Here is a 144,179-nt window from a genome sequence, read left to right as displayed (position 1 = left end):
GAAATTTGATTTGCAAGCATTTTGATAATTTCACTTGCAACTAAACTATTTCTATATTTTGATTTTGGATTGAATGATTTTCTACTTCCTAGGGCACCAATAATTATTCTATTAAACCAATAAATTGAAAGAGATTTGCAAAATGATGCATACTTGAACAACAATGGTTTTGAAGTGGGTATTGAAATGAAAATGTTATTATCATGTAAGAGCTTTTTTGACTCATTAGGAAGACAAGCAATTAATGTACTAAGAATTGACGATTTTATTTTGATTGAACGCTTATTACCATTATTGAAATCTAAAATATTCCTCCACAAAATTCTAACAGAAACTTCGCACCAAAGACGATTAACTAACAAACATGAGTGTAGAGTGAATTTATCCATCTCTAAATATTCAAAAATCTCATTTAAACAATCAACTGGAAGTTTATATGCCATTTTATTATTTTATTATTTCAAAAAAAAAAAAAATTATTTTCTAGCGGGGCTTGGGATAAACATCGGACTACGGAGTTTTCGGATGAACACTGCATTTAATTGTTTCATTATTGTGTAACAAATTTTTTTGTTGATCAGTATAAATTTAGATTTTTTTTTCGTAAAAAATTTGGTATGAAGGATCTACACTCCGTTTTACTTGTATTAAGTTAATTTCGTGACATGCTACAATATCTATATAACTAAACTTCGTTTGTTTTGCGTTGGAAAAAGGTTGCAGATGACACGGTCGAGTGGAGAATTTTTGGCCGTCTTCGAATACATTTCCATCAAGGCGTAAATTAAATGGGTTTCATTTTTGATGTACAGTAGGCGATCAAAAGTATACGGACACCTCTCAAATTAAAAAAATTCTCATACATTTAATATAAAATAAAACTAAAATATAAAGTAAACATATTTATTTCATCTTCATTTATTGAATTACATATAAATATAAACGCTAATAATTTAATTTATGGCAGGAATTACTTCAATTTTCCATGCATCATATTGATTAGTTTTCTTATAATATTCTTGAAGAAATATTTTTTTTTGTGCATTCTCTATTATTTTTTTTAAGTTAAAATGATAGTGAAGTATGCCAGAAAGTAGGTAAATAGTTGTTTTTATATCTGCCCAGAGATTTTCAGTAAGTTTAAAACCAGATTCCTAATCTTAATGTTTTTGATGATTTTAGTGCAAATGATTCCATGTTTGATAAAAAATTAACTAATAAAGGAAAGTCTGAAAAATTAAGTGCATTTGTTTATCATGATCCTAAATTCAAAATCATGTGTTATTCGTATCATATGACCATATGGTAATCTACATAATTTCGTAAAACAAGGTGTCCGTATACTTTTGATCGCCTACTGTATTAATTTTTTTGTTTTTTTTGTTTTGTTTCCACAAATTTTTAAAATTCATTATTTAGTTAGATCTTTTATTACTAGATAGATTGATTAGTTATAGTGTCATTGTGATTTGTGATCAATGATTCTAGGTATTTTAGCGTTACTAATAAAAAAAAATACAATGTGTAACCGTAACGTCAGAAATTTTTTTTTTTGATTATTAGACTACCGATTTATTTTTTTTTTCAAATATTTAAATTTTTTCCTTTCTTTCAAACCGATTTGAATTCTTTCAGTTCCCTTTTTTTTTAATTTTCTTTTTTTTCTTGAATCGATCTTTTACTTTCGATTCTTTCTTTTTTTTAAATTTTCTCTTTTCTCTTTCGAACCACCTTTTTCCTTTTCTTTTCCTTTTTTTTTCCTCTTTCTTTTTCGGGTTGTTTTTTTTTTCCAATCCGAGAATTTTTTTTGGTTTTTTTTCATTCTTTCCCCGTTTAGGTTTAGTTTTTTTTCCAAAACTGAAAATTTTTTTTTTTTTATTAAATTATCCTATTGTTTTGGTCTTTTAAGACCGATTTTTTTATATTATTATTTTTTTTCGGTCTTGACCATATTAATTTTTTTTTAAATTTTTTTTCAGTCTTTTTGGACCGGATTATTGTCCTTTTTTTTCAGAATTTTTTTCGGTACTTATTTTTTTTTTACGGATTCCTTTTTTTTTCGAAAATTTCCCTTTTTTTAAACCGATTTCTTTCTTTATCCTTTTTCTTTCCCCAAATTTTATTTTTCGTTTTTTTTTTCAAATTTTCTTTATTGTTATTTTTTTTTTTAGAATTCTTTAAAACCTTTTTCTTTTTTCGAGTTGGTTTTTTTTCCAATCCGAAAATTCTTTTTTCGCTTTTCTTTTTTCGAGTTGGTTTTTTTTTCAAATCGAATATTTTTTTTTCGTACATTCTTAAACCATTTAGATTTGGTCATTTGGATTGACGCTGCGGCACCACGGTAATTGCCTTTTTCCCCGATTCTTATTATTATTTATAATAATATTTTCCCTAATTATTTTTTAGCTCAATAATAGACTGACATATAATTTACTTATTTATTTTTAGTAACAAATAAATCGGTATAGTAAATTTTATGGGAAATTATTTTTTTTATGACAATAGATCGTTATAATTAATTTTTCTGGGGAATATTTTTTTTTTTTCATAACAATAGATTGTTATAATTGATTTTTGGGGATTTTTTTTTTCATATTAATTAGTGAGATATTTTTTTTCCATAACAATAGATTGCTATTTTGCGTTTAATAATAATATTTCATATGCTGTATAACACTTGCACACAATTCATTATTATTTGTATAATCATATAAATTGTGTAATTTATTACATTTATTTCCTACTAATCCCATCATAATAATAGTATATAACTAGACCTATTTACACTGCATGGTAAATAAAATATAAGTTTATTTATTATTACTCTCATACTTTATCGTCCCTGGCGCAACGCGACGGGTTACGCCTAAATTTTTTAGAGATAATATAATGTGGCAACTTTCAGATGAAGAATAAGCTTTGTGATAAACAAGTAAAAGATTTAACTGTTGGGATTTAACCAAAAAAACAAAGTACCGTGATTTATAAGTTAATTAAATGAAGTATTGAATAGGCGTTGTAGGCAACCTAAGGCTGGTCAATATTATAACAATTATTGGTGTCAGTTATGTAACACTAAACATTTTCAAGAAGATTTTAAAAATTGGACTAGTGAAAATCATTGAAGTTTGATAAGTTTATTCACAATTTACAACTCAAAAATTAAAAGTTGTAGTGAAGTTTTAGAATGAATTGAATATTATAGACTTGAAAAGTTGAATATTTGGACAAAGGATGATTTGGAATTACTCAATCAAATTTATTTAAGAAAGAATGATATCTCTTGTGCCAATCCGGGATAAAACTAATATTAGATCGGTTATTAAAAATTGAAATATCATCTAATTTTATTATATGTTTCCCAGAGATGATATTTCCCTTTATTGTTGAAAGTTTAAGTTGATAATGGATTGAGTCCATTAAAATTGCCTGTTGTTTTAGATCTCATGACTTTACTAATATTAAGATAATTGCTTATCATACCTATGGATACATTGTATTAAAATTTGGATTTACTTTAACTGTAAATATTTTTTTAAAACCCAAAAATGATATTAACACTGATGATGATGATAATTTATTTGAAGAATATTCAGTCATAGTATTCTTAATTTAATGTATTCTTAATTTAATGTAATAGAGATTTAGAATGAAATTATAATTAGCCTATTAAAAAGTCAAAATCATCAGTTTTTTTTTGTGGTATGTTTTATTTATAATTTATCAATTTTTTATTTTCTTTACGTAATATATTAATTTTTGTTTCAAAAATTATAATATAAACCTTAATTTTTTTTTAATATATACAGAAAACGTTATAATGTATATATGAGAATGTAATAATCAAGACTCTAAGTAATCATTCTTTTATTTTCAATTATTAATCAATTTAACTTACTTTCCTTTTTATTTATTTCTATTTTTAGAGTAATAATAATCTTTAACAGAAATTTTAAACCCAATTTTGTTACATTAGAAGTTTATTTGACAATCTTTATAAAATAACTAGATTCACTGGTTTGACAAGTGGTTTAATATACTGTTTCAAGTAGCATTCTGCATATTTGTTTACAAAGGATTTGTATTCTAATACTTGTATTTCTTTAAATGACATTATTTGTTTTATAAATTCTTACAATGACTTTTCTTTCATTAAACAACAAAGACATTTCCACAATTTTAAATTCATATTACGAGGGATATATAAGTAACTGAATACTTAGTACTAGGACTGGCTTATTTATATAATAGATTTTTATTTATGTACTTAATAGTTTTATCGATACATATTTAGTTACTATTATAAAAAAAAAATATTCCAATAAAATATATATATTGTAGTAGTAATAAAGAAAATAAATAGCAAGCAATAGCAAATACTAATAAATTGGTTACTTTTATCTATAAAAATGAATTATTAAATTAAATAATTGTTAATATTATTGATAAAGCTAAAATATGTAAAAATTAATATAAATTAATACCTAGGTAGTGAAATCTATTGCTTCTATGGATTCTATAAGATAAAGATATTTTTCTTTATAAGCATCTTGAGAATTCTTTTTTTAAAATAAGCTATGAAATAAATTACCTAAATATTCAAATGAATTATCATCATTATTACTATCAATAGCATTTTTTTGTTCTGGAAGATTTTTAAAGTCTAAAAGTCTACTTGTGTAAACTGCTTGAGGATTGGTAGTATATGAAAGAGTAGCACCAATATATGGTAATGAAGTAGAAGTAAACTTTTCATTAATTTTATCTGCTTCTTCAATTTGCTTATTAATTTCACTCTGATATTTACTTGAATGACTTAATAAAAGAGTTAATGATGTCCTTAATTCATCTGCTTTAAGTCGTTTTAAAGGATCAGCATCCCAACATTGTTCAATTACGTTCAAAATTGTTTGAGGAATTTTATAACTAGATTTTGGCCTAAGCCCTTGACAAATGCTAATAGCTAAGAATTGATCATGAGAAATATCATGATAAGGTGGAAGCCCTGTACACACTTCATATGCAATAATTCCAAATGAATAAATATCACTTTCCTGAGTATATTCTTTTCCTCTTAAAACTTCAGGTGCTACATAAGGTAATACTCCGTATATATTTTTATTTTCATCTTGAGAAGGTATTACATTTGCTGGTCGGCATAATCCTAAATCAGTAATACGAATTTGATTATAAGTGTGCTGCCTTTTTGTACCATTCAATATATTACCACAATGAAAATCATGATGAATTAATCCCTTATCATGAATATTTTCAAGTCCAGATGCAGTTCTTTTTAAGATATCCAACTTTTCTTCCCAATTCATTGAATTAAAACTATTATTTAAGCGTTGTCTTAAATTGCCATTTTCTGCATATTGCACTACCATCATAAAATTATTAGATTCCGGATCTCTAGTAATGCCATAACAGCGAATTACATAACCTTGGTAACATGCAACAATATGTGATTCAATCTAAAAAGCATTATATAAGTTAGTTTATCATTTATATTATTTACATTATTTATAAATTAGAAAGTGTCAATATATATTTATATCTTATATGAGTAACTCACTTCTCTTAAAAATTCGATTGTAATTATACTTGCCGCCCATTTAAATGGGATGGGAGTCCCATCCCATCCCATCCCATTCCATCCCAAATCCCAAATCCCATTCCCATTCCAATCCCAAATCCCAATCCCAATCCCATCCCAAATCCCAAATCCCATCCCAAATCCCATTTCCTATAATTTCAGCCAAATTTTATAATTCCGGCCAAAATTTCCTTTTTGGGCACTTGAGTAACGTTACACAATCCAAAAAAGGCAATTTTGATTCTCATCAAAAACGGGGAAATGAGTTACACAATAATCCAAAAAAGGAACTTTTATGTCGATCACTTAATTCCGGCCAAAATTAAAAATTACGTGACTCCGGCGATAAATAGCAAACTCCTTTTTTTTTAACATAAAATTTTTTCAAATATAATACTCTTTAATCTAAGAATTGATTAATTACAGATTATATGATAATAATATGAATGCTTAATAGGTTAATACTTTACAAATAATTAAATATACAAAAAATTATAAATAAATCTCTTTAAAGATATTATATCTTATACTGTATATGCTAATAATTTAAATTTAAATTAAAAAAATTAGAAAACTAAATCCATTTTTATTGAATACCAAGCCATTTTAATTAAATACTAAGCATTTGATGTTAATGAATTATTATTTATTATTTTATAGATAAATTTTTTATTATTTTAATAGATAGGTTAAAATAAAGTTAAAATATTACATTTTTGTTATAAAAAATTTATAATTTTGTAATGTTTTTTTATAATAAAAAGGCAAATGCAACAATAAAAAATTAATTCCAAATATTTCTTATTTAATTGATATTACAGGACCTCAGACATCTATTATAGAATTCATAATGGCTTTTTGCAAAAATTAACCTAATCTGCTCTTTTTTTTTATTATTTCTTGCAAGAAATATTTTTATTTTATAGAGCTTAATATTAGCTACAAATTAAAAAAAAGTTTATCAAAATTGGATCACTGGATATTGAGAAAATCGCAAAAAACTAATTTGAAAAAGGACCGTAATACTAGAGCTGTAATTCTGGCCGGAATTATATGATCGGCATAAAAATTTCCTTTTTCGGAATGCTTGTGAAACCAAATCTCCCATTTTTTGTGGGAAGAAAAATTTCCTTTTTTGGAATTTTGTGTAACATCACGTGATAGATAGACCAATGGGAGTAAGGTTACACAATATACATGTATAAGATTAATGGGATATGGGATGGGATATGGGATATGGGATTGGAATGGGATTGGGATTTGGGATTGGAATGGGATTATGACAAATGGGATGGGATAAATGGGATATGGGATGGGATATGGGTGGGATGGGATATGGGATTCTCCCAATCCCATTTATATGGGCGGCAAGTATAATTGTAATGTTTTGAGAGTTATGCAAAGATTTTAAGACAACTGGAAAATTTTTATTCTTCTCGTCACTATATTTAAGTCTTTTCCATTGATTATTTTTAGAATCCCATTCTTCTATACATCCATCTTTCCAAATTGCTTTATAAATAGTTCCAAATCCTCCTTTTGTCAGATATTCAACATTATCAAATCTATCATATTCAATCCATTCTAAAATTTCCCTGTCTTTATTAGCTTTAAGTTGCGCTTTTTGAATAAACTGGTCAACTTCATCATTTCCACTAGTCCAATTTTTGAAATTTTGTTGAAATTTACATTGACACCAAGAATTATAAGCTTTAGGCTGCTTACATCCATTACATAAACCATGAGATTTATAACGTGTTTTTAATTCTTCATTTAATATTAGCTTATCAATTAACAAACTTTGATCATCCGTTAATTTCTGATAGTTAAAATTTTTTATTTGTTCAATTACATCATCACTGAGCAAAAATTCTTCCATATTTAGATAATAAAAGCGAATAAAAAGGAATTGATTTTTTATTTTTTATTTTTTTTTTTACAAATGCGACATTATAAATGTGTTACATTCGCACAGCAGCGATCGACAAAACTTATTTTAATTTGGCCCAAATAAAAGATCAGCTGATGATCAAGAATTTCGTTAAGAAATTTTCTTTTATATAATACAGGGTTCACAAAAAAATTCCTTATCGGCATATTTCATTATCATTATACAGATTATTGTAAATCTTTATAATTAATTTGTAAATAAGTTATAATATAATATAGTCATTTATATTTTATAAACTTAATTCTTTTATATTAACAATTTTAGTAATCACATTTATGACATAGTATTTTATGCATTCTTGTATCTATTATTCATTATAATATATTTTTTATTATCTAAAAATTTTTCTGTCATTACCTTCTATATTTAAAATTTATGTTTCAGAAAGTTTATTATATTTTAAAGTTTTCTTTAAATTTGAGAATTCTATTTTCAATTCCAAGTGATTCCATGTATTTTTCTTAAAAATAACCTATTATTCCAACTTAAAATTTTAATTTTTTTTAGAGGATAAATCTTAAAGCTCCATTTAAATATATGAAAATATTTGATATATAATAGTATGATTTACAAATTTAGTATTTACGATAGACAAATTACCAAACTTCGGAATTAATTACGGCATATGAAGCTTATACTGTGATATATTAAATCGCCGTAATGTCGTAATTATTTAATGTCAAAAATACAAAAATTACACAAAGTAAGTAAATATTTTTTTCTGGTTATGCCGTAGATAATTTGTAATCCGTAAATCTATAATGCTGGTCTCGATGATTTGTTAACGTTAAATATTTAAATGGTAAAATCCATATGTTGTTGATACCGTAATTTCAATTCGGCAATTCCGACGGGCGACGGCACCTATAATTATATATTATGTATAGGGGAGGAGCAATATCACTTATTTTAGTATAGGTCAATGTATGATTTGTTCTAATTTTGCCACGTCAGTGGTAAAATTAGTAACCAATCATACAAAATAAGTGATATTACCCCTTGTAAGTAATATTATTACCGTATAACATTTAATATATATATATATATATGAGACAATTAAAAAAAATTCTCCATGTAAATGTTTTTCAGAATTGTAATATTGCATTTAATGTGAATAAATGATTTTATACGAATTTTATTATATATACACTTATAAATAGCTTTATTATGATATTATAAAGAAAGTATAAATAAAATATCTAAAAATATAGTATGTTATGATCATACATATGTGAATTTATATTGAAATAACACAAATTTGCGAAATTACCAAATTAGTTTCTTTAATTGGTATATGTATAGACTGTATATACATTTTCAATCGTATTAAAGTACCAGAAAATAGTTGATATGTAAATTTGAATATAATTTGAGATATTTGAATTTCAAATGGACATTCGTATTTAAATATTATGAGGTTTTAGAACTATTTTTTATATATAAAGAATTTCATTATAATTTTAAGGTGTTAAAAATGATCAGTATATTCGAATCTCATGACAGATTCGAATCTTGTAATTCTATATTTGAGTATCAAAATTTTACATGAATTTAAAAAAGCACACAGTATCTAACGATCCATTTGAGTTTGTATTTCGTTATATTTAAAAAATACGAAAATATTGATTTAAATAAATTTTTTTTTGCTTTTCGAAAAATTTTATATTTATCCCTAATAAAAGATTTTATTCGTTATTTCTGTAAAAACTCCGTAAAATGAGCCTTTCACGCGATCCATTCACGGAAAATATAAATAATTCGATAAATTCAATTTTTATCTGATCTTATGTTTTGATTAGCAAATCACCGGATCGCACCAGTTCGAAAATAGTTGACGATAAAAACATTTAGTAATTAATCATTACCTATAAATCATGTAAGAAATTTAAAACTTAAACCAAGAATTTCAATTTTTTGCAAATTTAAAAGTTTTATTTAATCATATTTTATAATAGAAAAAAAAAAATAATGAAATAAGAAATATAAAAACCATTTACATCAATCTTTAAACATTTTAACAAATAATACTGACAATAATCTATTCAAATCTCGATATTTTAAAATATACGAAATATCACTAAAATCCTAGATTTCCTAAAAAAAAGCTAATAAAATTTAAAAAATATAGAACTCCTCTTCTTCTTCACTTTCTTTCTCCTTACTTTTAGTCATAAATTTGATAGTACCTAAATCTACATATTTTTTTATTACTTCTAAAACTTCACAAAAATTTCCATAATTATAATTATATTCCTTATAATCAATAATCATAAATGAAAGTAATTTTTTTGGTGTTCTTCTTTCCCAACTAATAAAAAATGATTCTAAATCATTTGGAAATGCATCTGAATTTGTTGTATGTTGTATTTTTAATTCACGAAAATTATTTGGTGAATATTTTACAACAGTTTCTAATACTTCCTTTTCAGATAAATGATAATTACCACATAAAATTTTAATACTTTCTAAATATTGACAACTGATAAGTATAGTTTTTAGTACATCTAATTCACCATTTGTAAACATTATGAAAAGGCTTTTAAGGTTTGGACAAAACTTAGAAATAGATAAATTTAAAGTTTTGTTGGTACATTCACCTATATATAACTTTTTAAGGTTCTTTCCATTATTTTCTAAAAAATTCATTATATATTCCGGTTTTGAACAGTTATAAAAAGGAATTTTTAAAATTTGTAATTTTGGAAAATTAACATATTGTAATATTTCAAGATCTTTAAGGTCTCCAATTAAGAATGAAATCATCAATTCTTGTAGATTTGAGAATGAACTAACAAATGAGAATGATGAATCACAATTACTATAAAGCTTTAATTTTGTTATTGTGTTAGAATGATTTGTTATAGTAGGTATAATATCTGTCCAATTTCCATTAGAAGATGATAAAATTAAATTTTTTAAATTATTCTGTGAAGAAATTAATTCTTTTATCTCATCTGTAATAATTTTACAAAAATCTATAGAAATAGATTGTAAATTATGACATATTTGAGATAATTGATAAAAAAAATCTGAAGGAAGATCTGAATCACAATATAATTCTGAAAGTTCCCTTGCTCCAGGAAAATGAGGGAAAGAAATATTAAGGTTATAAAAAGGTTTACGGTGATAAGTCAAATGTTTCAAAGAAGAAATTTGGGTTGCAAACATTTTGATAATTTCATTTGCAACTAAACTATTTCTATGTTTAGCTAATGATTTTCTGCTTTCTAAGGCACCAATAATTATTCTATTAAACCCATAAATTGAAAGAGATTTGCAAAATGATACATAATTGAACAGCAATGGTTTTGAAGTGGGTGTTGAAATGAAAATATTATTATCATGCAAGATATTTTTTGACTCATTAGGAAGACAAGCAATTAATGTACTAAGGATTGAAGTTTCTATTTTGAATGAACGCTTTTTACCAAATTTGAAATTTAAAATATTCCTCCACAAAATTCTAACAGAAATTTCGCACCAAAGACGATTAACTAACAAACATGAGTGTAGAGTGAATTTATCCATCTCTAAATATTCAAAAATCTCATTTAAACAATCATCTGGAAGTTGATATGCCATTTTATTGTTTTATTATTTCAAAAAAAAAAAATGGTGATAAACATCCGAACTCCGAAGTTTTCGGATGAACACTGTATTTATATGTTTCATTATTGTGTAACTGTGTAACAAAATTTTGTTGATCAGTATAAATTTAAAAGATCATGTGTTGCAAATCAACCAAAATTAGTTAATATGGGCGGATTTGACTCGCGATTGATGTTACACGATGCATATAATTATCCAAAAAGTTCCGGATATCGCGATAAATAGTTTATTTAATATATTTGTTATAATAAAATTTTTTAGAGATAATATGATGTGACATATTTTATCAAGACGTAGCAGTATTTACAGTACCTTAGCTGCGTAATAATAAATAGTTATTGGATGAGGGAGTAGCTATATCGGTCACAGAACCGAATGATTGGATGAAAATGGGCCACGTAGTGGCCAAATCAATGAGGTCCCTTGTGACCGATATAGCCCCACATCCAATAAGCGTGTTATCGTTCTGACGTTTTTGATCATGCATTAATTAATAACATCATAAATAAGCTTTCTATAAAATTCATTTTTAATTCATTTTATTTAAACTTTTCCTACAAAATATTCATTTACGCCATTTTTTTACTCCACTTTATTATGTCAATCATGTGTTATTACTATGGCTAATAAAAATATCGGTCTATGAAAATCTGCATGATCCTATTGGGCTGAACGATAATAAGAATGATTGAACATACAGTGAATAAAAAAAAGTAGGAAATAGCGTTTCCGTATTTTTTTTTTATTGATAGAATAATATTTATGACGAAATGAAAATGTTTTGTTCCAATATTTATAAATTTATATGAATTAAAAATAAATTTAAATAAACTTATAAACATGTCGTGTAAACTTATTGAAGCAGAAACTTCATGACTCGTAGAAATCACCGTTCAAATGATCAGACTACTTTTGTTGTGATTAATATGATTGCAATAACTATTAATGAATAAAGTAAAATAAAGTAATAAATCATATTAATTAGGCTAAGTGATTAATATAATATGAGTTATGAGAGATGATGCAGGGGAAAAGCAATAAAGCAAAAAAACTATGTAACTCAATGAAGTTTTTTAAATTACGGGAACTTTACCGTCTAAACGCCAGTTCGATCCAAAGATTATTGGTCTACAGATTCCCATAATTCTATGGGAATTTATCTGGGAAGCCAGTTCGAATAATCAACATTCAAGGAATTATGAGGTGAAATTAGTGAAATAACGTCATCTTAGCTTACAAATAAGGAAAATATAGTTATTTATAGCTAAAATAAAAATCCCCACAACATGATATAAGATCTTTCTCAACTCTTAACAAAACGCAACACCCTAAATACATAAAAAGTTTGAATATTCCAATTCCCAAACATATTGAGATTGGTAAATTAATTGGTCGTGAGGGACGTAACCTAAAACTCATCACCGAAAGAATTGGTGCAAACATTTACATTGACAAAAAAACAAATTATAATTAACGTGAACAAGAAAAAAAAAGAAGGTCTACTTGAAAATAGGATTGGGGAAGCAAGAAATCAACCAAACGATTTGATGAAAAATATTTCTGTACAAAATAATTATTTTGAACGAAAAAAATAATAGAATAAAAAAGGTTAAAGATGATGGGTTCAAAAAGTAGGACATACCAAAAAAGTTAAAGATGATGGGTTTAAAAAATTGGGACACACCAAATAACTTAATGATGGGTTTAAAGCAGTAGTGTACACCAAAAAATCCAAAAAATCTCCAAGTAAAAACTATGAAGAGTCAGAGACTGACGAAGTTAATGAAGATTTAAAAAAAAAAATCAGAAAAAAAGGTAGTAAAAATAAACCTTGAGAAATTTCAGATTGTTCAGAATAATTGACGGCGGAAGAGAATACCAAAGCCTTTTAATAGATAATGTAAGATATATATCATACTTATCATATTTTCATTTATTATTGTTTACAAGATTAATATAAAGGTTATTAAATATAAATTATATGCAGAGTTGCATAATGTTATTACTCTTTCTTGTACTACAAATCCTCAAGCGTAGCTAGACTTTTAGATTTAAAAATATTCCAGAAAAAAAAAATAATTGATAATAATTCATTTGAAGAATATTCAGGTAATTATTATTATGAATTTTAATCTTGAAGTATTTAGTTTATGAAATTATGATTTAAATGATTTAAATATTTTTTTCAAATTATGGTAACTAATAAGTTAAAAAGGTTTAAATACTGTTTTGTTTTGGATGTACCAAAGAAAATGTATTAATAAAAAAGTTCATGTTAGTAATAATAATGATTTTAGTATAAACGGAAATATTAATTTCAGTTATTTTTTATCAACAGTCGAATTTTTCTTTCATAAACATAAATGACTATATTATATTATAACTGAACTGAATTTATTTGAAATATATATCAAACTAATCATAAAAATTATTATAAACCATAAAAAGTGAACTTTAAGATTTGGATATTATATTAAATAAATCAATTTTAAATTCTTTTATCATGGAAATTATGTTTAAAAAAAAAAATACAATTTCAAAGTATTTTTAATTTACTTTAAAAAAAAAAGTAATATTTTTATCATTAAGTTAGCAACGCATCTTTATTGAGGTATAATTACAAGAACGTAAATACACAAAATGCCTAAATACATAGAGGTACTATTAACTAAATTAACAATAACCCTATATCCAACCAGTCTAAACCAATATAAATAAAAAAACGGCACTGGATCCCTAAAATATTAAACTAAAAAATAAAAAAAGATTAAAATTAATCTGAAAGAGAATTCCTCCCCAATGGCCTATAAGGCAACGATGTTTAAGATGCCGGTAGAGCTAACGCGGGTGTTGAGATACCGACGGTACTAAACTTTGCGTAATTCACGTAACTAATGTAAATCGATGATCTCTGATCAATTTGGTACCGACAGGTAAAAAAACCTTTCCTGTTTGGTATCCCAAGCACACGTCAAAATTTTGCTGCGCCACGGAACGAAAATTTTCCCAGGAAGCTAAGTCCAAAGTCGGTTCAAGTCCAAGCTCGCAAAAGATCAAAGCGAAAAATAGGTGCCAGACTCCGTCTAAAACTCTTCGTTCACCGCCGACTTTTTATGGTATTATGAGTTCTTATAAAACTTGCTAGGCTCGAAACGCCTATCTAGTCGAAAGTGAAAAAAAAACTTGAAAAAAGCCCGACTGTCCCTTCTTCATATCAATGACTCGCAAAAAAGGTCTCAAACCAAAATTAAACGATAGAATAAATAGTTGGCAATATTTTTCTGGTGCTAAAACAAACTTTTCTTATACACTTTTACACTCTTCCGCCGTTTTTTGCGTCCTCAAAATTTTGGACATGATGATCGGCGGAAATAGTTCCCCAAGGACATATTAATTATTGGGATCTTTTTATTGAATGAAACTTTTTTTTAAGATAAAATTCACCTAATAAATATATTTTGCTTGTTCAATTACCAAATTTTATAAAAGAGTTGATTTTTTACTGAATTTTATGTTTTATTTAAATAAAAATAAAATAAAAAATATCCTATGATTACTCAAGAATAGACCAATCAGATTCCAATCGGTGGTGACCGGACTTATGACGGACTTGTACCATCAAATCACGCTGATCAACATTTGAATCAATGAGATGTGGAAGTACAAATAGTACAAATGGCGTTTTTGTGTTACATAAATTTTAATTTTAATTTTACTTAATTCTGTCGGTATAGAAATTGATATTTTCTTACTTCTTTTGTTAATAAAAAATATGGAAGGAAGTTCAAGCCAGGTAAATTATTATTTAAACAATATTAAAATTTAATTTTTTGCAAAATCGTTAAAAAATTATTTTATATAATATAGAGTGGAAATTCTTCTACCAATACTGCTCATGGTAACTTAAAAAATAATAACTTTCTTTCGTATAATACGATTTTGCTTGAAAATATGTCCAACAATCGTATCCTTCTCAAATTAGAAGAGGATGGATTTATTATGCTAGATGACAAAGTAGAAGAACTTTTAAAAAATTTGACTAAACCAAATTATTTGTACGCACTCAAATTGCTTTTTGAAAATTTACAAAATGAGTTTTCATCTCAAGTTTTAGCAAATTCATTAGAAGCTTTAGTTGATACTCCTTTTAATCATTATTCAAAAGAAAGTGTTGCTAGATTAGAATTACATTTAAGAACTTTGGTTACTGCTTTAGAAAGGATATGTTTTTCACCAATAGTACTTAGTAAAGAACTTCGGGATAAAGTTTATAATTCTTTAACAAGATTTTCAGAAATTCATCGTAAAACAACACAGGTTATCGAAAAAGGGCTTGATAATAATTTTAGATCAAATTTCAATCAATTCAATCAACAAAACAATAGTCAAGATGAACAAATTATCAAAAAGTGTAATTATAATATTGATTTTTTACTAATTCATTTGCGAGATACTCTTCATAGTTTACGTGATGATGAAACTTGGTTTCAAGAAATTATACGAAGAATTAAGGACTTTCTTAAAGCTGCATTGAATATTACACCGGGAATTTTATCAACAACAGGAGTTACACTTCCAAATGATAATTGTTCAATCTTATTAATGCTTGCTCAAATACGTCAAAGTTTAAGTTTTAAATATCCAGTAGCATCTTATTATGTAGATTGGAGAATTATGTTAATAATTCAACATAATCTTCTCATTTGGTCTGAAAATGAAAAGATTATAAGTAAAAAATTTGGAGAATTGGTATTAATGGAATATATTTGGAGCTTTTTGGAAAGTGAATGGGTTAATGCTGCTGACAAATCTATTTTAGATTCTCAAACAAAATTTGATGAAGTATCAAATAAAGTCACTAAAGCTTTGCAAAATACTGGAGGTTTTCTAAATGATCTTGCTGGAAATGAACCTATTGCATTACCACATACTTTATGGTTTGGAATATTAGATCTTGCACAAAATCTTATCCAAAGATCATCTCGAATAGCAATATATTGTCTTTGTTATTATTTAGCAATTGAATCACTTAATAAAGCACCAAGTAGTTTGATTCAGTTTAAATCTATTGAATTATTATTACATTTATATAATATTGATAATGAAATGTTTTCAATGATTGAAATTGATTTTGACCAATATGCACAAAAGTTAAGTGAAAACAATTTGGAAGATTCTTCAGAGAAATTTCGAAATTTATTAAATTTTACTAAAGAGAAATACCTTGAAGATTTAAAAATTCTAAGTAATAATATCGGAAAAGGAAAAGGCTTAAATCAAAATTCATATTTAAAGAAAGAACCATCACTAAATTCTAACATTTTAAATGTTATAGCAGATGAAATTACTTGTCCAATTAGTAATGAACCAACAGATCAATTATGTATCTTAAAATGTGAACACGTATTATCATTAAATAATCTAAAAAAGTTGAAACAAAAAATATGTCCTAATTGTCGAGAAAAAATTGAAGATAATGATATTAGATATTTACCACAAAATTCAATTTACAAAAATTTATATACAAAATTTTTTGAATCTGGACATATTATACCTTCAATAAAATCAGGAAATTCTGATCAATTAGATCAATTATATGATAGTGATGATTCAGATAATTCAGTAGTTAGTCATACATTAACTAAAAAAAAGAAATTTATGAATTCAATTATTAAATTAAATTCAAAGATATCATCATCAATACTTTCGAGAATTACAAAAAGACAACATCCAACATATCAAAATATTATAAAAGAAATAAATGATAAAAATTATAAAAAAGCTGAATCTTTATGTAAAGAGCGTTTAAATTATTCCCCTAAAAGTTATTCTTTAAGATGTATTTTAGCTTATATTTATAGATGTCTTAATAATTATGAACAAGCACATTTATACTTAAAAGAAGCTATTATTTTGAATCCAAAAAAACCAATTGCTTATTATATTCGTGGAGAAATATATTTTAGACAAAGTAAATATAATGAAGCAATGGATAGTTTATATGAATCATTAGATTATAAAGTAAAACTGAATAATTTATATATAATATGTGGAAATATTCACTTATTACGTAATTATTATGGTGATGATCATGAAACTATAGAAAACTATAAAATTGCATTAAAAAACGATCCAAATAATTATTTATGCCTTAAAAATTGTGCATACAGTTATAATAAGAAAGGAGATGATATAAATACTTTAAAAATGTTAGATAAATTGCTGAATATTGATGAGAAGGATTCACTAATTTTATGTTATTATGGAGAAATTTTATGTAATTTAACACAATATAATAAGGCTATACTATATTTTACAAATGCAAATATTATAGATCCAGAAAATATTCATAATTTGAATAGGAGAGCTATTACATATTATATTCTTCAAGAATATAATAAAGTTTTATTAGACCTTGATAAAATTATACAATTAGATCCATTAAATAGTTCAGCATATTATTTTAAAAGTCTAACATATTATACAAAGAAGGATATTAATAATACTAAGATATTATTTAATAAGTATACAGAAATATTGGAATCACAGAGTATTGATAATGATTTGGCAAAGATTCAATTATTTCATCTAGAATACTTATTAAATATAAATAGTCATCCTGATTTAAATGGTATATTAACGAAAATCAATCAAATCCCTAATATTAGCGAGAATGAATTATTACTTTTAATTAGATGTAAAATACATATCGAATTAAACAAGTATTATAAAGCCAAAGTAGATTTGGATACGTTATTTAAATTAAATAATCAATACAAATATTATTACAAAACTTTTTCATATCTTCACTTATTACAAAAACATTCAAAGATTTGGCCATATTTATATAAAGTTTATGATGACCTTACTGACCTTGGAATTGTTAGTGAATTCAATAAATACATGTATAAAGGTAAGAAAATATTATATTATTATTCAAAGTTATTAATTATTAACATATTTAAATTGAAATAATTTATTATAGAAAGAAATCTTTATTTTATTTCAAATCTTACAAATTTGAATAGTGAACTTAGTCAATTTCAAGAAAGTGATATAAGCAGGTAAAGTCTATTCATAATAATACTTTAAGTGCCAAATTGACTTAATTACAAATTAACCATGATCTTAAAATAAAAGTTTATCAGGGCTGGTATTGTGTTCAAAAAATGAAAAACTTCGTTTGGATTTGCCTTTATTAAAAAATTATGGTTGGATTTATCTTATTTGTAAAATTAATGTTAAAAAAATATTATCTAAAGATTGCTCTATAAAATTTATACTTAATAATGTAAGTGAATTACTTAAAACCTCTATTTTATTTAATTTAAATTAATAATAATTTAAATTAATAATAATTTAATTATAGGATTATCAAAAAGATTATATGTTAAAACATGAAGTTGTGTCAAAACTTGAGGAGTTAGGATGGATAGAATATCAGACTCCAGTATATAGCCCATATAATTCTCAACTTTCAATTGAAATAAATTCTATTGAAATGGTATATTCCTATTTTACTTATTCAGATTAATTCCATTTCAGAACAAAACATAACATTATTCTTTAATTTTTATAGCAAATAGATTATATTCGATTTGGAAGCAATGCAAACACAATAACTTATATTCCCGACATGAGTTTAATGAGTTATTTGTTGCCAGATTATCACCAACTTTTCTCAAATGTTCCAGAAACTTTCAAAGACAAGTATTTTCCAAGAAAAGAAATGGAAAATTTACTTGATCTAAAAGATATCCTTGACAACTTATAATTATTTACTTTTCCTATTATTATCGTTTTTGTTTTATTGAAAAATTCATTTATCTATAAAAAGAAAATCTTTTGTTTCAGGAATTTTTATTGATAAATAAAATTAATAAAATTGATAACTGTTAGAAATTTACTATCTATCTAATCCTGGGATAATAATTTTTAACTGAATATTTGTTAATCTAGCCGTCGATGTTTTATTATTAATGACAAACATTACCGAAGTAAATGTATTGTATGTTATTTTATTAAATTTTCTTCATGAGAAAAACGAACAAAGGATTGCTGGGTGCTGACCTAAAGTTAATTCCCATATTATCTGAATCTTTTGTAATTTTTTCTTTTTCATCTTCGTTACCAATATTCCAGCGCTAGTATGTAAAGTATTATACCATAGAATCAGAAAATTCATTACATATTCAAATGCTTGTATTAATACATATCGTATTTTGTGTAATGGAATATTTTGAATCTCATTTTATTCTCCTTCAAAAGATTTGGAAGATTTAATAAGACGCTTCAGCTACAAAAATCACGATGTATGTACCACTATCATGTATAACCTATTATTGCAAATAATATGGAAGTGGTCTAACAAATTAATTTTCAATCAAGCTGAAATTATTAGAAGGGATGAATATGAGAGAAAAAAGGTTGGCAATGAGAAAAAAGATCACTATTATTTTAAAATTTAATTAGTTTACGATAAATCGTTATAATATTTTTTTTCATACTTGACTTACAAATCAAAAGCAGCTTCATTGATTATTTGAACTATCAATTTTAAAAAATATGCATTGAGATCTTATTATATTTTTTATATTTTTATTGCTAAATGAAAATTAATTTAATTTATTAAAATAGAAATTAACTAAATTGATTATGATTGGTTCAGAGTGTAATGAAGGACTATTTATTCAATTGCCAGATAGACCCGCCAAGAAATGACCACAAAAGTCAACCAGACCATCGCAGAGGTAAAATTACTATGCTAAAAATTAAACTTTATTATTCCTCTAAATCACATTATATTGTTATTAAAAAATTCTTATTATTATTATCTAAAAAAGTTAATTGTCTACTATGTACTTGTAGCATGTTCAATATGATGTATCTAATATGGCCGGCAAAGCTCTGTTCCATTGAAACAGATTAAAAAACTTTAGGAGATGGTATTGTCGGTTATTCATTTATATACTCTGCTTCAGTTAAACGTAACACAATAATAATTTTTATGTCATTGTTATTGCCGATATGTAAAAACAAATTAATATTATTACAGCTATTTGCAAAATTAAGGGACAATCCAATTCATTTTACTTTGAAGTTTCATATGTAGCCATATCGTACACACTGTAACGCTCAATCTCGTGGTGTGGTCCTTACCACGTTGAGTCGTTAACGAAATATTGTTTTATTAAATACTAATATAATATCTATGCTATACAAATATATCATGCTTACAATATTCTATCCTAAACTAAATTTAAAAATCAAACTTTGATGTTTCTCCTCATATACGTTCTATCAATCCTTAAATTAACTAAGGAGGCACTTTTTCATAATAAGAAAAAGGCAAAAGGAATCATAAGGGTAAAAGGAATTATTATTTCTTATTTTTCAAATAATCAGATAAATGCTGATTATATAGATATTGATCATTTCCTTTGTTCAATAATTCCGTTGTAAAAGTATTCTCTAAACCTCATTTCGTTCAGATGATTAATCTTGTAGATCTTTTAATCAGGTGATTTCTTTGTAGCCTCGTTTAATAAATACTTACAATATCTTATGTTTCAATCGAACATGTTTGATAGTTTAACGTCATTCCGGACTGCAGTTAATAATAATACAAATAAAATTTATAAACTTAATCTAAATATAAAACTGCGCCTCATAATTATTAAATTCACTAGATTATTCCGTTCCGGCATAATCAGCAGTAATCCGGTCAAGTTATAATGTTGGCCAGAATTAACACACACGTTAAGTTGATCATTTCCTTTTTTTGGTGATCTAAAAATCTGGCCGGAATTATAATTTGGCCAGAATTATGCCGATCAGTAATAATCTCATGCGGAATGAAAATGAATTGGGTGGTCCATTCTTTTTGCAATTAGTGTAAAACAATCTTTTATAAAAAATTTTCGATATATTATTTAGTAGAATCGTCTCATTAAGCACACCGATTGATGTTTGCCCGAACTGAAGTAAACAGTTCCAGTTGTAAAATTCAATTTAGTTTGGCCAGGTCAGTATTAAAAGGAAAAAACCAAAAAAAACCAATCGGAACTTACACATGATCCAATAGTATATCCCAGGTTTTCCTGTTACACAATTCAAATGAGGGTATTCTAAACGTCAGAAGAATGTTTCTGCCCGAAATTCTACCCTAATTCTGGTAAGTTGACAATCACCAGCGGTGATATTTAGCAATACTCTAAAATTTTTCGTAAATATTTTTTTTATATGAAGAAAATGAATAAAAATTTTTTGATTTGATAAATTGATAAATTTATATTGTGTAATAAAGTATAAATATTGCATAATATGTTGAGTAACCCATAAAATTTTTTTTTATGAAAAAAATTTTTATTTATTTTATGAATGAAAAAAATGAAAGATATATATTCATAGGGAGGGGGCGTTATACAGCAGGCAAATTTTTCGTGTAGATCACAACCAAACAGAGTATGTGTTTTGATGATCGTTTAACCGGGTCTATGGGTCACTTTATTTTAAAAAATATATAAAAAAATTGTAACAATATATTTTAGAGAGTACAACAGATTACCGAATAGGAAAAGGGTATTGTCTGTTTTTTACTCTACAATAACTACGATGCGGATTTTCATATATTCACATTTCATTTTCAGCCATTTTCCATCCTCTTGGGACGGGTGCAACAGATCGCATTGCTGAAGCTATCCGGTTTACCTTTTTTTTAAAAATATCTTTTTTTTGTAGACTGAAATTTTTTTGATACTAAAAAAAATGATTTTTTTTTTAATCAACTGTTTTTTTCAGTTTATCCAGTCCAATACTTTCAAACCGAAAAATAAATTTTTTTAGTTAGTTTTTTTTCCATTTTCGGTACTGAAAATAAATTTTTTTTTTAATTTTTTTATGTTTCAATTGTTTCATGTTATTGTCGTAACTCAACTAATAGTATTGGGCGGGTGTTACGATAACATGTAGTGTATGGATACCTATGTATGTAGGGTATGCAAAATTGTATTGTGCGTTGCGACTTTTTAGAGAGCATAGTAAACATGTATTGTATGGTTGGCTATGTATGTAGGATATGGTTAAACATCACATATAAAAGGATCACGTGACCATACGTGTTACAGAATAGAACGGTCCAGGCCTTTCCTTATTAGGTAATAAACAATGTAGATCTGTATGGAACGCGTGTTAATATAATCGTTTTTGGATTTTACAAAGAGGAAAAAAAAATAATAATAATTGGCTTATATTTATACATGTAAATGCATGTAAATGCATGTAATGGTCTTCACGGCTTATAGAATTTACTAATTTATATTTTTAAATAAAATTAAGTTCAATTGCAAAAAACTTTTTATTAGTAATATTTATTGTAATTCAGATTTAGATTCTGCTGTGTCACAACACAGGATTTTTTTTTTTATTTTTCATGAAAAAAAAAATAAATTGAGTACTCTCACGAATTATCTTCCCTCGATTTTATTATCAAAATAAAAAATTTTTGAATGTCTTTTTAATAAAAATTATGGGTGATAAAGTACAAGTAAAAACTTATCAAATTAAATATTATAAAAATACACATAAACATGTTTTAAAAAACTTATTTAAAAATGAAGCATATTCATTTAAAAGTGATAAAAGTGTTGGTTATGAAGCTAAAGATTATACCACTGGAGATTATCAAATTGCAATTTGTCAAGATGGAAAATTTGCTGTTACATTTGATACGGGTAAAAAATAAATTTCATTATTACAATATAACGTACATAATTTTAAACATATATGTATATATTAATGAATTTTTCTTATTTTTCTTGAAAAAAATAGCAAACCTTCGAATTAAAATATTGCAAAATAGAGATTATCGTCCACCTAAGTTCGGTAAGAGCAAACGGTATGGACCAGATGATGACTCTAATGGATCCAGTGAAATTGATGATATACCCAGTACTAATGAAACTGTCGCTGATTTTCAAATAAATGATGACTTTACCATTAAAGTCTTTTACAAAAGCAACAAGTCGTCATTTTTTAATCAAACTCAAAATAAACAATGTAATCCTATGAATAATACTGACGAAGAAAGCGAAGAAAGTAGCTCGAATGAGGATAAAAAGGGAGAGCCATCTAAATGGTCTTTTGATATATCAAATATGCATAATGATAAGACGGACTCGAATGAGAATGAAAAAGGAGAGCCATTTAAATGGTCTTTTGATATATCAAATATGCATAAGACGGACGGGAAATCTTTAATTCTCGTCGCAATATCTCGCATAAACGTTGATGAGGATATGAAAGGGACAAAGGAAAAGAAACATGATAATAAAACTAGTGAATATGAACCAGAAGTCGAAAATACTGAAATTAACGTAATCACTAAAACAACCGATCAAATTAAAAAAGGAATCGCCATTTATCGTGTTGAAGTTGAGGAAAAAGAATCAAAAGGCGAAAATCTCGACGATATTAAAGATTCGGAAGATGAAAATAAAAAAGGAATCGCCGATTATCGTGTTGAAGTTGAGGAAAATAAGAATAAATGTCCGTCCAACGAAAATCTCGATGACGATATTAAAGGTTTGGAAGATCAAAATAAAAAGGGAATCGCCATTAATCGTATTGAGTACAAAGTTAGGGGACTGCCAGAAATGACGTCATTTTCTAAGGGGGGAGGGGGGTTAAGACCATGATGATGTTACACATCTTCCATTTTTAGACACTTGTAGTTAATATAATTCTAGCCAGAATTATGTTTTAATTTTACATTTCCTAAAATGAATGATGACATGGGGAGGGGGGGGGGTCAAAAATCCTAAAATTTAAATTACGTCATTTCTGGCCATCCCCTTAGTGCTGTGACTTGTTATTATTCTAATGAAATTTCAGGAATATGTAAATTCATAGAAGTTTCAAGCGAAGACGATTTATGTACCACAGAGCTGAAACAAAAACAACAGCAATCATCACAACAGCAATCACCACATGATCCTAAACTAAAAAGATTTATTATATTGAATTTTCATATGATATATAATTTTAATTTTAATGATCAATATGATCCTTTTGAATTGAATGAAGAATTTGAATATCCAAAGAGCTTTAGACATGAATTAGATAATTTCTATACACGTGACTTTGCAGATGCACGTGATTCACATGATCTCCATGTCGATGATAACTCCTACGAATTCGGTGGTTGTATGAAACGTCTTCTCTCATGTATTTACGATAAATATTTTTTGGTCACGCAATATAAAAGTAACGTGCGATCACTTGAAGGTAAAAATTTAAAATTGTTTATCTATTAAATACAACCAAAGATTAAATTATTACAATCTATCTTTAGTTTATAATCTGGCCAAAATGGAATTAAAAACCGCTGCAAAGAAATGTGAAAAAAAGGATGAACCCATAAAACAACAACTCTATTCTGATAAATTTTCAGTTAGCAGGTTACACTTGTGTTATACTCAAGGAATTGATATTATTAAGTAAGTTATGTAATTAATCGTTTTTATCTTCTAATTGCATTACTTATATATTTTATTAATTTATTAGTTTGTTTTATATGGAAAATGGTTTACGAATAACATCAAAAAAATTTGACGAAATAAAACAAATATATTTGTTAGAATTTATTGATAGTGATGAAAAATTATTTATAATTGGCGAATGTGAAGGAAAGATAGTATCTATTATTTGGGACATATATAATACTGCTGAATATGAACCAATAGAGTTAGACAATTTTCCAATAAATAAGCCTGTAACGATTAAAGCTTCTTTAGCTAGAACTTCGGGAAATATTTTGCAAATCGAAAATAATGGAAGGATTTACTCAGTCCTCGAAAAAGTTGAAAACAAATTAGAAGAGTGTAAAAAGGAAAAAATTGGAAAAAAGAAAAATTTTGCACCTCTTAGTTGTTTTGTGGATGGTAAAAAAATGATTTGCGCAGAACCATGGATGTTAGATAAATATGATGAGATCCCTCATTGCCTATATCATAATAAAGAAGGAGAAAGAACAGAAACTTTACAACTTATTGTTGGTAGATCCACTGTTCAAATTTGGCATCAAATCAATTCTGATGATGAAAATATTATAGACAAAGATGATCTTCCTAACAAAGGTGAACCATTTCTTGAATATATATGGACAAATCGTATGCCGATAGACCAAGAAAGAGAAAAAACAGGATTACGAATTGAACAGCCTGAAAGTTATGGATCACCTGTCACATCAAATGGATCACATGACACATTAAACGACAAATTAAATGATTTTTATTTAAAGGTTTATTGGTATGAAAGAAAGTTGCAGAAAGATAAGAAAGAGAGTGCAAATATTACAGAGGAAGATGAAGAAATAGATGAAATAGAAAAAGGAAACAAAGATATTAAAAAGAGTGAAAAGGTGAAAAGGAAAGAAAAAGTAATTGAAAAAAAAGATATTATTGAAAAATTTCATGCAATAAGACATGCTTGCAGGGCATTAGAACATCTTAATAAGCGCTTTATAAGTAACCGCCTTGCAAATAATTACATTAGAATACACAAAGTAGGTTGATTTTAGTTATTGAATTTATTTGTTTTTAGGAAAACAAAGTAACTAATATTTCTTTTTAAATAAAAAGTACGAGAAGATTATTGGCTACATCAAACATATAATTTGGAAATTTGCTAAATATGAACCCGAAATTTTCAAATTATTGTGTGTTCGATATAATCTTATGAAAAATTTGATTCTTAGTGATTGTGACCATTTAATAAAATTTATATTATTTGGAGATGAAAAACTTGATGATTGTAATAAAGTTTTTAAAGGACAAAAAGAAGTTAAAACGAGATATATACCAAGTAATGAATTATGGCCAGGAAAAAAGTTTCTAATAGATGATGATCTTTACTTCAATAAAGGAAATGATAAGCTGGAAGATAATGAAGAAATTGAGCCAAAAAATAATATGGAATTGGCAATTTATCATTGCAAAGGTAAGTCTTAATTTTATAGTGAAGCATTATTTATCAGCATTAGTTAAATTTAGGTTAATTTATTTATTAAGTGTTTTCATAATTTACATTTAAATTGCTTTTTACAATTAAATAAATTTGTTTTTATTATAGGTCGTGAACTTAAAGATACAATTATTATTGCTTATCTTTTGGAATATTATTCCAGACATGCAACAGATTGTGCAGGTTGGATGTGCACTGTCTCTAAAGCAATTCCTTTATTATTTAAATATAATTACGGTTTGTTTTTTAATTCCAATTTAATTATTTTTATTTGAAAAGAATTTATAAAATTTATTGTTTCTATATTATTCAATAGATGATTATGCTAGAAAGCTATTTTTTAAAGAATGTTTTGCAAATCAAGACCATTTTTCGGTTCAAGATCCTAATGAAATTATTCCACCAGAATACCTGGCAAGACGTAATCATGATATCAAATTTAGAGCATTTAGACCAATGGTCAGATTAAAGTCTAATAAAATTAAGTGGTACGATTATATACGAATAAAAATTAAATCTCTTAAAAGTTACATAATTAAGAATTATGAAAATTATGATAATGATCTTGGAAAATCACCATTAGCTTTAAGATTGGTTCCTCTTCCCAATTTCACTGTAAACAGCATTGAAAATGACAAAAAAGAGTATAATTGGATAAAAGATATTTTATACCTTCTTTGGTTTATATTTTTACCACGATGGTACCAAATTAAGCGGGATGATAGGACTAAGTTAAGCCCTTTTTCTAGAATGATACATTATGAAAATAACGATGATATCTATGATAATCCAGCAACTGAAGCTGTTATTAATTTTCGTTGGCAAAAAGCAAAAAATTTCTTTATTTTACTTTTCTTCCGATTTCTTATCTTCGCTATTTGTTTTGTATTAGTTAGTAGGTCATATTTGAAACATGGTACTACTATAAATAGAAAATTTTTACTTGCCTTAATTATTATATTCTATTATTTGGCAATTTATCAACTTATTACCGAAGTGTTGCAACTTAAGTACCGTGGCTTTAAAAAATATTTTGGTGATATATTCAACCTTTTTGATATAATCTCTATTGTACTTTCTGTAACGATGATGTCAATAATGCTTGAAAGTTTTCAATTTTCTGATGGGTTTAAAAATGTTAAAGAAATTAATAATTGGTTAATTGTTGGAATATCATTTTCAATTTTCTTTCTTTGGATTGAATTGGTAAGTTTTAATTTTATTTTCTAATTAATTGATTTTTATTCTGTAATCATAAATCATTAATCATAAATCATATTTATTAAAATTATTGATCAATTTTAATGAATTAGATTCTCTTTCTTCGTTTATTATCAAGTAAAATACATTATTTAGTTGAAGAGTAATATCCCTTCATGATATATTATTATATTAACTAATTAACCCATTTTTTTTACTTGATAGGTATTGGTATTTATATTTATTATTCAGTAATTATCTTCAAAGCCATATTTCCGTTCTTTTTATTTATATTAATTGTGATAATTGCATTTGCGCACACAATGTATGAAAAAAAATTTTTTTATTTGATTTAATTTACTGTATGCATGATTTTAACTATGGTTTATTTGTTATATATAGGTTTGTGCTACTCAGAGATCCCACTAATATTAGAACCAAAGATTCTACATACAGTGGAAATGCTACAAATGTTATAACAAATGAGACACTTATTGTTAAACTTAAATCTGATTTTGATCCCCAATCTAATGATAATCCATTTTCAACTTTTTTAAATGCAATTGTAACTACATATTTTTGGATTGGCGATAATTGGGTTCAAAGAGATGAATTTGATTTTTGGGCTATTGATGTGTTTACTTTAATTGCTAGTGTAATTCTTGTAGTTCTTTTAATGAATATGTTGATTGCTTTCATGACGTGAGTTCTTTTCATTAATTTATAGTCACAATTTTTTTGATATTCTTTTATTTATACATTTATTTACTTAGTGGTGTATACGAAAAAGCAGAAACTAAAGGTAGACAAACTTTATTAAGACGACGAGCAAATCACATAGCAGATTACGAAGCATTGTACCATATTCACTTTTGGAGTCATGAACCCGAACCAAAACATATTTATTATTTTGGACAATCTAAAGCATTTGAAGAATGGTATGCAGGAAAAGGTGATCAAGGTGCTATATATAAAGATTTTGAAGAAAAATCTACATTCACAAAACAGATTTTTGAGAGGAGAAATTATGATGATCATTCAATTTGGGACTACGATATCGATATCGATAATATCGAATCAGAAATCAAAAAAATTAAAACAAAAAAAAATAGGTTAAATAATAGAATTAAAAAATTGTCTAAAAAAATTAATGATCCAGAGAATGAAAAGAAAATAAAGAAAATACAAAATAATATTTATGATAAAATTAGAAAAGTTGATAATATTAAAATTAAAAAAATGGAATGGGATGGAAGGTTTATTTACCATTGAAATCTATTGAATGTTTTGATCTAAAAAAAAGCTTCATAATTAAAAATTTTAAATTAGGTTAGTATTTAAGTACACGATATTTTACTTTCTATATACTATAATTACTCCATGTTCTATATTTTTTTATCACATGTCACTGATAATGAAATTCTCTATGAAATAAAATAAAATATTTTTTTATCACGCGCTGCTCAAAAATGAAAATATATATAAATATATATATGTATAAAAACCGTACCTCTATCTAGATTCCATCTCACAGAGTGCTCGCATATCACATAAAAAGTTTTGTCGTAATTGAGATTTAATTAATTTTAATAGATGATTGATATAGAATTTTTTTTTAAAAAAAAAAAAAAATTTAATCCAATCGCTTTAGCAAATCTGCATGCATGCGAGCATGAAAATAATATAGGATTAAAGCTCATGATGTGCAATGCAGATATAAGGATTAAATGGTATATATAGAATATGTAGATGCAATTTTTATTTTAATTTTAGTTACCTGTAATACTTTAGGTATTTAATATATTACGTTTTATTTATTTATTTATTTTAAAGAAGTGTCATTCATGTAAAGTCCCGCCGAAAATAACCTAGTGAGATGGGCTAGACCATTTTTGCACACAATGCCGTATAAGTATGGTGTACCGTACAATTCAAAAGCATGTTGTAAAATATGGAAAGCCGTCCTTGACAAAAGGTTGATATCCAGACATCATGTTGGATAATGTCTAGAGCATCATGTCAAATATATGTAGAATTATGGAAAGCCATCCTTGACAAAAGGTTGATGTCCAAACATCATGAAATATAATATTTAGACATCATGAAATATAATGTTTAGACATCATGATGGTATGTCTAGACATCATGTTTGATATATGTAGGATGATGTTTATACATTATTTAACATGATGTAAAAGACATCAACCGACATGATGTCTAGACATCATGCTGATCAAATTACCAAATATAGTATATTTATAAGTTACACAAAATAAAATTTACTATATTTGGTAACATGATGTCTAAGACATCATGTCGGTTAATGCTTGAGCATCATGTTGAATGATGTACAAACATTATTCTACATATATCAAACATGATGTCTAGACATTATCCAACATGATGTCTGGATATCAACCTTTTGTCAAGGACGGCTTTCCATATTGTCAAGGACGGCTTTCCATAAGTAAAAACAACAAGTCACTTGTTGTTTTTCATGTCGATCATACAATGATTTCTATTTATGGAAATCAAATCCTTTTGGATTCCATTTATAGCGTCTTACCGATTATTTGGGGTTTAAAACATATCACGACTTTGATAATATCACCTTTTCAAACACGAAACAAAAAAAGTATAAAAATATTTAGTAATATGCAAAAAATCATTGAGAATTTTTTCTTTATAGAAAATTCATTTTAAAAAGAATTTTTGGTTTTTTTTGATAAATTTTGTTAGAAAATTTTTTAATGGGGAGATTTTTTTTTTTGATAAAGTATTTCATTAAAGAATTATTTTTAATAGGAGGGAGCTTTTTTTTGATAAAGAATTTCTTTTGAGAATTTTTTTAATACTAGGTGAAAATATTTTTTGGTGGAGAATTTCGTTAGAGAATAGGAAAGATTTTTTTTGATAGATTATTTTGTTAGAAATTTTTTAACGGGGGAGATTTTTTTTTTGATATAAAATTTCGGTAAAGAATTTTTTTTCATAAAGAAAATAATTATTGTTTATTATACTAATAGGAGGGAAGTTTTTTTTGATATAGTAATTCTTTTGAGAATTTTTTAATAAGTAAGAATCTTTTTTAATAGGGAAAATGTTTTTTGATGGAGGATTTCTATTTAGAAATTTTTCTTTAATAGGGGATTTTTTTTTTTTGATAAGAATTTCATTAGAAAATTTTTCTTTAATAGAGGAGTTTCTTTTGGCAATTTTGTTGGTTGAAAGGTTTTTTTATAAGTGAGTCTTTTTTTGATGGAGAATTTCGTATAAAAGTCCTTTAATAGAAAATTTTATTGAAAATAATTTTTTTAAATGAGTATTGAGAATTTTGGCTTGAAATTTTTTTTAAATAAAGAATTTCGCTAGAAATTTTTTTTTATAAAATTTATTGGAAAATTTATTGGAAAATTTTTATTAATGTAATTGATTTAATTTTTTTTTTAATATATAGTTTCGGATTTTTTTTAAAAATTTTTATTTTTAAATTTAAGATATGCATTCCACATGGGCTGATTTTTATGTAAATAATCACGTGTATAATTGTCACGTGATAGAGTCCTTCGCTCATTATTATTTCCGAAATTTCCATTAAATTATTAAGGACTTTATTTTTGTTTAATAAAATTACAAAGGATAATAGGTGTCAACTCGTATTAAAGATTCCAAATCAAATAAACTCATCAATCTTAAAACGTATTTATGTCGTTATCGCATATCTTTACACATTTAATTTAGTTGTTTCATATTTTTGAGTAAAAAATTTAAAATAATTTAATCTTATTTATTGTCTTTTCAACGTCTATATTGGAATTTTACTATATATTTTTAAAATCAAAAAAGAAAATTTTATCTCATGATTTTGTCCAGTTTTCTCAAAATCTACAGAATTAGTTGGCCTAAATTTCATTAACTAATGTCTCCAAAAAAGGATTGATCTACATTTATAGAAAAAAGCTAAGCCGCGTTGAAAATTGTGATGATTTCGAATATTACGATTATTTTATCGCCATATTGCGAAAAAGAAAATTTTTAATTATGAAATTTCTACATGAATATAAAACATTTTAAAATTAAAAGATTTAATTTATAACTTATAAATAATAAAAATATTTATCGATGTGGATTATAATTAGATATATATATATGGCTTAAAAGCTTACCATAGTTGCTTAATATCAAATGGACACGCATATCCAAATTTCATATTGTTTGTCATATCGGAAGTTTGCACTGATCGTTTGATTTGTAATCATAAGATATATGAAGGCTTAAAGACCGTAATTGCTTAATAACCTATACTTTTACTATTACTGTATTAAACTTAAAACCCGTCTTTCCCTACATCCTTACTAGTTAAAAAAAAAAACAAAAAAACTGATTTCCAAATATCTTTGTCCTCAATTTTTTCAAAATTTTAAGAAATCAACTTCTGCAAACGATATCTAATCACAGAATTCGCGAACCATATATTGGATATAACAGTAAGTTCTAAACTTGCAATATATATTAACTAAATTTTTATTATAGATTTATGAGTTAAAGGAGCTCCTCAAAACTTATATTTTTATGGAAATTGCAAAGAGGACATACTACCACAACTTTTAAAACGATCACTATCTTAACATGCAGACATTTATTCCATCGAAACTGTATTGAACAAAACCAATTTTTTCCTGATCTATATTGTCCACTTTGTCAAGATTCCAAAGAACAAGACTATGATCATGTTGACAATTATGATTATCATAATGATAGTGTTAGTATCAGTTCTGGTACTGTTCTGATAGTATAAAAGCCGTTGATAACAATGGTTCTGGCAATGATGCTGGGAATGGCACTGGTTGTGGTGGTTCTGGTAGTTCTGGTGGCGGTTCCGACTCTGGTGTTAGTATTGGCCCTCATCCTCTTCATCATCTTTTCGCCATCCCCATCATCAGTGTTGTATTCGTGATAGTAGCTATCATCCTTGTAAAGTTTTGAATTCACAATCACAACTACATGTTAATGTTAATGGTCATCACGAAAATGATGATAATAATCATACCATGATGGGTAATGGTGCTGTACAAGATTTAGGTGCTTTAGGGCAAAATAATATAAATGGCATAATAAATAATCACCATAAAATGATGGTAATGATCAAACCATGATGAATAATGTTGCTGTACGGGATTTAGGTGCTTTAGGGCAAAATAATATAAATGGCACAAATAGTCATCACGAAATTAGTGATTGATCACGATCATGAACCCAATAACTATTATGAAGATATGAACATTGAAGGTGTAAGTAGTTTTATAACCTGATTTAGTTACCATACTTAACTTACCAACACTTTTATAACTAGATTTTGCTTTATAGGAATCAAGCATCTAGTCACAAGGCCACAATAACTATAGTAGATCATTTGCAGAATAATTTATAATCGTTATATTTAAATAAATTTTATTAAATTTATAAAAAAATTAATTATATCAAATGCGAAACTTATAAAAAAACCAAATTAACAAGTTAATTGGTTATAGATGAACCCACGTATATCAAACTTGCATCAATCAACATACGCAATGCACATCCCCCAAATTCGATCATGTTTCAGCTCCAATTTTGAATGAATTTATACAATTCATATCTGAAACTTAATCATATTTCAAACCTTATCATGTTCATTAAATAGATCATACTCTTCTAATGTTTCAGATTAGATTTGTTTAAATTAGATTTAGGACATGATACAACATGTAATATTCAAATTACTAGTAGTAGAAGAATATACAGTATATGATAGCAAATATTTTTAGTCACTATAGAATTTATAATTTTTATTTTACTTTCTGATGTCCTATAATTTTGATAAATAAATAATATACAAATAATACTACTATGTATTATAACGTATTTTCTTATTTCTGAGTAACTCTATTATAGTAAAAATAAAAAGAACTCTTTATACTTTCATTAAATAGTATATAGAAAAAAAAAATCAAATTAATAAATAATTTGCAGAAACCTCATAATTTGTAAAATTTAGTTATTTATAACACGACGACCGCCGTGTATTACTTACTACTGTATTACGTATTTCGTAATGACATCGAACATTTGAATAGTTAAAAATTCTGTTTATTAATGTTTAGAACTAAATACTTTTTAACTTAGTCAATCAATTGATTTCAACTAGTCATTTAAGTGTTAATTGTTAAAAATTCAAATAAGAACTAATTAAAGTTTTAACTAAAGAAAGTGCTATCAGACAATCACTTTAATTAGTCACGTGCTAGAGATTTATTGGCTATATCACGTGATTGTGGATCATTCGTTTCTCATAACACCAACACTCGCTCTTAAGGAAAGAAACTAATATTTTACTCTAACAACCTAATGAAATAGAATATAAAGATTATTGAGGTCAAAATACGTGATATAAAAAATATATAAATACAAGATTCAAGATTCAAGATTGAAATACTAATTATAAAATTAGAGAAATATAATATAATAACCAAATACGCACCTACAGCATATATAAATTAATTTTTTATAGCTTTCAACATTTTAACTTTCTCATCAATATCGATATCATTGGCATTATCATTATTTTTTCGATCTTCAAGATTTTTTATCATTTTTTCGATATTATCATTTAAACTGTTCTTCATTATTTTGAACTTTTCAATTTCACTTTCAATATCAACATCATAATCCCAAATTGAAAATTTATCGTAATTCTTTTCATTAAAAACGAATTCTTCAAAAGTAGATTTCTTTTCAAAATCCTTAAAAATAGCACAATCATCTTTTCTATCCTCATACCACGTTTCAAAAGTTTTAGATTGACCAACATAATAAATGTATTTGGGATCACGTTCAATAGGTGGAAAATGAATTGGATATAATGCTTCATAATTTGCAATTTGATTTGCTCTAAATCTTAATAAAGCTTGTCTACCTTTAGTTGCCGCTTTTTCGTACACACCACTAAAGTAAATAAATGAATAAATAAAATGCATAAAAATAATTTTTATATGTTCTATAAAATAATAGTGAACAACGTCTTACCCCATAAAAGCGATCAACATATTTTGCAAAATAATTACTAAAAGGATACTGGCGATCAAGGTAAATACTTCAACAGCCCAAGAATCAAATGCGTCTCTTTGAACATAATCACCACTAAGCCAATAAAATGTAGCTACCATTGCTGTAGGAAAATATGAAAATGGATTATCGTTCCGATCTGTAGGATCAAAATTAGCTTTCATTGAGACATTAAGTTCTTGTCCGTTTAAAGGATTTGTAGCGGTTCCACTAAATGTTGAATCTTTAATTTTAATGTTCTTTGTCTCTTTAAGCAGAATAAACCTATGTACAGTATATATATAAATAAAATTTTGTTATTTTACATTTAAAAAATATATAAATTAATTGAATTTTAAAAGTAAAAGTAATACATTGTATGTGCAAATGCAATTATTGCGATGCCGTTAAATAAAATAAATGGAAATACGGTTTTGGTAATAATTATAACATAGTAAATGTAAATGGCGATGTCTAATAAAAAAAAAGTGATAATGATTATTAATAATTTCATTTCGTAAAAGAAAATCAAATAAAGAAAATTTATATTTACTTGGTATTAAGCGAAGATACGAAATCTAAAAAATTATAAGAGTTTATTAAATAATATTAGCTAATTTAAATGCGGAATTGCAAAACCAAAGACTAACCCCTTCAATCCAAAGGAAAAAAACTGAAGAAGCTATCAACACAATTAATCCAGTATCAGCTTTTTCGACGCTTCCAAAACCATCAGAAAACCGAAAATCTTTAAGCATTATTGACATTACTATCACAGGAAATACAATTGAAAATATATCAAAAATATTATATATGCTTTCAAAATATTTTCTGGGTCCATGAAAGATTAATTGTATAACTTCTGTAGCGGATAAATAAGCTGCTAAATAGTAGAATACAACAATTAATGTCTTTAAAAAATCTACATTCATAATAGTGGTGTTATCTAAATATGCCCAACTAACTAATCCAAAACAAAGGACATAAAGAAGAAATCGAAGAAAGAGCAAGAAAAAGTGAGTTCTCGCTCTTTTCCAACGAAAGTCTATTATTGCTTCGGTTGCTGGATTGTCATAAATATCGTCATTGTCCTCATAACGCACTACCCTAAAAAAAGGGCTCAACTTATTTTTTTCTTTCCGACCAACATTGTACCATCGTGGTATGAATAAGAATAATAAAATATTTAAGAAAATTTTTTCCTTTGATTTATCTTGCTGAGGAGCACAATTTACAGTAAATTCAGGAAGCGGAACCACTCGTAAAGCTAATGGATGATTTTCGATATCATTATTATCAATATCTCCAAAAAATTTATACGTTTTATTTCTGTAAGATTTTAATAATTTCCAAACCACATTATACCATTTAATTTTGTTAGAATATAAATTGACTTCAAACGCTCTAAATTTCATTCCACGTCTTTTTTGATATTCTTCTGGAATAATATTATAATGATCTTTTGCTGGAAAATAATTTTGATTCACAAAACATTCTTTACGAAATAATTTTTTGACATAATCATCTGTCATAAATAAAAATTACGTTAAACTTTAAATCCTTTCCGAACTACTGTATAACAAAAATAGATCAACTAAAAAAATAACGAACCATAATTATATTTAAATAATAGAGGAAGCGCCTTAGAAACGGTACTCATCCAACCTACATAGTCTATTGCGTGTCTAGTATAATATTCTAAAAGATAAGCAACAATAATGGTATCTTTAATTTCACGACCTATATTATTAAAAAAGTTAAACAATCTGTTCTTTGATATATATAATAATTAAAATTAATTAATTAAAATTTACCTTTGCAATGATAGATCGCTAATTCCATAACATTCGTTATTTCATACTTTTCAGTATCGTCATTTATAGTCTTCTTTTTTTTCCAAAATGTTTTTCTCGGTATATGTAATTTATTGGCTTTTTTATCGTTATCATCATTTCCAAATAATATAAATTTTATCAAATGATCACAATCACCAAGAATCAAATTTTTCATAACATTATGTCGGACATCTAGCAATTTAAAGTCGTCAGGCTTGTACTTGATAAATCTCCATATTATACGATTAATATATGCAACCATTTCCTCACACTTTTTAAATATTAAATAAATATTAATTCAGTTATTTTGCAAGAATATATATGAATTCGTTATAGTAAACACTTACGATATGTTTTTTGGTGTAATTTACAAGAAATTTCGTACGTTTATTGATAAATTCCAATGCTTTACATGCATGTCTAACTGCATTAACTTTTTCAATAATATCTTGCCGTCGAATTTCTTTTACCTTTCTTTCCACTTGATTTTTTCCATCCTTTCCCATTTCGATTATCGCTTCTCTATCTTTTTTACTTTCCATTCTTGGTTCTTCGTCCTTTTCCTTTTCCATTTTATTAATTTCAATATGATCATCATCTTTTTTTATTCCGAGTTCATCTTCACTCACGTCCTTTGAAACTCCTTCGTACCAATAAACTTTCAAGCAAAAATCGGTTAATTTAAAATCATTTAATTTATCATCATTCGATTCATATTCAAATTTTTCAATCTGTAATCTTGTTTTTTCACTTTCTTGATTTACCGGAATACCATTTGTCCATATATATTCAAGAAATGGTTCTCCTTTGTTAGGAAGTTTGTCCTTGCTTTTATTTTTATCGTCAAAATTGATTTGATGCCAAACTTGAATAGTAGATCTACCAACTATAAGTTGTAAAGTTTCTATCTCTGATCCATTTTTATTCTGATAAAGACAAAATGAATTTCTTTCATAATCACTCAATACCCATGGTTCTTTCATAATGAATGTTGGTTTGAAATTTGGATTTATGTTTTCATTATAATGTACAATAAGTCTTTCATTAGGCTCTATAACTTTTAATCGTTTTATATCTAAATCACTTAATCCTTTATTGTCTTCTGTTTCTTGTTGTTGTTTTAATAATTTGTCAAGCCTTTTAAGAATAGATTTAACATTTCCTTCATTATCAACTTGTAAAAGATTTCCCGAAGTTCTGGCTAAACGAGTACCTAAATTATCTATCGTAAGAAAATCATCTAATTCCATCATTGTTTCAATTTCTCCAACATTGTACATGTTCCAGATTATAAGCTTCAATTTTTTCTCTTCTGAGGCGCTGTTACCTATTACAAGTAGTTTCCTATCTCTTTCAATGAATTCTATTAAGTGAATTTTTTCAATCTCATCGAATTTCTTTGATATGGCCTCCAAACCGTTTTCCATAAAATACATCCTTAAATAAGCGTAATATATAATTTAGTTGATTGAATTCATATGAAATTGATTTTATGATAGAATTACTTACTTTACAGATTGAAGTCCCCGTGTAAAGCAGAGATGTAATTTGTTCTCGCTTATCGAAAAATTATTTCTGTTATATTTTCTTGCAAATTTATAATGACTATTTTCTATTCTTTTCGTAATTGTTTCTAATTTCATTTTTGCTAGATCGTAAACTTAATAAGAAAAATTAAAATGAACTGAAATTAATTTACTACTATATAATAATAAACATAAAATTTTTAAAATTTGATTATTACCTTCAAGTAATTGTACACTATCTTTATAGTGTTCAACCAAAAAATATTTATCATAAATACACGAACGAAGTGGGTTCATACAATCAAATGTTTTTGACAAATCTAATTCATCTCTGACACGTTTCGGATAATTAAGTTTCTTATAAAAATTAAAATCATCTTTACAATTAAAACTGTGTATACCATCAAAGTTCAATATTATGAATCTTCTTAACGCAAAATATTTATTTTCACTCTTTAAATTAGAAACTTCTGTATTTTCGTTGTTTTTGGATACTTCTACAAATCTACATAATCCTGAAACGCCATAAATATGATAGACAATAGTCTTAGTATCTTTATTAAAAACATAATTTCCTTTATCAATTTTTAGTTCAACGCGGTAGACGGTGGTAGTTCCTTTTCTTTTCTTTCTTCCTTCTGTTTTACTCTTCATATCCTCATCATCTATATTAGATACGGCAACAAAAATGAAGTATTTATTATCATTCTTCCTGCATACATTAGATATATCAAAAGACCATCTATCGCTCAATCTGGTTTCATTATATTCGTCACTATTTGAAGAATCAATGGCGTTATTATTAAAATTAATTATTTCATCTTCTTCTTGGTTGTTGACCTCATCGTTGCCCTCATTAAAAAATTTACAAATAGTAAAATCATCTTTTATTTCAAAATGTACAATCGTTTCGTTAATTTCATCGGATTCGTTATGATCATTGTTCTTAAGTGGACGACGATCAGTGTTCTTCAATATTCTAATGCGAAGGTTTGCTAGTTTTAAAAGAAAGAATTAAACGTTAAAATTGATCATTTTATAACAACAAATATGAAATAATGAAATTACCTGTATCGAATGTAGCGACAAATTTTCCATCTTGACAAATTTCGATTTGATAATCTTTCTTTTTTTCATAAAGGGTGATACCACTACCAGAACTTATTATGTTTCTACTCGATATTTTTTTGCTTTTAATCGATCTTGCATTTTCGTAACTAGTGATTGTTTCATTAAAAGTATTATCAACATCTTTAACACAACTTTTAACAACTATGACTTCTTGCTCATAATCTATTGAAGTCCTAGTTTCAGGGTTGTCTTTCACTTCGTCAATCATTTTTTTTTTTGTTTTATAATTTTTTGAGGTAAAGAAAAAAGAAAATTGAATAGGTGGATCTTATATTTAGTATTCATATAAATATATTTTTTTTTATGAAAATTTTTTTCCACGCATATTTGATCTTTGTTTTTCAAGTTTCCTCCTATTGCAGTAATAATGATTCTTTCCAAGTGATATTCAAAGTAGTATATGAATAAGATTTACATAGTTGTCAATGGTAATTGGCTTAGTCTATGTGACATAAAGTTCGTAGATATGCATATGTACTAACTTTACTAACTTTACATGATCTCAAAAGGAATTAATTACTTAATTTTGGAGTCCGTCCCCCGATTATTAAATTATTAATTTTCTCTAATGATCGATGAAACCATTGTACCATAAAACGGAATATGACATTTTTTACACAAAAATTTTCAAAATAAAAATTAATATATTCTATCATAATCTATTAACGTAAGAGAAAGCGAATTTTTTAATTGAATAGTAAAAGTAGACTTAATATTACAAATTAATTTTTTTCTCTTTTTGTGGTAAAAATGCCAAAAAAAATAATAATAATAATTTCTCTTTTTGTGGAAAAAAAAAAAAAAATTTTTTTTTAATAAGATAATAAGACCGGTATGTATAAGATGATCATGTAACACAGTGGTTGTGAAACTAATACTAAACTAATTCCAAAAAATTACTATAATGATTTTAGTTAAAATACGATTTTTCCACTTTGAAATATGGTCTTTCATTGCTTAAAAAAAATAGTTATTTTTAGTAAATAATCATTTATAATGCATAATAGAATTTTAATATTGTTCATTTTATAATTAAATGATTGATTATGTTTACCGGAGTTTTCATAATAACGAAATGCACCATTTAATATGTACTGCAATCGTTGATTGTAAACTGGTTTATAATGAATAATTTGGATCCTTAATTAGTTTTAGAATGGAAATAATGAATTTCAAATAGAAACCCGTATACAGTTATTAAAAAAGTTAGTATGCAAAAGATAAGCTTAATCATAAGCGTCACACTTGTATAATCAAATTTATTATATACATCAGAAACAGTAAAGTTACATATAATAATTATATTCAAATAAATTTCATTATCAAACGCGAAAACCTATTAAAAAAATCCAAATTGATTAGTATATAAATGAACCCACGCATATAAACTTACGCAGAATCAACTAGTGACAGAAAAAAAAATTTTAGTATGTAGCAAATATTTATAATGATGTCCAATAATTTTGATAAATAAATAATATACAAACCCCTATAAAAAATTTCATCCGTTATTTCTGTAAAAACTCCGTAAAAATGAGCCTTTCCCGGATTCATTCACGGAAATGTAAATAATTTGATAAATTCCGTGATATAAGGCTATTAATTCCGGAAATATGAGCCTTTTACGGAAAAAAGATGGAATATAAAAAATGGATCGGCTTTTTTTACAGGGAATAATATAACGGATTTTTATTCTGAATCACCCTGGTATAGTAAATAACTGAATATAAATACTTTTTAAATAATACAATCAATTAATTTCGATTGAAATTGAAACTAAATCAACCTGAAACCGTAAAAGGGTTAAGATTGATATTAGGACTATGTTCGTACTATAGAAAATCCTAGACCACTAACCAAATTAGTGAAGAAAGATGATAGATTTATATGGGTTTTTGTAAACCAACGTTTAATTAGTCACGTGAATAGATTTATTGAGTATATCTCGACTATCTCGTGCTTTGCGATAAAATATCGAAGATTTGAATTAACCGAAAATTGAAGAATATGGTTGGTTCAATAATAAGTCATGGTGAATATTTATTTCGAACTTCATAAAGAATTTCTTAAGAAAATATTTTTACACTATAATTTATGGCAAAGTGTTTTAAATGTCACGGGATAATACACGAAAAAGTCGAAAAAAACGCAAAATTTTAAGCGGCGGATTATTAAATATTAAAAATGATATATAATTAATAAAATGAATTGTTAATTACTATTAGTTATTTAGTTAGTTCCAGCCAGGGAAAGAAAACTCCAAATTTAGAAACATATGATATATAAAAATATATAACCACTAATTTAAATCTATCTATATAACTAAAAAAATACATGAAGTTTAGAGTAGCATGTATAAATAGTTTTGAATTGTGTAATATATTTTCTGCTTGCGCCTAATCTATTCCATGTTAGCGTAAGTTTTTTTTTGCTCCTTATTTTCTAGATTATTTAGGTTAATATCGGTAAGTTCAAGGTATGAATTCCGAATTGCAGATCATCAATATTGTTACCGAAATTAAGAAGGTTATATTTTTTTTATAGACTAAACCCATTTTTTTACGTAATTTTTTTTATAAATATTTTTTCCCGTTATGACTTTTTTTTGTTATTTGATTTTTTTTTATTTGATTTTTTTTTATAACACTTTTTTTGTTATTTTGATTTTTTTATTTAATTTTTTTTCTTAATTAATACGAATTTCACTCTACACTTAAACGTCAAATCTTTAATATATAAATAACTACATTATTGTAAATATAATTGGGAATTGCCTAGGCGATTGTCACCTGGGTTTTTTTTAAATATGTCACATGATGTACAATATATAAAGAGTAAATTTATTAATCGGCTGACGGCTGATTTTTTCAAACTTAGCTAATCTTTGATCGGCTAAAACTTCAAAAAAATTTTTTTTGCAAACATATTTATCCAAAATAATCTTATCTAATAAAATTTATTTGTAAATATTAAAATTTAAATCACACATTTACGATTTTAAAGAAAAAAATCACTGTATTTATTTTTTAATGAAGTGATACAAATAAAAGAAAAGATAAGTAAATTACAATGATCAAGAAAAAAGATGCTAATAAAAAATGAAATAACAATGGAGTAATAAGAAGTAATAGAAGATGAAAGGAAGTAAAAAAGAGTAATGAGAAGTGATAGGAAGCAAAAAGGAGAAATAGGACATGATGGAAGATGAAGAGGAGTAATAGGAAGATGAAGAAGAGTGATGGGAGACAAAAAGAAGTGATGGGAAGATGAAGAGGAGTGATGGGAGACGAAGAGGAGTAATAGGAAGATGGGGAGGAGTGATGGGAACGAAAAGGAGTCATGAGAAACAAAAAGAAATGATAGGAAATAAACAGGAAAGAAAAAGAAATAATGGAAAATGAAAAGATGTAATAATAAGAAGTAATAGGAGGTGAAAAATGATGAGAGATAAAAAATAAAAAAATGATCATGATAGGAGGTTGGGTAGCAAAAGATAATGATAGGAAACCAAGTAAAAAATAAACCATAAAGTAAAAAAAATGAAGTTAGTAAGAAACGAATTATAAGATAGAAACAAAATAAAAAAATAAATAAGAAATAAAAAACATACCTTTATTAATTGTACAACCGAAGAGAACTAAAAGATCTAAAAAAATGAAATAAAATTAGTGAAAACCGAAATATGAAACAGAAACAAAATAATAAAAATAAAAATAAAAAACGAAATGTAAAGTGAAAAACAACTGAACCTTAATTGCAGAACCGGAAGGACTAAAAGACCTAAAAATAATGAAATATTATTTATATATATATATATATATATATAATTTTTTTTGAAAAATTAGAAGAAAAAAAAAGGTTATGTATGTATTGAAAAGGTTATTAATATACTAATTGTGTTACGGATTGAATTTATTTGTTTCGCAAATATATATGCATTATATCTCTATTAAGTAGTAATACAATTACAAAATTTATGTGATAAATATGCAATCACCTAAGAAAAAAAAATATAATAAAATAAACAAATAATTTTACAAATAAGAAGAGGGGGTTTAATTTTTTTTAAAATATGCAGGGTCAAAATATAAAATGGTCGATTTATTCTATAATAAAATAAATGTTTTAAAATATGAAACGAAAGATTTTTCTTGGCATATAATAAATTATTTGAAATAATGACTGAAATTGTTTTATTAAAATAATCATAACGCGCAATGGTTTACTTTGGTACTTTGGTTTACTTTTTCATTTTGATATTATAAAAAGTACTGTAGATCATTACGCAGAAGCTACCTAAGCTACCTACTACCGAGTACTGAGTATTAAATAAATAATGTAACATGATATAAGCGGGTGAAATTCAAAATATTTATCTAAAAAATTCAAAAATTTATTATTTCTTTAACAAAAAAAATGACAAAAAAATGACGTCAATATTTTTTTTTTCCTATGAAAAAAAAGTCCGAGATTTTTAAAATGTTCAGGTGTTATCCGGAAAACTTTCAGAGTATGTGATGATTCATGTTTGTAAACGTTATGATATTCCGATAATATTCCGAATATTTTCTACGTTTCCTGACGTTTTTCCGAAACGCATGAACGCCATGTCTTTTTTTTTTGATCAATGAAAGATATATTTTTATTAAATATTGCTTTGTGAAACTAATTAAAAAATATAAGTTCTTAATTAATTATTTATATAATACAAAAATTACGTAAACATACCCCTAATTTTTTTAAGTAACACATTAGTAATAGCTTTTGTAATATTCTATTACGTGATATCATCGCGACATAAAAAAAAAATGTAATTATTATCGGAAAAATATTAAAATTTTAATGAGGAAAATAATATTGTTTTATGTTTCCGAGTACACTATCACTAACATTTGTCTATAAAAATTATCTTATCATTCAAATAAACTGACGATCAGGAGCTGCGGAGTAAAGGTTAAAATAAAATAAAAGCCATATTGCTATAATATTTATAATATACAACCTGATTTACTTTATAAATCTTATAAGCGGACCTTCAAAATTTTATGCAATATGCATGATCCAATATATCAGCATAGTGGACATGCTCATATCACCTTGCCGATCATTTGCTGATCACTAATTCCGGATTTTAAAAACTTATTGCAAAATCACAAATATTTTTCAAATAATGTGGCAAAAAAATAATGGAATCCAAGTAAAAACACTAAATTATTATATGACTTTAATTATATAATTATTAGCACAATTTTTAATATTATAAATATATTATTTGTATATGATAATTCACTAATTATTGCTGATCATCAGACAAAAATTAAAGTGCGAAAATGAATATGCGAGTGCGAAACTTAAGAATTTGCACAAATATTCTTTATATTATGTAGAATCTATAAAAAAAATAATGCAGTGATCTGATTCATAATGCAGGTTTTTTATTAGTAACATAATTAGTGAATAATTTCGTAAAATGAATAAATATATGCCAAATAATAATAAAAGCTAAAAAGTTTCTAACGAAATTTAATACACAATAAATTAAAACTAAATTTAAATTATTTGTGAAATTTAAGCATATATTATTATGTAAATTTTTTTAGCAACGGTATTTATATTATGTGATAATTGAATAAATGATCAGCAAATGATCAACAACAGTATTGTGATAAAATAGGGATGTCCGCTATGCTCAATATATCGAAGCTTATTTTTTCATCACATGATCACATGATCAATAATATCAATAATCATGAGTCATCTCTTACAGAAAAAAAAATTTTTTTGTTTGATCATGACGCGATTTTTGGCTCTGACTATAGCAAACTCGCAAACTCCGTGGGAAAAAAAATTTTTGTATGACAATTTTTTTATATAAAATACCTCTCCATCCGAAATTTTTTTTAAAAAAAATATCCTTTTTTCCCCCTCATTCTTATCATTTCCAGCATAGTAACCCATAAAAAAAAATAATGTTTCTTTTTTTTCAAAAAAAAGGAAAGAAAGCTCGAATGAAAACTTACTTTTTTTCCATAGTAACCCATCTTCTTCGTGTTTTCTTATCGTTTTTGGCGTTTCAAACACTACGCGTAGGATATTTTTCAAAAGTTTCTTTTTTATTTTTAACTTTATTTTGTTTATATATAAGAAACCTCACTCACACACTTTAATGCGGTAGTAGTAACCTATCTTCTTCATAGTTTTCTTATCTCCTTTTAGGCCCTTTTTTCATTTCGTCTCTCTTTAGGTATGTGGGTAGTGTGGGTTGGGAGTGCGGGTGGGTTGGGAGTGTGGGAGTGTGGGTTGGGAGTGGGTGTGGGTGTGGGTGTGGGAGTGTGGGTTGGGAGTGTGGGTTTGTGTTGTGGTGTTTCATTTTATTTTTTTTTTTCGTCATCTTTTTTTAGGTTTACCTTCTCTCTGTCTAGGACTTCTCTTTATTAGATCTCCTTTTAGGCCCTTTTTCTTTTCGTCTCTCTTTGGGTGAGTGTGGAGTGTGGGAGTGTGGGTTGGGAGTGCGGGTGGGTGTGGGAGTGTGGGTTGGGAGTGTGGAAGTGCGTGTGGGAGTGTGGGAGTGGGTGTGGGTTTGTGTATGTGGTGTTTCATTATATTTTTTTTCGTCATCTTTTTTTAGGTTTACCTTCTCTCTGTCTAGGTCTTCTCTTTATTAGATCTTCTTTTAGGCCCTTTTTCTTTTCATCTCTCTTTAGGTATGTGGGTAGTGTGGGTTGGGAGTGCGGGAGTGTGGGAGTGTGGGTTGGGAGTGCGGGAGTGTGGGAGTGTGGGTTGGGAGTGCGGGTGGGTGTGGGAGTGTGGGAGTGTGGAGTGTGGGAGTGTGGGTTGGGAGTGCGGGTGGGTGTGGGAGTGTGGGTAGGAGTGTGGGAGTGGGTTGTGTGGGAGTGTGGGTGTGTGGGTTGGGAGTGCGGGTGGGTGTGGGTTTGCGTGTGTGGTTTTTCATTTTATTTTTTTTTCGTCATCTTTTTTTAGGTTTACCTTCTCTCTGTCTAGGTCTTCTCTTTATTAGATCTTCTTTTAGGCCCTTTTTCTTTTCATCTCTCTTTAGGTATGTGGGTAGTGTGGGTTGGGAGTGCGGGAGTGTGGGAGTGTGGGTTGGGAGTGCGGGAGTGTGGGAGTGTGGGTTGGGAGTGCGGGTGGGTGTGGGTTTGCGTGTTTGGTTTTTCATTTTATTTTTTTTCGTCATCATTTTTTTAGGTTTATCTTCTCTCCATCTAGGTCTTCTCTTTCTTTCTTTACGTCTTCCTTTCATACAAATTCTGTATTGCCCGGTACCTTATATCACCGATCCACAAGATAAGCATAAACTGATTTATTATATTTTTCTTTCTTGAACATAAACTCTGACGGTATTTTTTAGTTTATAAGTACATGTAATTAATTTCACTATTTTGTCATCTTTTTTTTTTTGCTTTACCAACATAAAAATTTAATGTTTAAATATTTGATTTTATGTATTTGAAAATAACAATATGTTTTAATACTTTTAAATTTTAAATTGAACGTCAAATTTTGTAATTACTATTTATTAATTAATACTTATAAAAAATTTGAATGAGTAATTTTTTGGATGAAATTGGGACTTTGAAAATCTTTAATGTTTTCACTAAAAAAAAATCAATTAGAGTTAGTAAGAAACAAAGTGTAAGGATATAAGTTAGAAATAAAAATAAAAATAAAAAAAGAAAAATACCTCGAGACTGAGAAAACGAACCTTGAAAAAATGAGATTTGACAAACAAATAAATATGACAAATCTGCCGCATGATCGAAGACCCAGGCGATGTTTACCAATTCCCAATATAATTTATATCATTCTTATTATTTTGTTAACTAATTATTACCTATATTAAATTCCTAATTATAATTATAAACAAAAAACTGCTATATCCATCTTAGTATTACATTATAATACTAAATTTTTCTATTTAAACAATCTCATTGGTCCCGGTGCGGAGCAACGGGTAACTGCTAGTACATAACTGAAAAAAAAATGAACCGAGTATACGATAATAAATTAATTTTTTATAGCTTTCAATTGTTCAATTTTCTTATCAATATCGATATTATCATTAGCATTATCATTTTTTCGATCTTCAAGATTTTTTATCAAATTTTCGATATTATCATTTAAACTTTTCTTCATCATTTTGAACTTTTCAATTTCAATTTTAATATCATCATCATCATCATATTTCCAAATTGAAAATTTATCATAAACCTTATCTTTAAAAACGAATTCTGCAAAAGTGGATTTTTTTTCAACATCCTTAAAAATAGGTCCATCATTTTTCCTATCCTCATACCACGTTTCAAAATGTTCTGATCGCCTAATATAGTAAATATATTTTGGATCATAATCATGGGACGAAAAATAATAATGATGCAATGCTTCATAATTTGCAATTTGATTCGCTCTAAATCTTAATAAAGCTTGTCTACCTTTAGTAGCTGCTTCTTCGTACACACCACTAAAAATAAATAAATAATAACTTATTAAATCCTAAAATAAAATATTGAAGCAAAATTTGATAAAATGCCTCACCCCATAAAAGCGATCAACATATTTTGCAAAATAGTTATTAAAAGGATACTGCCGATAAAGGTAAACACTTCAACAGCCCAAAAATCAAATGTATCTCTTTGAACAAAATTCCCGTTAAGCCAATAATATGTAGCTACAATTGCTGTAGGAAAAAATGAAAATGGATTGTCATTCCAATCTGTAGGATCAAAATTAGCTTTCATTGAGACATTAAGTTCTTGGCCGTTTACGAGATTCGTAGCAGTTCCATTAAACGTTGAATCTTTAGTTTTGATGTTCTTTGGATCATAAAGCAGAATATACCTATATAATAAATGAATTTTTTTTTGTTATTTTACATTTAAAAAATAAATAAAATGAAATATTAAAAAACTTTTAAAGCAAGGTAATACATTATATGTGCAAATGAAACTATTACGACGACGTTAAATAAAATAAATGGAAATACGGCTTTGATAATTACTATAACATAGTAAATATAAATGGCGATATCTATCAAAAAAATATAATTATAACAAGTAGCCATCAATAATTGGTCACCATTTCCTTAAAGAAATTTAATGTATTGTATATAATATATATACTTGGTATTAAACGGAGATATGAAATCTAAAAAATTATAAAATTTATTAAATTATACTTAATACTTAATAATTAAATGCAAAATTGCAACACAAAATACTAACCATTTCAATCCAAAGAAAAAAAATTGAAAAAGATATTAACGCAATTAATTCAGAATCAACTGTTTCAACACTTTCAAAGCCATCAGAAAAGCGAAAACTTCTAAGCATTATTGACATTACAATCACGGGAAGTAAAATGGAAAATACATCAAAATAATTAAATATATCATTAAAATATTTTCTATGCCCGTGAAAGTATAACTCTATAAATTCAGTAATTAATAGATAAGCTGCTAAATAATAAAATATGAAAATTAATGCAACTAAAAAATTTCGAAATTTCCCGCTTATAACTTCATGACTCAAATATTCCCAACTAACAAATATATAACAAAAGGCAAAAACAAGAAATCGAAGAAAAAGGAAGAAAAAGAAATTTCTCGCTTGTGGCCAACGAAAATCAATAACCGCCTCGGTTGCTAGATTGTCATATATATCATCATTATTCTCGTATCGCACCATCCTAGAAAAAGGGCTTAATTTTTCTTTCTCGTTCCGTCCAATTTTATACCATCGTGGTATAAATAAGAACAAAAAAACATTTAAAGCAATTTTTATTCTAGAATTTTGTTCTATATTTTTATGTGAAATTATATCTCTGGTAAATCCAGGAAGAGGAACAACTCTTAACGCTAAAGGCGACTTTTCAAGATAATTATCAAAATCTTCTAAGAAATTGTACAATCTTTTAAAAGGTTTCACCAATTTTCCAATTCTATTATACCATATACTACACTCGTCGGATTGCAGATTATCTATTCTAAACGCCCTAAATTTAATGTTATGGTTACGTTTCGCTTGATATTTTATTGGAATTATATTATAAGAATCTTGTACTGAAAAGTAATCTTGATTTGCAAAACATTCTTTACGAAATATCTTTCTGGCATAATCATCTGTGATAAAAGTTGTATATATCATAAATCCTTTTGAAAAACAAATATTAGAATTGAAAAAAAAAGACGAACCGTAATTATATTTAAATAATAAAGGTAATGCCTTAGACATAGTACTCATCCAACCCCCACTATCCGTTGCATGTCTAGAATAATATTCCAAAAGATAAGCAACAATGACGGTATCTTTGATTTCACGGCCTAGATATAAAAAATAAGTTAATCAATCTGTTCATTGATGCATAGTAATGCTTAAAATTAATTAATAAATTTGCCTTTGCAATGATAAATGGCTAATTCCATAACATTCGTTATTTCATACTCCTCGGTATCGTCATTTATGGTCGGTTTTTTTTTCCAAAATGTTTCCCTCGGTATATGTAACTTATTGGCGTTTTTATCGTCATCATTGTTTTCAAATAATATAAATTTTATCAAATGATCACAATCACCAAGAATCAAATTTTTCATAACGTTACGTCGAACATCTAGTAACCTAAAATCATCAGGCTTGTACTTAATAAATCTCCATATTATATGATTAATATATACAACCATATCTTCATACTTTATTAAAAAAAAAAAAATATTAATCCAATTCTTTTTGTTAATAAAACATGTTGAATTTATGTTATTGTAAACACTTACGAGATGCTCTTTAGTGTAATTCACGAGAAATTTCTTACGTTTATTGATAAATTCCAATGCTTTACACGCATGCCTGATTGCATTAACTTTATCAATAATATCTTGTCGATGAATTACTTTTTCCTTTCTTTCTACTTTATTTTTTTCATCTTTTTCCATTTCGATTATCGCTTCTCTATCTTTTTTCCTTTCCATTCTCGGTTCTTCATCCTTTTCCTTTTCCATTTTATTAATTTCAATATCATCATCTTTTTTTATTTCGAGTTCATCTTCGCTCACGCCCTTTGAAACTCTTTCGTACCAATAAACTTTCAAACAAAAATCGGTTAAATTAAAGTCAACATTCGATCTATATTCAAATTTTTCAATCCGTAATCTTGTCTTTTCTCTTTCTTGATTTACCGGGATACCATTTGTCCATATGTATTCGAGAAAGGGTTTTCCTTTGTTAGGAAGTTCGTCCTTGCTTTTATTTTTATCGTCAGAATTAATCTGATGCCAAACTTGGATAGTTGATCTACCAACTATAAGTTGTAAAGTTTCTATCTCTGATCCATTTTTATTCTGATAAAGACAATATGAATTGCTTTTGTAATCTTTGTAATTACCTAGCACCCATGGTTCTATCTCAACAACCATTGGTTTGACACCTTTAAAGTAACTTAAATCAGGAGAAGGAGGAAGAGGAGATACTATCTTTCCAATCATTTTCGATTGTTTTTGTTTTAATAATCTATCGACCCTTTTAACAATTGACGTAACATCTCCTTTATCATCAATTTGTAAAAGATTTCCTGAAGTTCTTGTTAAACGGGTATAAATATTTTTTGTTGTAAGAAAATCATCTAATTCTATCGTTTCAGTTTCTACAACATTATACATATCCCAAATTATAAGTTTTAAATTTTCCTCATCTTCAGAGACGCCAATACCAATTACAATTAATTTCCTATCATTTTCAAAGAATTCTACTAAGTAAATTTCTTCAATACCATCAAATTTTTTATTGATAGCTTCCAAACCATTTTCCATAAAATATAAACTTAATAGAAAGTAAGCATAATAAATTTTAGTTAATTTGATACTTTTATACGAAATTTAACTCGTAAGACGCAAATTACTCACTTGATGGAATGAAATCCTCGTGTAAAGCAGAGTAGTTGTTTGTTCTTACTAATTGAGAAATTCTTCCTATTATAATTTCTTATAAGTTTATCCTGACTATTTTCAACTCTTTTTGTGATGGTTTCTAACCTCATTTTTGCTAGATCGTAAACTAAAGATAATTTAAAAATATAATTATTTATTATGCATAGTGTAACAAACCAAATTTATAAATTTTTTAGAGTATAATTACTACCTTCAAGTAAATGTACGTTATCTTTGTAATGTTCAATCAGAAAATATTTATCGTAAATACATGAGAAAAGTAGGTTCATGCAGTCAGATATTTCTGAAGAATCTAATGCCTCTAATTTACGTTTGATATGTTCTGGATAATTAAATTTTTTGTACAATTTAAAATTATCTTTATAATCAAAACTACGCATACCATCGAAATTCAATACTATGAATCTTAAAATATCGCTTTCTAAACTAAGGACTTCGTTGTTTCTGGACTCATGTACAAATCTACATATTCCTGAAATTCCATGAATTTTATAGATAATAGTATTCTTAGTATCTCTATCAGAAACATAATTTCCATTAATTAGTTCAATGCGGTAGATGACAATAGTTCGATTTCTTTCCTTTGCTTTTTTTATTGTATTCTTCATATTCTTCATATCTTCATCGATTATGCGAGATACGGCGACAAAAATGAAACATTTACGTTTACAGTCTTTTGTGTCATTTGTGTATACATTCGATATATCGATTGACCATCCAGATTTTTCATCATTATTTGATGTGATTTCTTTGCCTTCGTCATTACCGTCTATTTTAAATTGTATAATAGTTTCGTTAATTTTATCGGATGTACTCTGGTTATTGTCTTTATACGGGCTATTACTAATATTCTTCAATATTTTAATCTGAAGGTTTTCTAATTTTTTTTTTTAAAAAAAAAGGATTATTTTAATTATATATTGAAATTGTTTATCTTCTACAACAGCAAATATGAATTAATGAATTTACCTGTATCAAATGTGACAACAAATTTCCCATCCTGACATACTGCGATATGATAATTTTTCTTTTCATTAAAAGTAGTATCACTATCAGCAGAACTTAATACGGCTTTACTTATTTCGCTTTTAATCAATTTTGCATTTCCGTATTTCTTATACGTCTCAGAAGAGTAAACAGAATTTTTACGTTTAATAATTATGGCTTCTTGTTCACGGTCTATTGATTTCCTAGTATCAGAATAATTATTCACAACTAAATGACAAACATTTTCTTTTTCTTCATTAGACATTTCCTTTTTTTTTATGTTTTCGTGAATATAAAGTGCAAAAATTTGAGAGGGAATCCTTTTTTTTTTTGTAAAAAAATTTTTTTGAAAAATTTTTGTTTTGCAAGTGTTCTGGCATTGTAAGAAAACAAATTTGGTATTGTGTAATCGATATAACAGGAATGCGTAGTTGTTTTGGTCGGCAATAGCCTTGATGACAAATAGGTTTTCGCTAACCAGAAAAATTGTTTCCCAAGAATATTTAGTAAAAATGAAAAGTAGAGGGATGTGGCACATGGCACAGGATGATAAATATTTTATTATGATCAAAACGATTATATCCCCCTAATTAGGAAAGTAATTACAGATTCCCTTTTATAAACTCGTTAAAAGTGTAAGATAAAATAAAGTTATTAAATACTGCAACTCAATAAACTTTATGTCACATAGGCTAAACCAAATAATGCCTACAGAATGAATTGAATGAATTGATATGCCTCAGGCGTCAGATGTCCGCTGGATCACGTGCAATTACCATAAATGAGAGCAGGGTCGATGATTTTCTGCGGCAACAAAACATCAATGACAATGATCAATCCCATCTGCGCTAAAACTAAATTCTGCGTGCATACTGTGCATTAAAAAATACATTATTCTGCAACTTTTTGTTATAATATTTATGTATTTTGTATAATTCTGTGAAACTTTGTTATAATTTTTCAGTTATATATATGCGCAAAACATCTCACTATTTTAAACTACGATTAAAGTAAAGTATATTTAGTATATTTAAACTAGACAAAGACTCCATAGATAAATTTTGCCGATTATCATCTAAAATCGAATGATATTTAGAAAAACTTCTTTCTACACTATAATTATGTCTTAAAAAATACAAGTAAGAAGTTAACTTTTTCTAAAGGGATATCTGTTATAGTAAAAGCTTCAATCAAATCATGAATTATAGCTTTTTTTGATTCAGAAGAAGATAAAGTTGTATCAATTGTTTGTTGCTGCCAGTGTTTTTTATTTTCAAATAGCCGTTTTTTATTTTTGTGCGTTATAATATTAAGATGGTCATCAACTGTTGATTTTCGCATCCAGTCAATGGAATGATCGCAAAAATTACAATATAGAATTCCATTATCAACGAGAAATTCACCAGGAATTTCCTTTACTCTAGTATTGACAGTGTAGTGTTCCGTCCGTCTTCTTTTCGTCATCAAAAATGAAAAAAATTAGATTGATTATCATACACATATTAACCCCCCTTTTCATAACATTTCCGTGGCTGAAAATCATTTCTGCGGTTTCTGCGGCATTCTGTATTATGCAGAAAACCATATATTATATATATAAGACAATTAGAAAAAAGACTAATAAACATATTATCTAAATATTTATTCGTCATTCAGCATTAAAGCATATTGAAGAGAATTGATTATTGATATTAGACATCTAAAGTGATTTTCTTTTTAAATATTTTTTGCCAAAAAGTTTTCTTCAGTTGGGCTCAAATAGAACCCCAATCAATTGCTGAAAGTATAGTCATCCCGGTAGCTAGTCCTCCAAGCACCAGTCATTAAAGGAAGATTTTTCAGCTTTGATTCCTGTAAGCTCATTCTGGTTTCAACAGCGTTCATTTTGGTTTCTATAACCGTTACTGTCTTTTTCACATCTTTAACATCTTCTTTGAAGTCCTTCATATCTTTTTTGAAGTCGTTTATATCTTTTTTGAAATCCTTCATATTTTTTTTGATGTCCTTTATATCATTGTTCCGAATCATTTAATCATTTAATTGATTTAATTTGATCACATTATATGACGTGTATATATGAATTTATTCAAAAAACCTTAAGGATATACAGTCGACCCCCTATATAGTCACCCCCTGTATAATCACATCATATAAAATTCCCCTTTATAAGCACACCATATTTTGGCCCAATGTACTAATAAATATATTAGAAAAACCTCTTCTATAGTCACAACATATGACTTTTTTTATAATCACACCTTTTTTTTCGGTCCCGAGGGGTGTGACTATAAAGGGGTTGACTGTATATATAATTTTAGACTCTGAGCGTTCTTGAATGAAGGAATAAGAATTTCCTATCACAACTTCACTGCTGATCTTTAAGGCCGTCTAAACGTGGCATGGCGTTTGGGTTTCAATATATGGCTCCTGATCCACTCCATCTAATCTAAACCGGAAAACGTACTTTTTACATAATCTTTTTAGTTCTTTCATATTCTGGAAATTGTATTTAGCAGTTACATGGAATTCCGGAGATACACAACATATAATAAAAAAATTTTAAGGATTAAATTGATAATTCAGGCCAGATCTTAATAATTCTGACTATTTTCAAAAAAAAAAATTTGCTGGCTAGACTTAAATTATAATTCTGGCCAGCATTATATTTTGGCTCAATTTTGACTTATTATATAATGATTGTCACGTGACATATGATTATAATTAAATTTTTCTACACATAGTACCCGACATATACCTCGTACTCCAAGATTTTATGTATGAAAACCAAATGAAAAAAATGTTAATGAAGCGAGCTCTCAAGAATAGGGAGAATGTGAAAGAAGTCCATTCAAATTGTCTTGGCGTAGCTATAGTGCTATACAGTTACAATACAAAAATACAATACCATTACTGGAGAACGTAACACACAATTTCGACGACTCATGGAGAAACAGTATACTAAAGAGACTCTAGTTTCTCAGAAACAATATTACAAATCTTATTCACACCTTCGATTCGACGCCGTTCGTTCGCCGCAACAATTACAACGATGGAGCCACCTTACCAATGGTACTCCCAATCAAGAACGATAAACTTATAAAGTTAAACCGTTTATTCTTAATGAACTGGAACCGGGTCTTCCTAATCCCACGGTCTTCAAAGCCATACATCATCTTCCGTACAAGTACGTGGATACGTATCTTGCTTCGTGAAATGCACCACTGTTAGATCCGAATTACAAAAATATGAAACGTCGATAGAGAAATTGGGTCCAGCGTTTGAAGAACGGAATAAGAAAAAAAAACTGCCTCCTCTCCCTTCTGGTATGACTGGAGACCCGAAGAATTATTATCGTCAAACCTACAATATCAACTTGTTCGACTACAAAGTACGACGTCGGTTCGACATCAATTCTATCTCACATTACGGTTACGATCGTGCCATTGAACTTCACCAAATGTACCTTTGAAACGCTCGCTCACAAGTCATGGAAAATGTTACACCTTCAGCGAACGCGAAACCGCGTTTCATTATTTCACAAAAAATCGTAACATTATTAACGACCCAACATTTATTTCTGCAGGCCGTGAGCGATTGCTCATATACATCCGCAACAGAATCCATAGACACTGTTATTTACCTGCCGAAGCCGGCGCATGATTAAATAGAAACTTTAAAAACAACTATGGACCTTTTTTTTATAATATATCATCCTATACCTGACAGTACTATTTACGTATAGTGCCTTTCGGAGTAAAAGAAAAATATGGTTCATGATGCTTGGGCTTGAATTCTTATTTTTATTATTGATGTTCGCAGGAAGTGTGTTAATGTATACGGGTCCGGTCACACCTAATGGTCTTGGGGAAATAACAGCGTTACTTTGTAACGGGTTAGGTAGTTACTTCTATATATAGTATAGCCTATCTTTTAATTAGTATAGCGTCTATTACTTGTTTTGTATCTCGTCTATATTGATTATAAATAGTGTATTAATTTCGAAATTTAAATTCAAAAAAAAAAATGTATTATTGAAATTTAGCAAAGAAAATGACTTTATCTAAATTTTGAAATATAAAAATATAAAAACACAAAAATAATACAAAATTGAGAAATGATAAAGAAATATACTGACTAATACAGTAACTAAATAAACTACCAATTAACTAAATAAAATTAATATTTTATGGCCTTCAATATTTCAATTTTCTTATTAATTTCAATATTATTATTAACATCGTTATCACTTTTTTGATCTTCTAAATTTTTTATCAACTCATCAATATTATCATTCAAATTATTCTTATTACATTTTCGAACAAGATTTTTTATCAAATTATCAATATTATCATTTAAATCCTCAAGTTTCTTATCAATATCGATATTATCAGCATCGTTATCATTTTTTTGATCTTCAAAAATTTTTATCAAATTTTCGATATTATCATTTAAATTATTCTTCATTGTTTTAAACTTTCCAATTTCAATATTAATATCAACATTACCATTTTCCTTAATTTTTTGATCTTCAAAATAATTTATCAAATTATCGATATTATCATTTAAATAATTCTTCTTTATTTTGAACTCTTCAATTTCTTTCTTAATATCAATATCATCAATATCATCATATTTCTTATCATTTTTTTGATTAAAATATTTTATCAAATTTTCGATATTATTATTCAAACTCTTCTTCATTATGTTGAACTTTTTAATTTCACCTTCAAAATCAATATCATACTTCCAAAGTGAAAATTCATCATAATCTTTTTCTTCAAAAACAAATTTTGAAAAAGTGGATTTTTTTTCAAAATCACTAAAAATAGGACCATCGTCTTTTCTACTCTCATACCACGTTTCAAAATGCTTTGATCGACCAATATAATAAATATATTTTGGATCAGGTTTAATCTGTGGAAAATGAACTTGATTTAATGCTTCATAATTTGCAATTTGATTTGCTCTAAATCTTAATAATGCTTGTCTGCCTTTAGTAGTTGCTGTCTCGTACACACCACTAAAAATAAATATTAAGTTAAAAAAATAAATTTTATCAAATTCTAATAAATTAATATTGGTACAAGCCTTTACCTCATAAAAGCGATTAACATATTTTGTAAAATAGTTACTAAAAGGACACTGGCGATAAAGGTAAACACTTCAACAGCCCAAAAATCAAATGAGTCTCTCTGAACAAAATCACCGTTAAGCCAATAATATGCAGAAATTATTGATGTAGAAAAATATGAAAATGGATTATCATTCCGATCTGTAGAATTAAAATCAGCTTTCATTGTGACATTCATAATTTCTTGGCCATTTACGGGATTCGTAGCAGTTCCACTAAATGTTGAATCTTTAGTTTTAATGATCTCCGTATTAGGATCGTAAAGCAGAATAAACCTATGTATAAATAAATTTTTGTCATTTTAAATTTAAGATAAATAAAAATTTAAAATTATTAAAAAAATCTTAAAGGTAATAATACATTATATGTGCAAATGCAATTATCATGATGGCATTAAATAAAATAAATGGAAGTACGGTTTTGATAATTATTATAACATAGTAAATATAAATGGCGATATCTAACAAGAAAAAAAAAAAATATTAATAGTCAAATCACTTATTTCCGGAAAGAAAGTCAATTTATATATACTGTACTTGGTATTAAGCGGAGATACGAAATCTATGAAAATTACAAATTCTATAAATTATATTATTTTTGTTAATTTAAACGCAAATTGCAAAACAAAGATTAACTAACCACTTCAATCCAAAGAAAAAAAGCTGAAAAAGATATCATCACTATTAATCCAGTATCATTTCCGACATTTCCGAAGCCATTTGAAAAGTGAAAATCTCTAAACATCATTGATATTGCTATCACAGGAAATACAATTGAAAATATATCAAAAAAGTTATGTATATCACTCATATATTTTCTCCATTCATATTTTAATTGTAAAAGTTCAGTAATGAATAAATAAATTGCTAAATAATAATATATAACAATCAACATAAATAAAAAATTTGCATTTATAATAATGCTATGATCCACATATGCCCAACTGATTAATCCAAAACAAAGGACATAGAGAAGGAATCGAAGAAAGAGAGAGAAAAAGAAAGTTCTTGCTCTTTTCCAACGAAAGTCTATAATTGCTTCAGTTGCTGGATTGTCATAAATATCGTCATTGTTCTCATAATAAACTACTCTAGCGAAAGGGCTCAATTTATTCTTTTCCTCCCAACTAATGCTGTACCATCGTGGTATGAATAAGAACAAAAAAATATTCAAAAGAAAATTTCCTCCCTCTGGATTATTCTGTTGTGAAGCACGATTATTTATAGTAAATTCAGGAAGTGGGACTACTCGTAAAGCTAATGGTTGTTTTTCAAAATCTTTATTGATCCATTCTTCTAATTTTTTATATATTGTATTCGTAATAGATTTGTATGTTTCCCAAATCATACTGTGCAATTTAATTTTGTCAGAACGCAAATTGACTTCAAACGCTTTAAATTGAATTCCATGGCTACTATGCCTTTCTTGATATTTTACTGGAATAATAATATTATGTTTTTGTACTGAAAGGTAATTTTGATTTGCAAAACATTCTTTACGAAATAATTTTTTGACGTAATCATCTATATAAATAAAAAAATTACATATAAATATCGAATCCTTTCCGAATCTTAAAAAAGAATTAAAATAATGAACGAACCATAATTGTATTTAAATAATAGAGGGAGAGCCTTAGAAACGGTACTCATCCAACCCGCATAATCTGTTGCGTGTCTAGAATAATATTCCAAAAGGTAAGCAACAATAATGGTATCTTTAATTTCACGACCTAGATTATAAAAAATAATTAATTAATCTGCTTAATGATATAGTATATTGCTTAAAAATTAATTAATCAAAACTTACCTCTGCAATGATAGATTGCTAATTCCATAACGTTCGTTATTTCATACTCTTCGGTGTCGTCATTTATAATCTTTCTTTTTTTCCAAAATGTTTTCCTCGGTATATGTAAATTATTGATTTTTTCATCATTATTGTTGTCTCCAAATAATATAAATTTTATCAAATGATCACAATCACCAAGAATCAAATTTTTCATAACATTACGTCGAACATCTAGCAATCTAAAGTCATCAGGCTTGTATTTAATAAACCTCCATATTATTCGATTAATATATGCAACCATTTCCTCACACTTCGTTAAAAAAAAAGTAGGAAAATATATGTTAGTCCAGTTCTTTTTATAAAAAAATATATTGAATTCGTAAAGTAATATATAGTAAACACTCACGTGATGTTCTTTAGTGTAATTCACAAGAGATTTCGTACGTTTATTGATAAATTCCAATGCTTTGCACGCATATCTAACTGCATTAACTTTATCAATAATATCTTGCGGTTGAATAACTTTTTCCATTTTGGTTATCCCTTCTCTACCTTTTTTCTTTTCCGTTCTCAATTCTTTGTCCTTTTCCATTCTAATAATTTCAATATCATCATCTTTTATTTTGAGTTCATCTAGATCATCTTCACTCTCGTCCTTTGAAACTTTTTCATACCAATAAACTTTCAAACAAAAATCGTTTAATTTAAAGTCATTTAATTTACTATCTTTCGGTCCATATTCAAATTCTTCAATCTGTAATTTTGTCTTTTCTCTTTCTTGATTTACAGGAATACCATTTGTCCATATATATTCAAGAAATGGTTCTCCTTCGTTAGGAAGTTCGTCCTTGCTTTTATTTTTATCGTCAGAAGTGATTTGATGCCAAACTTGGATAGTAGATCTACCAACTATAAGTTGTAGAGTTTCTATCTCTGATCCATTTTTATTTTGATAAAGACAATAAGAATTTCTATCATAATCACCTAACACCCATGGTTCTTTCTCAACAACTATTGGTTTGAAATATGGATTTGTATTTTTATCATAATATATAGTATGCCTTTTATCTGGTTTTCCATTTGGTTTTTTACCAGGACTTTCAAGTAATTTATTTGCTGGACTTATAATTATATCCTTTTCCTTTTCTTCTTCAAGCTCTTTAAAGACCGATGAAACTTCTCCACTATCATCGATTTGTAAAATAATTCCATAAATTCTGGCTAAACGAGTAGTAAGATTATCTTTCTTAAGAAAATTGTCTAATTCTATCGGTGTTTCACTTTCTTCAAAATTATACATGTCCCAGATTATAAGCTTCAATTTTTTCTCTTCTGGGTCGCTGCTACCTATTACGAGTAATTTCTTACTATCTTGAATAAATTCTAATAAGTAGATTTTTTCAATACTTTTAAATTTCTTTGAGATGGCTTCCAAACCATTTTCCATAAAGTATAATCTTAAGGAAGTAAACATAATAAATTGGTTAATTTAGTAATTCTTTACGAAATTTAATTCGTGAGACGTGAGTTACTCACTTGACAGATTGAAGCCCTCGTGTAAAGCAGAGTAGTTGTTTGTTCTCACTGATTGAAAAATGATTTCTATTATATTTTCTTATGAGCTTTTCTTGACTATTTTCGATCCTTATTGTAATAGTTTCCAATTTCATTTTTTCTAGGTTGTAAACTAAAAAAAAATTTTAAATTAGTATATATAATCTTTTATTATATATAGTATGTAATAATAAATTTATATAAAATTTTAAAATTTAATTACTACCTTCAAGTAATTGTACGCTATCTTTGTAATTCTCAACAAGAAAATATTTATCATAAATATAAGATTGAAGTAGATTTATGTAATCAGATATTGTTGGAGAATCTAATGCCTTTAATTCATGTTTGATACATTGTGGATAATAAAATTGTTTGGATAATACAAAATTATCTTTACAATCAAAACTATGTATACCATCGAAATTCAATATTACGAATCTTCTTATAGTTCTTAAAGTAAAATATTCTTTGTTACTTTCTGAATTAAGAACTTTTTCGCTTTCAGACTCATTTATAAATCTACATATTCCCGAAATTCCCGAAATGTGATAGGTATTAGTTTTCATAGTATGTTTATAATTTTTATTTGTTTTTTCTAGTTCAAGGCGGTAGATCATTGTAGTTCCATTTCTTGTTTCTCCCGGTGTACTCGTCAGATCCTTATCGACTATACGAGATAAGGCGACATAAATGAAATATTTATTCATATCTTTTGTGTATAAATTCGATATATCGATAGACCATCCAAAATTTTCATCATTAGTCGAGGTGGTTTCTTTTCCATCATCACCGTCGTCCTCATCATGATTGTCATCGCCATCGACAATTATAGTGTGTTGTCGTTCTTGAGATATAGTGAAATCACGGCCTATTTTAAATTGTTCGATTATTTTGTAAATACTATCGGTGTTCTCCAACAACTTAATTTGAAGAGTTTCTAAATTAAAAAAAGATTAGCGTTGGAATTATTTAATTTATGCAACAGCAAAGATGAAATAATGAATTTACCGGTATCGAATGTAGCGACAAATTTCCCATTTTGACAAATTGCGATATGATACTTGTTATCATTAGTGGTACTACCATCAGAACTATTTGATCCATCTACATCACGATTATAGCTCAACTTGGTTTTATTTTTATTGCTTTTAATAGATTTTGCATTCATGTATTTTTTAAATGGTTCGGTAAAAGTGCCAACCTTTTCAACATCATGTTTAATAATTATGACTTCTTGTTCACTATCTATTGATTTCCTACTAGTATCAGGGTTATTTACAGGTAAATTGTTATCTTTTATTTCATTGGCCATTTTTTTTTTTATGATTCGTGAATCGTGAATATGAAATGGGAAAATTATTGAGTGGAAGTCTTTATATGTGAAATTATTATTATTACAATTATTTTAATTTTTTATTTTTATTTATTTATTTTTTTTTACTGTATAAAAATCCTTTCCTTTTTTATTATTGTAGGGAATAAATTTGGTATTTTAACAATGTAATCCTTTGAAATTACCTATTGACTTGTTAAATTAGGAAAATGATTGCACATTCACATTCCCTTTTATGAACTCATAATTACAGTTTATATAATGAATTGAATGACAACTGATTAGTCACGTATAATGATAAATGTAAATGGGAAATTTTAACTTTGAGAAAATTTGTTTTCCAAATGTTCTATTGTTGTCAAGCGTTGACCTATAAAGCGGGGCCAACATTAAACATAAAATTCGTGCCACAATGTCGCACATACCGTAATTACTTTTTGCCACAAAACACAATCTTGTTTAACAAATACTATAATTCATTCTATAACTATAATTGGTTTAGGCTATGTAAGTAATGTAACATAAAGTTCATTATAAATGGATAATAAGGAAATGTAATAATCGACTAACTACTTTGAGTATTTTCCTAATTTGGATCATCACTCTTGATTTATTATGGCGTGTAATGATTTGTGAATAATATGTAAATATTAAACTCTTACGCTAAAAATTATTAAAATTTTATTTAACTTGGAATAAGATGAGCTTCAAATAGTAAAGGTGAATTAATGTTGATCAAACAAAATGAACAATATCAGCGGATTTGCGTAATCACATGTTAGTAAATTAATTAGAGAACTGAGTTGTCCCATTTCTATAAAAGACATGTGATTAAGTAAATCCTCTGGTATAAAAAAAATAAAATAATTAATTTATCATTCATTCAGACAATAATTTATTTGCGTAAATATGCAATCTTTTTTTTTTTTTTTTTTTGAAAAAAAAAACTTTTTTTCAAAGGTCAAGGGGGGCATGCATCGACTGCATCGTTAGTTAATCGAAATATAGTTAGTAGCTTAGAAAACCATTGTGTTACATGATTATCTGGAAAACGTTATCAGTCATTTTGTAGATGATAACTGATTTACCTATGTATATCGAAGGCCACATGATTAGAGTAGCGTAAACCAGTTACCATAAACATGACCACTAATTTTAAAGTGATCAATAACATACGTGAAAAATGTCCAGTGCTTATATAGAACATATACAATAAAACTAATTTATTCGACATTAATATATTTAGGGGCTCATATTAAAAAATGTCCTTCGGATAATGAGAATATTTATTCTGAACATTTGTTATCATGTTGAAATAAACTAACTATTAAAAAATTTTCCAAATTTCAATTATCATTCAACTAAATGAAAATTAATTAATCCATCCATTTACGATAGTTACAAATTTTAAATTTTTTGAAGTAATTATGCATTTGCATCGTTAACATAAGGTTGCCAAGAGATTTGTGCTACCTTAAATGATTTTTTTATATACAGTATGTTTACCAAATTGTTGGGTCTTTTTGTGTAATAATCAATTTCCTTTTTCCAAAAAATCTCCTTTCTAAATGAGGATTATCTTACCACACCTAGTGATGGGATTCCCATGGAATTTGCAGGAATTTATCGGGATCTGTGCAAATTTTACTTAGTAATACTGTACAAATCTCATAAAATTTCGATAATGGTTAATTTAACCCCAATCCCTGACCACACCACCTCGCGTAGCACAAATATTAATAGTGTTATAGTGATCAGATCACAAAAAAATTAAAAGTCGCTGAAATAGATATGATATAAACAACGCGACCGCCGCCATCACGTGACCATGTGACAAAATCATCACTGAACGGCTGTAGATTTACCCCTAAATGACTGTTCATTTTTATATAAAAGTATTCAGTATCAGATGCTGACTAATTAATAAACTCTATTTTATTAAAATCATTTTTTTTTTTATAATATAAATTATTATTATTAATTACTAATTAATTAATAAATATTCATTTGATCGTAATGTAGTGCTGCGGATAAGGTTCACACTACATTTTTTACTCGTATTACGGATAGATGAACCATTATTTTTTTTTCATTTTGAATTACTAATCGACTCTTTTTCTTTATTGTTATTTTAGGTTCGGACAATGCTCTGTAATTTTTTTTTTTAATTTTTTTTATGTCAAACATTACTAATCGACCCGTCCTTTTTCTTTATTGCTATTTTAGATTCAGTCTTGAAGCTTCGGAATGGCAGAAATATGTTTTAACATTTCAAATTTTAAATTTTGTTAAGATTCAGAAATTCTCTCTTTTTTTAGACACGTTTAGAACGCGGATTTTGGTAGGAAAATGAATATGTTTTTTAATCTTATTTATTCAACAAAATGTTTCTAACATTTCATTCTTTTCTTTTTTTTATTTAGATGCATTACATTTGGTAGATTTTTTGTAGACGTGTCTGGAACATAGATTTTGGTGAGATTTGGAAATTTTATTTATATTAACGAAATGCTTTCTAACTTTTTATCATTTTCTTCTTTTTTAGTTGGGACGCTACTAGGAAATTGAAGGTTTTCTTGGTGAGAAATCGAAGATGTTTTTTTTTTAATTTTATTGATTTCAACGAATCTAACATTTTAACTTTTTCACTTTTAATCAGATCTGGAACGTGAGAATTCAGAAATTTTTCTTTTTTTTGGATCAGCTACTGGTTTGGATCTTTGACACTTAGAAGGGTATTAAGACATTTTTTTCAAAAAATCATTGTTTTTTTTTGGTTTTTTTTTTAGATGGCTTGCTTCTTATACGCGGATTTTGAAAGTTTTTTTGTTTTCTTTAATTCATTTATTTTAACGAACTGTTATTAATGGTTCTTTTTTTCTTTTGTAGATGTTTCTTTGGCCATTTGGACATTTGGTGCCCTTGACTTTGATCATTTGAATTTTATTTTGTAGGTCTTCTTAATTTCGGCTACTTGGATCAGACTGTAATTTTTGTTGCTCTCAATTTCAACTTCGATTTTATTTTGTAGGTCTTTCACTTTGACTTCTTGAAAATTCTTATAGAAACTTAACCAATTTCTTTATTTTGTAGGATTTAACTCTTGAATGTTGAAACCGGATTAAAGGTATATTGAATAAGGGAATGAGTGATGAAGAAAATATTAATTTTTTTATTATAGGAATTCAACTCTTGAACAACAAACTTCAACTTAAAGGTAGGTTGAATAGAAAGGTGTGATTTTATTTATTTATCAGAAATGTTTCATTGAATTTTTCTTTTTCATTTTTTGCAGATTGAAATGTAGACAATATTCTTTCAACTTGGATTTCAAATTGTTTAGTATTTTTAAAGTAGTTTAGTATTTAAAATAGTTTAATATTTTTAAATAAATTTTACAATAAATTTAACAATAATTTATGTTAAATATATATGTTAATAAATTAATTTTATGATAAATTTTATACTAATTATTGTACAATGTCCCTACAAGACCAATAACGAGTATTTTAACATGGTTTGTATATAATGTACTGTAATATTAATTTTACAATACATTTTAAAATTTAAGTTGTTAGCAAAGTAGTCTTAAACAGTCTGGCGGCGACGAAGTCGCCGCATATAAACCTACTAGTTAACTAATAAAAAAATGATGACAAAATTTTATTAGGTGCTTGTCACGTGATTAAATCGTTATTACGCGTTTAAATAAAAAAATAAAAAATGTTGGGGACTAATGGACTATAGTAAAGAAAAATAGAAACATCATAAGAAAAAGATAGACATATCAATAAAAAAACTAACTTCTATTAAACTCCACTATAACAAAAAAAATATACGTAAAAAATAATAAACTCGAAGGCGACCAGTGATGCTACAGGATAAAGCTTTGATGGTAAATTATTCCACTTTGTTATTAAACGAACGGTAACTCTTGCACCATCTCCAAATTTATTACAATAATTGTTTAGCCAAATTCTGGAATTACAACAATCACTATTGGTAGTAATCATAATTTAAACCTCCTGATCCACATACTCCGACATAAAAATATTATTACTCATGCTTTATAACGATAAACATCCATGATTACTTCTGATGGAATAATTCTCAATGCTACAATAATTTTTTCTAATATTACTCTTTAAATCAATATATTTAATCAAAGGTTCTAATATATCAGCAACTTTTTGACAATCGGTATTATTTTCTACTTGGATATACTCTACTTGTTCTAAAACTGGTAACCGTTTAAAAAGAGTTACGTCTGGAAACTAATTTTATATTATAAAATTTTTAAACTAATAAGTTAACCTCATTTCAGTTACGGCCATACACAGTGAAAAACACCAGAACCCGCTCGATCTCCAAAGTTATAGTAATGCATCATTAGATACTTTTTTTCCTGTTAAAATAGCACTATATCGGAGAAACTCGTATTCTGGAGTTGCAAAGGACTTGTTTTCTCTTGTGTGTAAGACAAGAGATATTGGAGAGCTTCAAGAGATAATCGATCAAATTCAATTACATTTATTGCTAATTCTTTCGACTATTAAGTTTATAAGAATATTATTTCCCATTAATAACCCTATAAAAAATTTCCTGAGTAAAATTCCGATAAATGATCATTTTTCTAGTTTTGATTCCAAAAAAAACTCCGATATGTGATCAATTTTCTAAAAAATTTTTTAGAGTAAGTAACATTTTCTTTTTTTCCACGACGTTTGTCAGTAATTCCGGTAAATAATGTTTTGTGCAGCTTTTTAGTATTGTAAAGCATCTTTAAAAATTCTTATAATAAACTCTTGGAGGTTTGGTAATAAGAAATAATCCGCGGCATTATTATCTGTTAAAGTTTCTTCTCTAACTGATCCTGTATAATCGTATTCCAATATAATTTTCATTTCAGAAGAATTAATCAATTATATTATTATCTGTTAAAGTTTCTTCTCTAACTGATCCTGTATAAGCGTATTCTAATATAACTTTCATTTCAGAAGAATTAATCAATTATATTATTATCTGTTAAAGTTTCTTCTCTAACTGATCCTGTATAAGCGTATTCTAATATAATTTCATTTCAGAAGAATTAAATGTTGGAAAACAAATTTGAGTTTCGTAACTTTCTTTCATTCCATTATAAAGTAGCCCAAAATTTTCTGGGAAAAATTCCGATAAATGATCATTTTTCTAGTTTTCATTCCAAAAAAACTCCGATATGTGATTAATTTTTTAAAAAAATTTTTATAGAGAATAATGATTTTTAAATCTTGATCGAGCGACATTTTTTTTAAAAAAAAGATAATTTGTAGGGTAGGTTTACATGGAACAATAAATATTTATTTATTTTGCACAAACATTCCGATGTATTACCAAATAAGTATTATTGGCACGATAAGTATTTAAACAACGCGTTTGTACTTCAAACACATTATATAATGATGACGTATGATACTGTACCACCATCTGTTTGAAGTCCTGAGGACACATTTACAGCTAGACTCTCTTTATGCAAGGTACGCACGCGTAATCCACAGTCATTTTTATTGTCGTGCTAACACGTTTTTTGTATTGCCACTCGTCCGCGCCGTGTACACTCTGTGTACGTTCTGTAATACGTTTAAATTTACTTTGTCGTCTGTGCTACTTACGATCCATCAGCGCTTCGGACATTCCAATGGTTCCCGTTCTCCTACACTTGTACATGTAATACAAATGCATATAATAATTACCTAAACTTCAAAGATATAAAAAGTTTTTCGGTAACTAATTTATGTTAACTAGTCTATATATTTGTATTTTTAACTTACTCTTTTACTACCGATACTTCCTTCTTTTTATTTGAACCTCTGTATACTCCTGCAAAAATATCACTGTCATCACCTTTGTTTTCTTTCATAATGGCTTCTTCTTCGTCCTTCTACTGATTCACTTCTTCATTCCTCTTTGAATTTTCATTATCTTGTTTCCTTTACCACATACTCCGTTTTATTATAAAATTTAAATATTTTAAGAAACTTTATTATTAAAAACAGCGGTTGTTTTTACATATTTAAAAATATTAAAAAGAATAATGTTTATTAAATATTAAAGAATAAGACTTCTTTCATTAAAATTTTAAATAAAATAAATAGTATAAAGTTCTACACTTCGTTCAGTCGTTTCAGACAATTAGCAAATCCAACTAATTTTATTTTATTAATTTTTTAAAAAAAATAAAAAAAAAAAGAGAATATAAAAATTAGTCATGATTTTATTTGAATCACTTGATTTAATATATTAATAATTTTATTATTTTAATTATAGTCAGCGCTCACTAAGGCACCGCAGCAGTAAGTGCAACTCCCGATCCATGGGTCTGATCATAAAGATGAAAAGAAAATTAAAAAAAAAATATTAGTAAAAAAAAAAAGTTAAACAGAAAAAAATCCACATTTTAAAATGGCAAAAAAAAAAATTTTTCTAAAATAACAAGTAAACATTAAACATAGCAGGGAGCTTTAAATAATATTGAATAGTAAAATTTTATTATAATTAGATCCTATAAAAACATTGGATACATTTTAATAAGTTATACAATTTTTTTCCTTAGAAATAACGTGTCTATATAGGGATACAGGAAAATGCACACAAAAACGCATGATTTGATCATGGAATTTACGCTGAATTTACATTGATTTGGTCACAGAATTTACATAATTTGAGCATAAAATTTACATGATTTGGTCAATGAATTTACTGCTTAAAATTACAATTATTTTATATTACGATTTTCTTTAAATAAGTTTCTTGTTACCTTCACCGATAGGTGTAAATTTGGTCTTTAAGAAATTTTATAATTCAATATTTTAGATTTGTTGTAATTGATTTGATCGGCTAATTTATTTCAATTCGTTTGCAGAATTGCAGTAGAAATTTTTCTTAATAATACAATATTTATCATCACGTTTAATTAGTCACGTGGAATATATTTTACGAAAAATTTATAGCGCAGCAATTGTGATAATACACGAAAAAAAAATTCAAAATTTTAAGGGTGGTATTACGACGGATTATTAAATATTCAAATGGAATAAGCCATTAAACACAATATAAATAAATATGTTAATAAAAAAATAAATAATCAATTATTAATTAGTTCCGGCAAGGAAACTCACGAAAAGAAAATTCCGCAGTTTGATCGTTCTAAAGTAAAAGCGCAGACATTCACTCATAAGTTACTATACTATTGCTAGCAAATAATAATTATAATATTTTGTTCTAATAACCTTATGAAATTTAAATTGCAAAAAAAAAATAAAAAGATTAAATTTAGCTACATAGAAAATACAGGATATATAATAATATATAAAATAAAAGACTAATGAAATATATAGTATTAATATTTTATAGCCCTCAATATTTCAATTTTCTTATCAATATCGATATTATCGTCATCATTATCATTTTTTCGAGCTTCAAAATTATTTATCAACTTTTCGATATTATTATTTAAATTCTTCTTATCAAGATTTTCTATCAATTTGTCGATATTATTATTTAAACTCTCCTTTGTTTCAATTACATTTTCATTTTTCTTAATTTTTTGATCTTCAAAATATAATAATTTTTCGATATCATAATTTAAGCTGTTGTTCATTGTTTTGAAATCTTCAATTTCTTTATTAATATCGATATCAATTGTTTTAAAATTTTCAATTTCTTTTTTAATATCGATATCTTCAATTTCTTTTTTAATATCGATATCATCATTTTTTCTATTGTTTTGATTTTCAAAATATTTTATCAAATTTGCGAAACTGTTCTTTATTGTTTCAAAACATTTTATCAAATTTGTGAATCTGTTGTTTATTGTTTCAAAACTGTTGTTCATTGTTTCGAAATTTTCAATATCGATATTGCCATTCTTATTTTTTTGATCTTCAAAATATTTTATCAAACCATCGATATTAACATTTAAACTCTTCTTCATTGTTTTGAACTCTTCGATTTTGACATCATCAATTTTCTTATCATTTCTTTGATCTTTAAAATATTCTATCGAATTATCGATATTATCATTTAACCTCTTGAACTTTTCGTCAATATTCTTATTTTCTTTAAAAAGTATTATCAACTTCTCGATATTATCAAATAAAATATTCTTTTTTGTTTTGAATTCTTTAATTTTATTATTAATATCCCCATTTTTATCACTTTTTTGATCAAAATATTTTATCAAATATTCGATATCATGATCTAACCTAATTTTTATTGTTTTGAACTCATTAATTTCATCAATATCAACATTTTCCTTATCATTTTTTTGATCCTCAAAATATATTATCAAATTATTGATATTATCATTTAAATCCTTCTTCATTGTTTTTAACTTTTCAATATCGTCATCATATTTCTCATCATGTTTTTGATCAAAAATTTTCGTTAAATTTTCTATATATTCATCTAAACTCTTCTTCATTATTTTGAACTTTTCAATTTCACGTTCAGAATCAATATCGATATTATATTTCCAAATTGAAAATTCATCATAATCCTTTTCTTCAAAAACAAATTTTGAAAAAGTGGATTTTTTTTCAAAATCACTAAAAATAGGACCATCGTCTTTTCTACTCTCATACCAAGTTTCAAAATGTTTTGATCGACCAATATAATAAATATATTTTGGATCAGATTTAATATGTGGATAATGAACTTGATTTAATGCTTCATAATTTGCAATTTGATTTGCTCTAAATCTTAATAATGCTTGTCTGCCTTTAGTAGTTGCTGTCTCGTACACACCACTAAAAATAAATATTAAGTTAAAAAAATAAAATTTATCAAATTCTAATAAATTAATATTGGTACAAGCCTTTACCTCATAAAAGCGATCAACATATTTTGTAAAATAGTTACTAAAAGGACACTGGCGATAAAGGTAAACACTTCAACAGCCCAAAAATCAAATGAGTCTCTCTGAACAAAATCACCGCTAAGCCAATAATATGCAGAAATTATTGATGTAGAAAAATATGCAAATGGATTATCATTCCGATCTGTAGGATCAAAATCAGCTTTCATTGTGACATTCATAAGTTCTTGGCCATTTACGGGATTCGTAGCAGTTCCACTAAATGTTGAATCTTTAGTTTTAATGATCTCCGTATTAGGATCGTAAAGCAGAATAAACCTATGTATAAATAAAATTTTAGTTATTTTATATTTATAATAAATAAAAATTTAAAATTATAAAAAAAATTTCAAAGGTATTACATTATATGTGCAAATGCAATTATCATGATGGCGTTAAATAAAATAAATGGAAATACGGTTTTGATGATTATTATAATATAGTAAATATAAATGGCGATATCTAACAAGAAAAAAAATAATGATAACAAATGGTAATTAATAGTCAATCACTTATTTCCGTAAAGAAAGTCAATTTATATATAATGTACTGTACTTGGTATTAAGCGGAGATACGAAATCTATAAAAATTATAAATTTATTAACAGTTAAAATTATATTTGTTAATTTAAACGCAAATTGCTGTACAAAAAACTAACCACTTCAATCCAAAGAAAAAAAGCTGAAAAAGATATCATCACTTTTAATTCAGAATCAATTGTTTCAACACTTCCGAAGCCATTTTCAAAGCGAAAATCTCTAACCATGTTTGATATTACTATCACAGGAAATATAATTGAAAATATATCAAAAAAGTTATATATATCACTAATATATCTTTTCCATTCATACATGAATTGTATAATTTCAGTAATGAGTAAATAAGTTGCTAAATAATAATATATAACAATCAATGTAAATAAAAAATTTACATTTATAATAATGCTATTGTCCAAATATGCCCAACTGATTAATCCAAAACAAAAGACATAGATAAGGAATCGAAGAAAGAGTGAGAAAAAGAAAGTTCTTGCTCTTTTCCAACGAAAGTCTATAATTGCTTCAGTTGCTGGATTGTCATAAATATCGTCATTGTTTTCATAATAAATTACTCTAGCGAAAGGGCTCAACTTATTCTTTTCTTTCCAACTAATGCTGTACCATCGTGGTATGAATAAGGACAAAAAAAGATTTAAAATAAAATAACCTCTCCCTGGTTTATTCTGTTGTGAAGCACGATTATTTATAGTAAATTCAGGAAGTGGAACTACTCGTAAAGCTAATGGTGGCTTTTCAACATCTTTATTGACCAAGTCTTCTAATTTTTCATATATTGTATTCGTAATAGATTTGTATGTTTCCCAAATCATACTGTACCATTTAATTTTGTTAGAAGGTAAATTGATTTCAAACGCTCTAAATTTAATTCCATGATGACTATTCCTTTCTTGATATTTTACTGGAATAATAATATTGTGTTTTTGTATTGAAAGGTAATTTTGATTTGCAAAGCATTCTTTACGAAACAATTTTCTGATATAATCATCTATAAATAAAAAAATTACATGTAAATATCGAATCCTTTCCAAATCTTAAAAGAATTAAAATAACAAACCATAATTGTATTTAAATAATAGAGGAAGCGTCTTAGAAACGGTACTCATCCAACCTGCATAATCTGTTGCATGTCTAGAATAATATTCCAAAAGGTAAGCAACAATAATGGTACCTTTAATTTCACGACCTAAATTGTAAAAATAAAAAAATAATTAATTAATCCGCTTAATGATATATAATGCTTAAAAATTATTAATTAATCAATACTTGCCTATACAATGATAGATTGCTAATTCCAAAACATTCTCTATTTCATGCTCTTTGGTGTCGTGAATTTTAATCTCCTTCTTTTTCCAAAATGTTTTTCTCGGTATATGTAATTTATTGGCTTTATTAACGTCATCATCATTTCCAAATAATATAAATTTTATCAAATGATCACAATCACCAAGAATCAAATTTTTCATAACATTGCGTTGAACATCTAGCAATCTAAAGTCATCAGGCTTGTATTTGATAAATCTCCATATTATACGATTAATATATGCAACCATTTCCTCACACTTCGTTAAAAAATAGTAGGAAAATATGTTAATCCAGTTTTTTGTTAAGAAATATATCGAATTCGTAAAATAAATAGTAAACACTTACGAGATGTTCTTTAGTGTAATTTACAAGATTTTTCTTGCGTTTATTGATAAATTCCAATGCTTTACACGCATGTCTAATTGCATCAGCTTTATCAGTATCAACTCGCCACCGAATTTCACGAGTTTCAGGAGGTTCACTTTTCATGTCTTCGCTTTTTTCTTTTTCTGTTTCTTCACTTATATGATCATTCTTTGTTGTTTCTTTAATATCTTTCTCATTTACCTCTTTTACATTCTCTTTATTTTCTTCTATGTAATTCCAATGAACTTTCAAATAAAAACCTAAAAATCTACCATTCACTACGTAGAGTTTTAACTTTTCAACGTGTAAACTTGTTTCTTTATTTTCTTTATCCTCTGGAATACCATTTGTCCATATGTATTCAAGAAATGGTTTTCCTTCGTTAGGAAGACTATCTTTGTTTTTATTACCATCTTGGATTTGATGCCAAATTTGAACAGTGGACCTGCCGACAATAAGTTGTAAAGTTTCTACTTCCGTCCCTTTTTTGTTATGATAAAGGCAATAAGAATTTCTTTCGTAATCTCTTAACACCCATGGTTCTTTGTCGGTAACTATTGGTTCGAAATTAACATTTTTCTCGTAATGTACAATGTGACTAATATCTGGTTGTCTATTTGATTTTTTACCATATTTTTTATGTAATTCATTTTCTGGACTTATAGCCATATTTAATGTTTCCTTTATATCCCTTTTCTCTTCTTCCTCTTTTTTTTTAACCTCTTTAAGGACTGATGAAACTTTTCCATCATTATCGATTTGGAAAATATTTCCTGAAGTTCTGGCTAGACGAGTAGCAAGAGTAGCAAGATTATCAAGATTATCTTTCTCAAGATCTTTCTTAAGAAAATCAAATTCCATCGTTGTTTCAAAATCTCTAAAATTATTGTACATGTCCCAGATTATGATTTTCAGTTTTTCCCCTTTTGAGCTACTACCTACTACAACTAGTTTTTTATCTTCTTCAATGAATTCTAATAAGTGAATTTTTTCAATTCCATCAAATTTCTTTGATGTGGCTTCCAAACCATTTTCCATAAAGTATAACCTTAAGAAATAAACATATTAAATTTTAGTTATTTGATACTTTTATACGAGGTTTAATGTGTAATAGACATGAATTACTCACTTGACAGATTGAAGCCCTCGTGTAAAGCAGAGTAATTGCTTGTTCTTACTGATCGAGAAATTATTTCTATTATACTTTCTTGTAAGTTTATCCTGACTATTTTCGACCCTTATTGTAATATTATCCAATTTCATTTTTCCTAGGTTGTAAACTAGAAAAATTAAAAAAATATATATATATAATTTTATTGTGTATAATGTAATGACAGATTTATAAATTTTAAAATATAATTATTACCTTCAAGTAATTGTACGTTATCTTTGTAATTTTCAACCAGAAAATATTTAGTATAAATACAAGATGAAATTAGGTTTATGCAATCAGATATTTCTGAAGAATCTAATGCCTTTAGTTCACGATCGATACATTGCGGATAACCAAATTTTTTATATAAACTAAAATTATCTTTACATTTAAAACTATATATACCACTGAAATTCAATATTATGAATCTTCTTAAAGTAAAACCTTCTTTGTTATTTTCTGAACTAGGAACTTCATTATTGCTTTTGGACACATGTATAAATTTACATATTCCTGAAATACCATAAATATGATGGAAATCAGTCTTACTAGTAAAACCATAATGATTTCCTTTTTTAATTTCTAGTCCAACGCGGTAGATGGTGGTCCTAGTTTCTTTTTTCCTCATATCCTCATCATCTATCTTTCTTTCTTCTGTTTTACTCTTCATATCCTCATCATTTATATTAGATACGGCAACAAAAATAAAGTACTTATTATCGTTCTTGCAAACATTAGATATGTCTAAAGACCATCTGTTACTCAATATGGTTTTTTTGACTTCGTCATTATTTGAAGAAACAACGTTGGTATATTCATCAATATTAATTATTTCATCTTTTTTTTGGTCGTTGCTTCCATCAAAACATTTACAAATAGTAAAATCATTTTTTATTTCAAAATGTATAATCATTTTGTTAATTTCATCGGATTCGTTATGATCAGTTTTCTCCAATATTTTAATCCGAAGGTTTGCTAATTCAAAAGAAAGAATTAACGTTAAAAATTTTTAATTTTGTAACAGCTAATATGAAATAATGAAATTACCTGCATCAAATGTAGCAACAAATCTCCCATCCTGACTTATTGCGATATGATAATCTTTCTTTTCATTAGTACCACTATCGGTGCTTGAGTCGTATGATTGCGAAACGTTTTTGCTTTTAATCGAACTTGCTTTCTTGTATTTATTATACGGTTTAGTAAAAGTGTCGCCAAGATTTTTATCTTCATGTTTAAAAATTATGACTTCTTGATCACGATCTATTGATTTCCTAGTATCAGGATTATCTACAAATAAATATCTAGTATAAATATTTTCATTAGCCATTTTCTTTTTTTTTGATTCGTGAATATAAATTGAGAAAAATTGAGGTGAGAGTCCTTATAAATACATATTTTATCTTTTTTTTCATCGAAAATTTTTTTTTTGTAGGGAACAAATTTGGTATTACAACATGTTAACTCGTTAAATTAGGAAAGTAAATGAAAGTAATTACATATTTGATATTCCCTTTATGAACATTATACCAGTTCACAAATTTTGTCATACCAATTACGATCTACAAAATAAATTGATATACTGTATATCTAAATGTTAAAGTTTGAAACACCATTTTATAACGAAACGATCGGTGTATAATATCATGTAAATATTAACGTTAAGCTTTTTAAGCTGAACATTACAGTATATTATAACCTGGAATAAAATGAGAATTTAGCTTCCATACTAGCTTACTAATTGAATAGTAAATTAATATTTGGTTAATTTATTTATTATTGTTTATTTACTTTTTTATTGAAAAGATTTTTTTCTGTTTTTCGTTTTAATTAACATATATAAGTTCATTCAATTCATTCTGTAGACAGTATTAGGTTTAGCTTATGTAACATAAAACTTGTGAGCCAGCATTATGCCTCATTATGTACTATCTTACAATGAATTCGTAAAAGGAAATATTTAATTACCTTCCTATTTAAAGTTTTGGATCACCATCTGATTGTGAACATTATGTTGTTTTACGCTAAATTCTATTATTCTATTAGCGTGAAATAAAATGAGAAAATTTATCTTCGGTTTTCGGATACAAATGATGCAAATTCATTCCAATTTGGAGTTATTATGTGCCAGGAACCAAACAAAATGAACAATAGATAAAATAAAGATAAATAATTTATTATTCATATTTTTTTTTCTCCATATGTTAGTATGTATTTACAATTTCTAAAATAAAATAAAATAAAATGAAAAGAAATTAATAAAAATGCAATATTTTTTTTTTTTTTTTTTGAAAAGATTTTTTTCAAGGACAAACCGTTGTGTTACATGATTATCTTTAAAAAAAAATTCTTGTTCCTTAAAAATAGTATCTCAATCGTTAGTTTAGAATTGAGAAAGAGAATATTTTTATTTCATGCATGCACGCCTTTATTGATTTATGAAACTGAAGGATACAAATAATTCAAAATAAGATTTCAATACATGCAAAGTATACTTATACGCTTTTCAAAACCACCAACTCAGAAGATTAATTCTTAGTATCCAATAATCCAAAATTCCAAATCGTTCCCCGTTTTTTACATTCTCCTTTACACCACATACCAGCCTTTATTCTTGCCTTTTGACCTATCCTATTTTCTTTATCATATATATTTTTTTCCGATTTAAGAATAAAGTTAAATAAAATTTCTTTTCCATTTTCGTCTTAACGTTAATGTTTCCCTTGGATTCCTTCATTATCCCTTCTGGTCTTGGATTTCTTGGGGATGACGTCATTTAAAGTTCTAAGAAAGTATAATTCTGGTCAGAATTATATTAATTACAAATGTCCAAAATGGAAATGTGTAACATTATCATGATCTGAACTCTACGTCATTTCTGGCAATGACTTGCTTTGAAAGATGTCATGTGATTCGAAAGAAACCAATCAACTTTCCTGTTCAATATCTTCAGCACCTAAATTCTTATATTCATATTAACTTGACTTTCATCCTAAATTCCAGAAGTTTAGTAATATTATTTTATCCATTTCATGTTATAATATATTCAATAATATTCAAAAAACATATTAATTCATAATGATTGTGATTAGTAAGTAGCTTTACGAGATAGCAACTTACCTGCGTGTAGAGACAATTTATTATTTTATTTATATAATAAAAATTCAAAGGTATATATTGAAGTGTATTCCACGAATACAATGAGTAATAATTTTTTCAAAATTTCATATCGAGATACGTGCGTTCGTCTTCTAGTTTATATTAGATATGATTGTTAAATCACGTTTAATTTTTATTGAATAAATTTTGATTGTATGATTTAATTATTATTATAACAAATTAAGAAGACGTAGTTTTTTTTTGAAATTTTAAATAATGTGATATTACTAGTGAAATTTCAGGATAATAATCTTCTCATAAAAAATATTTCATGGTTCGTCTACTGTCCTTCTTATATTATTTATATTATTTTGATTAGGTTGACTGCGGGCAAAGTATCGTTATTATTATATTGTTATTATTGTTATTGAACAATCACAACAATCACAATTTATTTTTTTTTTTATTTTTGAAATTCCGAAATTCCGAAGAATATGAAAACCCGTTTATTACAGATACTTATATCATTTTTTTTATTTTAAATGAATGTATTTTATTTCGTATTATATAAAAATAACAATAAACAATATCTGCTCGTAAGTATTGTGATCGAGACAGATAATCATGTGATTTACACGTAATCTGAGCTTCTGAGCTTATTGAGCTTATTAATCAGATTTGTTTTTCGCGTTTCAGGAAAATCTGAGTCATTCCAAATAAGTTATGAGTCATTCTGATTTATATAAAAGACCCTACTTCCTCTTTTCTTTTTTTTTGTCTTTTCTTTTTAGACTTCACTTTTTTTCGGTCTTTCTTTTTAGGACTTCTCCTTCTTTTTGTCTTTCATTTTCGGTTTTTTCTTTCTTTCGGTCTTACACTTTAAGACACCATCTTCTTTTTTTCTAGGTCTTTTTTTTGTCTAAAACTTCACTTTATTTTCGGTCTTTTAGGACCTCTCCCTCTTTTTTTTGGTCTTTCATTTTCGTCTTTTCTTTCTTTCGGTCTTCACTTTTTTTAAGACACCATCTTCTTTTATTCTAGGTCTTTTTTTTTGTCTTTTTAGGACTTTACGTTTTTTTCAGTCTTTCTTTTTAGAACTTCTCCCTCTTTTTTTTGGTCTTTCATTTTCGGTTTTCTTTCTTTCGGTCTTCACTTTTTTTAAGACACCATCTTCTTTTTTTCTAGATCTTTTTTTTTTGTCTTTTTAGGACTTTACGTTTTTTTCAGTCTTTCTTTTTTGGACTTCTCCCTCTTTTTTTTGGTCTTTCATTTTCGGTTTTCTTTCTTTCGGTCTTCACTTTTTTTAAGACACCATCTTCTTTTTTTCTAGATCTTTTTTTTTGTCTTTTTAGGACTTTACGTTTTTTTCAGTCTTTCTTTTTTGAACTTCTCCCTCTTTTTTTTGGTCTTTCATTTTCGGTTTTCTTTCTTTCGGTCTTCACTTTTTTTAAGACACCATCTTCTTTTTTTCTAGATCTTTTTTTTTGTCTTTTTAGGACTTTACGTTTTTTTCAGTCTTTCTTTTTTGGACTTCCCACTCTTTTTTTTAGTCTTTCATTTTCAGTTTTTTCTTTCTTTCGGTCTTCACCTTTTTTTACTGTCTTCTTTTTTCTTCTTAAGGTGCATTTGCGAAATCAATACTTGGGTTTCAAATTTCAATATTAAAGGTATGTTAAACCATTTCCCTCGTTTCTGGTGAAGGTGAACAAGTGGATGCAATGATCAAGGAAGTTACGGCAACCTTGTGAGTCTGGCAGGTCTATCTATGATAACTCTGTTAACTGACGGACCTGGCTGAGAGATACGGATCAGATCTTCTCAGTGTTGAGGTCTACTATTCCGCAATCAGGAATAGTTATGTGCCTTCCTCAACTTCTTTCATGCATTGATTTGTTCTCATTGAGGACTTTTGGATTCAGAGAACTGGAAGCACTTCGTGGCCACAGTTTTACTGTGAACGTCCTTCTCTGTTTTCAGAATTTCTGGATGATAACAAATCTTTGTGTGTCCAGGAGAGATGTCAGTGAAAGGACACAATAACCTAAAGCTGTGTTTTTGTAAGTTCTTTCAAACAGATACTTGTAGCTATACCTTTTATTGTGCAGTTTTCAGGAACGGACGGTGAAAATATCGACACTAATATATAGGAAGAAGATCCGAACTACTTCGTTATGTTACTCGATACTTTAGAGGGATACTGCCTCACGTCACCTACCAGATAGCGGGATGAAATTTTTGAGTACTTAGCAAAAGCTAACCATCCCTTCTAATTTATAGATGCTATATGTAAATCACGATGGGTCATATTAAGCCACATTAAAGACTTACGTGTTACAAGATTGAAATATGAAGAGACGATCATTTCTTCTGAAGTTTTTTTTGTGAATCTCCAAGATTGGCGTTACGAAGTTGTTACTTATGAAATTTGATTTAGCCAATCAAAATCCTTGTCGATCAACCAATGAAATAATAATGGGGGTTTATTATAAAATTGCATGAACGGTCCCATCAAACCAATAATATATAATTATACTTTTATTTATAATCTAATATACTAAATTTTAGTTAAAAATTTAAAAAACGATTTTGGTAGACCGCCAGTAGGATAAAATATTGGTTGTGTATGAAAATAGCACGTTAATTTTTTTTGAAAAAAATAAAATTAGAAATTATTCATGATCTTGAGTGGTATGCAATATTAAATGAGAACAGCCTATGAGGTGATATAACTATAATTTAAAGTCTCTGATACTTTTTGAAAAGAATTAAAAAGTTCAGTGGATATTAACTACGTGTTTAACGTAAGTATTTGATATATAATATATGCTTTATTTACAAATTTATCAATTTAAATACAAGTTAAGATAATAAATAAGTGACATTTAATATATACATTTGACACCACAATAGGAGTTGTCCCATTCACTAAAAAAAAGGTACAAAAGGGAATTTCAAGTTCAATATGTATTCGACTACTGCAAATTTAGATGAGAAGGAATTAAGTAATTATTATTATTAGTATATATACATAATACGACTCCGTAAGTCAATATATAATATGTAACTTACCATTGTTTTATCTTGAAATTTTCTTCTTAATCCTCTATTTTATAATTTTTTATGTAAAGTCTAGATTCTTTTTTAAAATCTCTTTTATGTTTTCTTGAATAAATTTCTTTCTTGTATCTTAATATTAAATAACGATTATAATATTGACGAACAGATGGATGTTCAAATTGACAAAATTTTCTTCTACAGTCAACCCCATTCCAACACATCCCATCAGGCATTTTCTTATGTTTAGGCTTATTTTTACATTTTCTTTTGAAATTTTTTGAAAATCTTGAAAATTTTTCTGGTAAATCATCATTAACCACCGCAACATCTGCAACTTTTGCAACCTTATTATCCACAAATTTCGTCAAAGTTTTCTTGAGCTCTTGAGATTTATGTTGTACTTCCTTTGAAATTCTTTCAAATTCCACTTCCTTTGAAGGTCTTTCAAATTCTACTTTTTTTAAAACTTTTTTATCTTTTTTTTTCTTTTCCTTTTTTTTACCTTTTTTATCTTTATCAATTTTTTTATTTTTTTGTTTAGGAAATCCGTTTATCAAATCGTTTAATTGACCAATTCTATTCTCAAATAGAAGAACTTCTTTTTTCTTGTTAATATTATCAATTCCTTGTTTGGAAATTTGTTTTGTCGAATCGTTTAATCGATTACTTGCATCATTAATTCTATTCTCAAATAAAAAAATTTCTTTTTTCTTGTTAATTTTATCAATTTTTTTATTTTCTTGTTTAGAAATTTGTTTTGTTGAATCGTTTAATTGATTACTTGCATCATTAATTCTATTCTCAAATAAAGAAATTTCTTTTTTCTTTTTAATTTTATCAATTTTTTTATTTTCTTGTTTAGAAATTTGTTTTGTTGAATCGTTTAATTGATTACTTGCATCATTAATTCTATTCTCAAATAAAGAAAGTTCTTTTTTCTTTTTAATTTTATCAACTTTTTTATTTTCTTGTTGAGAAATTTTGTTTAACAAATCATTTAATTGACTACTTGCATCATTAATTCTATTTTCAAATGGAGGAATTTCTTTTTTATTGTTAACATAAATTTTAATTTGTGCTGGAATTTTATTTGTATCAACGTAAATGTGTGTACCAGTTCTTTCTGCAATGGGTTTTATATTACGTCCTTCACGACCAATTAATTTACCAATTAAAATATTTTGAGGAATTGGAATAGATAAATTTTTTGTATATTCGGAGTTTTGCATTTTTTTTTTTTTAATGAAAGAGTTGAAAGTGTGAGAGAAAGAATATTTTTAAGATTTTTTTATAAAGAAATTAATTTCCATATTCGTAAACAAAACGCGTGTAACACCTCATGACCCCAAAAGCCTTTCGGCACAATAAATTAACCAGAAGTTCAAGCTTACGTCATGAGATCGTCAACAATTACTAGACATTTATTTAAATTTATATTTTAGAAGACCAAGGAGATATTTTATTTATTGTTATTACATTAAAAAAACAATTTAACATGAGAATATTTGGGAAGGCAAAAAAAGGGGGGAAGGAGTATGTTAAACGAAAACATTTGTTAAAGGCAGCCCTAATTCTATAACTAATCTTCTAATTTTTTATAATTGGATAAATTATACATATATGATAAAAAAAAATTTATAATTTTAAAAAAAATAATATATATATATAAATGAATAAATGAATAAAAAAAATATATATATACTGTATATATATATAAATGATAATTTGTATTTTGTATTTAATCGTAATATCTGTTTCGTGGCTAAATATTAATCGGAAAAATGACAAAAAAATATTTTAATTATCAAATAAAAAAAAAAATATTAACAAATTTATATATTGTTAAAATATCTTACTTGTCGTGAATTTGTTGCATACGAGGTTTCTTGATTAAAATTATTTCTTCTTTCCTTCGAATCAAAATCTCTCTGATTTCTTGGTGGTGTTCTTGGTGGTACATGTTGATGATTATCGTCATCCGAAAATCTAACTTTTTTTTCTTCTTTTTTTGTAAGATCTTCTACTAATTGCATCATTTGATAACTTGCTTCCTTAATCCTCTTGTCAGATGAATCATTTTCTACTTTAACTTGAATTTTAATTATTACTAGCTCTTCATTTTCTTTTTTGTCCACATGAATATTTGTACCAGTTCTCGTAGCAATGGGCTTTAGGTTACATCCTTTATGACCAATTAATTTACCAATATCAACAAGGTTGGTAGTTTCAATAGCGGTATAAACCTTAAAGGGGCTTTGGTTTTCCATCTTTGAGGAGAATATGTGAAATGATTTATTGTTTATTATTATTATTATTATTTTTAGGAAAAAATATTTTTTTTTGTTTGAACAATATGAACGCCAAGGGGGATTATTTATAACTTCGAAGCTATCATCAAATTTTCCTTTTTAACGAATAAAAGGAGTTTACAAACAAAAGCAAATTTTTTATTAAATATAAATTTTATTATATTTTTTCCTATTTTTTCAACAAGGACATTTTTTTTTTAACAAAAGCAATAAGTTTTCAATGACAGTTGAATAACAATAGCGATAAGATTTCAATGACGGTTGAATAACAAAAGTTCTATAAATAAACATAATTAATTACCTTTTATGCTTTCAAGAAGATAAATATTAATTCTCTTTCTGCGCATATAAAATAATGTTATTATATGTTTTACTTATAAGTGAACAAAAACCATAAAAAATAGGGATGATCGGACACTGTTTTCCGGATCATCGGACAATAACTTTTGAATTTTTTGTCTTTGTTTACCAAAACATAAGGATTATCATGCGTATCATACACGTGATAATCTCCTCATTTCGTTCTGCGTTAAAACATATTTAAACATCGTAACATCGGTCATACTTTTTTTTCATATTCAATATACAGTATCATTTAATAATTAATATACAGTATCATGATGATTTTACCATAACTTATTGTTGAATTTCAAATATTTTATGAAATAATTTGTTATTTCATTAATTTTATCATTATAAATTGACATCGTTATAATTCCAATTTGACTTATTGGATATGTTGATATATTTGAATCAGTTTTTTCAGCAATGGGTTTTAGGTTACGTCCTTCACGACAAATTAATTTTTTGGAGGAATAATGAATTATTTTTAATATACTCATTTCAAAAGAAAAAAATTAATAGTAATTTATACAATTTATTATTATAATTTTTTTTTCTAGTTTCTGAAATTTTAATATTTTAATAACAAAAAAAAAAACATTTCTAAATAATTTCACGCAAACATAAAATTTTCATTATTAAAAATGATATTTAAATGAAAATAATTTAACCTAACCTTAACCCTAACCTAATGAACAAATAAAATTGGTTCGTCTTTTCTCATTAAAATTATTATATATTATTTTTCTATTATGTAGTCAATATTTTTATTTTTATACTAGATAATGATATATATAATAAATTCTCTTTATTTTCAAAAAGATTTTAAAAGAGATATAATTATTAATTTATTATTAAGATTAAATTGTTTAATAAGAAAAAATTATGCTAGAAATTACTTCTTTAAATATGTTTTTTTATATATGGTTAAAATATAAGTAAACGTTACAAAATTTCTTTCAATATAAAATTTTTAACGTAGAATATTCATATATGTTTTATTAAAATAAAAAATTAAGTTTAAGAAATTAAATATTGTACATATATAGTATATACATTACATATATATTTACTTATTTATATACGTATTTTATTAAATATAAATTATCAAATTTGATATTACAATAATATGCTTTAATATGGTATCACCTGATTAATCTTAATCAAAATATTCAGAATTTTCCGACTAGAATTGTCAATTATTCTACGCAATTCATCACTTTACCTACATAAGACTCATAATTTACGTTTCCTAGTTTATAATAATTGGATAAGTTCTGATAAGTTACAAAGAAAAAGAATTACAAACTAAGAAGTTTAGAGGATACATATATTTAATAACTGGATAAGGAGAAAGATTATATATTCGTAGTTACACAGAAAATAAGATTGTGTCGACTAAGCACACAGATCATATCGTATGGCTCAAGCAACAATTGATTGATCGTGATTTTTGATCGGTTACACTAAAAATTTTAATTAACCGATTAACGTGAACCATGCGATAGCAAAAACTAATCACGTTGATTTTTATTTTTATTTTTTTAGTAATTTAGTTAAAATTTTTTTTTTCGTTATAAAATAAAAAATGTTAAAAGAAATTTTAAAATCATAATTTATTATTTATTCAGTTAATGATACATAATCTAATTGGATGACTAAAATCATAGATCAGCCAAAAATTTTGTAAAAATGTTGAGGACTATCATAATACAAAATTATTACGTCATATAAAAATATCAACTATATTGTGTACGGTATACCATACATACTGACCATACTGAATATGTATATATTATTATGATATTACTTAATTTATTTAATATTAATAATTATATTTACATTAATAACATTATTAAAATCATTATTAAAATTATTAAATTCACTAAAATACTGTGTATAGAATTTTTTAAAAATGGTTTTTATAATCAAAATCAATTTCAGAACAATCATGTTAACATGAATTTTATGTATGAAATATGTTTATGTAGATTTGTTATTTAAAAAATCAAATATAATCTTTAAAATAAATGTAAATTTGATTCACATTTTAAATTTGCGAAGCGAAGAATTTTTTTTCCACGTGGATAAAGTGAAAGAACTCAAACAGTTAGAAGCTCAAGGCTTCAGGAACACCTTTTAATATAAATACCAACTTGGGCGATTAAGTTGTATGATTTATATCTACATAAGGACGGGTATTCAATAAAGAGATTATTTGAAAAAAAAAATGAGATGAGTAAAATAATGAAAGGATAATTTATGAAGGAGTTTTAAATGTAATTGAATAACGAAAAAATGAAAGAGTTCAAAGTATTAATATGATGATCACAAATGACAATATGCATGAATAACAGCGGTATGATCAGCAGGTCGCATCATTTATTTTGTTTTATTGTAATCTTTTATTGAAAAGAAGAAAAGAAACAAATTGATGCTGATCATGTGACACAAAATAATTGCATGTACGAAAAAAAAAAATTTTTATTTCTCGTATTTTAAACTTTTTTAATATTACAAAAATAAAACATTTCAATACGAAAATTTGACTAATAATATGTAATTTTGTCAACTTTTTATTAAATGAAAAAATTTTATATAATCGGTCTTTAACCGATCCAACCCTAATTAGTTAAGGAGGTTTACCGTTTTAGATTATTTAAAAAAATTTTTTTTTTTGTTATTACTTTAATCGACTAGTGATCCAACCCTAATTAGTTAAAGAGGTTTACCGTTTTAGATTATTTAAAAATTTTTTTTTTGGCATTCAATAATGTATCTGAAGAAATCGAAATTTTTTTTTTTTAATAACAGATTGGTTTGTAAAAAGTTTCTGTTTGAACTTTGAATATGAAAGAATATTTTCATATTATTCATATAGGGATAGGATAGTACTATTATAAAAAATTATTTTAAAAATTACAATTTCTTTACGAAGAAAATAAAAAAAAAAAAATTTGTTTATACAGATGAGATTCGATTTCGGATTTATTTTTTATCACGGAGTGTTTCCATTTTAATATTTGTACTCACATCTCTTATGTAAAGCCTTCGCCTAATAATCATTAGTTGTTTATTTTGATTGGTTGAAGATTTTTAATTGAAAGAAACAAAAAAAATCCGGAATGTCCCAGAATTAATTTCAAATGGCGTAGTCCATTTGCCATCTGTCATTTGTCGTACTTTGTATAATTGTCACAACTGTCAAAATGTTCTTTCCCAAATATGGCCAAGCTAATAACATCCATGCAGCCTTTTTTTTCAATATCCGATCGAAGCTTCTTAATTTTATTTAAAATTCCGAAAATGTGACATGACGTATATTATTTTCTACTGACTCCAGTTTAGTCACATCAAAAAAGGTTGTTCAGAACATCATCGGAATTATCGGAATTATGGAAATTTTATTTATTGTAATACAAAAGTTTACACAAAGCTTAAACTTTTTAGGTATCCATAAGGGGGTTTTTTTGAACAATAGTTATAGTTAATATTATTAAATATTCATTTATGCATATCCGTAGTAAAGTAATTGATAAATATGGTAAGACTATCTTTTTTACCGTTCGACTTGGAATGAAATTGTGGCTAGAAATGCGCCACTCTCAAAAGCCGCAGTGACAAATGATATCATGAGTGTCAATCAATTACATATGAAGGATATAAAGATTTTCGACAAGTACTACCTTTGTCATCCGGAGTCTATCTAGGTATTTGTTGTTTTTGTAAGATGGACTGCGGAAGTTAAAGAAACTTATAAATTGAAGGAAAGAATTTCTTCACTTACAGATCATTCAAAAATTGATCATTCAATTTGATCGTTCAACTTGAATATTTTTTTATAAAAGAAAAAATATATATATATAAACATACAAACACACATATATACATCGCTTATCTCCACACTTTTTTTTAAAAAAATAAAATTTTGATTTGAAAACATAAAAAATAAAATATAAATATTAAATCATTAAAAAGTTAAAAAATTTCTAAAATTTTTTTTATAAAAAAAATTTTTATAACAATCAATTACCAATTTTTTTTATTCTTTTCTTTTTTTTTTAAATTAAATCAATCATGTCTAAAATTAATTACTCCCAAATTTTTCAACCTTTAACTAATTTATTTACTCAAGCACAATTGAATACAATTCTTTTGGCATATCTACCATCAAAATTAGAATTTTATTTGACTGGAATTATCGCGGTTGATATGTTTATAACTAGTGTTGTGGCATGCGCAATTTCCACTTCAATTCCTGCTTTGTTTCAATTTATTTCTGTTACAGGAACTCCATGGGGAAATAAAAAAACTATTACAATTCAAATTGAACATTGTACTCAAGGAAAATATGGTTACTCTTATACAAGTGTATTTTATGAAGCTTTATCTTGGTTAATTTCTCAACAAACAAAAAAATTAAATGATGGTTCATTTGTTATTCAACCTGTAAATTCGATCTATGATGATGATGATGATGAAGATGATTGCGCTCCTCCAAATTTTAATATTCTTCCAGAAAAAAATCAAAAAATTACAATTGAATATAAAGAAAAAAAATATGATGTTACATATCAAATTCCCGGACAAGATGATGATGATGATGATGGTATTGGTCGAAGATCAAAAAGTAAACAACAATTGAAACCTTCAATTTATTTAACAACCACTGAAGAATCAAATGAAGCAAGTGTTGATGCTATGAGTGAATTTTTAAATGAAATTGTAAGATCTTATTTAGAAATTCAGAAAAAATCAAAAGTACGTTCAAGGTATGAAAGATGTGAAGATTATTGGAATTTTGTTCAAACATTATCTTCTTCTCGTGGATTAGAAAGTGTTGCATTAGATGAATCACATGAAAAATTATTGAAAAAAGAATTGGAAACATTTGTGAATGATAAAAGTTTTTATGAAAGAATTGGAATGCCTTATAGACGTGGTATTTTATTATATGGTAAACCAGGAACTGGAAAAACTAGTTTAATAAATGCCATTTCTTCCCAATTATCTCGTGATATTTATTATTTAAATCTTAAAAATATTAAGGATGATACTGAATTAAGTGCTGCATTTAGTGATGTTCCAGGAAATCAAATTATTGTACTTGAAGATGTTGACACACAATCAAAAGTTCTTCATAGGCGTACAAATGATTCTGTTTCATCAAACTTCTCATTATCATCTTTAGTTGAATCTTCCGATAAAAAAGATGGTAAAACAGATGGTAAACCAGATGATAATAAAGCTAAAATTGATAAATTTGCTGATTTTAGTTTATCAACTTTTTTGGGATGTTTGGATGGTCATATTTTAGCTGAAGGAAATATAATTATCATGACAACAAATCATGTTGAACATCTTGATCCTGCTTGTATTCGTCCTGGTCGTATGGACGTGCAACTTAATCTTGGTTATTGCACTCACTATCAAATTAAAAAAATGTATAGGAGTGTCATTGAAAATCCTGAAGCTGAATTTCCTCAAGATATTCTTGAAAAAATTCCTGAAAAATTATTACCTCCTTGTGAAGTTATGATGACCATGATCTTATATCGCAGTGAAATTGATCTTATCCCACAAAAGATTTATGAATTAGTCGCAAAATACATTGACGTAAAATCTGAAGATGCAGCATCTTCTAATTTAACGGAAATGAATGAAACAAAATCGGAAGAAGTTAAGGATGAAAATAAGGATAAGAAAGAAGATGTTAAAAGTGAGAATGAGGAAGTTAAGGATGAAAATAAGGATAAAAAAGAGGATGTTAAAGATGAAATTAAGAAAGAGGATGTTAATAAAATTAAGGAGGGTGTTAAAGATGAAAATAAAGAAGAAAATAAAGAGGATAAGATAGGAGAAGAAATCATAAATGAGGCAAATATAAACAATTTAAATGAAGAAGATAGCGATAGTAATACAGATGTAGAATTAGAAGTTGAAAACGACAAGATAAAATATTTTGAAACAATAGAAACATTAACAGTCACACCGCAAATTGCATAAAAATTTATAGAAATATAATTTTGTAAATATATATTATTTAATAATAAAAAAAAAAATTAATCTATAAATTCTGAATACTGATTTTACTTTGACATATTTACAGTATTAATAAAAAAAAAGGTATATAAAGTATAAACATACAAAATATGGAAAATACGCAGGGGCACTGGAAATTATTATTTAAATACCGATCATTTATGATCACGTGATATCATGAACTTCATTTTTTTTTTTGAATAAACGCCTTATACTTACTATAGAACCTTTAAAGTTACGTCCTATGCGTATTTTTCCTGCTCTACAACTTTACACATCAGAATAAAAGGGTTTAGAATACTAATTTTGACTTTTACATATAACATAATATAGGAGGGTACGTTGCTACGCACATGCGTAATCATATATATATAAATTTTCAATGTTATAAAATAATTTTTTTTTTTAGTTCATGAAACAGAAATTTTTTCCAAAATCTTATTTTAAAAGCTGCACATGCTATACCCTTAAGAGGATTAGAATTGAAATACTTTCCTGATACGTGGTTGGAATTTAAATTTATTTTTATAGATTTAATCACTAACGTCTAAACATACTGTATAGTTTAATCTTTAGAATATATGTACATAAATTTAAAGAAATTTAATCGTTAGCGCTATTGAATTTTGATTCAAACTGGACATTCTTACAATTCAAACGCAACGAGTATGGATTTCAAAGATAAAATAGCGTCATCAGAACTTTCACTCAAAACAATTATTAATATTTTAGGTGAGAAATTATCCTCTAGACCCCGTAAAATCAATCCACCACTCCAAAGTAATTGTTACTGTGACAAATTCTCGTTGAAAAGTACAATATTTAAAATATAAATGGTTTTGGTACGAAATCTTGAAAATCATTTGAAAATCCTGACAAGTCAAAATCCCGACAAAATTATAACATTTAAACTAAATATTACATATTGCAACAAATTATTTTATTAGAACACACATCACAAAATTGTCGATATAATGACTTGTCGGGATTTTGGATTGCCAAGATTTTGGATTGTTAGTCATGCAAGTGACTGTCGAGATTTTGATCGGATACCGATTTGGATTTGTTGAAGCAACATACTGTTCTCATATGGGCGGATTTGGCTTGACATTCTGATCATCAAGTGAGCCAAATACGCCCATATGTGGATGCATCCCTCTAACTCTAGCTGATAATATTAAAGACAATAATGTAAAGTGTAACAAGCTATACGGAAAAGCGATCTTACCTCTGAAAATTATTATATCAATTAAACCTTGCTAATTTTAATCTCACAATAAAATTTATCTACAGCAAAGTTAACAACATGAGGCCATGAGCCGATAATTCCTCCCTATTTTACTGAAGTAGTTGAAGAAGGGAGATGGAGTTAACCCTTCAAATGAATGAAATAAAATGATATAAAAAAATTCTTAATTATCATTAAAATTTATAATTACATTGCATTATTTTATTAGATTCAGAGTGAACTTAAAATGTTTAAATAAAAATAAAGATTTCACAAATAACATAAATCTACATATTGTTCATCGATCATTATAAGTTACTACTCAAATGGTGATCCAAAACTTTAAATAGGAAAGTAATTAAATATTTCCTTTTACGAATTCATTAATAATGTAAGATAGTGGCATATTGTAATTTATGCTGGCTCAGTTACATCATATGCTAAATCTAATACCGTCTACAGAATGAATTGAATAAACTTATATATGTTAACTAAAACACCTGAAAAACAGAAAATATTTTTCACAATAGAAATGTAAATAAATAATAAAGAATAAATTAGCAAAAATTAATTCTATCTTTACTAGTATTCCAGGCTATAGTGAATCCGCTCAGTTGGCGCAACGCATATCATTTTAAATTTCCGCGCATGTGATTGAATTTAGATAGGCATAATGGCGCTTATATAATTTTATTTTATATATAAGAGCGCATATGACTTCATACTAGGTTGCGCACAAAACTTTTATGAATAATGTGCGCTCTGCGCGTTTAAAAATAATCTGAATTTCCAACACCGAATTGGTGACCCATTTAGATATATCAATTCATAAAATATGTCATTTACTTTCCTAATTAAGGAGTCATACCACATGAATCTTGACCCGTCACGGCATCACGTACGTGAAACTTGACCCACGTTATCGATTCTTAGGAGGGACATGTTATAATACCAAATTTGTTCTATACAATAATAGGATAAAGAAAAATTTTTTCTCGAAGAAGAAAAAAAATATGTATATATAAGGACTCCCACTTTAATTTTCTCATTTTATATTCACGAATCATAAAAAAAAAAGAAAATGGCTAATGAAGAAAAAGAAAATATTTCTGACAAATTATCTGATCGTGAACAAGAAGTCATAATTATTAAACATGATGATAAAAATGTTGGTGTCACTACGTTAAGCTATAATCGTGGTGTAGATGGGTCAAGCTCTGATAGTAGTACCACTAATGATAACAAGTATCATATCGCAATTTGTCAGGATGGGGAAATTTGTCGCTACATTCGATACCGGTAAATTCATTATTTCATCTTTGCTGTTGCATAAATTAAATAATTCCAACGCTAATCTTTTTTTAATTTAGAAACTCTTCAAATTAAGTTGTTGGAGAACGTCGATAGTATTTACAAAATGATTGAGCAATTTAAAATAGGCCGTGATTTCACTATATCTCAAGAACGACAACACACTATAATTGTCGATGGCGATGATGAAGGAAAAGAAACCACCTCGATTAATGATGAAAATTTTGGATGTTCTATCGATATATCGAATTTATACACAAAAGACGTGAATAAATATTTCATTTATGTCGCCTTATCTCGTATAGTTGATAAGGAACTGCTGACGAGTACACTGACTTCTAATCCAAAAAATAGTCAAATGACCAGGTCATTTGCAAATACTGCAATCCACCATATTGATTCATTTCAAAAGGAATCTGTACTAGTAAATATTAACTACATAAATAATCAACCAATCCGTATAGTGCCTTAATCCACATGATGTTCAACTTACTACATAGCCCACATACAGCCAACACAACTCACATAGCCCGCCACAACCTGTACACAACTCACACAGCCCACACCTATTTAATCAAGAAAAATCCTGTTTGAATATTAAAGCATAATAAATTTCTTTAATATTGTGATAAACTGATAATAACTTGCTTTTAAGTATAATGATTTATTGATAATAATTTATTTATTAATTATTTTAACTTTCCTATTAAATACATGCTTTGCCCTATCCAATAACTAATCTTTAAAAATATAAAATATAAAGTGTTTATTATATAAAATCATATTACAGTATATTTATTAAATTTTAAATATGAGTCATCCCATAAGTAATAATAAATGGATATGACTATATAAAAAATTTGATGCAAAATTAATCTTCTTTTATATTATGCAAATTTTGTAACATGTAATTGATTTTATGACACTTGGTGGCTGCACAGCCCTTTATAATGGCTTAGTTATTATCAAACACACCCACATCAGGCTGAAAATGAAAATAAACAAAAAAATATATTTTGTAATATTCTTGCTTTATAATAAAAAAACTATAAATATAAATATGATTTTTTTTACCATTCTTCTTTTCAAATTCTTCTCAGGTTTCATTGTTAAAATAAAATACAAATCTCTTAATATCCATTATGGGGCATCATTAAAAAAATATATAAATATACAAATATTTAACTTATAGAACATTATAATCAGCTAATACACAATTACACATTATATCCTGTAAAACATAATTGTAAATTAATCATAGATGGAATCTTTATACAACCAATATTTTAAATATATTGCTAGTGACTTGACTAAAATTAGTTGAATAATATTATTGAAGTAATCACAACTAATAAACTGATGAGGACATTATATGCTTTACCCTATCCAATAACTAATATTTAAAAATATAAATAAAATATAAAGCGTTTATTCTATAAAATCATATTACAGGATATTTCTTAAATTTTAAATCATAAGTATGCACTAAATTATTATATGATAATAAATGGATATGACATTATAAAAAATTTGATGCAAAATTAGATTTTATGACATGTTAGTACAAATACCAGTCAACTTTATGGATTTATTACAAGTGGCTACACAGTCCTTCATACCACTAATGGCTTAGTTATTATCAAACACATCAAGCTGAAAATGAAGAATAAACAAACAAACAAATATATGACAATACTTGCTTTATAATAAAAAAATCTATAAATAATTAATCACTATTCTTAAATGAATATTTTCATAATAACAATCACTATTAAAACAAGTTATTAAAGAAAATATTTTAAATATATTGCTAGAAACTTACTAAAATTAATTGAATAATATTATTGAAGTAATCACAACTTGATAACTGTTGAACTGCTAATAAACCAATGAGGAAATATTGACTAAAGAAGCAACTAAATGATATTTACTACTTTTCTCTTTTTAATATGACCTGTCATCATTTCAAACCCTCCAACAAGCCTGTTTCAAGGCTTTGAAGGCTGCTTGCAAATCAAAGGTCCGTCAACTAGAAGGTGGATATCGTACGCAGAGTTCTAGACCATTCAGAATATTACTATATTAGAATACTATTAGATAACCTATAAAAATAGAAATTGCAAGTTACTTACAGCATACAAACATTACTTGCAAAGAAAGCATGCATTTATATATTTATATTCCATTTAGCAATATTTGTACTTAAAATTGAAAAGTATTAAGTAGAACAACATTGTGGAAAATGAATAAAAATACTATATAAGAGGACTGGGAGGTGGATTATAATGCACCACTTATTATTTGTAAAAGCTTTAGTGATTTTCCAATAACCAACTATTGTGGTCCTGATTTTATATATACTGTATATATTTCTGCAAAGTTATAATTCAGTTTTCATATTCCGGCCTATAAAGAATTTAATATAATTTTTCTGCTATTTTCAATTACAGCTTTCCATTAAAACAAAATCAGCTTTTAAATTTCTTAATTATTAGTATATAAGACTTCATTTAACCGGATGGAAAAGTATCAAACTAATGCAAAATGGTGCAGTGAAATGTTATTTTAAAGCAGATTTCTTGTAAAACTTGAGAATTTTTACTATGAAATATATAAGAGAAAATCCTTTAGCAAGAAAATAGTTTTAATTTTTTATCTAAAGATAAAAAATTAAGATGATATACTATTTAAGCAACTATCTGAGAAATAGAATTTATTAATTTAAAAGCTTTATAAATATTTTAGCAATTAACCAAAATAAAAATTTTAAAATTATGAAAACAACGGATACTCTATTCAAATAATTTTTTTATCAATAGAAATTTAGCTTTATAAATGTGCACAGGATGATATTAATTCATTCCAAGCAGCGACAACTAAATGGGGAATAGAAAGTGAAGGAATTTATGAATGGAACGTTATTGTTGAGAAAACTAATGATAATATTTGTATTGGATTTGGTAGAGTAAATACTTTACTAATAGCACACAATATAAGACAATTACTAATTGTTTGAATTTGTTTATATACCATTTTCTTTAAACAAAAAGAGAAAAATGGAAGAATACCAAAGATTGTTTTTCTTTATATCCATAATCAGAAAATATTTTTATCTATAGTAGTACAATATAAGTGTTAATAATCCATGAAAATTTGCAGATATATACCTTATGCACCAATTTCTAACTTGAATAAATCAGGTGATCAAAAAAAAAGTTACCAATCGGGAGGTATCTGATTGGCCAGCATATATATACATGTATCATCCATCCAAAATATGGAATCTTCAGAAAAGTGATATGTCTCGAGAAAAGTTTAACCTGTCTAGCAAAAACTATTACAGTCAGAAAGAAAATCACCAGCAGGTATATGTTTGGCACATCAGTTCATTGTGGACCGGGGTTGAAGAACAATTATGCAATCAGAAGGAGAAAGAAAAGTATGAAGATATTGAAAAATTGTCTGTGTTTTGTTTTAACAGAAAACAAATTAAAGATTTACAGACATCATTTGGGAAATTGCATAGAGTTGGGTATGTTGGGAGATGCTAAGTGGACAGAAGAAGAAAACTCAATGAAATCGTGTAATTATGTATATGCGATCATAAAAGTACAGAACAAGGAAATACTGCTAAGCCCGTGTATTTTATGCCAGAAGCTAGCGGACTGGTTGGATCAAAAGGGTTGGGCGGTAGTTTGCTCATGATAGTTGATACATTTGTTAGTGAATCTGTCCGCTGTAATATTGCATCCTCTATTAGGTATGATCTAGACATTAATGGCGCAGATCCAGAAAGGCTTGACAATTTTTATGAATGTGTTGTGGAATTTGGTTTTGACCATATTATTGTAATTGGAGAGATAGTATATGGAATGCTATTTCTAGATTGCTATAGATGAGTTTTTCAATGGGAAGCAATGCAACAGGTATTGTACCCATTAGGGAACTCATTAGAGGATGTAAAATCAAGACTGAAACAGAAAAATCAAGTAATATGGATTGCAGAAGATGGTGTTGTGTATGAGGAACCTAGTGATATGTATGCCTACAAGCATTATTATAATGAGAGTGAAGATATGTTATAATTTTTTTATTAACTTTCTTAGATTTTTTAAACCCAAGCGATATAAGTGATACAAGTGATTCAAGTGATGTAAGTGTTATAACTGATGCTAAAGACTTAAAGAAAAAGAAAAAGAAAAAGATAAGATAATGGACATGATAATTGCTAAATATAAAAATTTAATAATCATATTTAAAAAGAATAGATGATTCTGCATTAATTCCAATAGAAGCAATTGATGTACAGTATATTGTGCTTACTTTGTAAATTATCACTTATTTGAATAAATTATTTTAAAATTTATTGTAATATATTTGTACAAATTATCATTCGCACATTATTTTGTATTAGTTTATTGCGCTTTTCAAAATTGTGCTGCCCCTACAGGTCATTTATTAAAAAAATTATTAGATTAAAGGGCACAGAATTCTGAAAACTGCGATATATCAAAAATAGCATGTATATTAAAATATTTTTACATATAAACTTGTAAAAGAAAACCTGCATTTTTGCACAAAATTTATATAATACAAATTTTTATATAATAATTTGGACAATATTGGAATATTTGTACTTTAATATGTAATATTTAACTCCTTAAAATTTAGTGTATAAAAAAATTTTTTTAACAATTTCTTGTTTCTTAATTATTAATGTTATAATGCATTCTTCATGTTTTTAAATACATTAATTCTTCTTATTTATGCTGTCTTTATTTACCGTTATCATAGCTGTGGTCACGATATGAAATCTCAATTAGCTTTAGGTTCGCCAAATATTAAAGAATTTAAAGTTTCAAACCAATCGGCATTAACGATAAAACTTGTTAAATGTCCTTGATACTGTATATTTTATTTCATTTACATCACAATTTTTAATTCTTTAAATAATGAAACTAGAATAATTCACATCAATTAGAGAATATATCCGTTATCCTTTAAAAAACGGATATCTGCAGATATTCGGATATCCGGATTGAACAATATTATCAGCATGAATCATCACATGATTTCGTAAGGATGAACACCGACTAATACTTTTTCGCAATGTGAGCGTAAAATTTTTACGGATACAAAATTTTGGATATCCGGATTGCTTGCAGTGGAAATCATAGCAATCATGGTATAGAAACGAATATCATCTTAGCTGTAACTGTTCAGGCAATAAATTCAAGTTCGCAATTGTAGCATAAATGTCATGTATTGGGTGGCCAATGGCCACTTTCTTTGATTTATTTTTGTATTAATAAAATTTTCAGCAACAAGTTCCGCGTGTTTATTTTAAATGTATGTAACGACCGATCACAATAAACTTTTCTAAATTGTAAGATTATATATATCTGATTCTTTTATTACTATTTGTAATAAAAGTGATATTTATAATAAATGAAAATATAAAAGTTAGAAATAATTAAATTAGTTATAAAATTTTAAAATTAATTACATAATAATTCTGTTATTATTAATTCAATAGCAAGTTGATTTAAATAAAGTAAATTAAAACAAATAGCCAATTGCATTATGCGCCATGGTAATAAAGAAATGTGTGTTACCAATTAAAAAAAAATATACGAGTACATATCACTTGATGATATTAAGAAAATTGAAGAATTGCTTAATCATAATACTTTAAAACTAAAATACTACTTTATCGAATTCACCGTAATTTTTTAACTTTGACCAACAAACGTATTATAGAAAATGTACTTACATTTTGGCTAGTATTATGTATGATAATTCTGGCCAAATAACATAATATTGGCCAAAATTAACAAATCACGTGGCATAAAATTTAATGTTGCCACTCATCCTTTACGCACTAATTCTTCCCTTTTTCTTAGTCTCTTATACTAACCATTACTAATACTGTTGCAAAAAGATCCAAATACAGTACTTTTTAACCACCCCTGCATGAATATTATGTGTTGCAATCTACAAAATCGATAAACATAATTGTGTAAAATGAGTATCGTACATTTTAACCATTTTGAATTATTGTTTTTGTTTCAATTAATATTTGTTTTGGTTCAACGAACTCAGCCCTAGTTCATTGTATTATCTTTTTTTGTACGTTACTTTTCGGGTAAATATTTATGCAAATAATTTTTTTGGAAAATATTGTATCTGTTGAACAGGGAATAAAATTACTGATTTTGGATTTTTCAATAAAAAAATTTAATATTAACAATTATTAGATAATGAAAAAAACTTTGTTTTGCAAAAAAACTGAAAATATACATTACTTCTTGCTATTCCTTCTTCGCTTTCATTCGACTTCCCGAATTAAACGAATTAAAATATTTGATAAATGTCTTTTAACAAAAAACATGAAAACCCACACAATGAGACCAACGTTGATAATGACCAAGATCGTCATGATAATAGATTTAAGAATATAATTAAAGATATGATTAAAAAAATACGAATTACAAACTTATTTAATAATAAAGAGAACTCAAGCTACAAGAGTGACAATACTAATGATGATACTATTAAGAAGGAAGATTATCGAATTGCAATTTTTCAAGATGGAAAATTTGCCGTTACATTTGATACGGGTAAATAATTATTTGGAATATTTTAAATATACGATATATTGATAAAAAATTTATTTATTTATTTTTTTTTTTAAAAAAAAAGCAAACCTTCGCATTAAAATATTGGAAAATACTGATCATCGCACATTCAATATGAAAGAGTCTGATAATAAAAAATCCGAAAAATCTGATGTGATTGATAAAACAATCGCTTATTTTAGAATAAATGATAATTTTACTATTAGTAAGTTTTACGATAAAAAATATAAGCCCCCTCCCTTTAACCAAGAATCAAAACTCAACACAAGCGATGACGATGCAAAAGAGGATGAAAAGAGTGATACATTTAGATGGTCTTTTGATGTATCAAATTTACATAAGAACGATGATGAATATTATATTCTTGTCGCCGTATCTCGCGTAAACGTTAATGAGGATATGAAAGAAAATAAGCGTGATAATACAAAATTTGATTTTTTAGAAAAGATTGAATTTACGCAAGAATTGGCCGAGTTCAAGGAAAAAAGCGGGGAGCCACCTGATCCACCTAATACACCTAATAAAGAAAAAGATGATCAACGCATTACAATTCCTGATAATACACCTAAAAAAGCTAAAAAAGGAATTGCTATTTATCGTCTTAAACTAAAAGAAGAGAAGAAAAATTTTATTCTTAACGATGTTACTTGTTATTATTCTGATAGCATTTCAGGAATATGTAGCTTCATAGAAGTTACAAATGATGATGATGTTGAACAAAGAAGATTTATTATATTTAACTTTCGTGGAATATATAATTTTGAATTTAATAGTCACTTTGATTATTTTAATTTGAACGAGAAATTTAAATATCCACAATCTATTAGACGTGAACTAGATAATTGGTATACGGATTCAGGCACAGATTGTATGAAACGACTTCTCACGTGTATTTACGACAAATATTTTTTGGTCACACAATACAAAAATGATGTCCAATCACTCGAAGGTGAGAAACTTTAAATTCTTAATCTCCTAAATATAATCATAATTATGTTAAAAATACATCATTACAATTTATTTTAGTTTATAATCTAGCAAAAATGGAACTAGAAACTACTGCAAAAAGAGTCGAAGATAAAGAAAAATATGTAAAACAGTACAATTATGATACGTTTTCAGTTAGTAAATTACAACTTTGTTTTACTCGAGGAATTAATATTATTAAGTAAGTTTTTATGTAGCAAAGTTATGTGTTATTTATCAAAATTATTTTTACGGTGAAATTAAATAATTTATATTTACTAGGTTATATTATATGGAAAATGGTTTACAAATCGCATCAAAAAAAATTTGATGAAATAGAAAAAATATTCTTATTGGAATTTATTGATAATGATGAAAAATTACTTATTATAGGTGAATGTCCGAAAGAAGGGATTATGTTAATAATTTGGGATTTATATAATACCGGAAAATATCATATATTAACAAAGTTAGGCGATTTTCCAATTACTATTAAAGAAAATATTGGCACTCACTTAGCTAGAACTTCAGGAAATATTTTACAAGTCAACGATAATGGAAATATTAAATCGATAGTTAAATTTATTGAAAATTTGAAACAAAAGAAAATTGAAGAAAATTTGAAACAAAAGAAATCTGAAGAAAATTTGAGACAAAATTTAAAAATTGAAGACAAAAAACCAGATGGAAAACCAGATAGGAAACATAATATATATTGCGATGTAAATATAAATTTCAAACCAATAGTTAGTGACAAAGAACCATGGGTATTAGGCGATTATGAAAGAACATCTTATTGCCTCTATTATAATAAAAAAAGAACACTAACAGAAACTCTACAACTTATTGTTGGCAGATCCACTGTCCAAATTTGGCATCAAATAAATGATGAGAACAAACTGAAAAGAAAGAAAGAGCATCTTCCTAACAAAGGAGAACCGTTTCTTGAATATATATGGACAAATCGTATTCCGGTAAATCAAGAAAGTGAAGAAACAAGATTACAGATTAGTAAATTTGAATGTGAACCAAATGACAGTTTGCATGATAAATTACGTGACTTTTATTTAAAGGTTTATTGGTATGAAGTTATCGAGGATAATGTAGAGAATTTAAAAGAGACGGAACACGAAACGTCAAAGGAAGATAATGAAGAAATAGAAATAAGGAGGAAAAGAAGAAAAAGTAGTGTGAAGGTGGAATGGTTGGAACAGAATATAAGCATGGAAGAAGGTGGTAAAATAGATAAAATGATAAAGCATGAAAAAGTAATTAAACGAAAAGATATTATTGAAAAATTTCATGCAATAAGACACGCATGCAAGGCATTAGAACATCTTAACAAGCGATATAAAAGCAAATTTCTTGCAAATAATTACATCAGAGTACATGAAGTAAGTTGATTTAAATGGGTTTAATAATTTTATTCGTTCATAGAAATTAGATAATTAATATTTCTTTTTAATTAAAAAGTACGAAGAGATGATTTCCTATATCAAACATATAGTCTGGAGATATGCTAAAAATGATCCAGAAAATTTTAAATTGTTAGATGTTCGACATAACGTTATGAAAAATTTAATTCTTGGTGATTGCGACCATCTTATAAAGTTTATATTATTTAAAGATGAAGAAGAAAATACCGAAAACAAAAATGTATATAAAGAAATAGAGGTAAAAGAAAAAAGAGAAAAAGTAAAAAGACAAGAGTTTGAAATCAGACATATACCAAGAGATAACTTATGGCCAGAAGAATCGTTTTTAAAAGATGATGATCTTGATTTTTATGAAAGAAAAGATAATAGGCTAGAAGATAATGAAAAAATTAAGCCAAGAAATAATATGGAATTAGCAATTTATCATTGCAAAGGTAAATATCAAAACTTATTATGACTTTGTATAATTTCCAATTGAAATGATTTCACTTTATTTATAGGTCGTGAACTTAAAGATACGATTATTGTTGCCTACTTTTTGGAATATTATTCTAGAAATGCAACGGATTGTGCAGGATGGATGAGTTCTGTTTCTAAAGCACTTCCTTTGTTATTTAAATATAATTATGGTTTGTTTTTGATTATAATTATTTTCATTCGAAAAGAGTTTATGAATTTACAATCTTTATCCTACATAATAGATGACTATGCAAGAAAGCTATTTTTTAAAGAATGTTTTGCAGATCAGGATCATTTCTCGGCTCATGATCCAGATGATATTATTCCGATAGAATGTCGAGAAAGACGTAATCATGACATCAAATTTAGAGCATTCAAACCTTTGGTTAGACTGGAGTCTAATAAATATAAGTGGTATAATAAATTTTGGAATTTATTTAAGAAAAGTGAAGAGAATTTATCACTCAAACATAAAATATATAAATCTCTTGAAAACTTTGACAATGACCTTGGAAAATCACCATTAGCTTTACGTATAGTTCCACTTCCTAGTTTTACTGTAAATGACATTTCAAAAAAAAATATATACAATTGGAAAAAAATTATTTTAAATATTTTTTTGTTTATATTTATACCACGATGGTACATAATTAGCCGAAATGAGAAGAATCGGTTAAGTCCTTTTTCTAGGATGATACTATATGAGGATAATGACAATATTTACGACAATCCAGCAACAGAAGCAATTATTAATTTTCGTTGGCAAAAAGCAAGGAATTTCTTTTTTTTACTCTTCCTCCGGTTTCTTTTTTTTGCCATTTGTTTTACAATAGTTAGCTGGGCATATTTGAATCATAGCATTATTATAAATGGAAATTTTTTATTTGCATTAATAGTCATATTTTATTATTTGGCATTTTATCAACTTGTTACTGAAGCGTTACAATTTCATTATCGTGGATTTAAAAAATATTTTGATGAAATATTTAACAGTTTTGATATAATTTCCATTGTACTTTCTGTAACGGTAATGTCAATAATGTTTAAAAATTTCCAATTTTCTGATGGTTTTGGAAGTGTTAAAGTAATTGATACTGGATTAATTGCGGGAATATCATTTTCAATCTTTTTTCTTTGGATTGAATTGGTAAGTTTGAATTAGATCAATTATTTATTCCCTCTTATTTAAATTAATATCAAATTCAATGATTTCAGATTTTATATCTTCGCATAATATCAGGTATAATTTAACTTATTCATGATTTATTTTTTAATTTTTGGTTGTATTTTTTATAAATTAATTGAATTCTTTTCCACTTAAAAGATATTGGCATTTATATTTATTATGTCATAATCATCTTCAAAAGCATAATTCCGTTTTTCTTGTTTATGCTAATTGTAATACTTGCATTTGCACATACTATGTAAAAATTATCTCTTTTTTTTTCTTATAAATTATTCATTTCATTTTAATTAATTATTATTTTTATTAATATAGGTTTGTGTTACTCTGAAATCCAGATAGTATTAAAATCAAAGAGTCTACATATAGTGGAATTGCTACAAATGACTTGAAAAATGAGACACTCGACATTAAACTAAAATCTGATTTTGATCCTAAATCTAGCGATAATCCATATTCATTGTTTTCAGATGCAATAATAGCCACATATTTTTGGATTGGTGGTAATTGGGCTCAAAGAGATGAATTTGATTTTTGGGCCATTGATGTATTTAGTTTGATTGCTAGTATATTCCTTGTAATTGTTTTGCAGAATATGTTGATTGCTTTCATGAAGTAAGTTTTCCTTTTGTCAATTTTTATAATTAAATATTCTTTTTTATTTATTTACTTTATTTTCTTAGCGGTATATATACAACCGCAGAAACTAAAGGTAGACAAGCTCTATTAAGACAACGAGCAAATCACATAGCAGATTATGAAGCGTTATATCATATTCATTTATGAAACATTGAACCTGAACCGAAGCATATTTATTATTTTGGTCAATCTAAAACTTTAGAAGAATGGTATGCTACAAGAAAAGATGAACAAGGTGCTATTTATAAGGATTTTGAAGAAAAATCTACTTTTACAAAACGTACTTATAAAGAAAGAGATTATGATAAATATTCAATTTTGGTATATGAAGAAGATATTAAAGTAGAAATTGAAAAAATTAAGAATATGAAAAATGATGTTAATGTTACAATCGAATATTTAATTAAAAAACTTTATGATATAAAAAGTAAAGTTGATGATAATAAAACTGATGATGATGATGATGATGATGATGATGGTAATATAGAAATTATGGAAGATATCGAAAAGAATATTAATGATGTTGTTGAAAGATTACTTAAAAAACTTGATAAGTCAAATTAATAATTAGATGTAAAAAAATGTATTTTTGTAATTTTATTAAATTTATTTCATTTTATTTGTTTGTACTGTTTATTCTTTATTATTTATTTATTAAAATAATATTATTATCCGGAGCGACAATTAAGACCACATGTCAAATTCCTGTTATCAATTTTTCGAAAAATGATTAATGTATGGGTAAATATCTCGAAAAAAGAATAAATAAGTCACGTGATTTAACGGCCTCCCGAAAAAAAAATTGTCAAATAAGTCAAAAATGACATTCAAAACCATCCCCAGTGCTTTAAGTAAATTCATCATACAGGGGCCGTAGTGGTCCCGATCCGGCGATCCGACGATCCGTGGATATCCACGGATAATCCGTAAGCTCTTTCACAAATCCAGATTTGTGATGATGAATCTGGACTTATCCGTGATGGATAATTATTTATATATAAAACACACCAGCTGTGATAAATTGTCTCTAAAAAGAAAAAAAATTCATTTAAATTTTCCAATTCTATAAAAATTCAATAATTTTAAGAAGTTAAATGATTTTTTGGAAATGGTACGGTACATCGTCCAATCAAGATCTTCCATGAGTCATCTGCTGATAAAAAAGAATAGGGTATGAAATCCACATAGATATACGGATCGGACCTCTTGAGGGGGGCGGAAAGCATTTTATAAAATATTTAATTGTATTGTTGTTATTATAAATCAGAGAAAAAAGGGTACGGGATGATGTTTGTTGATCATAACTTGATTTATGTTGCATCAGGTGATTTAAACTTTCATAAGCATATATTTAAGTGAATTTGCGGTGACGAAAAAAAAAAACTCTTACCGCAAATTTTCGGTACAATTTTTTTTTACACGGCTGTTCCTATGCTTCGTCACAACTCTTTTTCGTCGAAAGTCTTATGACTCTTATCTAAAAGGTTTTTACACATAAATAAACGTTTACACAGGGTTTTCATACCTTCATAAACACTTTATTATATTTTTTCAAATCGGGCTACATTTTTACGACTCAAAATAATTTTATATAAATTTTATAAACAAATTTTTCTCGGCTCGTTTACCTTGTCCTTTTTATCCTAATAGTAATATTTTGTTTTTTTTCGTTTCTAACTATGAACCCGACTATAACCCCTAATACACCGACCCACCTACTAAAATGAACCTTAAATTTTATAAACATATAAAATTTTCCCCACTTTCATTCGAGTTTCGCTCAACTTGTCAAGTCGGGCACAAGACAGGTGGAGTCTACACATTGTACAACAACAAGATCGCCAGATATTACCTTTTACGCCTAAGACCAGAAACTTTTGATTCGTACGATACTCGTTTTATGGTGATCACAAACAACGAAGATAAAAACGCCACACTTAAAACAGTATTTCTCATCCTCAAAGCATAAATTACATAATTAATAATTATCTCAACCATCAATTTCCTAAAGCGGATATAGAAGTAAGCATAGAAGTTTCAACCAATGCGCATATCATTAATAAAATTCATATGCACAACCTACTAATTTCATAGGCGCTACTAAGAAAAATGCTGCCTAATATTTTCAACGAATTACACGGGAAATAATAGTATTGTACGCTGCGCCTACTGATTTACATTACCCCTACCAGAGTAATATAATTTTTGTTCTTGTTCTCGGTGGGAGGCCGAGACTTTTTTTTTATTTTTGGCGGGAGGGCCAAAGGGGTTTTTATTTAATTCTAAATTTTTCTTTAGTGGGGGTAATTTTTTGTCTGTCTCACTCACTGCTTATATACCGCAAAGTAAGGTACATGGAAAGTATTATCAGCCAAAGTTTAATTAGAAATGTAACCGATATAACTGCGAAAATAAATGGAGAATATCGGTTAAATAATCAAACATTATCCAAAATCGATACAATTGCGGAGCTTGAAATTGAGGATGTCAATATATTCGCAGACATATGTCTGCTAGATCATGTTTTGACATTCGATGCAGAAGAACAAAATCTAAAATTGAGCAAGAAAAAATCGAGGTTATAACCCAAATCTAGAAACTTGGCGAGATATTTTAAGGACAGCGTATATACTTGACCAACTTGAAAGCAAACATCCGGTTCAGGAGAAAGGCGATTCAAGAATCCAATTAAATTTGAAGAATTAATTAAGAAGACCAGCAAAATACTCGATGATTTGGAGGAAATCTTGACTTGTGACGCAAAACTTGATGACGTCATAATACTACTTTACGATAGGGTACTCGATGATTTAGAAGAAATTTGACTGCATGTGACGCGTAACTTGATGGCGTCACAATACTACTTTATGATAAGGCAACTATTTTAAAGCTTGAAATTCTGGAAAAAACTTCGATAAATGATCATTTTTCTAGTTTTTATTCCGAAAAAACTCGGACACGTGATAATTTTTCTGAAAAATTTTTATAGGGTTGTTTAACTTGTTTAACTGTTAAATTATAAATACATATAGTCTAGTGTATAGTTTCTATGTAATTTGCACTGTAACTTAGTTCACATTGAAAATAAAAATAAAAAGAAGAATGAATTATAAGTATAAAGGATATGATTTTTTCGTTTATTTATACCTTTTATTGCTATGCTTTTGCGGAAATTTTTGCTATTTTTCGCAAATGTAAAACCTTTTTTTACTCTCGGCATTATCCTTTGAGGCTTTGACCAGTATAAAGTTGTAGATCAAAATCATAGATTTTGACAACCGAAACTTCTTGTGCAACATATCTGAAAAATAAAAATTTTATAACACCAACAATTATGTGTTTTTTTTCTGCTAGATATGTTCAAATATTCATTAAAACTGATTATAAACTTTTTATTTATTTATTGAATTTCAAACAACAGTAAATTGGGCTATGACGTGCATATGAGCATACGCATGCTGATTTCGCACAATTTTAATATCAGATATGCGTAATTAATTTATCTTTTTAATATTTTAAGAAATATTTGATATTTTTTTTAAGACACGTTTGATAATAAATTTGTTTAAGCATAATAATTCATATAAATTAATTATCTTTCCTGATATAATTAAATTTGGTTGAGCAACGTGCAACAAGCGCAACGCCTAATAAGTGAAAAAGATCAAATAAATCTTTGAGTCATAATGATTATATTTTATGTACTAAAGCCAATAATGATATCCCCATTTATTTTACAATAAATGAATGCATGCCACTTTCAAGTGCAAAACTAAAATAAAATTTAATTTACCGCATTTGGCGTATTTATGCGTAACAGGATATTATTATTACTGCCGGATTGTTCCATTCTAAAAAAAATTTTAAAATTCGATGTTCAATATCAAAAAAATTTTTTGTTTCTTATTAGAAGCATTAAATAAAAGTTTTTCATCGGCTGAGCGACCTTTCTTCTGGCGTGCACAAGGAGGATTACGGGACTTGATATAAGTTTTGGAAGTCTTTTCTGAGCTTTATCGTTCAATTTTGTTTGAGCCCAACATAGAATGCGGGTATTTTGGTCATAATACGTTTATTATTACCAATTTTTTTTTCATTTATTTAAAGAAATTCATTAGTGAGAACGCGTATGCTAGCATGCATGGTATTGTGAATATTTTAATATGTAGAAGTTTTTTCGTATAGAAGTGATAAAATATAATACTTCAATTATAAGGAGGAGGGGATTATTTAAACATTCTAACATGTATATTAGTATTTTTTTGAGAAAAAATTTTTTTCGTAATTTTTTTTTATCACATATATACACAAATTCATCGATCTTATATTAAAAAAAGAAGAGAGCGTCAGAACTTAATATTTTAATTTAAATTTTAAAAGAGAAAAAGTCTTTTATCGTTACTCCCAGCAAAAAATTTATTGTGATTCCGATTCAATATAAATAAATATATTCACTGGTTTAACAATAATGAATAATTATTATTATTGTAAGATTATTTTAAAAACTCTAAAAAAAAGATTAAATCAAATATTTCGATCAAATAAAAAATATATTATGTGTATTTGTAAATTTATTATTTCTTTTTATTTTAATATTTTAATTTTTATTTTATTATTTATTTATTTAAATAAATCTTTGCTTCTTTTTATTTATTAAAAGTTCTATTTGCATATTTGCATAATAAATGTTTGAAGTTGAGCAGTCACAGGACCAAATGTTTGGATGAAATGGGTCACGAAGTAACGCACTGGGTAATAAAATGTAAGAGGTATTAGATGCGTGGATGAAAGAGGAATCTTCGCCCATTTTTGATTACGCTTTCTCTTCAATGTTTTGTAGTTTTTTTTTTATCTTCATTAGTTTTTGTTTTTGCTTATTAGATAAAATGATTGGTTATAAGTCAGTTAAGCTTGAAATTGATGTTAAAGAAGTCAAATATTATATTAATAAATAACTAGTAGTAACGGTCACTTCGCGCTCAATATGATATCAGATATCATCTGATTAGTATTATACACGCAGCAAATAATAAAAATATGTTAGCGTAGTCTTATTGTTAAAATAGTTACCATCGAAGGGTGAGGTCCTAGCGCTGGGACGAATATCGATTTTCCATCTACATAGAATCCTCTTTGTATTTTATTTTTGTACATACGATTGTTTTGGGGATGGATCCCGATAACCACTATTTAAGAAATTAAATAAATAATAAAAATATGTTTATTAAATATTAAATTTACAAGTTTTAGATTACATTCCTAGTCTTACCCTAAGACTACTAAGTAAACATTTTACCGCATTTTAATCCAAATAAACATACCTTACCCTAACCTTACCTAAGCTCCCTAAACCTACGCAAATATTTTGGCCACATTTTAATCCTAAATAAACATTCCTAACCTTACTAAATATTCTTTATTTCCACATTCATCATTGTCACTAGCATCCTGCTCAAACTCTTCAAGAGGAGATAAATGTTCAGAATTCATGAAAAGAGAATTTAAGAATAAAGAATGTAGGAGGAGGGGATGTGAAAGAGAGTTCATGAGAGTTTGTGGGAGTGAGGGAAAAAATTATACGTAATAGTTATTTCACAATGCAGCCGTGAAAATCATGATATTCCAGTGACTCCGTGAAATAACTGATTTATCCATACCATAAAGCCTTTAATATACTTATTTTGACTAATGATGATAGACTTTTTATTCCAATATTGATAGACTTTTTACCTATCTTTTTAAATAAACACCACCCACCCGTGAGAATATCGAGAAGATAATATAAATTTATTCAATGAAGTAATCAATTGATAATCAACGTGTAACATACGAGACTATTATCACGTTATACTGGTGACGAACAACATTTTATCAATAAAAGTTTACACTAAAGTGTAAGATTCTTATCTAATACACAAAATATAAATTATATAAATAAATGAAAAAAAACTTACTAAATAAAAAACTAGTAATTTAAAAAATTTTTGGGTTTGAAAAAGAGGAAAAAAAAATATTGGATGATGCGGTCAGCCGCAGTATATCGTGTTTGCCGAGACTTTTTTTTATTATTTTTTTTTTATTTCCAGTTTTTTTTTCAAAACCAGAAACTCAAAACAATTGTATTGTCAAACAATTGTATTATGCAAGTTATTATTAGTCACTGTGTATTCGAAAAAGTATTTATATACCCTCAATACCCCTCTTTTTTTTTCATCATCTTTTTTTTCGTCAGCTTACTCACAGCTAACAATATTATATATACACAATATATACTTTTTTTTCGAGGTCTATCTTCTCTCTGCCTAGGCTTTTCTTTATTATGTCTTCTATCTCTTAGGCCCTTTTCTTTACGTCTTTCTTTAGAGAGTGTGGGTTGGGTTTGTGTGTGGTTATATCATAATTTTTTTCGTCTTTTTTTTAGGACTCTTCTCTCTGTCTAGGTTTTCTCTTATTAGGTCTTCTTTTAGACCCCTTTTTTTCATTTCGCCATCCTTTTTTTTTGTTTTGTTATCCTTTTTTTTTGTTTTTTGTTGTCCTTTTTTGTCCTTTTTTTTGTCCTTTGTTTTGTCATCTTTTTTTTCGTTTTGTCATCCTTTTTTTTTGTTTTCCTTTTTTTTGTTTTGTCGTCTTTTTTTTTTGTTTTGTTTTGTCATTTTTTTTGCTTCATCATCTTTTTTCTTTCATTTCATCATCCTTTTTTTTCATTTTGACATCCTTTTTTTTCGTTTTGACATCCTTTTTTTCGTTTTGACATCCTTTTTTTTCGTTTTGACATCCTTTTTTTTCGTTTTGACATCCTTTTTTTCGTTTTGACTTTCGTTTCATCGTCTTTTTTTCACTTCATCTTTTTTGTCATCTTTTTTTTCATTTCGTCATCCTTTTTTTTTGTTTCATTGTCTTTTTTTTCACTCCATCATCTTTTTTCTTTCATTTCGTCATCTTTTTTTTGTCATCTTTTTTTTCATTTCGTCATCCTTTTTTTCGTTTCATTGTCTTTTTTTTCACTCCATCATCTTTTTTCTTTCGCTTTGTCATCTTTTTTTTATCATCTTTTTTTTATCATCTTTTTTTCATCTTTTTTTTAGGTCTATCTTCTCCCTGTCTAGGTCTTCTCTTTATTAGGTCTTCTTTTGGCCAAAGGTATGTTGAACTGTTTTCGTAAAGCTATCTGGTGAAGGTGAACAAGTGGATGCAATGATCAAGGAAGTTACGGCAACCTTGTGAGTCTGGCAGGTCTATCTATGATAACTCTGTTAACTGACGGACCTGGCTGAGAGATACGGATCAGATCTTCTCAGTGTTGAGGTCTACTATTCCGCAATCAGGAATAGTTATGTGCCTTCCTCAACTTCTTTCATGCAATGATTTGTTCTCATTGAGGACTTTTGGATTCAGAGAACTGGAAGCACTTCGTGGCCACAGTTTTACTGTGAACGTCCTTCTCTGTTTTCAGAATTTCTGGATGATAACAAATCTTTGTGTGTCCAGGAGAGATGTCAGTGAAAGGACACAATAACCTAAAGCTGTGTTTTTGTAAGTTCTTTCAAACAGATACTTGTAGCTATACCTTTTATTGTGCAGTTTTCAGGAACGGACGGTGAAAATATCGACACTAATATATAGGAAGAAGATCCGAACTACTTCGTTATGTTACTCGATACTTTAGAGGGATACTGCCTCACGTCACCTACCAGATGGTTGGATGAAATTCTTAAGTAGAGTACTTAGCGAAAGCTAACCATTCTTTTTAATTTATAGATATCCTACAAGAAATTTGTAAGAACAACATTTAGTTATTATCCAAATATTAACCGTGTTTAACAATTAAAATATTACACTTGAATAGGCAACACATGTTGCATTTAACCATTATTGGAAATTGTTTTGTTCAACTTTATCTATAAAAAAATTCTTGTACACAATAATTGTTTCAAAAAAATTCGAATTTCGATTTGAATGAACTCAGATAAAAGTTTATTGATTAGTAATGTAATAAATAATATGTATGCATTTTTATTTTTGGTTAACAATTATTTTAATAGGAAGAATTATTCTGGTATCTCCTTATAATAAATATTATCATAACGCAAGTAACACTAGATTTATCATAAAACAAGTATCAAGTATCACGAGATTACCACATAGATCAACGCATGACACGATTGACCATTATTAGAAACATACCATTTTTTTTTTAAAAAAAAGGATAAAATTCGTATCACTAATTATTATATTTAAACACCAGTTCAAAGATTTAAGATTTAATTATGCGTGAATAAATATTTACTACTACTCCTCCTTATTTTTTTTTCACGTAATTTATCTTACATACCCTTTATCTATTTCTATGAATTATAAATAAAAATTATGTCCGAAATGGAGAAATATATTGAAACTAAGGTTTCAATAGAATATGAACAACAAACAGGAGAAACCATTATTATTGAAAGTGAAGATAAAACAAATGGTAATATTATTATTAAAATATTTGATGCAATTAAAAATTATAAAAATGTAAGATCTATTAAAAGTAAAAAATATTCAAGTAAAAGTGTGTTAAGTCATGATGATGACATCATTAGTGAGAAGGAAGATTTTCAAATCGCCATTTCTCAAAGTGGAAGATTCGTTGCTACATTTGATACAGGTAATTATTATTTGTGATACAGTATAAAATGTCAAATATATAATAATATTTATATCATCATAAAATTAGCAAACCTTCGAATTAAAATATTGGAAAACACTGATCATCGCCCACTCAGTATTCCTAAGGTGGAGGATATGGATTCCAATAAGTCTGATATAATTGACAAGACAATCGTACATTTTAAGATAAGAGATCTTAATATTGATAAGTTTTACACTGAAGGTTTCACCTCTTCTCTATATAAAGAATCTCGAGAGCAGAAAAATGTAGACATAACAGTGGATATCAGCAATGATAATGATTCTTTTAACAATTTTGAAAAAGATGAAGTGATCGAGGATGAAAAGTTTAGATGTTCTTTCGATATATCAAATGTGTGCATGAATAATAATAAGCATTTTATTTTTGATGCCGTATCTTGTATAGATGATGAAGATTTAAGAGGAACAACAAAAGAAACAAATGAAAAAAGAGGAACTACTATCATTTATCCCATTAAACTGTTAAAAGATGAAAAAGAAAATTATATCATACTCGTGGAATTGGAATTTCAGGTATATGTAGATTTGTGGAATATTGTGATGATAGTGAAAGTTCCGATCCAAGAATTTATGTGACTGATAACAAATGTTTTGTTTTAAAGAAATTCGTAATATTGAATTTTCATGGTATACATAATTTTAATTGTAACGACGGTTTTCAATAAGTAGGAAATTTAATTATACAAAATGTATCAGACGTGAATTAGGTTCATTAGGTTCTTCAGAAATATCGGGTTATATGGATATACTTCTCTCTTGTGTTTACGATAAATATTTTCTGGTTGAGCAATATAAAAATAATGTACAATTGCTTGAAGGTAATAATCAAATTTTTTTCAAAAGTTTATCGTCACATTATAAACATTAATTTTTTTAAAAAATCTTTTAGTTTACGGTAGTCGAAAATAGTTAAAATAAACTTACAAGAAAATATAATAGAAATATTTTCTCAGTTAGTAAGAACAAATTATACCTTTGCTTTACACGAGGAATTCAATCTATCAAGTGAGTAGTAATTCACGTTTCACGTATTAAGTTTCACGTATTAAATTTCACGAATTAAATTTCACATTGAAATATTCAATAAACTAAAATTTATTATTGTTTACTTTCTTAAGGTTATACTTTTTTGAAAAATGGTCTTGAATCCATCTCAAAAAAATTTGATGATATTGAAAATACTTATTCATTAGTATTCATTGAAAAGGATAGGAAATTTGTAATTGATAGTGGCGCTGAAGATGAGGAAAATTTAAAACTTATAATTTGGGATATGTATAATGCTGTAGAAACTGAAACGATAGAATTAGATGATTTTCTTACGACATAAAATATTGATACGAACAAAACAATTGGAAAATGTTGAAAAATCTTTTCCTCTTCCTCTTCCTCCTGATTTAAGCTACTTTAAAGGTGAAAAACTTGATGGAGGACTGGATAAAAGGCATATTATACATTATGATAAAAATACAAATCCATATTTCAAACCAATAGTTGTTGAGAAAGAATCATGGGTGTTAGGTGATTATGATAGACAATCTTATTGTCTTTACCAAAATAAAAATGGATCAGTGATAGAAACTATACAACTTATAATTGGTAGATCTACTGTCCAAATTTGTGTAGAGCCGAGAGAGCCGAGAAATCCAAGAAAAAAAAAATGGGTGTTAGTAATCGTCTACTAATGCCCAATTATTTACATAATGAATTCAACGATCCGATATCGACACCAAACGCCAAGGAGACTACTATCCGATGTCCATGTCAAGAGCTGGGTGACCTAGGGAAAAGAGAATTAAAAAAAAAATATTTTGGGTGGGCAGTAATAAAAAAGTCAAATTATACATTTATTATGGCACCAAATCAATTCTGATGATAAAAATATAGACAAAGACAAACTTCTTAATAGGGGTGTACCATTTCTTGAATATATAAAATGGTATTCCCGTAATTCAAGAGAGTCCTAGAAGAAATCGAAATGTTTGAATATAGACCGAATGATGGAAAAATGAGAGATTTTTATTTAAAAGTTTATTGGTATGAAAAAGTATCAAAAGAATTTGAGAGTGGTGTAGATGAAATAACGAAACAAGAGAATGAAATAGTAGCAGAGGATGAGGAAAGGAAGGAAAAAATAATTCGACGGCATGAAGTTCTTAATAAAGCTAATGCAGTCAAATGCGCATGAAAAAGCATTGGAATATATCAATAGGTGCATAAAATTTCTTGTAAATTATGTTAAAGAACATCGCGTAAGTGTTTATTGTATACATAACGATTCTTAACGAAAAATAATTGATTTTTTTCTTTTTTCTTTTCTTTAATAAAGTGTGAGGAAATGGTTGTATATATTAATCGTATAATATGGAGATTTATCAAATACAGGCCTGATGATTTTAAATTGCTAGATATTAGACATAATGTTATGAAAAATTTGATTCTTGATGATTGTGATCATTTGATAAAATTTATATTATTTGGGAATGATGATGATGGTAAAAAAGCCAACAAGTTACACATACCGAGGAATATATTCTGGAAAAAGAAAAAGTATGTAGATGATGACACTGAAAGTGAAAAAATAACGAATATTATGGAATTGGCAATTTATCATTGCAAAGGTAAATTAATTTGTATTATATTATTGGAGAACATTGATTCATAATACCTTTTTTTATAAACTAAGTCGTGAAATTAAGACACCATTATTGTTGCCTATCTTTTGGAATATTATTCCATGCATGCAAAAGATTATGCTGGTTGGATGAGTACCATTTCTAAGGCGCTTCCTCTATTATTTAAATATCACTATTGTTCGTTAATTTTAATTCTTTTTTTGATATAATACAAAAAAGATTGAAAACTTAACAGATGATTATGTTAAAGAATGTTTTGCGAATTAAAATTACAAGATCCATACAATATTATACAAGAAGATATCTAGAATTGCGTAATCTTGGATCTCAATTTAGAGCGTTTGAATTCATGGTACGATGTTACTTGGAAAATATTAGATTATTTTAGAATTAAAATGTTAAATTCCTTGGAGACTTTGATAACAAGGACGTTGAGAGGCAAACATTAGCTTTACAAGTGGTCCCACTTCCTGAATTTACTAGAAATCGTATTCCACAGCAAGATAAATCAAAGAAAAAAATTTCTTAAATGTTTTATTGTTCTTATTCGTACCATGATAGTATAAAATTGGTTAGAATGAAAAGAATAAATTGAGCCCTTTTGCTAGAGTAGTGCAATATGAAAACAATGATGATATATATGACAATCCAACAACCGAAGCAATTATAGACTTTCGTCGGCAAAGAGCGAGAACTTTCTTTTTTTTTCCTCTTTCTCCGATTACTTCTCTATATCCTTTGTTTTGGATTAGTTAGTTGGGCATATTTGGATCATAGTACTGTTATAAATGTAGATTTTTTAATTACATTAATTGTTGTATTCTACTATTTAGCAGTTTATTTATCCGCTAGAAAATATTTTGAAAGCATATATAATATTTTTGATATATTTTCGATTAACTTCCTGTAATAGTTATGTTAATAATGATTGGAGATTTTCGTTATTCTAATGGCTTTGGGTTGGTAGCTTTTGCAGTTTTTTTCTTTGGATTAAAGGGGTTAGTCCTTGGGTTTGTAATTTTACACTGAAGTTAATAAGCAAAATTTAATATTATTATTTTATTTTATTTTATTTTTTTAGATTTCGTAACTCCACTTAATACCAAGTAAATATAAATTCTGAATGAATTACAAAAATGACGAACAATTATTAATTATTGGTCTTTATTATTTTTTGATAGATATCGCCATTTACATTTACTATGTTATTATAATTACAAAAACCGTGTTTCCATTTATTTTATTTAATGCCGTCGTAATACTTGCATTTGCACATACAATGTATTGCATTTTAGTTTTTAATTGATTTGTATTTATTTTAAATATAATCTAACAAAAAAAAAAAAATAATTTATTAAATACATAGGTACATTTTACTTACAGAGTCAAAGAAAACTAAGGATTCATTTAATGGAACTACTACGAATCCTTTGAACGGTCAAGAACTTAATGTCAAAATGAAAGCTAATTTTGATTCTACAGATCGGAACGATAATCCATTTTCGTATTATCCTACGGCAATGGTAGCTACATATTTTTGGCTTAATGGAGATTTTGTTCAGAGAGACTCGTTTGATTTTTGGGCTGTTGAAGTATTTTCCTTGATCGCTAGCATTCTTTTAGTAACTATTTTGCAAAATATGTTGATCACTTTTATGGGGTAAGGCATTTTATCGAATTTTGTTTGCTGTGCATTTATTTATAGAATATAATATAATTTCATTAATTTTTTTTTAGTGGTGTATACGAAGAAGCAGCTACTAAAGGCAGACAAGCTTTATTTCGAGCAAATCAAATAGCAAATTATGAAGCATTCTATCATCTTAATTTTCCACCGATTGAACATGATCCAAAATATATTTATTATATTGGACAATCAAAAAATTTTGAAACATGGCGTGAAAATAGAAAAGATGATGGAGCTATTTATAAAGGTTTTGAAGAAAAATCAACTTTTACAAAATTTGTTTTTGAAGAAAAAGATTATGATAAATTTTCAATTTGGGTTATTGAAATTGAAATCAATAATATCAAAAAAATGAAAAAAGATTTAAATGATAATATTGATAATTTATTAAATAAACTTAATGATCAAAAAAGGGATGATAACGCTGAAAAAATTGATAAGAAAATTGAAGAAATTGAAAATATTAATAATGTTAGTGGTATTATTGAACTTCTTATTAAGAAAACTTAATAATTTATAGTATGTACAGTATATTATAAATATTGTACAGTAGTTTTAATATGTTTATGTTTAGTATATCGTTTTTTTTTCAATCTTGTGATTATATGTTTATGTATTTATTGTATTTATATATTTTCTGTATTTATGTATTTATATGTATATTTAAATTTAAAAATTTGTTGTATTATTTTATTTTTAATTTTAATCCTTTATTTTTTTTTCTTTGCAAATTTAATTTTCATTTGATAAATCTAATTTTTTATAATAAGTCACGAGACAAATTGGAAAAATTGACCAGCTTTAGGACTAATTCAGCCAAAAATTAGCCATGCTAATTTTGGCCGAATTGGTCACTCAAATGACGACTTGATCAGTATTACCCCCACAATCGTAAGGTGATAAGTCACTACAATATATAATGATATAAATAAGCATCCGAATTGACCTCATACCCATTCATCTGCAAATGGTTAGATGTGCATCAAATCACAATACTTTAAACCCAGAAGATCACACCTGCGAACACGACATTAATTCTTGCAACAGAGCTTTTCGAGGAGACCAATTTACACGAGCAAACCTTGCAAAAGTTTGGTGGTTTTAGGTGTTAATAAATAGGCAAAAAAAAAATTGTGAACTCTATCCAATCAAAACCTTTAAATGGAAGCTTGCTGCGGGAAAAATGTACTAGTTCTTTACATCATTTAGCTCATCTACATATGCCTGCGCAAGAAAAATCAGTGTGACATTTCGTGACGTTAATCAATATAAATACAACACCGTACAATATCTATATTATCATATGGCTAATCATGCTCAAATAAACAATCGTCAATATTAATATACTGCGTATCGATAAAAAATCTTCTTGAATCACTGAAAGTTTATGTCAAATAAGAGCCTCGACATACCTTATTTGCGTAATGTTTCTGATTATTTTGATCGGCACCCTCATACGTGTAGCTGATTTTCTATTGATAAATTTTTTCATAATTGTATTTGATCCTTGAAACATCGCCGACTCACAGTTCGTAGTATCCAACAATATATATACACTGTACTGTATATCATGTAATCATTATTGGCAGTGATTTTTGTATAAACTTCATATCAAATCCACAAAAATGGAACGGTGATGAAATGGTACAATGGGAGTCGAAAATGAGATGGAGAGAGAGCATTATACTATGTTTCGATTACTATGTTTCTTTATGATTTTGAACATGATGACTTGGAATATGCGGTAAGTTTAATTTCCTATCTTTGGTAATTGCGTTTGAAACAATATTCTGTATTTTTAAATGCGACTTCAATCCATTGACTTAGTACTATAACTTAGAACGGTGGTTTGATGATGTTTATTTGTTTGAAGTAACACTAATGTCATTTTTTCATTTTCAGGGATGTGTATAGAATACGATGCATGAAGTAAATTTGATTATTTAAATTACCATAAATTTTTTTTCTTCTAGGAATGGTTTATTTATAACGCTTTCTATGGCTCCGATTTTCTTTATTTCTCTTTTTTATAACGTCAGGTTCTTTATTTTTATCAATAAAAATCAGGAGGTTCTTGAGTTTAATTTTTTTATAAATTCATGTTTATTTTTTTTAATAAAAATCTGAGTTCTTAATTTATTTTAAAGTTATCTGTTATAGAATCCAACTTCTGTTGAAAAAAACACAAAGTTTATTTATTTTATTTTTTTTCTTTTTGCAATATATAATAATATGTATATGATTTATTATTACGTACAAATAACACGATTATACGTACAAATAACACGATTATGATAATTCGAAGTTTGATCAACAGTTACACAGAAGACAATTACACAATATATTAAATACGAAAAATATAATTATTCTTTCCCATAAATTTACCTGTTCATTTCTACGTGTCAAAATAAGTTGATTACATAACATAGTTCGAACTTTCAATGCAATAAAATTTATGAATTTGTGAATTAATTAATATTAATTTTAAAAAAAATTTGATAGTTTAATTTTGAATATGAAAACACATGCCGTAATATGAAACCGTGACATGCTGCGCCAGATCTATTTCGTTACTGTGCACATTCCGATAGGCTAATCCAATTCCGATTAACGAAATTTTGTTTTATAATTTATTCCACTGTCATGGTAATTATTATCGGAAAATTTTAATAAAGAAAATAATATTGTTTTACAAATTTTTAATTCGAAGTACACTATCACTAACATCTGTCTATAAAAAAAATATTAATTCATAAAATTATTTTACATTATCTTATCATTCAAATAAACTGCTGTGCAGCGACGATTAGGAGCTGCGGAGCCGCCGTTACTCTGCGCCGCGCTTCGCACGTTGCGACGGCTCTATAATTTGTTGGATTAGCGCGGCTGTTCCATTCTCAGAAATGAAAGACCTGGTATAATTGGCGTTTGATTTTACTTTTCTTCTTCCGGAATACATGGAGATGAGGCCCAACGACAGGTGCGAATATGGCTACTGCTTACTAGTATAATTGGAATTGTAATTTTAGACGAAATAGTAGTAAACTTAAGTTAACTTACTGATTTTTTTTGTAATAATTCTATTTATAGCTGTAAAAAAAGTATATTATATAAATATTACATAAATATATCATATTTATATTTTTATCTCAGTTACCCTGCGGGATATAAAAATTGCATGAACGTCCCGTCAAACCAATAATAAATAATTATTTATTTACAGTTGTTTTCATAACTTACACCATACCGCTGTACTCGGGAATATAATGATATAATATTTATAATATAAAATCGATTCTCATACAAAAACCTATAAAAGTCATCAATCTTATAAGCGGACCTTCACATTACAATAATTAAAATATTTCATATGTATTATAATACATAAATAATCAAATTTATTTAATTCTCATATGTACAGTACTATTAATAAATATATTTATAAAAAAAAGTATCCACAGAAATATAAAAATAAAATAAGCTACAATAAATTTACAAAACTAATTTCTCCAATTTTTCTAATTTAAGTTTCAATTTTTTAACCTCAACTTTCAGTTAAATCTCTCAATTTCTCTAATTTAAGTTGAAATTTTTTAACTTCAATTTCTAACGTATTTTTAACTTCACAAATTTCTTCAAATTCATCAATTGAACTTTTGCCTTCATTTCTTTTAATTAAATATTCAATATTATTGCTAAATTCATTACTTACATTTTTAAAATCTTCCATAATTTTAATATTTTTTATCATTATTCCAATATTTCAGAATTGAAAATTTATCATAATCCATTCCCTTGTAAACACGTCTTGTAAATATAGATATTTCTTCAAAACCTTCATAAATAGCGCTCTTATCATCATCTTTTCTTGTATTATACCATTCTTCAAAATATTTAGCTTGACCAAAGTAATAAATATAATTCGGTTCAGGCTCAGGATTTCGAAAATTAATATGATACAATGCTTCATAATCTGCTATGTGATTTGCTCGATTTCTTAATAAAGTTTGTTTACCATTAGCTTCTGCTTTTTCATATGCACCACTAAAAATGCAAGCAAATAAAGAAAATGAATATTAAATTAGCTGTTCTTACTAAAGTAGTAAATAAAAAAGTCTTACCTCATAAAAGCAATTAAGATATTTTGTAAAACAATTACAAGGAATAAACTAGAAATAAAAGTATATACATCAATAACCCAGAAATCAAATTCATCCCTTTGAACCCAATCACCATTAATCCAAAAATATGCAGCTTCTATTGCTGTAAAAAAGGATGTAAACGGATTATCACTAGATGTGGGATCAAAATCTGATTTAAGTTCAATGTCAAGTGTTTCATTTGTTAAAGAATTTGTGGCTTTTCCACTATATGTGGAATCTTTGGTTTTAATATTCGTGGGTTCTCTGAGTAATACGAACCTGCATTTAATAAAATAAGGTAAATTAATCATAACTGATGATTAAATTTAAAACGAAAATAAACCAACATTGAGTTTTCATACATTGTATGTGCAAATCCACGACATAATAAATATAAATGCCAATATCTTTCAGGTGGGAAATAATATATTAATTAATATGCTTCATGAAAGAATAATATTTTTATCTAGACAAATAATGTATTTTTTACCTGATATTAAGCGAAGATACATAATCTATTAATATAATAAAAAAATTAGTTATAATAATTAATTAATTAATTTTATATAAAGGAAAAATGTCAATTGAAACTAAACTTACCAGTTCAACCCAAAGTAAGAAAATTGAGAATGATATACTCACAGTTAATCCAGTATCAACTTCTTTAGCGCTTCCAAAACCATCAGAAATTTGGAAATGTTTAAGCGTTAATGACATTATCGTTATAGAAAATATAATAGAGACTATATCAAAAAAGTTGTATATTTCTGAATACTTTTTTAATCCACGATAATGAAACTGTTTCACTTCAGTAATAAGTTGACAAAGTGCCAAATAATAAAATACAATAATTAACATCAATAGAAAATTGTGATCAATAATCGTGCTGTGACTTAAGTATGCCCAACTAACTAACATGAAACAAATGGCATAAATAAAAAATTGAAGGAAGAGAAAATACATGAAATTTTTTGCTTGTTTCCAATAAAAATCGATAATCACTTCAATTGCCGGATTGTTATAAATATCATCATTATTCTCATATAGTACCATTCTAGAAAAAGGACTTAGCCTATTCTTATCATTGGGACGAATCTTGTACGATCGTGGTATAAATAAAAATAAAAAAATGTTTAAAATAATTTTTTTACGACTATATTCTTTTGGAACTTTTGGAACTTTTGGAATGTCATTTATAGTAAAACCGGGAAGGGGAACCACACGTAAAGCTAATGGTGATTTTCCAAGAACATTATCATAATTTTCAACTTTTTCGAATATATAATCTTTGAGAGATTTGAATGGGATCCAAATCCAAAAATTGTAGCATTCAAGTTTATTAATCTCATTAATTTCTAGATTTTTGATCATTGGTCTGAATGCTCTAAATTTGATGCTATGATTGCGACTTTTTAGGTGTTCATTTGGAATAATTTCATCAGGATCTTGACCCGAAAAATGATTTTGATATAAAACATTTTCTAACAAATAATTTTCTGACATAATCGTCTATGTTACATATAAAAAAAGTTATAAATTACACAAACTCTCTGAACGAAAACAAGATTATAACAAAAAACGAACCGTAATTATATTTAAATAATAAAGGAATCGCCTTAGAAACAGTACACATCCAACCTGCATTATCTGTTGCATTTCTAGAATAATATTCCAAAAAATAAGCAACAACAATTGTATCTTTAAGTTCTCGACCTAATAAATAAAATCAAGTTATTTTAATCATGATAAATGATATAATTCGTAAAGTTAATAAGTTTAGAGACTTTACCTTTGCAATGATAAATTGCTAATTCCATATTATTTTCTGGTTTAATTTTTTCATTATCTATTAACGTATAATCTTTCTTTTCGCCAAAGTCAAGGTCATCATCTTTTAAAAACTTTTTTCCTGGCCATATTCTATTACATGGTATATGTCTGAGTTCATTATAAGCAATATCATTTTCAGAAGCTCCTTCTTTATCTCCAAATAATATAAATTTTATCAAGCGATCGCAATCGCCAAGTATTAAACTTTTCATAAGATTATGTCGAACATCCAATAATCTAAAATTTTCTGGTTCATATTTAGCAAATATCCGGATTATATGTTCAATATAGGTAACCATTTCCTCATACTTTTAATTAAAGAAATATTAATTGCATTATTTTTAAAATCAAAAAAAAGAAATTCAATAAATTCTTTTTATATTAACTTACTTTATGTATTTTACCGTAATTATCTGCTAAATATTTACATTTATAACGCTTATTTAAATGTTCTAATGTTTTACAAGCGTGTCTTACTGCATGAAATTTTTCAATAATATCTTGTCGTTTAATTACCTTTTCTTTTCTTTTCACCTTTACACTATCGTTAATTTTTTTTTTCTTAAATTCTATTTCATCTATTTCTTTATCTTCATCTATTACTATTTCGTGCTCGTTTTTTTTAAAAGCTTTATTATCATTTCTTTCATACCAATAAACCTTTAAATAAAAATCAATTATTTGTGATCCTTCATTTGATTCATAATTAAATGCTTCAACTCTTAACCTCGTTTTTTCTCTTTCTTGATTTATCGGGATACGATTTGTCCATATATATTCAAGAAATGGTTCTCCTTTGTTAGGAAGGTCATCTTTATTTTTTCTACTATCTTGGATTTGATGCCAAACTTGAACAGTTGATCTGCCGACAATAAGTTGTAAAGATTCTGTTTCTGTTTCTAATTTATTTTGATAGAGACAATATGAATTTCTTTCACAATTACCTAATACCCATGGTTCTCTGTCATTAACTATTGGCTTGAAATTTATATTTTTATCGTAATATATAGTATGATTTTCATCCGGTTTTCCATTTGGTTTTTTTCCAATATCTTTTTTTAAGTTTATATTTGGACATGCAGCTTTATTCAACTCTTCCTTTTCAGCTTTTTTCTTTTTGTCCTTTTTCTCTAATCCTTTTTTAACTTCTTTAAGGATCGATGAAACGTTTCCATAATTATCGATTTGTATAATATTCCCTGAAGTTCTAGCTAAACGAGTGTGAATATTTTCTACATTAGTAATTAGAAAATCGTCTAACTCTGTTAATTCATATTTTCCAGTATCATACAAATCCCAAACTATAAACTTCAGCTCTTTCTCTAAATCATTTCCCTCTTTCAGACCTTCACCTATTATAAGTAATCTATCATCACCATCAATAAATTCCAATAAATATATTCTTTCTATTTCATTAAATTTTTTTGATGCGATTTGTAAACCATTTTCCATTTGAAATAAACTAATAAATTTAAAATTAATTGTGAATTAAATTTTACGTCATTCGAAGATGATTGATAAATAAATGAAAACTACTTACTTTACAATATTAACTTGAGTAAAACAAAGTTGTAACCTACTAACTGAAAAGGTCTCATAATTATTGTATTGATTTACAATATTTTCAACTAGTCTTGCATCAGTTTCTAATTCCATTTTTTCCAGATCATATACTAAAAAGAAATAGGTGATATTAATATATTTTTAACATAATTATGATGAGATAAATAAATAAACAATTTTAAATATTTACCTTCAAGCGATTGCACGCCATTTTTATATTGTGCAACCAAAAAATAATTATTGTAAATATACGGGAGAAGTCGTTCCATCCAATCTGTACTTTCACTAGTATACCAATTCTTTAATTCACGTAATTTTTCATTCAATTTCAATCCCTCAATTTCGAAATTATATATCCCATGAAAATTCAAGATTATAAATCTTTTTAGTTGAGAATCGTTTGGTGACTTTAAATTGCTCTCATTTAAAACTTCTATATACATATTCCCGAAATTCCAAAAATGTGATAGGTAATAGCTTTCATAGTATGATATTTATAATTTTTATTTCTTTTTTCTAGTTCAAAGCGGTAGATCATTGTAGTTCCATTTCCCCGTGTACCCATCAGGTCCTTATCGATTATACGAGATACGGAGATATAAATGAAATATTTACATTTACTTTTCATGTCTTTTGTGTATAAATTCGATATATCGATAGACCATCCAAAATTTTCATCATTAGTCGATGTGGTTTCTTTTCCTTCGACAATTATAGTGTGTTGTCGTTCTTGAGATATAGTGAAATCACGGCCTATTTTAAATTGTTCAATCATTTCATAAATACTATCGGTGTTCTCCAACAACTTAATTTGAAGAGTTTCTAAATTAAAGAAAAAAAAAATATTAGCATTGGAATTATTTAATTTATGCAACAGCAAAAATGAAATAATGAATTAACCGGTATCGAATGTAGCGACAAATTTCCCATTTTGACAAATTGCGATATGATACTTGTTATCATTAGTAATACTACCATCAGAACTACTTGACCCATCTACATCACGATTATAGCTTAACTTGGTTTTATATTTATTGCTTTTAATAGATTTTGCATTCATGTATTTATTAAATGGTTCGGTAAAAGTGCCAACCTTTTCAACATCAGATTTAATAATTATGACTTCTTGTTCACGATCTATTGATTTCCTACTACAGTACTAGTATCAGGGTTATTACAGGTAAATTGTTATCATTTTCTTCATTAGCCATTTTCTTTTTTTTTATGATTCGTGAATATAAAATGAGAAAATTAAAGTGGGAGTCCTTATATATACATATTTTTTTTTCTTCGAGAAAAAATTTTTTCTTTGTCCTATTATTGTATAGAATAAATTTGGTATTATAACATGTGATCCCTCCTAAGAATCGATAACGTGCATGCAGGTGGGTCAAGTTTCACGTGCGTGACAAAAGTATCGGACTTGAGCCCAAATCCGCTGGGAATTGTTGAACAGTATGGCGCTTCAAGAAATCAGATTTAAATAGGTAGACTTTTAAAATTTAATTAGTTTTAATATGGAACTTTGTCTCATTTTAGTTAATTTAGTATTATCACATATATTTATATTTTAAACATTGTACTTTTCAACGAGAATTTGTCACAGTAACGATGATTACCTTGAATCAAATTTAATAGCGCTAACGATTAAATTTCTTTAAATTTATGTACATATATTCTAAAGATTAAACTGTACAGTATGTTTAGACGTTAGTGATTAAATCTATAAAAATAGATTTAAATTCCAACCGCGTATCAGGAAAGCATTTCCTCTTAAGAGTATAGCATGTGCAGCTTTTAAATAAAATTTTGAAAAAAATTTCTGTTTCATGAACTAAAAAAAAAATCATTTTAGAAATTTTAAAAACTCTAACATTGAAAATTTATATATATATAGTTATGCAGGTGCGTAGCAACGCACTTTCCTATATTATGTTATATGTAAAAGTTCAAATTAGTATTCTAAACTCTTTTATTCTGATGTGTAAAGTTGTAGAGCAGGCAAAATACGTATAGGACGTGACCTTAAAGGTTCTATAGTAAGTACATAAGGTTTGCAACAAGAAAAAATCGCAATTTAAATCACGGATCGATTTTGCAGATCATCACTTAATTGTTGAGAAAAGTTTGTTTTCGGACTTTTATCTAAAACTAAATTTTACAGGCAATTTATTAAGAATATCAGTTTTCTTTTAAATTTATATTGTTTGTTAATGCTATAAAAGTAAATACAAATAATAAGAAAATTTCAAAATTAAATTGTTTTTATATAATTTCAAATTTGACCATCCCCTTTTGCTGCGGGCATCCTATATATATTTATTTTTTGCGATCAATGTTCCATCAAGACACATGTCAAAGAAGTGCGTTTTAACCAGAAAGTGACAAACTACACGAAAGACTATATTATTCCTACAGCAAATTTATTTTTTTTTCGTTTATTTTCAACAATAAAAACGTAGGTTAACTGTTCGTATTACCTCAAGAAAAAGAAATTACGTCTAAAACAACCTTATGTTCATCGTTACTGATTCTCTAAAACTTTTTGCTGGATATTGTAAAGATCGATGGTAAAATTACCATACATAAATGCGGGATGAGGAAATGTAACCAGTGGAGTATATACTCCTGGTATTTGTGGATCATAAAACAAGTCGCTGATTGGAATAGTGACTTGATATACAGGATTGCCTAAAGCAACACACCCGGTAGGAATATTGCTACATTTTTGTACAGTCCCAAATTCCCACTATTATTTAAGAAACATTAGAAAAATGGAAATCCGCAAGATCTAAACAGTTTAAACTTACTTTCTGAGGTGCCATCCCCTGTCTCCACAACTTAGCCTAATATTTATCAAATCACAAAGTTTTTTAGATAAAATTATAAAATAATAAATGGTTAAAGATATATACCTTCATTCTTCGATTAAATCTTCCTAGTGGATCTCGTGTTGTACGTAATTCATATAGCTTTATACCTAAAACACACCTAACATATGGTTGAGTCATCCAGAGTGCACATTTATTCTTCCAATAAGCAACATTTTGGCCAACTGCAACCTCACAAATTATTCTAGCGTGAGAATGCCCCTACAAAATTATAAATCTTAGAAAATTGTATTAAAAAAGATATGATAATATACATAAAATTTCAAAGTACACGTATATCGCATGGGGGTGGTCCAAGACCAGGAATGGGTGGGTCTGGAACATACGACTTAGCCGGGTACACCGCTACGTCTGCTGCTATTTTAACCCCATTTCCAGCTGGTGAAAAATGGACTATAAAAACATAAATTATTAGGAAATTAATTACAAGTCAGATCAAGCAAGTTTAGAATTCACTTACATGCATCTCCACAAACGTCTATTGCTGGGTTCCAGACATTATTTCCATTAGGAAGATTAAAGTATCTCTGCAATAGTGAGGCAGTAGCAGCATGTTCTCTTGAGCTCATATCAACGATAGATACTTCACCATTATTATATTCAAACTTGTATCCGGACGATTCGTTACTATCAAGAAAATGGTTGTAGTTTTTTACCGATATATTTTGACCGATACTGATTGGTAAACTGCAAATATGGAAGTTAACATTGAGTTGAACTTGAAATAACTTGTGCGATACCTTACTCACTCATCAAATCCAATAGAACCTTTTGGTAATTTTGGAATTTTAAATTTCTCGTCAAACTTTCTTTTTAAATTTTGAAACATTTTGAAATATTTCTTTGTAGAAATAGAAAATATTTTGTATCTAAAAAAATTATAATGCTTAGTATTATAAATTATAATGATAAATGTGATCCGATTTCGCATCAATTGCAAAACTATTTCTAAAAATAAATTCGTAATTGTATCCTTAATATTTTAAGTTGATCCAATTTTGCATCAGTATTTGATAATTTTAAGGGATTTTAAGGGGGAATCTTAACTCTCAGGATAATATCCTAGACCCCGAATTTGATTGGTTCAATGATCTCAGCCAAATACAGAATACGCTAGATAGTTAGCGTTTTATATATTATTTATATTTATATATTTATATATATATTTATATTGATAGTGATAGTGATATTGAATTGATATTAAGTTGATATTGATATTGATATTGAGTTAATAGTGGTCATTTATATAGGAAAAAAAAAAAAATTTTTTTCGATCATGATCTACGGATTATACTTTGAGCATATCGGAATAAAAAATATATATATATATTCAGTTTACTCCAATAATTTCGAAAACCAAATTTTTCATTTTTAATGAAACGTTACGTTAATTAAAGTTTCGTTTTTATTATTTTTGTAAGTTTCCAGTCTTCTCTACTACCATTTTGAAATTAAGCTTCATTCTTTACTAACGTTCATTTTTATATTTTGTAGGTCCAGAACGCTGAAGGTACAAGTTCTGGCCTTCATTTCAAAGTTAGTTCGAAAAAAAAAAAAAATTTTTTTAATGAACTCTGGATTTTTATTTTCGAAGGTAAAAAAAACTTAGAAATTTATTTTTTTATTTTTTTCGTTTATTTAACGAAACGGTTTGTAGCAAAAATGCAAAAAAATTTCCTGATCAAAATGAAGTACTCTTTTTTGTAGGTACCGGAAACCATTCTAGTCTTCAATTTCGAAGGTAAAAAAAACTTCGAAAAAATTGTAAAAAATGGTCTTTTTAATGAAACGTTTACTAACGTTTCGATTTTCTTTCTTTGTAGGTCCATGGTTTCCCGTTAAATTCTTAGATAGAATTTGTAGTTATCCTTTGTTCTTTTAATTTTTTTAGATAAGAAAAGGGCGAATTTTCAGTCTCATCAAGTCAAAAGCCGAACTTGAAGAACTTTCAGAGAACCAAGAGGGGAAAAGGTGTTTGGATATATGGGAAACCCAGTGGGGTTCTTTCAAATTTATTTTTTAATGAATCTAACGCTTCATTCATTCTTTTTTTTTTAGACGAGTGTCAGAGCGGGATTTTAAGTTGAAACTCAGAACTCGACAATTATCTGGACGAGGGATTTTAGTGAGAGATCGATCAAGCTTTTTTTAGTATATTTTTTTTATTTTTCTTTTTTTAAGACGGTTTCTTCAAATATCTATGGACGTGGATTTTGGTAAAGTGAAAATATTTATCTTTTTTCTTAGGGACTGGATCATTGGACGCGTAGAATGTTGACAAATGAAAATATATTCAATTTTTTAACTACTAGAACTATTTTAGAAGAAACTTCACGGAAAGAGCGGTTAGAAATACTCTAGAAAGGAATTATGAGGCCATGCGTAAAATTTCGGAAGGAAAAAAAATTTTTCCTTTATCGAAACATTTTATTAACCTTTGACACGTAGATTTTTGTAAGAATATTTGGAATTTTTTTTTAAAAATTTTTTGTTTTATCAAAACATTTTATTAATATTTCGATTTTTTCCTCTTTTTCTTTTTTTTAATGAAGCATTTGTTATTCTCTTCTTTTCGTAGATCTACGCGTTCCTGGATAGCTCCTGGAAGGAACTTTGAAGGTATCCTTCGAAGTTCTTTAATTTTTTTTTCTTTTATAATGAAACGTTGATTAACGTTTCGTTCTCATCTTTTTATTAGGTTTGGACTCTTCCTGTAAAAAAAGGTAATACTTCGAAATTTTCTTTTTTTTACTTTATTTTAACTACCATTTTACTAACGTTCGTTTATTTTTTCCATTTGGATCCTGGTTCTCATTTAGAAGGATTTTGAAAGCATCTATTTTGTCAGTTGTTTGTTGGAATCGAACCAACTGGAGCAATGTCCAAACCATTAACAACATCATATAATTTTGCAGTAAAGAGAAGTTTTAGAAGTTTGAATAATAGTGTATTTAATAAATAGTGTAGTTAATTGATTTTTGTACCATTTATTTGTAAATGTTGTAAATGCTTTTAATAAATAAAATAGTTGATGTTAGTTATCATTAAAATAATGTAAAGTTTATATTAGCCATTGCAGATTTAATATTTTAATAAATAAAATTTTCGCAGAATTTTTACATTTTGAAAATTTTTTTTTTCGAATTACTGCGCCAGCAGAACATCGCTAAAAAACGTGAGAGCTTAAAAATTATTTATCGCTTAATTTGGTAATTTTGTACGATACTAATGCAAAAATTCCAATTGATATGAATTATTTTATCGAAATTTTTATTGTCTGAAGAGCCAAAGTTCAATAGGTTCATTTGTTTTTTCGATCATGATCTGCAGATCAGCTGAATTTTCATTTGAAGTGCGAACAGGTAAAAGCGATTTACAATTAGATAATATTTCAATAGGTCATATATGTAAAATATTACAACAAAGTTTATATAATTGTTCTGTTAATCCTGATCCTTGGGAATCAATTATTTCGAGAATTAGTTTCGATGTTTCTGATACTGTTCTTAAAGCTATTGAAGTTTTATTATTTTTATTTTTATTTTATTTTTATCTTATTTGCTGCCAAAAAATTAATTATGATTATTAGAAGAAATAAATTGTATTAATTTTTAAATTTATCCAATAAAGAATTTAATTTTAATAATATCATATGGTTATTGTTTGTTATGAATTATTTAAGAAATTTATATCATAATAAATTATGCAAGGTATAATATTCACACGTTAAAAGTCAGGTACAATTATTTTATTGCATATCTGATATTATACTTTAAAGATTGTATAAAATTTTTAAAAGCTGCCTTAATTAATTATTTAACAATATTATAAATAAAAATTTCTTTTTTTAAAAACTGAATTGGGTTTAAGTAATATTAACAATTTTCACGTGTAAATGTGTTAATTTAAATGAATACGAATTTTGTATTAAAAAATTTGATCGCTGATCACTCCTGAAGTGTATTACGAATTAAGTATCGTATTCATACAATTAGAAATTTAAAGAAGTGAAAATTCTTTAATTATAAAGGTTGAAAATAAAATTACTAAATGTAAACTAATAAGTCAAGAAATCTTAGGGGATGGCCAGAAATGACGTAATTTAAATTTTAGGATTTTTGACCCCCCCCTCCCCATGTCATCATTCATTTTAGGAAATGTAAAATTAAAACATAATTCTGGCTAGAATTATATTAACTACAAGTGTCTAAAAATGGAAGATGTGTAACATCATCATGGTCTTAACCCCCCTCCCCCCCTTAGGAAATGACGTCATTTCTGGCAGTCCCCTTATTAAAAAAAAAAGTAGATTAACTTAATAAGTTAATTGTCCATTACTTATTAGTATTAGTAAAAATTTCGGTTTCCGGTACTAAAAATAATCAATTTTCTAAAATCATTAGACAAATTTAGATGACCGCGCGGAGTTTGTGAATTTGTGACTTGTGAGAAAAAATTATTTGTCAGTCACGTGCCCGAGAAGTTTAGATCAACTAAAATTCACGTGACAATTTTTTGTCGCCCATGTCACATTGTCACACGTCACACCTCCGTTTTTGTTTTGTGGGCGCGGTTTCTATTCATTCTATTCATGCACGAATGTCGTAAACTGTATAAATAAATTTCACGTGATCATATAAAACCGCCATTTTTTACACATTGCCAAACATTCATGCATTTTTTGTACATGTTACTATTGTCTTATTAGCAAATGGATCCAAATTTGTTCGTTCCCGACTATTAAAAAAAAAAAGTTATGATAGGTATCACCAAATTATTGTATTTAAAGTTTCAAAACATTAAAAAATTTTTTTTTTATTTCTTTAAAACTTTAAAACAAAATTCACGAAAAGGCGACATTTTTTTAATGCGCTTTTACAAACCTTATTTAAAAAATGTCTCAATATGATGAAGAAAAAGATAACTTTGAAACTAAGATATCAATAGATAATGGAGTACGAGAGATAGCATTTATTAAAAGTGATGCTAAAAAGAATGTTTTTAAAGAAATAAAGGATATAAACAAATTTATAAAATCTGTTAATAATAGACAATATTCGAGTAAGAACTCATTAGTTTGTGATAACGATATCACTAATAAAAAGGAAGTTTATCAAATTGCCATTTCTAAAAATGGAAAATTTGTTGCTACATTTGATTCAGGTAAAATTTTATTATTTCGTATTTGCTGTTACAGAAAAATAAATAATTTTAAATAAAATTATTTCATAATTATCACGAATTAGCAAACCTTCGAATTAAAATATTGGAAAACACTGATTGTCGTCCATTCAAAATCGGAAAGAAGAAAGATATGGAACTCAATAACGATAATAATTCTGATAGAATTAAAAAGACAATCGTACATTTTAAATTGAAAACTGATCTTACTATTGATAAGTTTTATAGCGAAGGTTTCATCCCTCCTTTATTTAATGGTTCTTCAAGCAATGATGATGATAAAAAATTTCGATGGTCTTTCGATATATCGAATGTATGCATGAATGAAAATAAACATTTTATTTATGTTGCCATATCTTGCATAGTTGACGATGATATGAGGAGAACGATAGATGGGAAAGAGAAAAAAAAAGGAACTACCGTCATTTATTCAATTGAACTGATAAAAAATAATCAAGAAAATTATGTTTTAAATAAAAATACTGATACTTTTTATCAAATACATGAAATTTCAGGAATATGTAGATTTGCAGAAATATTTGAAAACAAAGTTTCTGATAACGAATTCTTTGTTTTAAAAAGATTCATAATATTTAATTTTTATGGTATCCATAGTTTCAGCCGTAAGGATAGTTTTAAATTGGATATGACATTTAATTATCCAAAAAATATCAGACGTGAATTAGATTCATTAGATCCTTCAGAAATATATAATTGCATCAGTATACTTTATTCTTGTATTTGTGGTAAATATTTTCTAGTTGAACAATATAAAAATAATGTACAATTACTTGAAGGTAATTAATAATTTTATGATTATTATCAAATTTATACGTTATAATCAAATTAATATGTTTTTTTAATTTTTTAGTTTATGATCTAACGACAATGAAATTAGATACTATCACAAAAAGGGTCGAAAAAAGTCAGGATAAGCTCTTAAGACGGTACAATAGAAATGTTTACTCAATCAGTATGAATAAATCACAACTCTGCTTTACACGAGGACTTAGATCTGTCAAGTGAGTAATTGTCAGACTTACATTTTGATAAAGTTAATTTCGTATAAATATATCCAATCGACTAAAATTTATTATCTCTACTTTCTTGAGGTTATATTTTATGGAAAATGGTTTGGAAGTCACTTCAAAGAAATTTAATAAATTAGAAAAAATTCATTCATTAGAATTCATTGAAAACGATAGGAAAATACTTGTGATAGGTGAAACTCAGAATAAAAAACTGAAATATATAATCTGGGACATTTACAATAATGAAGAAACAAAGCCGACATCGTTAGATAAATTTCTTACAATAAATAATTTTGGTAAACGTTTAGCCGGGTCTCCGGGAAATCTTTTACAAGTCAATGATGAAGGAAATGTTATATCGATTCTTAAATGGATCGAGAAATCATTAAAACTAAACCAAGAAAAAAATGTTGAAAAGAAATTTCCTCCTCAAGATTTAAAACACTTTAAAGACAAAAAACCGGATGGAAGTTTGGATAAAAGGCATATTATATATTATAATAAAAATATAAACCCAGATTTCAAATCAATAGTTTCTGAGAAAGAGCCATGGGTGTTAGGTGATTACGATAGACATTCTTATTGCCTTCATCAAAATAAAAATGGATCAGAGATAGATACTTTACAACTTATAGTCGGTAGATCCACTGTTCAAATTTGGCATCAGGTCCGAGATGACAGTAAGCCTAGAGATGAACTTCCTAACAAAGGAGAACCATTTCTTGAATATATATGGACGAATGGTATTCCAGTAAATCAAGAAAGGAAAAAAACAAGATTACGGATAGAAACCTTTAAATATGGATCGAATGATGATAAATCAAAGTTAACCGATTTCTATTTGAAAGTTTATTGGTACGAAAGAGCTTCAAAAAAAGTGGATGAAAAAGAACTCGAGAAAATAATAGTAGAAGATAATAAAATAATTGATAAATTGGAAAATAAAGTGGACAAAAAGGTAATAATGGAAACGGAAAATAACAATGAGGAGGGAGTAGGAAGGAGGGAAAAAGTAATTCGGTGTCAAGACGTTATTGATAAAATTAGTGCAATCAGGTGTGCATGTAAAGCATTGGAATATATTAATAAACGTACGAAGTTTCTTGTAAATTATGTTAAAGAACATCGCGTAAGTGTTTACTGTATGATTAGCTGATTAAATATACTCTTAACGAAAAAGAATTAGATTAATATTTATTTCTTATTTCTTTTAATAAAGTGCGAGGAAATAGTGGCATATATTAATCATATAATATGCAGATTTATTAAATGCAAGCCTGAAGATTATAAATTGTTAGATGTCCGATACAATGTTATGAAAAATTTAATTCTTGGTGATTGTGATCATTTGATAAAATTTACATTATTCGAAAACAATGACGAGGATAAAAAAGCTACTAAGTTACATATACCGAGGAATATGTTCTGGAAAAAAGGAAAGTTTATTGACGATGATACTAAAAATGATGAAATAACGAACGTTATGGAATTAGCAATTCATCATTGCAAAGGTAAATTTTAACTAGCTATAAGCATTAGCATTGTGTTCATCCGGCAATTAACTAATTACCTTTTTCTATAATATAGGACGTGAAATAAAGGATACTATCATTGTTGCTTATCTTTTGGAATATTATTCTAGACATGCAACGGATTATGCTGGTTGGATGAGTACCGTTTCTAAGGCGCTTCCTCTATTATTTAAATACAATTACGGTTGTTATTCCATCCTAATTTTGTTATTAAAAAACGATTTGAAACTTACTAATTTTTATATTTATAACAGATGATTGTGTTACAAAATTGTTTCGTAAAGAATGTTTTGCAAACCAAAATTACTTTTCAGCACAGGATCCCTATAATATTATTCCAGAGGAATATCAAGAAAGACGTAATCATAATATTAAATTTAGAGCCTTCGGGGTCAATCTGCGGTCTAATGAATATAAGTGGTACGGCGGGATTTTGAAATCACTAGAATCTCTCAAAATTAAAACGTATAAATTTTTCGGAGAACTTGATAATAATGATGTTGAGAAGAAACCATTGGCTTTACGAGTGGTTCCACTTCCTGAATTTACCACAAATAGGATTAATCAACAGGAAGAAGTGGAGTGTAATATTATTTTAAAAATTATTTATTCCTTTTTTATACCACGGTGGTATAAAATTGGTCGGGACGAGAAGCATAAGTTGAGTCCTTTTTCCAGAGTAGTGTATTACGAAAATAATGATGATATTTATGATAACCCAGCAACCGAAGCGATTATCGATTTTCGTTGGAAAAAAGCAAAAAATTTCTTTTTTCTCCTTTTTCTCAGATTTCTTCTTTTTATCTTTTGTTTTGGATTGATTAATGCGGCATACTTGGATCATGGCACTATTATAAATGTAGAATTCTTAGTTTTATTAATTATTATATTCTACTATTTAGCAGCTTTTTTATTTATCACTGAAGTTATACAGTTATTCTATCATGGACCCAGAAAATATTTTGGTGACATATATAATATTTTTGATATAATTTCGATTATACTTCCTATAATAGTAATGTCAATAATGCTTAGGGATTTTCATTATTCTAATGGCTTTGGAAATGTTGAGATAATTGACACTAAATTAATTGTGTGGATGTCTGTGACGATTTTTTTTCTTTGGATGGAAGCGGTTAGTTTTTTATTTTGCAAAATTTTGTATGTTAGTCTATTAATAATGTGACATAACATAATTACTTTTCTATAATTTTAGATTTCATATCTCCGTTTAATACCAAGTAAATATAAATTGATTCTTTACAGAAATGATGAATAATTACTAATGGCCATTTACATTTTTTTTTAATAGATATCGCTACCTACATTTACTATGTTAAAATAATTACTAAAGCAGTATTTCCGTTTCTTTTGTTTAACATTGTCGTAATAATGGCATTTGCTCATACAATGTAACAACTTTCAAAGAGTTTATGTGTTTTCTAGTTAATTTGCATTTAATTTAAATGTAAAATAACAAAAAATCTTTTATTTATAGGCTTATTTTGCTTAAAGAAACAAAGAATATTGAAACTAAAGATACAACATTTAGCGGAACTGCTACAAATCCTGTAAACGGTCAAGAACTTGATGTCAAAATGAAAGCTGATTTTCATCCTGATGACATGAACGATAATCCATTTTCATACTTTCCTACAGCAATAGTGGCTACATATTATTGGCTTAATGGTGATTTTATTCAAAGGGACGAATTTGATTTTTGGGCTGTTGAAGTTCTTTCTTTGATTGCTAGTATCCTTCTTGTAACCATTTTGCAAAATATGTTGATTGCTTTTATGGGGTAAGACTTTTTAAATATTATAAATTTTATTTTTTTTTTCTCTTTCTTCCTCTTTATTTAAACTATTTATTCTTTAAATATTTTAGTGGTGTGTATCAAAAAGCAGAAACTAAAGGTAGACAAGCTTTATTAAGATTTAGAGCAAATCAAATTGCAAATTATGAAGCATTACATCATTATAATTTCTGGCCTTACGAACCTGATCCAAAATATATTTATTATGTCAGTCAATCAAAAATTTTTGTAGAATGGTATAATAGTAGAAAAAATGATCAAGATCCTATTTATAGTGATTTTGAAAACAAATCAACTTACACAAAACATGTATTTGAAGAAAAAAATTATGATATTCATTCAATTTGGGATTATGAAGAAGATAATAAGATGAAAATTAATAAAAATGATGATAAAAATAAAAATGTTAAACAAAAGAATAAAGTTGATAATATTGAGAAGGAAATTAAAAATGATGATAATATCAAAGATATTAAGAAGGATATTAAAGATGATGATATTGAAGCTATCAAAGAAGATATTAAAAAGATTGGAATTGAAAATATGAAAAATATGAATGATATCATTGGCAGATTGCTTAAAACTCTTAATTAAACATTCTTAATTTATTTATCAGTTATTTTTTATGTTTATTTCTGGTTTAGTTATTTCTTATAGAATGTATTGATTTTGATTTTTCACTTTAAAAAAAATATATTAAAATCTTAATAAATTTTCTCTTGAATTAAGTCAAGATTTTATATTGAAATTTTTAATATTTAATTGGACATTATAATTGGAATTGGTCAAATATAAAATAATATTATTGTCCCTTGATTTGAACTTGAATATAGGAAACCAAATTTCTTAATAAAATCTTGTAATAACTCCATTAATTTGAAATAATTTGATTTATCAATCGTAAATAAATTTAGAGTTAGACTATATATACTATATATACATGAAGTAATAAATAAACTTTGGAGTTTGTCACGATAAAATGATAGAATGATCATTATATTTAGTCATGTTACATTAATGTAGTATTCTCTTTTTCCTAATATTAACTTATCTACCTTTATAATCAAATATATGAGACCCAGATTTTTAATTACTAAACCTCTTTTTACAACATTTATAATAACCACATTCTGCCTGAGCTTAGATAGGATGGTCGGCATTTACAATATGAATTATTATAATGTTCACATCAAAGTTGAATCTGTTTTACAAAATAAAAACAATAAAAGAATATTATAAAATGATAAAATGATAAAATGATTATATACGCTTTTTCTTACTTTAATGTTATGTCCTTCGGGATTGTTTTCTTGATTTTTAAGCTCATTATTACAAATTCTTCTTCAGAGTTACATTTTTCAGTTTCATCTGGCCTTTCAAGTTCTTTAAGTGGCTTATCTACAAAAACTTCTCAAAAGTCAGTGAAAGTGCCCGGTGTTGAAAGCGTATGTTGTCGTCCAAAATGTTGTATAGTCACGTAAACGGGGTTGCAAAAGCTGAATAAGGACTGGAGGATACCACCCAGTACAACCTACCTTCAGGCTTGTTTTCTTCAGAGTTACGTTTTTAGGTTTTGAGTTCTTTCAATGGCTTATCTACAAAAACTTCTCAAAAGTCAGTGAAAGTGCCCGGTGTTGAAAGCGTATGTTGTTGTCCAAAATGTTGTATAGTCACGTAAACGGGGTTGCAAAAGCTGAATAGGGACTGGAGGATACCACCCAATACAACCTACCTTCGAAAAAAGCTTTCATTTGTACTTTTCTTTATTTTCTTTCTGTTCCTTTCTATCTCTAGTAATTTTTTTTTCTTGCTCTTGTAATTCCTCTTACATTATCTTTACATTGCTTAAAAAAAGAGTGGGCTTTTTTTTGAGACATTTTTTTTTTTTGATGATAAATATTTTATATATTGCTGAATGCCGTTAAAATCTGTAAAATTTTAGGTTAGAGAAAGAGAGTTTGAGAGTACAATTATACATTTCTTTTTTATATAAGTCATGGTAACTTTAGTGTGAGTCATGAAAATTTTTTTTTACACATAAGAATATGATTTTTGACGTACAGTTGGCTGTGGAACATTTCTGAATATGACACATTGTGACTAATAATATGATCGTAATTGTATTATTGTGCAAACAAATATCGTAAAATTTAAATATCGTGTATTTTAATATCTGTGTCATTGGAGAATATTAATAATTTTAACCCTATAAAAGTTTTTCAAAAAAATGATCATGTGTCTGAGTTTCTTCGAAATAAAAACTAGAAAAATGATCATTTATCAGAGTTTTTCCAGAATTTTTTTTCTAGAGTAAGACATAACATAAAAATTATCAATTTAACCTATAAGGCGAAACTTTTCACCAACCACAAAACAGTTTCATCTGAAACATTAGCTCCAATATGACGTTCACTTGCTAATAAATATTTGCGTTACTTTAGCACAAATCCAAATTAGGATATTCGAATATAAACCAACTGAAAGTGAAGTTAATATTCTAGAATTTTAATGTCACAAGATTTCGAATATGATGTTAAATGTTATATGATTTAGATATTTTTATTCTTGTATTGTCCTTCAAGAATAAAGTTAAAAACTATTATTTTAATATAGTTTTTATAACAAAAAAAAAATGACGAAAAACACGATTTTGTTGATATTCGATAGTAATAGCTTGAGATTACTTGAAATTTATGGGAGATTGGATTTTTTTTATAGGTTGAGGCAAAATGGCGAAATTGCTATACCGATTACTAAATAGCCCTGTTCATTTCCGGTCGGTCGGTCGGATTTTGTTGTACAAAATTATCCAATAAAATTATTTTATTTTCGATCGCAAATTGAACTGCTTTAGATTGAAATTTAGTTCGAACTCCTTATATTGATATATATTTTTTTTCTTAAATGTCACGTAAACAGAAATAATTGGTTATTTTTTGGCGTTCGACAAAAAACTCAGAAAATGGTTGCGTTGTACAAACTGATCAGCCAATCAAAATTAACTTAAATCTGACCGAAAAATGCGACCGACCGGAAATGAACAGGGCTACCGTTTCCGTGTTTCGGTCACGCCTCAGTGAGTTGCTGTGTTTGTGCAACAGAAAAATTTCGAAAAATAAATACACTCTTTTTCCCCATACAAACGCGAGAGGAAAAATGCTTTCTTGCACCACAGGACCTTTCGTAAAAGTAATATTAACGTCGAAACCATATGTTATGAAAGGTTGATGACTTTGCATTCCGAGATCGTCAGGCTTTGAGACTTGCGGAAGTGATCGGGCACAATGATATTTTTTTTGTACCATGTAACGCAATTTTTATGTATTAGTTAACGGTTAACGATTTATTATTTTAAATAAAGCATAATTATATTGGGCCGTTTTCGGTAGTTATTTTTTCTTGTAAAGAATAAAGATGTAATCATCCGAACTTTAAATATTATATGCTGCTATAATTTAATTGGATAAAATTCATATACCGAAGAATTCACCATATCCGAATCAAAACACTTGGAACGACAGGTTCATTGTATCCAGTGGCGACCGTATTAAGTTTTTGGGCCACAATTTGCATTCCAAACTTTCTTTCTAGAAAATAACTTATTGTAATTTTGTGACTTTTGTGTAAGCCTTTCAGATACATCATGTCTTTAAAATGATGGATGATTGATGTCAATCAGTTCCTGATAGTTTATTTTTTTTAACTCAAAAGGGATGAGGCTGCTTGCCGAAATTGAAAAGAAATTTTATTTTGTCAATTACTATTAGGTATGTACTAATTGTTAATTTATTGTTAATTATGTTTAGAAAATTTAAATTTATTCAGTATATCTAACGATGTGGCTTTCAAATTTCAATAACTTTTTAATGAAATTGAACGGAAAACATGTTTACTTGATGTTATGAATTCTGGGAATATGGAAAAAAGAATATAAAATACGGATTACAGGTTATCATGTAAAGAGCTTCTGACTTATAATTAATAATCAATATATAACAGATAATAGTTTCCTTTTAAATTATACTACCCTTTTTTTGTGATACGTATTTGTAATACTTAATATTTAATAGTTTTATAATTGATTGTCGTGTAACTCGAGTTAAATAGGATTTTTTAAAAATAATCACATGATATATCATATATGTACGTTAGATATAATTATATAATAAAAAAAACGTTACAATTAAATTATTATATAAAAACGTTTTCGCTTGCAATGTTTTTATTAATCTTTTTAAGAAAAATTCGTGTGAATTTTATTTCGCTTAAGCATTGACTCAAATGTATGTCAGGTCAATGGGTCGGGGCTGACACTGACCCGACCTGAGGTCGGGTCATGAATTTGATGATGACCTGAATATTTCGGATCAACCGTCGGGTCACCCGATCCGTCAGGTCAGATTCGGAGCTCATTTATATAAATTATAAATTTCTTATTTATCTATTTATTTATTTAACGCTCATAAAACTATTATAAAATCAAAATAATTTAATTATAGGTATCCACTCAAACTTGAAGAAAATTTATATGCAAGTAGTTTAGATCAACTGAACAATTTTATCTAAACACTTAGAGGTGATTTATTTTAACTGAAATGTTGAATTTGTGCTCTGAAATATATGCAAATTTTTTTAAAAAATAAAATTAGAAAATAAATATATGCTGATCATTTTTTAAGTTGGTTTTAACGAAAAATTAAAGTGATATTTAAATTACCTTGTCATTCTAAATAAACTTGCAAATTAGCCAAACATAATCTTCTTAATAACTTTTAGAAATTTATATATTATAAAATGTATTAAGAAAATTTCTCTATTTTATGATTTTTGCTATGTAACAATGAGGTCTGATGATTGACGTGCAAAATTTGTTTGTCATACATGCAATACTTGTACAGTTGTACTTGTGCATTTTGCGTAAAATATTTAAATAAACAATAAAAAAAAAAAAGATATTTATTTTATCCTTTTCAGCTAGGGAAAATTTTGATATATTATTATATAGTAATGGCTCACAGTAATGATAAAGGTAAAAATTATATATATAGCATGAACATTTAATACAATTAGAATTAAACAAATTTGCAATATAATAAAACTAGTTTCTAGTAGTATTGAAGAATTTGAAGGAAGTAGTACCAAGGAATCTAAAGGTATATTATACAAGATGAAACATTAAATTATCACTTGTAAATAATTTAAATACTATCTACAATCATACCTTATGTAATATATATGCTAACTATGTTATATAAAAATTATATTAGATAATTTATCCTGTAAGTTAATTGGTTAATTTATACTTAAATAATAATGCAATTACTTATTATTTTTATTATATTCTATGTAATTAAATAATTCATTTAATGATTGATAATACAGTTAATAGTTATTTAAATTTTTAGTTCTTTACTTTATTCATTTTACATAATATTCAAATAACTAAATTCTTGATTTAAATAACTATTTAATTATATTACAGCTAGGGATGGCAACGGTCACGGTCATTAACCGGTTATGACCGGTCATGACCGTGACCGATATAGGTCGGTCAAAGACCTCTGACCGACCGTTTAACCGATCCTGAAAATGTTTGCGAAACGTAATTTAATAAAAAAATGTTTCGCAAACGTTTTTTTAATTATTTTAATAGAAAACGTTGCGAAAACGTTTTTTATTAAGTATTTCAAACGTTTTTTTATTAAATTACGTTTCGCAAACGTTTTCAGGATCGGTTAAACGGTCGGTTAACCGGTCGGTCAGACCGGTCGGTCAAACGGTCGGTCGGTCGGTCAAAGGTTCTTGACCGGTTATGACCGACCGATGACCGACCATGACCGACCGTTGCCATCCCTAATTACAGCTAGTAAGTTATAATACTTAAGGATATCATTATATTTAATATTATATTTATTTATTAATATTTTAATATAATTAATTAATTTAAATAAATAGATTGTAAGTAATATATTCGATTTATAGTAAATACCTTTCTATTATATTTATATCTAACTAATTAAAAATTAATAATGATCCAGGGTGTAAGAAATATGATGTCTATATTTCTATTATTTAATAAATAGTGAGTAAGTTATTTATTTGATTCTATTATTACTTATTGTTATAATATTTACATATAATTTAAACTAACTAAATTCTTTATTTAAAAAATTATTCAAATAATATAGTTCGTAAGTTATTTATTTAATTCCATTATTACTTATTGTTATTAACTAACTAAATTCTTTATTGAAAAAATTATTTAAATAATATAGAGAGTAAGTTATTTATTTAATCCTATTATTACTTATCATATTTACATATAATTTAAACTAACTAAATTCTTTTTAAAAAATTAATGAAAGTACAAAAAGGGATACGATTTTCACTGTATTATTAACCGCAGTGATACATAAAATGATGCCTGATATGAATTCCACAAGCTTACAATTGTATTTCCATTAACAGCACTTGGTGCATTAGAAGGTAAGTCTGAGGGGCATCTAACAAATCATCTCATACAGTATGATTAGGTAAAAGGTAGCGCCAGTAATAGTAGCATCACCAGCAATTTGTCCTTGTACCACAAGAGCTTTCCTACAAACTGATTCACAGCTACAGCTTCGAATTGTGGTTTGTGGATCAAAGTAGAGAGTGGTTGTTTGATAAAAAACCAATTTTAATAATCATTGATAAATAGATATTCATTAGCATTGTCATCTGCACCTTGATCCAATCCAGCTGCTGGTGAATCAGAACGGCTTTGTCAAACCCGACTATCAGGTTCTCTTGCAGTATTTTGTCCCAGAATCATGGTTGCATCAGTACCATATTCTAAATCCTGATCATTCCATCTATTTATCAATCCTATGACACATCCTATTGTTGCTGAATGAGCATAGGAAGGTACTTTATATATTTTAATATTTCCATTATATAGATACATGCGAACTGAAAATCACATTATTTTCAAAATAACGGAGGTATTGTTTAAGAGACACATTTTCTTTTATAATTATCTCGCTTGATCTTGTGTATTCTTCTTCCTCTTCTTGCACTTCTTCGCTTTCTTGGGCTTTTTGGAATATGAGCAATTTTCTCTCACTAATTCAATTTCTGTAAAGGATAAGTCTTTTCTCTTATGAAGGTAATAATGAGTTAACAGTGGGGAAAGTAAGTTGACTAGACTAGGAAGATTGTGAATCAGATTGACTAGGTTGGGAAGCAAGTTGATGAGACATGGAACGCGTGATGCGATAAGGATAATAAACCTCTGAATCTGAAATACAGCAAATTCTATTAAATTGGGAAGCTGTTAAGTTCCTATAACCTTACCCTCTGTATTATAGGAACTCGAGGCCATAATATATATATTTTAAGAATGATTATTAAGAGATTTCTTTAAATCAGTGAAATCAAGGATATTTATAAGAACGATTGTCTCCCATTCTGAAGGTATAACTTTCAAAAAAAAATTTTATTTATTCTAAATAAATTTAGGTTTTTTTTAAAAAAATTCGATTTTTACTTTATTCTGAAAAAATTCAATTTTTTATTGTTTTTTTATTAAAATTTATTATTAAAATTTATTAAGAAATTTTTTATTATACCAATATGATTTAACTAAACCGTTTAAGCCATTGTACATCGTCACGACGTCACGTCGTCACGTGCCGGACGGACAGACGAACACTAGTTTGTTCGGACTAATCAAGAAAAATATGGTTAATTTAAAGGTAAAGGATTAGCAAAAATTTTTTATTCTTTAAACATATATTCATCTATAATGAAAAGCTTTTAAAATAGTTGTTTTTTTTATTAAAAAGTAAAGAACAAAGCGTTCCTTTTTAAGAAATATTTTAATTAATATATACATATATATATATGTATTAGAAAAAAGTGAAGTTTTAGAAAAAAGTAATTTTTTTGCATTTGTTGCCATTATTTTTAGAGTGAATTTACTTTTTCATCTGGAATTGCTTACCCAAAATTGATTGGCTAAATTTCATTGATTTTTAACTCACAAAACAGATTAATTCACAAATAACTTTACGTAATGTGTTCTCTAGCACTATGCTTTTACGATGCGATGAATTCCATCTATTTCAGGTTATTTGTTATGACTCATAATGACTAACTCATTATGACTAACGATGACTCATAAATATTTTATAAATATTTACATGGCGTTGATTTTATGTATTGTACGTATGATAGGTATGTATGTATGGTATGTACAGTATGTATGGTATGATTTATTCCATACATATATGGATTAGTCCGTTAGTATTAAACTCAAAAAAAATAAACTTTTTTCGACTGGTGCATCTTTGATCGTCATTAATTTTTAATTCAAAGCTGATTTCTTGGTACTGCGATTGATTATGAATAGTGAATTTAATATATGATTTTGTCAATTAAAGATCACATCTGATCTGTAATCAATCATGTGCTTAATTATTTGATCAATGTAATTTGATCCGCACTATGATGTT

General features: G+C 27.0%; 28 protein-coding genes across 28 annotated transcripts in view; 16 read left to right on the top strand and 12 right to left on the bottom strand.

Moving 5' to 3' along the window:
- The window catches only part of OCT59_015512 (uncharacterized protein), a gene marked incomplete at both ends in the record, with an annotated part of 1,482 nt that extends 1,039 nt beyond the window's left edge, over window positions 1–443 (bottom strand). Inside the window, one exon of the mRNA XM_066140062.1 lies at window positions 1–443. This exon is cut by the window's left edge and continues 1,039 nt beyond it. Within this exon, the coding sequence (XP_066002879.1) occupies window positions 1–443 (443 nt within the window).
- Window positions 444–4,484: 4,041 nt separating this feature from the next.
- On the bottom strand, window positions 4,485–5,020 carry OCT59_015511 (uncharacterized protein; the record flags this gene model as incomplete). Its single annotated transcript, XM_066140061.1, has 3 exons — window positions 4,485–4,516; window positions 4,592–4,938; window positions 5,016–5,020. The coding sequence occupies 3 exons, from the start codon at window positions 5,018–5,020 to the stop codon at window positions 4,485–4,487; spliced, it is 384 nt and encodes a 127-aa protein (XP_066002878.1).
- Window positions 5,021–9,463: 4,443 nt separating this feature from the next.
- On the bottom strand, window positions 9,464–11,175 carry OCT59_015510 (uncharacterized protein). Its single transcript, XM_066140060.1, has one exon. It carries the CDS (start codon window positions 11,127–11,129, stop codon window positions 9,663–9,665), a length of 1,467 nt encoding a protein of 488 aa, XP_066002877.1. The 5' UTR covers window positions 11,130–11,175; the 3' UTR covers window positions 9,464–9,662.
- Window positions 11,176–14,928: 3,753 nt separating this feature from the next.
- Window positions 14,929–18,930, top strand: OCT59_015509 (uncharacterized protein; the record flags this gene model as incomplete). Its single annotated transcript, XM_025315550.2, has 6 exons — window positions 14,929–14,949; window positions 15,024–18,069; window positions 18,142–18,220; window positions 18,297–18,447; window positions 18,526–18,660; window positions 18,736–18,930. 6 exons carry the CDS (start codon window positions 14,929–14,931, stop codon window positions 18,928–18,930), a joined length of 3,627 nt encoding a protein of 1,208 aa, XP_025182544.2.
- Window positions 18,931–22,683: 3,753 nt separating this feature from the next.
- OCT59_015508 (uncharacterized protein) lies at window positions 22,684–28,649 on the top strand (the record flags this gene model as incomplete). Its single annotated transcript, XM_066140059.1, has 12 exons — window positions 22,684–22,888; window positions 22,986–23,738; window positions 24,048–24,440; window positions 24,508–24,652; window positions 24,720–25,719; window positions 25,796–26,153; window positions 26,286–26,414; window positions 26,494–27,383; window positions 27,491–27,540; window positions 27,603–27,608; window positions 27,780–28,079; window positions 28,151–28,649. The coding sequence occupies 12 exons, from the start codon at window positions 22,684–22,686 to the stop codon at window positions 28,647–28,649; spliced, it is 4,728 nt and encodes a 1,575-aa protein (XP_066002876.1).
- Window positions 28,650–32,190: 3,541 nt separating this feature from the next.
- Window positions 32,191–32,533, top strand: OCT59_015507 (uncharacterized protein; the record flags this gene model as incomplete). The annotated part of the gene is made up of 2 exons (XM_066140058.1): window positions 32,191–32,238; window positions 32,321–32,533. The coding sequence occupies 2 exons, from the start codon at window positions 32,191–32,193 to the stop codon at window positions 32,531–32,533; spliced, it is 261 nt and encodes an 86-aa protein (XP_066002875.1).
- A 1,215-nt stretch (window positions 32,534–33,748) lies between these two features.
- Window positions 33,749–39,207, bottom strand: OCT59_015506 (uncharacterized protein; the record flags this gene model as incomplete). The annotated part of the gene is made up of 13 exons (XM_066140057.1): window positions 38,890–39,207; window positions 38,040–38,816; window positions 37,805–37,955; window positions 36,643–37,732; window positions 36,275–36,566; window positions 36,072–36,200; window positions 35,111–35,985; window positions 35,014–35,038; window positions 34,835–34,934; window positions 34,443–34,745; window positions 34,053–34,361; window positions 33,898–33,927; window positions 33,749–33,761 (listed from the first exon to the last, which is right to left on the bottom strand). The coding sequence occupies exons 1-13, from the start codon at window positions 39,158–39,160 to the stop codon at window positions 33,749–33,751; spliced, it is 4,365 nt and encodes a 1,454-aa protein (XP_066002874.1). The 5' UTR covers window positions 39,161–39,207.
- Window positions 39,208–45,198: 5,991 nt separating this feature from the next.
- OCT59_015505 (uncharacterized protein) lies at window positions 45,199–46,261 on the top strand (the record flags this gene model as incomplete). The annotated part of the gene is made up of 5 exons (XM_066140056.1): window positions 45,199–45,301; window positions 45,391–45,429; window positions 45,581–45,847; window positions 45,934–46,009; window positions 46,159–46,261. 5 exons carry the CDS (start codon window positions 45,199–45,201, stop codon window positions 46,259–46,261), a joined length of 588 nt encoding a protein of 195 aa, XP_066002873.1.
- Window positions 46,262–46,977: 716 nt separating this feature from the next.
- Window positions 46,978–52,157, bottom strand: OCT59_015504 (uncharacterized protein; the record flags this gene model as incomplete). The annotated part of the gene is made up of 11 exons (XM_066140055.1): window positions 46,978–47,431; window positions 47,506–47,808; window positions 47,898–47,997; window positions 48,090–48,114; window positions 48,192–49,087; window positions 49,160–49,288; window positions 49,540–49,654; window positions 49,736–50,777; window positions 50,861–51,011; window positions 51,096–51,782; window positions 51,875–52,157. 11 exons carry the CDS (start codon window positions 52,155–52,157, stop codon window positions 46,978–46,980), a joined length of 4,185 nt encoding a protein of 1,394 aa, XP_066002872.1.
- Window positions 52,158–53,662: 1,505 nt separating this feature from the next.
- On the bottom strand, window positions 53,663–53,881 carry OCT59_015503 (uncharacterized protein; the record flags this gene model as incomplete). Its single annotated transcript, XM_025325176.2, has 1 exon — window positions 53,663–53,881. One exon carries the CDS (start codon window positions 53,879–53,881, stop codon window positions 53,663–53,665), a length of 219 nt encoding a protein of 72 aa, XP_025182550.2.
- A 2,187-nt stretch (window positions 53,882–56,068) lies between these two features.
- On the bottom strand, window positions 56,069–61,680 carry OCT59_015502 (uncharacterized protein; the record flags this gene model as incomplete). Its single annotated transcript, XM_066140054.1, has 11 exons — window positions 56,069–56,912; window positions 56,987–57,298; window positions 57,384–57,483; window positions 57,560–57,584; window positions 57,663–58,546; window positions 58,624–58,752; window positions 58,830–59,121; window positions 59,218–60,268; window positions 60,348–60,498; window positions 60,592–61,305; window positions 61,377–61,680. The coding sequence occupies 11 exons, from the start codon at window positions 61,678–61,680 to the stop codon at window positions 56,069–56,071; spliced, it is 4,806 nt and encodes a 1,601-aa protein (XP_066002871.1).
- Window positions 61,681–63,877: 2,197 nt separating this feature from the next.
- OCT59_015501 (uncharacterized protein) lies at window positions 63,878–64,801 on the top strand (the record flags this gene model as incomplete). The annotated part of the gene is made up of 6 exons (XM_066140053.1): window positions 63,878–64,042; window positions 64,125–64,138; window positions 64,247–64,280; window positions 64,361–64,369; window positions 64,685–64,728; window positions 64,795–64,801. 6 exons carry the CDS (start codon window positions 63,878–63,880, stop codon window positions 64,799–64,801), a joined length of 273 nt encoding a protein of 90 aa, XP_066002870.1.
- Window positions 64,802–69,079: 4,278 nt separating this feature from the next.
- OCT59_015500 (uncharacterized protein) lies at window positions 69,080–75,305 on the bottom strand (the record flags this gene model as incomplete). Its single annotated transcript, XM_066140052.1, has 11 exons — window positions 69,080–70,487; window positions 70,562–70,873; window positions 70,957–71,056; window positions 71,150–71,174; window positions 71,253–72,139; window positions 72,209–72,337; window positions 72,428–72,713; window positions 72,802–73,870; window positions 73,952–74,102; window positions 74,189–74,950; window positions 75,023–75,305. The coding sequence occupies 11 exons, from the start codon at window positions 75,303–75,305 to the stop codon at window positions 69,080–69,082; spliced, it is 5,412 nt and encodes a 1,803-aa protein (XP_066002869.1).
- Window positions 75,306–80,169: 4,864 nt separating this feature from the next.
- On the bottom strand, window positions 80,170–81,409 carry OCT59_015499 (uncharacterized protein; the record flags this gene model as incomplete). Its single annotated transcript, XM_066140051.1, has 1 exon — window positions 80,170–81,409. Exon 1 carries the CDS (start codon window positions 81,358–81,360, stop codon window positions 80,170–80,172), a length of 1,191 nt encoding a protein of 396 aa, XP_066002868.1. The 5' UTR covers window positions 81,361–81,409.
- A 460-nt stretch (window positions 81,410–81,869) lies between these two features.
- On the bottom strand, window positions 81,870–82,398 carry OCT59_015498 (uncharacterized protein; the record flags this gene model as incomplete). The annotated part of the gene is made up of 2 exons (XM_025315552.2): window positions 81,870–81,893; window positions 81,988–82,398. 2 exons carry the CDS (start codon window positions 82,396–82,398, stop codon window positions 81,870–81,872), a joined length of 435 nt encoding a protein of 144 aa, XP_025182554.1.
- A 4,178-nt stretch (window positions 82,399–86,576) lies between these two features.
- Window positions 86,577–88,827, top strand: OCT59_015497 (uncharacterized protein). Its single transcript, XM_066140049.1, has one exon. It carries the CDS (start codon window positions 86,860–86,862, stop codon window positions 88,786–88,788), a length of 1,929 nt encoding a protein of 642 aa, XP_066002867.1. The 5' UTR covers window positions 86,577–86,859; the 3' UTR covers window positions 88,789–88,827.
- Window positions 88,828–91,133: 2,306 nt separating this feature from the next.
- On the top strand, window positions 91,134–91,438 carry OCT59_015496 (uncharacterized protein; the record flags this gene model as incomplete). Its single annotated transcript, XM_025325178.1, has 2 exons — window positions 91,134–91,351; window positions 91,423–91,438. The coding sequence occupies 2 exons, from the start codon at window positions 91,134–91,136 to the stop codon at window positions 91,436–91,438; spliced, it is 234 nt and encodes a 77-aa protein (XP_025182557.1).
- A 31-nt stretch (window positions 91,439–91,469) lies between these two features.
- OCT59_015495 (uncharacterized protein) lies at window positions 91,470–91,835 on the top strand (the record flags this gene model as incomplete). Its single annotated transcript, XM_066140048.1, has 1 exon — window positions 91,470–91,835. The coding sequence occupies one exon, from the start codon at window positions 91,470–91,472 to the stop codon at window positions 91,833–91,835; it is 366 nt and encodes a 121-aa protein (XP_066002866.1).
- A 2,827-nt stretch (window positions 91,836–94,662) lies between these two features.
- Window positions 94,663–95,448, top strand: OCT59_015494 (uncharacterized protein; the record flags this gene model as incomplete). Its single annotated transcript, XM_066140047.1, has 3 exons — window positions 94,663–94,895; window positions 94,974–95,211; window positions 95,290–95,448. The coding sequence occupies 3 exons, from the start codon at window positions 94,663–94,665 to the stop codon at window positions 95,446–95,448; spliced, it is 630 nt and encodes a 209-aa protein (XP_066002865.1).
- A 2,285-nt stretch (window positions 95,449–97,733) lies between these two features.
- OCT59_015493 (uncharacterized protein) lies at window positions 97,734–103,248 on the top strand (the record flags this gene model as incomplete). Its single annotated transcript, XM_066140046.1, has 11 exons — window positions 97,734–97,983; window positions 98,066–98,950; window positions 99,028–99,126; window positions 99,250–100,361; window positions 100,441–100,837; window positions 100,904–101,032; window positions 101,105–102,009; window positions 102,078–102,102; window positions 102,384–102,660; window positions 102,729–102,757; window positions 102,887–103,248. 11 exons carry the CDS (start codon window positions 97,734–97,736, stop codon window positions 103,246–103,248), a joined length of 4,470 nt encoding a protein of 1,489 aa, XP_066002864.1.
- A 7,803-nt stretch (window positions 103,249–111,051) lies between these two features.
- On the top strand, window positions 111,052–112,284 carry OCT59_015492 (uncharacterized protein; the record flags this gene model as incomplete). The annotated part of the gene is made up of 5 exons (XM_066140045.1): window positions 111,052–111,331; window positions 111,401–111,888; window positions 111,978–112,002; window positions 112,083–112,193; window positions 112,265–112,284. The coding sequence occupies 5 exons, from the start codon at window positions 111,052–111,054 to the stop codon at window positions 112,282–112,284; spliced, it is 924 nt and encodes a 307-aa protein (XP_066002863.1).
- Window positions 112,285–112,685: 401 nt separating this feature from the next.
- OCT59_015491 (uncharacterized protein) lies at window positions 112,686–113,060 on the top strand (the record flags this gene model as incomplete). The annotated part of the gene is made up of 1 exon (XM_066140044.1): window positions 112,686–113,060. One exon carries the CDS (start codon window positions 112,686–112,688, stop codon window positions 113,058–113,060), a length of 375 nt encoding a protein of 124 aa, XP_066002862.1.
- A 293-nt stretch (window positions 113,061–113,353) lies between these two features.
- On the top strand, window positions 113,354–113,563 carry OCT59_015490 (uncharacterized protein; the record flags this gene model as incomplete). Its single annotated transcript, XM_066140043.1, has 1 exon — window positions 113,354–113,563. One exon carries the CDS (start codon window positions 113,354–113,356, stop codon window positions 113,561–113,563), a length of 210 nt encoding a protein of 69 aa, XP_066002861.1.
- A 683-nt stretch (window positions 113,564–114,246) lies between these two features.
- OCT59_015489 (uncharacterized protein) lies at window positions 114,247–114,540 on the top strand (the record flags this gene model as incomplete). The annotated part of the gene is made up of 2 exons (XM_066140042.1): window positions 114,247–114,363; window positions 114,439–114,540. The coding sequence occupies 2 exons, from the start codon at window positions 114,247–114,249 to the stop codon at window positions 114,538–114,540; spliced, it is 219 nt and encodes a 72-aa protein (XP_066002860.1).
- Window positions 114,541–114,960: 420 nt separating this feature from the next.
- OCT59_015488 (uncharacterized protein) lies at window positions 114,961–116,208 on the top strand (the record flags this gene model as incomplete). Its single annotated transcript, XM_066140041.1, has 4 exons — window positions 114,961–114,970; window positions 115,093–115,117; window positions 115,378–115,671; window positions 115,749–116,208. 4 exons carry the CDS (start codon window positions 114,961–114,963, stop codon window positions 116,206–116,208), a joined length of 789 nt encoding a protein of 262 aa, XP_066002859.1.
- Window positions 116,209–119,432: 3,224 nt separating this feature from the next.
- OCT59_015487 (uncharacterized protein) lies at window positions 119,433–124,293 on the bottom strand (the record flags this gene model as incomplete). The annotated part of the gene is made up of 12 exons (XM_066140039.1): window positions 119,433–119,742; window positions 119,820–120,119; window positions 120,184–120,247; window positions 120,331–120,355; window positions 120,441–121,336; window positions 121,425–121,553; window positions 121,630–121,978; window positions 122,061–123,132; window positions 123,211–123,343; window positions 123,424–123,666; window positions 123,855–124,055; window positions 124,134–124,293. The coding sequence occupies 12 exons, from the start codon at window positions 124,291–124,293 to the stop codon at window positions 119,433–119,435; spliced, it is 3,882 nt and encodes a 1,293-aa protein (XP_066002858.1).
- A 1,464-nt stretch (window positions 124,294–125,757) lies between these two features.
- OCT59_015486 (uncharacterized protein) lies at window positions 125,758–126,953 on the bottom strand (the record flags this gene model as incomplete). Its single annotated transcript, XM_066140038.1, has 6 exons — window positions 125,758–125,982; window positions 126,044–126,079; window positions 126,149–126,325; window positions 126,396–126,517; window positions 126,585–126,811; window positions 126,874–126,953. 6 exons carry the CDS (start codon window positions 126,951–126,953, stop codon window positions 125,758–125,760), a joined length of 867 nt encoding a protein of 288 aa, XP_066002857.1.
- A 4,066-nt stretch (window positions 126,954–131,019) lies between these two features.
- Window positions 131,020–136,278, top strand: OCT59_015485 (uncharacterized protein; the record flags this gene model as incomplete). Its single annotated transcript, XM_025330211.2, has 11 exons — window positions 131,020–131,287; window positions 131,371–132,102; window positions 132,177–132,327; window positions 132,418–133,465; window positions 133,556–133,847; window positions 133,924–134,052; window positions 134,123–135,003; window positions 135,085–135,109; window positions 135,181–135,280; window positions 135,367–135,669; window positions 135,756–136,278. The coding sequence occupies 11 exons, from the start codon at window positions 131,020–131,022 to the stop codon at window positions 136,276–136,278; spliced, it is 4,452 nt and encodes a 1,483-aa protein (XP_025182563.1).
- Window positions 136,279–144,179: the final 7,901 nt, after the last annotated feature.

This window comes from Rhizophagus irregularis, chromosome 23 (genome assembly GCF_026210795.1).
Source record: "Rhizophagus irregularis chromosome 23, complete sequence".
Taxonomy (NCBI): domain Eukaryota; kingdom Fungi; phylum Glomeromycota; class Glomeromycetes; order Glomerales; family Glomeraceae; genus Rhizophagus; species Rhizophagus irregularis.
This window is presented reverse-complemented; position numbering and strand designations above follow the sequence as displayed.

Bases quoted from the DNA above. Each gene is read 5' to 3' on its own strand.
- OCT59_015510 (XM_066140060.1), bottom strand. From the start codon at position 11,129: ATGGCATATCAACTTCCAGATGATTGTTTAAATGAGATTTTTGAATAT.
- OCT59_015497 (XM_066140049.1), top strand. From the start codon at position 86,860: ATGTCTAAAATTAATTACTCCCAAATTTTTCAACCTTTAACTAATTTA.